General features: G+C 34.5%; 1 protein-coding gene across 1 annotated transcript; it reads left to right on the top strand.

Annotated features, from left to right (window-relative positions):
* Positions 1–63837: 63837 nt before the first annotated feature.
* Positions 63838–133492, top strand: LOC149572526 (uncharacterized). The gene is made up of 5 exons (XM_089813644.1): positions 63838–64197; positions 115121–115273; positions 115484–115625; positions 115729–115970; positions 132704–133492. Exons 1-5 carry the CDS (start codon positions 63841–63843, stop codon positions 132908–132910), a joined length of 1101 nt encoding a protein of 366 aa, XP_089669770.1. The 5' UTR covers positions 63838–63840; the 3' UTR covers positions 132911–133492.
* The last annotated feature ends 10687 nt before the right edge of the window (positions 133493–144179 follow it).

Raw genomic sequence — 144179 nt, 5'->3', positions numbered from 1 at the left:
ATATTTTCACTAGAGTTTAACTTTAGAACAATGTTGGAGGTTAAAACCTTAAGCTTACAATTATTAAACTAGATGGGTCTCTAACAAACTAGTTAAATTATTGGTTACCTATTTTCAAAATTGAAATAGGCAAGCTATCATGACAAAATATTCAACTTATCAACCAAAAATGTTGTCTTTGAGGGAGTTTGACTATGTCAGCCATGATGGTCGAACAACCATGTGACTAGCACTAGTCATCATGCCCCTCACATTAAATCATTATTATTTCACATATTAGCTGTGGTTATTGTTGGAAATATAATAGGGAAAGTAAACTCTAAGAGGGGGTGGGGGTGAATCAATCCTTCTAAACTTTAACCAAAAATTCATTTGCCACACATCCATCTCACAATTTGCATGTAAATTGAAATAGCTAGCTGAACATATTCATCCATAGCATGAAAACAAATAGCATTCAACATATGTATGACAAAAGATATTTGATTACCTAGAAACCCTCCAATGAGAAGGTAATACTGGGGTGAGGATGACACCCACAAATCTCCTCTACTATAGTAATAAAGTGTATCCAATGAAGGCTACAATGTTTGATCATAAACTATGATCTACTCTGTGAAAGGTATGCCATGTTAAAGGCTTACAAGATGGTTAGATCTTACCCTATTAAAGGATTTCAACACCCTGTTAGAAGTGTTCCTAATTAAAGGACTTTAACTTACAATGAAGTAAGCACCTTGTTAAAGGATTTACAATAGTTTGTTGGGACTACTCTATTAAGAGATTTAACTGAATCACTTGATAACATCTCAGCACTAATCCTTTGGTTAGCACTCTATTTCTAGATAATAGATCACTTCTTCACTAATGTGTACTTGATCGTCTCTAATTAGATGTATCACTTTTGTCCTCTAACTCCTTTCCTCTATTCTCCTCTATCTGATATTCTACAATGCATCTCAAATCACAACTCCTTAGCCACCATGAATGCTTTGTTTGTGCATGCAAACTTCTCTCTTTTCTCCTTCCACACTCATACAATGTTTAGGGTTTGTCCTCCTTAAGAAGACCTAGGTGACTTAGGGTTAGGTATGAATCAATGATTGTGATTCACCCATTTTCTCGCTTAAAACATCCCTTTAATTGATTGGTTGCATGTACTGCATAGGGATCTACAATAAATATTCATCCTTATCATCTTAGAATCACAAAACAATCCATAAGTCAGCTCAAAAATGGTTTACATAGAAGTTTGTGCCATTACAAACAACTATGTCCAAAACTATTTACTCGGCACTTAAAGTGTCAAATGCTCGACATCCATTATATCTTCAATATTGTAACTCGGCCTCTGAATGACTCGGCATTTGAATGACTCGACATCTACTATCTACTTGACACTTGAGTGACTAAACACATACTATATATTTGACAACTTGCACTCAACATACACTACTTGTTCGACACGAACTAAGCAAATGACTTAAGTATATTGTCATTCATATGTCAAAACTAATCTGACATTAACAATCTTCACCTTTGTCATGAGTGGAAAAAATGCTTTGTCATGCATGAATATCCTTACCCTTCAAGCATAACTCAGATAATATCCATTTAGTACTTGCATACAAGATTTCAAAAACTTCAAAATTTTGAAAAACTTATGACTCATTAGTCATACCTCAAAAATTCTATAACTCCCCCTGAGTTGATTATTCTATTTTAATTTTCAAATTGAATACTCATGCTGAGTAGAACACTATGTTTATGTCTATCTCTGTAGTCTTTTTTTTTTCTGTCCTAAAACTTATCTCTCCTTTCATGCAATCTACCCCTTTCTACATTCCCTCCCCCTTTATTCATTCTCTCCCTTTTGACACTCATGTCATGGCTGGTATATGAATTATGTATTTGTCCAAGAAATATTTATGGACCTCCATCATTATTTTTAATGATGCATCCTAGTTGTCACATGCTACCTCTAGAGATTTTATTTGTATATCTAACTCGGCAATAAGGGTGACTAAGCCTTCATGTGTAGAAAGATGGGGATCTTTCTTCAATAATGTCCCTGCATAGGTTAGTTCCTTATGTAACACCTCCATGTGCATGGTTAACATGGACTGGATGTTGATCAGTGTAGCCTTACTATTTGCATCTTGAGCTTGCATTGCTACTAATTGACCTTGTGCTGATAATAAATTCCTAAAGTGAGATTGACCTTGGCCAGAAGATTGTTCTAGAATGTTACCTATTTTCTTTAGATCTCCCTCCAAATGGTCAATGTGTCTCTTCACTTCTTGTGTAAATGGGGGAACATTACATAGCTTGGTGTAAAGAGAGAAAATGTTCTCCAATACCTTCTTCACAACCTCAATCTTGGTTGCTAACTCAACCTAGTGTAGTACAATGGCACTAGATATTTGTTCAACCACTTTGGTTTGTAATTTCTTCTCAAACCATTCCAATAATTTGGCATTGGAATCTAGGTCTTCATCATTGATTTTCTCTATAAGATTTGCCAACTTCTCAATGATTGGCTTGGTTTCATCAAGTTTAGGTAGGTTGAATGCATGAAGGAAGATTTGCTTGATGTCATAAAGTGCTTATTTCTGCCTATGCACCCTTTTGAGCAATTCTTGGTGTTTCTTCCTTGTTAGAGCATCCTACAATATGCTCATTTTCTCTATTGTGATTGTTGTAAGATCATACTTTGGTAACTCAATCACCTCATCTAATTTGTTGTCACCATAGGATGTCACCTCATCAACCTTAGATTTGCTAGGACTTGGCCTTGGTTCTTGCAAAGGGGTAGCTTATGTACTTGGCTTATGAAGTGATTGACTAGGAGTAGGAGTAGTAGTGTCTGATAAGGTAACCAATGTATGTATTGCTATTACTTCCTCTAGCTTCATAGTCAAGATTGAATCTTTAGTCCTATCCTTCTCCTTTTCCTTGATATTAGTCCACCTTGATTTTGTGGTGTAGGTGCAGGACTAGCTTCCTAGCTTGTTTGAACCGGTGTCCTTTCTTTCTCAATTATTTTAATGGCTAAAAACTAAAATGTCTAGGTATTGTGTCCTTCCTTTAATATACTACCATATGCATGGCAGGTTGCACTTCTATAGATTAAGAGGGGGTAATGGATGATGCTTGTGTTTTCTCCCTTGCAGATGCTAATTCTACCTTCTCAATCTCATCCTTATTCACCAAGACAAGATGATTGCATAATTATGCCTTGGTGGTGGAATCAATCAGTATCTTCTACATATCCTCCTACATTATGGGATTGATGTTCTAAACATTGTTGTCAGAGACATCCTTGATCTTTACTACATCTTCTTGTGGATTGGCACTCATCATATGTACTTCTAGTACACTCTAGTTTTGTTGTTGCTCTTCCTTAGTTGTTGCCTTTGTAGTGCCTTCCCCATGTGCTTTGTCTTCACTTACTTCCATAGGTGCCTACTCGGGTGCTAAAATGTCTAGGTATTGTGTCCTTCCTTTAATATACTACCATATGCATGGCAGGTTGCACTTCTATAGATTAAGAGGGGGTAATGGATGATGCTTGTGTTTTCTCCCTTGCAGATGCTAATTCTACCTTCTCAATCTCATCCTTATTCACCAAGACAAGATGATTGCATAATTATGCCTTGGTGGTGGAATCAATCAGTATCTTCTACATATCCTCCTACATTATGGGATTGATGTTCTAAACATTGTTGTCAAAGACATCCTTGATCTTTACTACATCTTCTTGTGGATTGGCACTCATCATATGTACTTCTAGTACACTCTAGTTTTGTTGTTGCTCTTCCTTAGTTGTTGCCTTTGTAGTGCCTTCCCCATGTGCTTTGTCTTCACTTACTTCCATAGGTGCCTACTCAATAACCTTATGTGTTGTCAGCCCATAGATTACCTTCCATATTTTTGTGCTTTGATGAAAAATAGCTTCAATCTTGTTCTATAAAATGTTAAAAGCTCGGTACTTTAGAGCAAATCTCCCCTTGTACTTGTTAATAGATTTTGTCATCTCAAATTTTTCCAAATTTGGCATCACTCTTGCAAGTGTAGTCTCTCTAATGTTTCTCTCTATTGCGAGAGTATATTTCCACCTTTGCTCAACTCTATCATATAGGCTTTTAGGTAGAGATTTGGCAATCTCAAGTGCAGTCATCTTAAAAGTTGTCATCATGGCATATATAGACTCTTCTACTTTATCTATATCTAACTTCCCAATTTTTTCAAACTTAACATGTGTCAATCCACTTAAATTAGCATTATTCTTAATATTTTCACACAAGTTATTCAAATTAGAAGAGGGACTATGACTTACCACTTTGAATTGGTTGTTGTCATCTCACTTTGTCCTCTCCTCATTTGATTCAACTGAAGCAATATACTTCCTTCTTTGTTTCTGCTCAGGTTCATCTTCTTATGTAGTTGTAATAACTCTCTTTCCTTTAGGCTTCTGAGCTTCCTAATTCTTCTTGGTAGTAGCCCTTCTACTAGCCTTGGTAATAGGAACTATAGGCTTTTGTTGTGAAGGTTTCACAATCTCTTTAGGTTTTCTTGTTGTTGGCTTCTTTACTTTCCTCTTCTTCTCTTCTGTGGAAACAAGTGCTTCATTAGGTTCTTTTCCCTCAACACCTTCATCAATTTTTGCTTCTTCTTCTCCTTGGTCCTCATCTTGACCCTATGTGATAGCAAGTGGTGCTTCAGTAGGTGCATCTTCATTATCTTCATTATCTTCTTCCTCTTCATCTCCTCTTTCCCTTCACCAAATTATTCTTTAAGTTTCTTCACAAGCTTATTCTTCTTCCTCATCATAGAAGTTGTCTTCAAATCAATTATTATCTTTGACTTTGCTACATCGTAGTTTCCAAAAGTAGTAGCCTCCTTATCTACTTCTTCTGCCAGTAAAGTAGTGATGGCTACAAATGCCTCATCAACATTAATCTCATAAGGCAATGGCTTGAGCCATCTCACCCTTGGAACAATAGCTTGAACATATGTGAAATCAACATCAACTAGAAAATAAACATCATTAAAAAGCTTCTCTATTAGTGATACTAGAATCCTTTTTCTTTGTTTCATTGACTTCCTAAAGTCTTCAAAGTAGCTAGTCATCACAGACTCAAAATTATCTCCAAGTTGCTCTATAAATTCACCAGGCTACACTGCAATTGACCTACTAGTCTTCCAAGCTATTTTCCTAAATGTGGGAAAAGTTCTATACACATAGAAAAATATGAAAACAAGTATTGAACCAAATTTGCATTGTGCACTTTTTGTTTTCCTTATGGCTCCCAAGTTTTCAGATAACTATTGGAGTTGTAACTTGGCAAGGTCATAGGAATGGTCTTTCTTCACTATCTTGTAACCTGAATCTATAGCCATACATGGTACACTATCTAACCTACTGGATTGAAAGAACTTTTGTGCAATAATTATTACTACAAATGTAATTAGGGGGTCAATAATTGTATCTATGGTCATTCCTCTCTTGTTCCATAGTGCCCCTGTATTCTTTTCAATTGTGTCTTTTGCATCACTCCTCCTTATATTAGGTTTGTCTAGGGTTAGATACCTTATCACTCTATGAATAATCCTCTTTGTGATTTTTATAGGGCCATCCTCCAACCATATATAATTGTCATGAATTCTACTAAGAACAATCTTTATCCATTCTGTTTTGAGCATGTTTGGAAAATCTAGGGCACGCGTTAACCCTTTCCTCTCTACAATAAGATCCTAAACCCTATCAAAAATGCCTCTAAATAAGATCCTAAACTCAAACACTCTAAAAAGAAATAACTCCTCCACTTGCATAAAATTCTAGAGTCTTCTAACTCAACTAGACATAAGGCTAACCTCAAGGTGGATTTAAAGTTATCCAACTCATGATGGAAACAATCAATTTTCGCAATAAAGCAAAAATGAGGTTTTTGGGTGACCATAAAAGTCAACAAAAGGGGCTAAGGGGTGGAAAATGCCCCCAACCCATACCCATACCCCTTAGGTACTTAGATTCCATGATTTTTTACCTTTAGAACTAATTAGGGATCTATAAAAAGCTTGGAAATTTTAGGACTTTCTAACAATCTTCAAAAAAACAGATTAATTACTAATCTTGATTAGGGTACTTAATCTTGACTACTAACTGATTAGCAAAAAGGTCACTAACCTAGTCCAACTTAAATCTTTAGGTTACTTGGTTAACCCTAACTATCATGCTAGAATGCATATACAATTCATGAGTGTCAAGTGACACTATAAAATCACTGTTACAAAACATTAACACTTATTGATTATAGAATGATACATTCATTCAACTCATGATACAAATAAAATAAAAACAATGAGGTTTGCATCTTTTGTTAGACTCAACCCTAGTTTTCACAATTGGTACATAGGGTTCAATTATGTTTCTCCATTAGATTCCTCAGCTAAAATATCCTGCACACTCATTGCACACATCAGTAGCTCAAAAAAATCGCATGCATATATATAAGCAATTATTTAAGCAATCCTTTCTCATTTCTACACACATTTAATCATTAGTAATTACATAATCAATATAACATATAACTTATTTGTTAATTCAAATTAAGTACTAGAATAATCATTATTAGGCATGCATATACCTAAACATCATAACATCACCAATAAGGCATACTAATCTATCTAAAAGCATAAAACCTAATCATCGAGGTACCAAAATCAACACTCTTATCATCAGGTGAAAATGCCTTGTATCATCGTTAGTGAAATTTAAAGTTTAAACAGTTGAGATAATGTAGTAGCTCTCAAATCAATGGGTATTAAAACATGGATGTATCAACTAATCTCAATTTTCATTAGGGCATTCACAACGTAGAACACTACTTCATATCCATTTCAATCTCCTATAATGGTTTTAATAGAGAATTCATATTTGATAATTACATACAAGAGGGACCTTACATCCTCCCCCACTAGCTTTTGACTTCCTCCTGGAAGTCGTACAACTAAAATGTTCATCTTATTCTAGACCTTGTCTAGACTTGTTCCAAAATTTACTCTTATAAAAGAATGATTAATAATTCAAATACATACTCAGGGGAGATACCATATTTACCTAATGATGCTTACTAAAAGCAAAGTTCAATCCAAAACTTCTAACATGGTTACATATTCTAGGGTCAAATACTCCTCAAAACATATTGGTCACACATAAACAACATTCCAAATCTAGTATAACATACTTATAAAGTCTCTAATAATAATAATACCATAGATATCCTATATTCCACACAACCACTCATCAGGGTAGCATCTATACGAGACTCCCTCAAACAAGGTTTTCATAATAAGCAACCTGGCTCTTTATTAAGGTTAAACACTTCCCTTCTAGAGTTTCCATGACGCATTGATTCTTGATAGGATACTCAAAAAGTCCATCACTACACATGCACCTTTCCATCTAGAAGTCCATTCGGTTAACTCGTAACCTTATCTAGTTGTATGCTTGGGTGCAATTTGATTACTCATAACAGTCAACAATTATTCACAATCATATTCTCGAAGTCTTGGGAGAGGGTGGGGCATCAATACTCTCACTAGTAACCCCATACCCTATTGTTACACATCCACTTAATTGCCAGGAGTCCCTTTGGTAGGCTCATCATATGTCATTTTGCCAATAAAATTCACAAGAAAGTGCCTCAAAATTTAAATTCAACAAAAAAATTTAAAAAATAAAGAGTGGCCACAATAGTAAAATTTTAATCAAGAAGTGAAGACATGATCTAGAGGCAAAATAGAATCATCAATAATAAAGTTGGCTAAATAGCCCCACATCACATTATTTGGAAAAAAGAAAAGAACATTAAAATACCAACATCTGAAATCAGACAAATAAGGAAATAAATCCAATTACTCACAAAATTTAAATTTTTGACATAATGATGTCATACTAGGGTCACTGAGGAAATGAGGAATCTTAGGTCTTCCAAATATTTTGTAGGGATCTTGATTTGAAATTAGGTGGTGCTCTAACAACCATGTCACTCAAACTGTGATTAATCCTCGATTAGGGTTCCACTACTCATAGTAGAACTAAGATTCTTTTATTCTTTGAGTGTTCCTAGCTAACTCACTTGTCCAAAAGCTTCTCACATTAATAATCCTATTGTTTGAGGTTTCCAAAGGTTACTTGCAGATTTCAACTAAGTTCTCATTTTTTTTGTTTTTAATTAATAATCCACTTATATATATACATACTACACCACAATGGTTATGAGAACTAGATGAAGGATTAAGAGTGAGTTTTGAATACATATGATCAAGATGTAGAGTGGACATCTTCCACACGATGTACGGGTTCGAACCCCTAAGTCCTAACATTACAGAAATACTTAGTCCCAGTTGATTGAGTTGATCAATTGAACATTAGGTTCAAATTACAAGGGTACGACATCAAGTTTAAGATACATATTTAGGGTTTCCAAGTTTCTTAAGTCGACTATGATGTTAACCCTTTATCACTATACTAGATTAATCCTTAGGAGATTCTAATTATGTATTTAAATGTAAATCTATCATACTAATACTTAATTCTAGATATAATCATAACTCATTTAAAACTAATTAAAAATATTAAATATTTATCATTAAAATAATCACGACATTACCCTATCTTCTAAACAAAACCCAAACCATCCTCTCAAGCTATCTAGACAACTATAAACCCATTACACATTAAAATCTTGATATAGCTATTGAATTAATTAATCATTTCTATTTGTCATTTAATTTGTTTACCACATTCACATCAATTTTAAGACATACCCTGACTCCCTAAACAAGTTATCTTGTTAACCTTACTCTATAACACTCAAAATATTAGCATCTTCTGATTTCAAATTTATAACTTAAATGTCACATCTTTAATTATTTCCATTTATTAAGGTTTGTCTGAACATCTTTAGAATGTCTAACCTCAAGACATCAAAAATAATCCATCACTAAACATACTCAAAAATATAATCTTATTGACGTACATATATAAAACCAAAACACTACTACTAACAAAATTTAAAACTAAAACTAATAACACTAAAATAATAATGTTTAAATCTAATGATTATATGATTACTTTAACACTAAGTTTAAAACCTATGCACATACTAACTAATCATAATGAACATACAAATTAAACCCCACAAGTAAAACATTTACAACTAATCTATCTCTAACTTAACTCATTTAATCTTACTAACTTTAACATAATCTAATAAATTAAATAACAACTAATACTAACATCGAAAATAAACAACTGTATAAATATATTTAACTAATACTAATATTAAAATAACATTATACTAAACTAACATCCAACACCCTTTTCTAATTAATATAATTACTAACTACTAAAATATTAATACAAAAAAGATAATAAAACAACTAATTATAATTCTAACCTCTAACACATTAACAACTAACTTAACATTTAATACACTTTTAATGAATAAAAAAATAACTAACTTTCTTACTTACTAACCAATCTTCTACTAACCCCTACTACCTTACCTGACCTCTATTAAATACCCCTATGCCTACCCTCCACTTGGCAAGTGGACTAGCCACTTGCTTGGGCGTTTCCCCAAGGACATGGCGGCCCAAGTCAACCCATGTAGGCACATTTACCAAACTTCCTACACTGCCCAAGGAGATGATGTAGATTGAGTGGGGAAGGCAATCACATTTATGTTTTTCTTTCTAAACTTAAGTCTTCAACCTTCCTAGCCACCATCCACACTATTGTAATCTCCCCAACTCTAACAAGACTTTAATAGGATTGTTGTCCAAGTTTTTCAAGGTGTTATCTCCCTCTATGGTGAAGGCATCATGTTTGCAAGGAGTGTCCTTTGCTCTATGCACCCCTTTTTTATCACTCCTTCCAACCTCCTAGGTTGACGTGAGTATCAAGGGGGAAGTGAAAGAGTGTAATTTATAATTTAATTAGTTTAGAAATTACTGATAATTTATTGTACATTATGATAGGGTTGGATTATTTCAATAGAATAACGACAACATATACTTTCCTAATAATGTTTCATTTTTATATCAAAGTTTCTATAGAGAGCATTTTTAGTAAAAAAATAGTTAATAGAAGAATAAAATAATGTCCATTATGTGGACTTTGGGGAACTGCAATGATCTTGCATGATTTTTACGCTTTTCCCAACCAATGCATAGAAACTACAAAAAACCTCAGCAATGATTTTTAATTTAATATAATTAAAGAGTGAATAAAATTATCTAATGTTTTTACAGGTTGTTTGATAGGTTGTGACATATATTATCATTTGGAACGACTTTAGTGGAAGAGGTGGCATAAATATTGGCAATTATTTACAAGAGAGAAAGGTGTAGAAACATAATCAGCATGGTGCTCCTCAACAAGCATAAACTAATGTTTTTGCTAATCTCTTGTATTGACATTCTTCTCAAGGCGATGCATGCAAGTAAAATATATGTCACTTCATTTGACAATAGAAACCTCAAATTTCATGTTTCATATATATACATGCAAGTAAATATAGAAGCAACTTCTATTGTTTTATGATCTTATCAATCTAAGACAACGTGTTTCTTTTGTAGATTGTCAGCAAATAGGAGTCAACTACAGATTGCAAAAAATAAAAAAATTATATCCAAATATTTTTGAAAATAGATATCTAAAAATCTTAATAGTCTCACAACTCTCACTCTCAAATATAAGATAGGAAACTAATAAGATTTAAAGTACCAAATATCTTGCACCTAGTTCTACTATGTACATTATCAGCTTCCAACAAACATGTATCAAAAAGCTTTAAATTTGGTTAACAGAAAAATAGTTGCTTTCACAAATCATTGTGCATCCAAGCTAGACCACCAACTAAGAACTTTGGATTTCAGGTAGGTACCATATATGAAATCTTAAATTTTTTCTCCTTGTCAGTGAGATTCATGATTCATCTAATTATTCAGACTATACACAACTATTCTAACCTCTCCATCGATAGATCCATTCCACATATACAAAATTTGAAAGTTCAACTCAGGTAAACAAGAATTTTCATAGCAAACCACGATGTACTTAAAGCCTTTGCAAATTTTGGAATCAACATAATTGTAGGGGTGGAAAACAGCAAGTTGCAGGCGATTGCTACAAACCAAGATTCTACAACCGAGTGGGTAAATGACAACATCAAAGCATTCTACCCCTCCACTAATATCACATACATTTCTATAGCAAACAAGGTTTTGGCTATGGGAGGAAAGGAGAGTATGTGGGTCTCCAACATTCAAGCGCCTCCTTGTTTGACTTGTTGGAGGGGATTCATAACCCCCACCTTAATGTATCAAACAAAAAAAATCTAATTCACCTTTCCATGCCACGTGACCAATAGAGAAGGGAGGGTATGATTCCTAAGGGTCAAGGCACATTGGCCCAAGCTTTCACACTCTGCCCAAAGTGGAATTTGCGGCAAAGAAATGCATGGGAGAGCAAAAATTGGAGTTTGAAAAAGTTAAGGTGATTTGGAGGATATGCAAATTCATTAATGTTTTTTTATGACTTTCTTCCTCTTACCTACACCCAATATTGAAGAGGAGGAGAGTGACATCATCCTTGGAATAAGATAGTAAAGGTGGGCTTAGGATAAGAAGGAGGACTTTAAAGTTTATAGATTTATAACTTATTTGAGAGAGGTTAGATGTATAAATGGGGAAGGTATCAAGGGAATATTCTCTGTTACCTTTTTTTGAAATTTCAAAAGTTCCTATGTATTATCCAGCATCTTGTAGATGCTTATTTTCAGTTTTTTTTTTTGTTTTTTTTTTTTTTTTAATTTTTTTTTTTCTAAAAGGCCATGGTTATATGATTTTAATTTCAACTTTCTAGCAATGGCATTAGGCCCAATTTCAATAATTTTAAGGGCAACTTGAGAGGTGAGAAGAATGTATTTCAACTTATATTCAAATCTAATTATTTATCGACAAGTCTAATAAAAAATTAATCATATCCAAAGTAGGTTATCCTAGGACTATTTTCCCATTTAATTTGCACTTGGTCTCGTATTGGAGATTCACACAAAATATACTTAACATAAATCATTCCATTCTTTCATCATTTATACAATTTATATTGGATTGTGTAACGCCTCGCTCGGGAACCCAAGAGAAATAAACCTAACATGTTACAATGTTTACTGAACTATTTTTTTTTTTTGAAGTTTAAACAACATCAAGATAACATTAATGCGGAAGCAATATGAACATACACATCAAATAAACATATGCAAATATAGATACAGTTTCAATTCCTCAAGAGTTCATTTACGTTGAGTCACATTTAATAATTTTAAATTAATTAGTTTAAGTTCCAAGTACAATGTCTCAAGATCATAAAAGAATAATAGATACATAATCGCATAAGCAAATGCATAAGTATAAACAATACAATGAAAGTATATCCAATTAATAACATCCACTGCACATGTCGCAGGGTATGTGAAAATAGATACAATACATCAGAATACATGATAACATATATACATCATCAGAAAAGAAGTCTCTGCGATAAGAAATAAGAATGATAAAGGTACATCTCCTGCAATGAACCTCCAACAGCTGGCAATGTGAAGGGGGAACCCAAATGGTAAGAAGGCACTACCTCTCGACCGCGTGGTTACCTAGTCAAGCTTCCACTCCCACCATGCAGGGAAGATAATGAACGATCCACATACGGCTAATCAAACATAAAACATTCCTAGGCAAGGTACCCCTAATAGCCAAAACTACCTCAAAGGTAACACATACTACTCAAGAAGATAAAATTATCCAAAAGTAAGAACACTCAATCCAATACCAACACCTCATAACCAAACATCATTCACAAACCAAGCATAAACCAAATACCAAGATCACAAGATAAAGTCAACAAAAGACAATCACCTCAAGTCAAAAGCCACATGTCAAAACTACATCATCCATGAATCACCAATCTTCATCAATGAAAGTAAATAACCATAATAAACACATCCGACAATAGATACACCACCAACAATAAGTACACCACATCCAACAATAAGTACATCACATCCAACAATAAGTACACCACCAGAGATACACAAAAACTACAGAGGAGACTCAGGCTACATAGTAGGGAGTGTCATCACATGGCTGCTTGAGTTACCCTGGACTGATCTCTTAAAAGACCTCGGACCCTCAAGCGTTGAGTTACCCTGGACTGGTTACTCTAAACCTCGGACCCTCAACATCACACATATGGAAACTAGAAAGCCCTCTCAAGAAGACGAGGCACTCTCCTCATTCCCATCCTTAGTCTATACAAGCACTCAAGGCATGGGTAGATCAAAAATCTCTAACTTATCTTTTTAGTGTGTTTTCCCCCCAAAAGTTTTAATTACTAGATTATCACTTATTACATAACTTACATTAGGTTACCCTGGTACTGACCACTTTGGGTCCCGGACCCCTATGCAAGCCACTCCCAAGTCACGTACCTAGACAACCTCCCCTAAGCACATAAAAACACAGTTGTGTCCCATACCACAACAACCCTAAAGATCAAACTCGGTTCCTTAACAGGCAACCTGATAACAAGATGGTTCTCCCATCCAAGTACACATAATTTCTCCACAAGATAAACCTCATAAATATAATCTCCAATATGAATCACAAAACACATCACAACATCTACTCCCATAAATAGTATACAAGAAATCTGACAAAGCCTCTGGTGTACATCCCAGACTGGTCGAACTAGGTCAACTCCAAAATCCACAAGTAAAGACAATACATAGAAAACAGTACAATTTCACAGTTTGGGTTTGATTTGAAAAGACATAATAAAGTCAAAAGTAAAGTTTTCAATTTGCATTTCAATGAATGTTTAAGTGTATAAGATTCTCAGTTTATCCTACCCAATAACCCATTCAAATATTTGGGTCAAATATATATAAAGTTATCCTTATTAATTTTGAATAAAATAATTAATAATTTCATTAAAGTGTGATTTATTAATAGTAATTAAATAAATCTAATACTGACCTAAACATCGTATTAATTATTAAGTATTAATAATTAATAACCATTCATTTAAAATTTAATTTAATAAATAAAACTTATTAATTAAACATTATTCCAATAATAATTAAATTAATATTATTAAATACTAATGAAATTAATATTAAAAGTTAGTAATTTAATTACTAAAAAATAACATACTTTATATTATAAAACATGTTAATAAAATATTATTAAATAAAATTAACATTTTAAAATTCATTAATAAATAATAATAAAATTTATAAAAAGTAATAATTAATATTTTTTTTTTTAAAACTATATTACCAATTACATTAATTAAACATATTAATAATAATAAAAATTTAATAACAAAACTTTTTTTTTTAAAACACATACCTTTTATACAAATAAGCCGCCGACCTTATTAATAAAGTCGTGCGACTTATAAGGACACCCATCGCAGACTGCGATTAGTACAGCCACCGCCAAAACAATAAAGGTGAATGGTGGGGGTTGGGGTGAAACCCCTCCCCACATATATATATGCTCCATTTTATTTATTTATTTATAAATTTATTTTTTTAATAAGATTAAATTTAGTTTTCAAAACTTTATTAATTATTGTTAGGAATTTTTAAACCAATCCTCTCAAATAAATATATATTATTTAAAATTTTATTTTTAATAAAATTTTAACCAAAACAATCTCTCTTTTTTATACTTTATTTTATTTTTAATTTTATTTTTAATTAAATTTAATTCAAACAACCCCTCTATAAAACATATTAGTATTATAATTATTTAATATCATTTGCAAATATAGTCTGATAGAAGAAATTCTATCAACCATTCGAATTTTCAATCCTAAGATTTCCATTTCCAAAAACAAACCCTTTCCAAATTTAAATTTCTTAATTCCATTTTGATCCAAAGCACATATCTCGATTTAACACTAATTCCTTTCAATTGTAGAACGAAGTTATCTAAATAGTTTTTCAAACCCGATTCTCAGAAGAAATCAAATAGCAAAAGATTCAGAAGGAAGGTAGCAAGATTCATTCAATAAAATTTGAGAAGGCAATTTTCAACAAGCACGAAGAAGACAGAGATCTGAAAGTGTTTCTAGAATGGTTCACAAACCCTACCTTGATCTGATGCTAACAATTTGGTGAAACCCTTGCTAATCCAAACCCTTCAAAGCTTCCAAAGATTTCTTTGTTCCCCTTCCAAAAGTGTGTTCCCTCAAACCTGTGTGTGTCCTGAAATCTGTGTGTGCAATAATGACCCGAAACCCTCTAATATAGAATCTAATTACCTTTTAGGGTTTCTATCTCCACAACTCTAAAAATTACAATTATTTAATTTAATTAACTCATTCATGCACAATTAATTTTATTTTTAAATTAAAATATTCTTTTATCATTCCTTCATGCACTTTAAGTGAATTGTTAAATTACTTTATTTAACTTTCCACTTTACTTTACTTTAAATTAATTTATTAACTTTAATCTCATGCACACTATAATAAAATATCTTAATCAAGTTCACATATTTTATCTTTTAAATTAATCTCTTATATTTTAAACTCATGCATAATTCATGCGAACTATAATCTTTATGATAATTAAATATCTTTTCACTTTTAATATATTTTTGAACGTTTAATTTGATAAATATTTATTAACTTAAATAACAATAATATTTAGCATTTATTTAAAAATGAACTCTAAATATATTATTATTAAATTAAATAAATATTATCACGTTCTAAATTTAATCTTAAAACTTTTATCTTCAATTTAATTCTTTATATTTAATTAATTTCCCAATTAATTAAATATAATTAAATATTCAAAATATCATAATAATTTTCCATTAAATTAAATTATTAATTTAATCTATTAATTAGACTTAATTAATAGAAATTCATCAAAGACTCACAAAACAACATATGCACAAAATACTCACGGGTTTAAAAAGGGTAGATAGTCTGTTATGAGTCCTCCTTGCAGGACAAGTATTTTAGGCTTATGGCTAGGATTGGACCTGATCATTATCTTCCCATTCTCACCATTTGAGTATTTGTAATAGGGCACGCTCATCCTGGCAATTCAGGGAAGTCGATGCCCGGTACCTGCATCCTGCATAAAAGACGAGCATGTACATGTATATAATATATCTAAACTAAACAGACAATGGCAGGGAGTGGTTCATCGTGTAGATCCCGACTAGCAGGTGACTACGACTCCCTCCCTTAACCACATCAAACATGTCAGACAGAAAGATAAAATAACACGTGCACCATACACATGCAAGTATGGGGTAAGTATCGTAAAAATCATAAGTCTAACATCAAATTCGTACATATAATAATGCATCTCTATCAATACAACATAATCATCATTAAAGACATCATGTTAACATTTTTATGAAAGAAACCACATTTACTAACTAGGAATCATCAAAACATCATTAACGTCATGTGAAATGAAATCACTAAACAATTATAATTGATATATATGTAATTCAAGACATGAAATAATATCATAATATTACAAATCTAGTATCTCTAAAACTAATCAATGCATAAAATCAGCCTAAGGAATTTGACAATGATATCAGAAATGCGAACTAGGGGCAGGCACTACAGATTGTTGTTACTTTTATTATAATGTAAATCAATATTAAATAATCATGTCCTTAAATTTCTTTTAATAACAATAACTATAATGCGAGGACTTATTGAAACATTACTATAACTCAATGAAACATTTCTCCTATAAAAGGGGCTATCATTTTTATTTTTTATTAACAACCTAGTTCAAATTTTACTTAGGTTTAATTATCGGTGTCATAGTTTAGAAGAAATATATTTGCTTATTAAATTTCTGCAAGGGGAAACCCCTGCTTTGTATAGTAAAAGCAAAACATCCACACTTAACATGGACCCTTTATTGCTCCAGTGTCATGAAATTGGGCTCTGATACCAAAATGTCATGCCCAAAATACAAGGCAAAAACACACCAACAAATTTTTCTTTTTCTTTTTAAAGTGATAATATGATTAAATGTAATACATTTTTATTCGAATAGAATTACTTAACTTCCTCATACACACATATAATTACGAAATATAAGTAAAAATCAAATGTGGATTTTCTTAACATATTATAAACTTAAATTGCAAAACTTAATATCATCATTTTTATCTACTTAACCTTAATCAAATGAGTAAAATTTTGAAAAAATAAGATTGCTGAAGTAAGGTAAACATCATCACAACTGATTTATAAGTACATATACAAAAATTGGAATGAACTAGAGATATCATAAGCAAGGATATTACTCAATCTTTTTTTTTATTGACCACCTGATTCAAAGGCTCCGCTGAGAAAGAACTAGGAAGAAAACCTGACATCGTTGCCATTTCAACAATAAGTTTAAATAACATTTTTACATAGGATTTCAATCCCAAGGAGAAATCTCCCAACATAATTGAAATCCATTAACCATTTTGAATTTCCTTCTTGGCCCTTAACAAGGGATCCATTACAAATTTTGCAATACATCATGGTGATCATGGAGAGAATAAAAATTGACCGAGAGACAACCAGTCATAACATGAAGACAAAATCAAACATTCATTCCCATTTTGGGTTTACACAATAGGTTCAACATTGAACCAAACTAGGGAGAAGGTGGATTTTTCCAATAGGAGACATCAGACACAACACCATAACAGGTGTCATTTCAGAGCTGAAACTCAAGAACTTATGTTCTTCCATTCTTACATAACAAAACTCAAAACATGGTTTATGTTGGCGGGTAGGGGCCCATACACCCTACCCTCTCTCCCTCTTCTCATCCTGAGAAGAGACTCTACACTGTTGGATTCTAACTAAAGACCTTCCCCCCATACATGGCCACTTCCGCCTTATCTGAGGGTGAGTAATGCCAATACAAGCCATACAATCCCTTTGAAATTCAAAGCAAAAGACAACAGAAAACATTTAAGAAAACCTATTTCAATCCCTTCCAACATATTCACAACACACACACACACGAACATACATATGCAAACAAAATAACTTAAGCATGCAACAAAACATGAACAAATTGAACTGAGGGATTCCTACATTCAAAATCAGGTTATGGCAATAGAACAATTTGAGATGAGCATTGCCTTCCTTCTCCTTCTCCTTCAATCTTGAATTTCACTTTAAAACTAGAGGTTGGGTGAACACTCAAACCCTCTCAAAAATGTCTCTAAATAAGATCTTAAACTCAAACACACTAAAAAGCAATAACTCCCCCACTTGCCTAAAATTCTAGAGGCTTCTAACTCAACTAGACATAAAGGTAACCTCAAGGTCAAGTTAAAGTTATCCAACTCATGATGGAAACAATCAATTTTCGCAATAAAGAAAAAATGGGGTTTTTGGGTGACCATAAAAGTCAACAAAAGGGGCCAAGGGGGTGGAAAATGCCTCCAACCCATACCCATACCCCTTAGGTACTTAGATGCCATGATTTTTGACCTTTAGAACTAATTAGGTACCTATAAAAGGCTTGGAAATGTTAGGACTTTCTAACAATCTTCAAAAAAGAAAATTAATAACTAATGTTGATTAGGGTACTTAATCTTGACTACTAATTGATTAGCAAAAAGATCACTAACCTAGTCTAACTTAGATCTTTAGGTTACTTGGTTAACCCTAACTATCATGCTAGAATGCATATACAATTCACGAGTGTCAAGCAACACTATAAAATCACTATTACAAAACATTAACACTTATTGATTATAGAATGATACATTCATTCAACTCACGATACAAATAAAATAAAAACAAGGTTTGCATCTTTTGTTAGAATCAACCCTGGTTTCCACAATTGGTACATAGGGTTTAGTTTTGTTTCTCTGTTAGATTCCTCAGCTAAAATATATTGCACACTCATTGCACACATCAATAGCTCAAGAAAATCACATGCATATATATATATATATATATATATATATATATATATATATATATATATATATATATAACTCATTAGGAAAATCACATCAAACATAAATCTTTTATTCAAGCAATCCTTTCTCATTTCTACATACATTTAATCATTAGTAATTACATAATCAATATAACATATAACTTATTCATTAATTCATATTAAGTACTAGAATAATCATTGTTAGGCATGCATATACCTAAACATCATAACATCACCAATAAGGTATAATGATCTATCTGAAAGCATAAAACCTAATCATCAAGGTACCAAAATCAACACCCTTATTAGTAGGTGAAAATTCCTTCTATCATCATTAGTTAAATTTAAAATTTAAATAGTCGAGATAATGTAGTAGCTCTCGAATCACTAGGTATTAAAACATGGATGTATCAACTGATCTCAATTTTCATTAGGGCATTCACAATATAGAACATTACTTCATATCCATTTCAATCTCCCATAATGGTTTTAATAAAGAATTCATATTTGATAATTACATATGAGAGGGACCTTACAAGAAGTCTCTAGAGATGCCAAAAATAGAAGCTCAACCTTCTCTGAAGGTTTATAAGAGTTAAATTATCATTAGAATGCATTTTCGGTGCATGGAAAGCTCTAAATTTGGAACTGGTAGTTAATTATCAGCACACCTTTAACTTCTTCAAAAACTTCTAGCACACCTTTGGAGAATCACACCTTGTGCACCTTGGGAGAAGCATACCTTAGAAGACAAGGTTCAAAAAATGCAAAAAATTTCCAAGTTTCAAAACTGAAATTCTAGCTTCTGGGTTTTGTTCCCCTTCATACCATAGCTATGTCTAGGTATTTGCTCTTAAATTTCTCTATGATCTCCATCACTTGGGTTGCATCTAGGAAATATAAAGCATCATATTTATCCTTTACTTTTTGTCAATAGTTGCCCACCTCTATGCGAGTCTCTACAACATCTCCCAATTTCAAATCCAATTCTAGCAATGCCTCTTTGATCTTAAATTCTTGTCTAATATCCTCATTAGTGGAAGCTTCTTCAAAAATCTTCTGAAATCGTTCAACAATTGCTTGCATTTTCGTGAGTCTATCGCTTGACTCATCTTCAAAAATGTCAAGGCAAGCATCGATGTAATGTCTCTCTACTTCCAAAATCTTCTCTTGGGCTTGATCCTTGAGCTTATGAATATTTGTATGTAATGTCTCCATTACTTTATTACTAGTTGCAATCTTCTCTATCCAATCATCTATTGATCTAACTCATCTCCTATATATATATATATATATATATATATCTACAAGCATCTGATACCTCTGACCTTTTATTGATTGCAATGCTTGAAGGTCATTTCCCAAGTTATGTAACTCGTCCATCATTCCAAAATCCTAGTTTAAAATGGAAACTAGTTTCTCCACATTATTTTTCATATGGTGCAATAACTTTAGGTTCCCCTATATTATTTGCACCCCCTTTTCCTCAAAACTTTCCCACCATTGTTGAAAAGCCTTCAAAACTGGATCCACATGTATAACTTCCTTTTCTTTATCTTTCCTCTCTAAAGTTGCTTCAAGAGTAGCCTCTGGATTATCTAGGTCAATAGGACTAACTAACTCATATAGAAATTCCCTCATGATTTTATTATGCTTTCTCAACTTAACCAATTCGGCCTCATCTTTATCTAAGTGATTAAACACTTCTTTAATTCTAGTGGTGACCATCAATTTAGTCGTGTCCACAATTGGCTTTCCAAGAAATATTTCTTTTATCTGATAATTATTTGTAGTAAAATCCTTAGTATATGCATGTAGAGGAGGGATAGCAATATGAGAAAACAAGTCCTAATTTCTATCCTTCATAATGAAGGCCAATGCACTCACAACACCCTTAGGTAATTCAGGCTTCTTGAGAGCTTCAGCTAATTCTCTCGTTCCCTCTTCCTTAGTATAATATAGTTTCCTTTTATGCCTAACTATCACCTCTTTTCTCAACCACATTGGAGTAGTTTCCATTGAAGACTTATACTTAAATGAAGAGGGGGTTTTTTCAACTAGACCTTTTCCCTTATCGCTTCTCTCCAAAGTCCTTTCTTTCTGTGAGGTATCTATATCAGGTATCCCTATATTTATTGAGCCCTTTGTCCTTAACTTTGTATCTTGAGAAGTTTTTTGGGGTTCACATATTTTCCCCTCCTTTGATACTTCATTTCTAGGTCTTTTTTGTGGCTCTTCTTCTTGCACTAGTTACACTTTTCCTTCATTGACCAGAGGGAGAGGAGTAGTTGAACCTTTATCCACTAAAGATACATCTTGAGCTAGTGATGGTGGGGCGCCTAGAGGTCCTTGTGGCTAAGGTGGCAATTGACTCCAATCCTTTTGTGAAGGTTGAGTTTTTGGTGTTTCCCTTATTTGATCACCTACTAGTTCAGTACCCACTAGCATGAAGTCAAAATCTAACATATTAAAGACATCAGTGTCTTGACTCTCCTACTCATCAATCCACTATTGTAACTCATCCTCTGAAGTAGTAACCTGAATAGGTTGTGTAAGAATGGATGGCAGAGTCATCGTGGAACTCCTTCTTCATTCTACTTTAGCAACCTTCACCAAATGAGTCCTTTGACTTAATGGAAAGGTATCCTCTTCTTCTTCATCATCCTGTTCTTCTTGTTTTGGAATAACTTCTAGGACTAACGAAAAAGGAATAACCTTTCTTATTACCTTTTGTCTCCTTGTCCTTTTTAATTGGAGTTTTCATCTTTTTCTTCTTGGGAGTTGATGGAGAGGCTTCTTCCTCTTGGGTAGTGGAGACACTTCTTGTGCTTCTTCTTCAGCTTCTTTCCCTTGTTCTAACAGTGGCACTGGCGGATTATCTTGAGTCTAAATGACTTCTACATTTTATGCCCCTTAGTTCTCACGTGCTTGAGTTGCCTCCTCTTTGGGCTCAAGATGTTGAGGGGAAACTCTTTTCCTTTTATTCTTGCTCTTTTTTTCCTTGAAGTACCCAACTTCCCTATCATGTTGATATACTATCTTTGGCCTAATTGGAGATTGGGTTGTGAATGTTGGTATTATAACCTTTACCCCTCTACCTTTCACTAGGTGAGTTGTAGCTTAGAAGGCTATTGTTTGTGGAACTAGATCTAGCTTGAATGGTCTCTTAATCCATTCCTTGGTCAACTAGATGATATGCCTCACCTTGTGATTGATATCTACATTTTCTTCTCTATTAATCTTTGCATTCATGATCGGATGATCACATATCTTATCATCATTATATAAAGGATCCAAAATGTCTAAAGTGTCTTATTGAACAACCTTAAATGGGACCTTTATTTTCAAGGAACTACCTGCCAAATAAAGAGTCATCCTACAATAATCCCTTATTCATATCTCATAGTAATCTACTACATTCATCCAGAGATCCTCTATAGCATATTCATGTTTAAATTGTTTTCCTGCCAAGAATTGGACTTTACCAATTTTATCAAAACATGGACAAGGGGAGTTATAATCCTCCAAGGGACATTGATCCCATTCTGACTCAAAAGTTGTGATATCCTACTTTTTCTTAACACCAAATGAACCTATGGTGATGGGCCATACCTAGGTCTTTTTATGCTACTTCCTTACTCTATCATATATAGATGAGAGTTATCATGCAATCACTAGCAAAATGAGTCTATCAGATGGATACCTTGGGAGCTTCTTAGCATATATAGTTGTATCCACTACCCTTAAGTAAGTGAATGTCTTGAATTGAATGTAGTAGGCACCTATTTCTATAAATTTTTTTGCTACCTCTTCTAGCATCCTTTTTGCATTGTCTCCCTCAATGAATTGGATGATTGCAAAACTAAAAGCATCATTCACTATTATGTATTATTTTCTATGATCTGAGAGCTTATTCTTCACTAGGTAGGGGTATATCACATAAGGCCATGCATTAGCATCCTACAAGTTGCCCCTCTTAAACATCCTTAGGTAATTTGTAGTTCTTACTACTAATAGATACACAAAATAAGATGTTGTATAAAACTTTAGATCATTTTTTACTACACAAGTTGTTCATCTAAATTCTCACTGAGAATTGTGGCCCAGTCAATTAGAATCTGTGCCATTTTGATAGTTTCAATGAAGTGTACCATCCATATGTTTAAGTGCCCTGTTGTTGGTAATCCCATGATTCTGCTCAGGAGCACTATGGAATGTCCGATATCATCCTTCACGTCACCTCTTGTCATATCTACTTTCCTAGCTTTTCTTCCCAAACGTGTTCTATCAATGAGATATGAAGATTGAATAGTTTATGTGGCTTCTTGTTCATGATGTCTATACCACCTTTCTACTTGATGGTATGTCAATCTTATATATTGATCTGCCCTTAGAAGATGAAATACTTTCTCTATATTCTTGGGTCTTAGATTGAGAATGATCTCTCCAATTATGCTTTTAACCACCCTCTCTTCTAAAACATAATTCTCAACCAAAGCCATGATCAACTTAGAAGATTGTACTAAAATTGGGTGTGAAGCTGCATTTACTAACCTCAATCTTATAAGTGCAGAAACCATTGGGGGTCTCTCATTTGGTTTCCTGCATAGAACCAAGAATGCATTGCAGTTAATATGACCCATCTCAATGTCATGAATCTCTAAATGTGCATCCTATAAATGTTATTTCAATGGAACACCTTGAAATTTGAAGACCACCAATTTTGGAGCAATCTTTGAAGTGAGGGAGGACGAGGAGGAAGCCATTTTATCTACACAAAATAAACATATATTAGTCTGAAAGGTGGAAAATACAATCCTAAAAAAACCCTAGTTAGGAAAAAATCAAACCCAAAACCTTAAAACATTGCAAAATAGCTTAAAAACCTATTATTTTCCTCTGATAGACAAAACTTGGCGCACCTTGTGCACCTAATCCATTGGATGAAATGATCCCATCTGAACTTGATGTGTTGCAACCTTCCTTTTTCTTCCATGTCTTCTTCATCTACACTCTGACTGCTTCAACATCAATCTTTCCTTTTCCTTTATTGAATTCACTCCTAGGTGCTCTTGACCTTGTTGGACAATTTTTGCTTATGTGACCAGTCTTCAAATAACTAAAACATGTAGTTTAACTCAACCATCTACTATAGTCACTTCAGAAATGTGTTGTAATGCAATTTTTAGCAACATGTCCATACTCAACAATAGTGACAACTATAACTTGTATTGTAATCCCAATTATAGGGTATTCCAGTATGGTTTACCTTGGCTTGCTTATTTGATGACTAGTTAGGATTTGATCTACACTCATATGCTTTATGTCCATACTTCTTAAAGTTGTAGTAGTAACCTTCAAATCTTTGTGTGCTTGGTGTCTTGTTCTTGAATTCATGTGCTTGATGTCTTTGATTGTTGCACTTGTGATAGTTACCCATGAATTTCTTCTTAGGGTTCTGATTTACATTGTTGCTCTTGGAAACATTTTTTGTATGACCTATCTTACTACAATTATGACAAGTGGGTTTAAAGTTCTTACCTTTGTTGTTCCTTGTTCACCACTCTTGGATGATTCACCTTCATTACTAGTGTAACCCAATCCAGTAGTATCACTATTTGATCTAGGAGATCTCATCAATTTCTCAAAATACTTGATGGCTTCATTAGGTCTATTGAAACTTTTGCAATTTTTTTTTCTCTTTTCAAGTCATTTCTTAGTTGTTCATTGTGTAACTTCAGTTTTGTGATTTCAATATCTTTTTCATTCAATTCATGATTGGCAATCATCATTTGATTCAAATTTTCTAGTTGCATGTGAGCAATCGTATTCACCTCTGATGTCTTCTCTTCTGGTTTGTTGGTCAGTGTCCTTTTTTCATCTTCAAACATGACTTTGTCTTCTTCATCTTTCTTTTTCTACTTAGACACCTCACATAGTAATATTGATTGGACTTCTTGTTCTATCTTAATATTTTTGACCTCTTCAGTTAGGGCTCCATTCTTTTCCATCAAATATGCAACTACTGCATCAAATTCACTTGTATTTCTATCTACAAATAATTCAGTATTGTCAATCTCTTGGTATTGTGTGTCATTCTCTTCAATATCTATCTCTTTCCTTATCTTTAATGAGTGCTTCAACTCACCTATTTCTTCATTCATCTGATGTAGGGCAAGCTGGATTTCAATATTTTGATTGTTAATAGTCTTTCCCAACTTGTAGACTTCTATCTTCAAGATCTTTCCTCAAAGCTGAAAAGATTCCTTTTCTAGAGAACCTTCTCTCTATTACTAATTGTTGAAAATACAATAGAGAAAGTAAAATCTAAGAGGGGAGGTGAATAAGTCCTTCTAAACCTTAACCACAAATTCATTCACCACACATCCATCTCACAATTTGCATATAAACTAAATTAGCTAGCTGAACATATTCATCCATAGCATAAAAATAAATAGCATTCAACATATGTATGACACAAGATATTTGGTTACCCAAAACCCTCCAATGAGAAGGTAAAACTAGGGTGGGGATTACACCCACAAATCTCTACTACTACAGTAACAAAGTGTATCTAATGAAGGCTACAATGTTTGATCATAAACTATGATCTACCCTATGAAAGGTCTGCCCTATTATAGGCTTACAATATTGTTAGATCTTACCCTGTTAAAGGATTTCAACACCCTATTAAAAGTGTGTCTGATTAAAGGACTTTAACTTTCAATGAAGTAAGCACCTTGTTAAAGGATTTACAATAGTCTTTTAAGATTAGTCTATTAAGAGATTTAACTAATTCACATGTTAGAATGTCTCAACAATGATCCTTTAGTTAGCACTATATTGCTAGATAATAGATCACCTCTTTACTGATGTGTACTTGATCCTCTCTGATTAGATATATCACTTCTTTCCTCTAACTCCTTTCCTTTGTTCTCCTCTAAGTGATATTCTACAATGTATCTCAATTCACAACTCCATAGCCACCATGAATGCTCTATTTGCACATGCAAACTTCTCTCTTCACTCCTTACACATTCATACAATGTTTAGGGTTTGTCCTCCTTATGAAGACCTACGTGACTTAGGGTTAGGTATGAATCAACAATTATGATTCACCCCTTTTTTCACTTAAAACATCTCTTTAATTGATTGGTTGCATGTATTGCATAAAAATCTGCAATAAAGATTCTTCCTTATCATCTTAGAATCACAAAACAATTTTTAAGTCAGCTCAAAAATGGTTTACATAGAAGTTTCTGCCATTATAAATAACTATGTCCAAAATTGTCTACTCAATACTTGAAGTGTTTGATGCTTGGCATCCACTATATCTTCAATGTTGTAACTCGGCCTCTAAATAACTCGACATCCATTGTTCACTCAACATATGAATGACTCAACATCTACTATCTACTTGGCACTTGAGTCACTCAACACTTACTACTTACTCGGCACATACTATATATCTGACAACTTATGGTTGGAATACACTACTTGTTTGGCATGAACTAAACAAATGACTTAAGCATATTGTCACTCATATGTCAAAACCAATCTGAAATTAATAATTATGTGACAATCATTGTTGTCTTCAAGTGATTAACTTAGTAAACTTAGTTCATCATAATTAATGTTGATGTATTTTTTCCCTAATTCTGGGCATAACACTTAGGCACTTTAATGATAGTAGAAAGTTATGACATGATGTAAAAATGAGTGAGTCTAGAGTTGAAATCAATAGGGTCTCACTTACTATTATGAGAATAATCCCTTATTCCTTCTCCTCCAACAATGCCATAAGATTTCAATGAAAAAAGCAAGCCAAAAATTTCCCAACTTGGAATTATAATTGTCAAAATGACTAACAAGGCAATCAAGGAAAGAATAACCATTCAAGTTATTCTATTTTTAAAAATTGGCAAGAAAAAGAAACCAAACTAAGAAAAAAAAATTGCATTCAAAGAATAAATGTTGAAAAGTTTCCCAACACCCACATAAAGAACAATAAACAAGATTAATACCCATATAAGAAAGAACATTACAAACAAGAAACTTTTTAAACAAAAAAAGCCATCGAAAAAAGCCTTTTTAGGGTCAAGTGGAGAGTGCAGTAAAAAATAAAGTGTCATTTTGAAATTGACCATGTAAGGCCCCATATTTATTGATCCATCTACAAATACTATAATCATATTTCAACATATTGTAGATCTATTTAGTAGATATCTTATTCAAAAGGGTCCCATCAAACCATTTAACCTGCAAGAGAAACTAATTATTGTCTAAAAAATTCCCCAAGAAGAAGGTTCCAAAATATTTAGAGATCATAGAGTTAGTTTTCTTTTGAGAGTTAGAGATGTCATATTTATCTCTAAGTTTTCTTTTGAGAGTTAGAGATGTCATATTTATCTCTAAGTATTTCCCAAAATCTTGACTCATTGTCAACCAAAATATCACCAAATTAAGAAATGGCTTTACTGTGCCAAATTTTAGCATAACAACTTTGGGTGAGGGCTAATGATTTTTTAATTAGGGAAACCCCCAAGATATAGACCTATCAATTACTAAAAAGGTAGGAAGGCCATCAACAACCCCTGTGGAATAAAGAAGCCTTTTCACCTAACACCATGCATTATAGAGAGAAGAAAATACCTTAGAACCAAACAAATTCATATCATAATCTCAAAAAATGATCACATAATGGAACATTATTTCATGTCATAGTTTTCTTAATCACAGATCTCTTAATGTTATTTCTCACCAAAACTTTCCCAAGGTTCCTCATGTTGTTGTTCTAAAATATCACGGTTTCAAATTACCCTGATGAGAACAAGATACATCTAGGGGCAACTACTTCCCATCCTCAACATATGCTTGTAGACACTAAGAAAACTATAAGGTTGGACCCTTCTTCTACTTCACGCTCTACAAAACCTAGGTAGGTGGACCTCAAATTCACTTATATGATACCAGTGCTAAAACATACACTTGAATCTAACAACGTAGATAAAACCCTTAATCTTCTAACACTTATGCAAAGATCCCAGACATGGAATAGCTAATAACATGGCCAAAGAAATTGATAATCTAAGTGAGGGCATCACATTTCACCTCTAAAATGAAAAGGGAAATGGATGATTGATTAAATTTGATTTCAAAAAATCCCCAAATATGCAGCAGTAAGAAAAAGTTGATCCTATAGCTGATCAATGCCTTATCTATTGGGCAATTCCACAAATTACACACATACATCTATGATACCAGTGACATATTCTATACATCAACATATCATATCTATCTTATCACTTTGTGGATCATACATCAGTGTTCATAAAGACCTCATTCTCATGAAGTATCCTTATCAAATAACCAGCAACCCTATCAAATACATCAAGCATTTACTTGGGCCTTTGTTCCAACAACAAACATATCAAATATACAACCTTATAGGCATGCAAACGAGTCTAAGTTCTTTACTTCTAAACCACAAAACATTTCAAATTATAGAGATAGGAGAAAAGAATCAAAATGAAACTAAGGCGATTCTTGCTCATTGTATTCATTTCTTTGAAACTATACATTCAGATGCATGTAAAACAACTCATAAAACCACTAAATAGATCAGAACTAGCTATATTAGCTTAACTACTATTGTTCATACAAGAGAAAATTATTGAAGAATATGGTGGAATCACAGCTCTAGATCCAACAATGTGGTCTCACAGAAAAACTAGAACCCTTGATCTCACAGTGAAAACTGCCAACCCTTACAATGAATCAGAAAGAGAAAGATATAGGAAAGGAATGAAATCCTGGATCTAATCTAGAAGTGACATGTGTCCACTTGAATATTCATTCCTTCCTATTGTAAGACATCTCTCCTCTTTCTAAAACTAAAATCTGATATGATTTTCATCATTGTTTTGTAACAAACTTGAAATATCTCTTCTTCAATGATGAAAATCCTTGTGTTGCCAAAATATCTAAAATGTTGATAATGCCTTGATTCAACTGACTTGGAGGTAACAAAATTTACCCCTAACTACATTTTTACTACCTCTTATGTTCATTCAGTTCACCATTTTATTGGAAATCAAATATGAACTGCCCCAATTGAATGAAACTAAAAAATGGAAACCTAAGACAAATCCTCACATAACATGAACTAGTGGCTTCTTGTGCAAAACCAAACTCCAAAAATGAAAAGTTTGTTCTCTCTCGATTTCAATGATATATAATAGTGCCACATCTGCTTATCAAAAATGTCTAGAATATCAGTTTTAAGATCAAGCTCCTAGACTGGCCTTTTGGTCTACATTTGTAGTTTAAATATTATCCTATTTCTAAAGTTAAAACTTTATGTTATAACTTTCCTTATATTTTAGAATTTTTGTACATGCCTTTTGTGAAGAAAATAATAAAAAATTATTTTTCTACAATTTTAATTTTCCCTCCATTACCAATCTAAGTCAACAAGCTTTGACTTTCTTATGACATGTGTCCCCACTGGATTAGCCTATTTTTTGCACAATCACCTAACACCTACCACTTGGGTGCTATGTGTCACTATCTCATTGGTCCATGTCCTGCCACATCATTGGTCACTATGTCACCATCCTACTCAGCATGGTACCACATCACCGTGATATAGCGATGTCGTGACATGTGGCACCTCAATCCACATCAGCATCCAGTTAGTAGTGCCACATCACTACCTTGTCATCCTACCATGTCATCTATCACCATGTCACATGACCTCAACATGGTGTCATGTCATCATGACACAATGATGTCACAACATGTGGCACTATCTACCATCCCATCACCTCAGGAAGCATGCCAAGTTTGGGGTCCTCTGCCACATCTCACTTTACAACTAGTCTTTCTGGAAGCCATGTGTCCAATTTTAATTTTTCCTTAGATACCATGTCATCATCTCGTTTGGCATGTTTGGTTCAAAATTTCTTAGTCTTCTCTTCTGGTTGGAAAAGTGGGATCTACATGTACTTGAGCTTGCACCTCAAAAGTTGTTGTCTTTAAGACTGTAAGAATTTTCCTAAGGGAAAAATTCACCCAGGAACTAAGAACTCAAACACAAGCACACAGTAGACCAAAGAGAGAGAGTATGATCAGAATGATGATATTCATTCAATAACTAGTTGAGAGTACACTAGGAGTGCCTGAATATAAAGGCTGCATAAGAGCTTCTAGAATGTCTTGTAATTAGCATCATGATGTGTCATATAACCAAGCACATGTCCACCAGATATGTGTTATCCTCCATTAAGCACAAAAGTAAGTGCGGTGATGAGAGGATAAGCTTACAAGGGTGTGACACGCAAAACAGTGTTGTAGACACCATGTGCTTAAATAGAGTTTCGTACTCCTATGTTGTCTACATGACAACTCACAAAGGTGTGCAAACTCCTAAGTGTCTCACAAATAAAAATAATAAAAGAATGAAAAATAATTAAATAATGCATTAACCTAAGTAAACTTAAGTAAGTGTAAATAGTAAAGTACTTATTTACACCAACACCCCACCTTAAGTGCAACTTAGGGGAATGCCCTTAAGCTTATGATCTAGGATGAAAATGCATAATGGGTCTTGGCTACTAGGCCATGTTAGGTACCCATGTACATAATGAAAATGCAAATCTCCCATAAAGTGGGGAAAGAGGGAAAACCTCATGGGAAAAACCCTCCCCCAAAAAGAGAGATAAATAAGGATGCATCGATGGATAGAATAATCAAGACCCCCCCATTACGACATACATCCAGTATATACAAAAGAGAATGAAAGAAGGAAGAGATACATAATAGGCTCCCCCCCCCCCCGAAAAAAAAGAAGAATGCCAACAAGTGAAAGCTGCTCCAATGAAGAAGCTATTCCATGAATGCAAAATGGTGTTACTCCCCTTAGGAAGAAACAATGGCAAAGGTACAACCCTGAAGATGTATAGTGGCCCTAAAACCTGCTCAAGTATCCCTGTGCTAATGCTGAAGTTCACCCCTTCCAACTATGCTAAAAAGAACAAATGCAAATCGGTCAAGGATGTCTATTGAACCTGTTCCACTGAACCATCTATCTCCTCAACTGACCAAGAGACCTCCATTAATTGTTGTTCATAAGGATCCACAATCACACCAACATGTGTAGATTAATTATGTAGAGAATGGACATGAGGGTCAGAGTGAGCCCTCACAACAACTGTAGAAGAATCATCATCAATGAGAATATGTAAGTCCTCAAGTCTATCTCCCAAGTCAAGTGAATTTGGATCTGGAAGATGAGATGTACCATGCTGTGATGGACCTTTCACTGTGGCAATGTAAGCATGTGGACTAGACTGATGTGACCTCTCACTGCAACTGTCGATAGAACCCCACATGTCTGAACTTGTTGAAGTACTATCGTTGGTGTCACTATCAGTTTCCACTGTAAATGAAGTGCAGAGAGGAGTAGAGGACAAGTTGGGAGAACTTTCCTCAAAGTGAACATCCTTCTCCACAAAAATCTCATGTGTCTCTGGATCCATTAGTCTGTAAGCCTTCACATTGTCTTCATAACTGATAAAGGTACAAGGCCTAGGTGTTGGTGCCTTGCAACTCCTGGAAGATAGGTTTGCCCATGCTGGACAACCAAAGACTCTAAGGTGACTCACAACCGGTTTTCTGCCACACCATGCCTCAAAAGGAGTCTTGCCATCTAAGGCTAGATGAGGAGATCTATTAAGTATGTGAGTAGCACTGCTAATGGCTTCAACTTCAAGTGTAGGGTCGAGAGACTTGGCCTTTATCATGCAACTTGCCATGGTCTTGAGAGTCCTAATCCTCATAGCTACAACATCTGTCTTGTGCAGACTGAATGTTGGTGAGTTCTGAAGATCAATCCCCTCAATTTTGTAAAAGTTCTTAAGTCTTCTATCTACATATCTATTCTCATTTTCCACCCTTAGTACTTTGATGGCTTTCCTTGACTTGTGTTCAACATGAGTCTTGAAGTATTGAAGCTTATGAACCAATTCATTCTTATGATGAAGGAAGAAGACCCAAGTGAATCTCAAAAAGTCATCAAGAAATGTGAGTATGTAGCGGCCTTGGCTAACTGAAGTCACTGCAAAGGGTCTTGCTAATACCATGTGAACTAGCTAAAGAACAACTGGAGCTCAAGAAGACTTCCCTTTATCATACTTCTCCTTGAGATTCTTATCCACTGAACAAGATGAACACTCTCCCTTAGAAAAGTTGATATTAGGTAGATCTTTGACCATGTGTTTTGAGCAAAGTTGCTGAAGAGAACGGAAGTCAAGGTGACCAAACCGCTCATGCCATAAGTTGATTTGTTAAGTAGAGTGAGTTAACAAGGCTTGGAAAGAACTCTTAGGAATGAAGTGGGAGAAAGAATAAAGCCTCTTGTCATCATTGCCTTTCCCAACTGCTACCAATGAATCATCTTTGAGACTTCGCACCATCACTAAATTTGGAAAGAACTCAACCTTATGACCATCTGCAAGGTGAGTGATTTGGTAAATTAATAGGAGATTGGAGCTTAGTTTTGGAATGTAGAGAACATCTTTGAATTCCCCATCTTCCATTTCTACATGTCCTTTCCCTTCAACTTCCATCTTACCATCATCTCCCACAAAGATGTGTGGTACCTTTGATTGCTTCAATGAAGAAAAGTCTTCCTTTGAAGAACCCATGTGGTAAGAGGCATCGGAGTCAAGTATCCATTCCGAAGAAGAACTTGTGTTTGCCATAAGTGCTTGACCTTTACCCTTTGAAGAGGTAGGAGTAGAACCCCTGGAAGTACCTGGCACTTGAATCTTGTTCTTCTTGAGTAGATTTTCTAACTCATTGATTCTTTTTGTCTTGCAATGATGCTCATCATGATTTGGCTTTTTGAAATATGCACAAAAGAGTTTGTCCTTATTTTCATTACTTCCCTTCTTGTTTGGAGAAGAACTGCCTTGTTGAGAGGAGGATTGTTGTGTCTCAGACTATGTTTTTTGCTTCCACTACTTCTTCTTCTTGTTGCTTTTTCCCCCTTGACTTGATTTGTGATCATCACTAGCCACCAAGGCTTTCGTCTTTGATGACTTGAGAAGTCCAAAATCCACCAAGTGAGATTGTTCAACAATCAACATGTCTACAAATCCATCAAAGGAAGGCTTCTGGTAAGCAGATCCCATGCTCAACCTATGAGTATTAAAACTCAAAACAAAGTTGGTGTACTCAATAGGTAGCCTCTTCAGGATGTGATGAATCAACTTGTCGTCCTTCATGGGATTTCCACAATCTTTCAAAAGTGCCCTATACTCATTGACTTTGATGATATAATCTTGAATTGTGTCATAATTCTTAGGATCTAAGAGAAGTAGATCATCTTCAATCTGAAATCCCCTTTCTTCATCCACTTTACCATACAACTATTCAAGTTTATCCCAACCTTCTTTAAATTCTGAACAATTTGTAATGTGAAAGAGAAGATCCCCATGTACACAACTCTTGATAACACCTAAAGCTTTTCAGTCTTGATTTTGCCAATCAATGAGTTCTTTAGCATCACTAGGTTTGGTAATTGTACCATCTGTAGAACAAGAATTAGTATGCAAAGAACATTAACAAATAAAGTAAACATTCACAAACCAAAAACTAAATTCACATATATGCTTAGACAAAGAAAGCAAACAAGAAGTGCAAACCTCACAAGAGAAAACACTCCATGCTTTCTTGATTCTGTAGATGTGTCCTTTTGTTGTGGATGTATGCTCAAGATGCTCAAAAGTTGCTTCAATGGAGATGGGTAATGGCAAATTGGTAGCTTTGTGAGCTCTCAATTTGGCATTATAAGGGTAATATTGATGGCTTTGGTTCTCAAAATAGCATGGTAACTTTAGCTCAAAGATTGTTGATGAAATGGCTTGGGATGGGATTCAATTTATAGGCTAAGGGGTAGAGAGATGGAGGGCTTAGATGCAAGGATGGATGAAGGCTTAAAGAGGGCTAAGATTCACTCAAAGGGGAGCACATGGATTGTGCTTGTTTAGCACCAATGGGAAGGTGACACTTGTCACAAGGAGGATGAGTGTGAGAGGGTAGGGTAAAGGGTTGGTTAAAGTCATGATGAGTGGGGTTGAGTATGTAAGAGGGATGTAAGAGGAATGAGTGTGGAAGAGGGAAGAGTGTGGAAGATGGGTGTAAGAGTCATGCGTGGGTTTGTAAGAGTCTTTTATGTTTTGTAAGAGCACTCATGACTTAGTGGTTGGGTTTTTTGAGGGGAGACTTTGGTTTGGATTAGGAAAGTCTTAAACTTGTTTAAGGAATGTGACAACATTAGGCGGTGGTTTACGCTTGGATTTAGGATTAGATTAGGGATGTTAGAGATGTGCAAGTGGATGGCATTAATGAGGGCGGGTGAGTTAGTGGCTAAGCTTGGTTAGTATGGGTGGATGGGGTGGATTAGGCTAAATGGAGGATTAGAGATAGGTTAGGGGTTTTTGAATTTGAGGATTTCATTTATCAAATAGATTTATTTAATAAATGGGGATTTTTGGAATTAGATAGGAGAAAAGGATTTAATTGATAAATAATAGATTATTTGATTTATCAATTAGGACTATAGATGATTAATTAAATTAATCAACTAGGGGATGACAAAGGATTAATTAAATAGAAATTTAATTAATAATGCCTTTTTAGATAACTAAATAGGATTACTAAAATAGTGTAATCAAATTTAGGTGTCTACACCATCAACATACAGACTATATCCTTTTTCCATTAATCTACTCCATGCAATATCTTTCCATGTAGAATAGTTGTGTGAAGTTAGAGAAAGAAATTTAAAACCCATGATGCAGAAATGAAAAGAGCACAAAATAGAGACACAAAAACATAGTACACACCCCCCCTTTTCACTCAATCAAAAGACCTTCCCAAAAAAGATGCTTTTGGCACTTTATAAGTAGTGTGTTTACAATGGGCCACCTGTCAAAATGAACAAAGTGGACTTTCTAATTTTTCTTTTACAACTACCTTATGAGGCTGAAATCTATCACTTAAGCACTGTAGCTCAGATTTACAACAATTCTGAAAAAATAATCAAAGCTTTACAATGCCAAAGAAGGCCTAATTCTGAAAGTGAGAAAATTTTCCACACAACCCTAGAATCTAACTTCATATTTGGGAAGTAGACAAAAAAATACGCACTTTCAAAAAAAATAGAACTCAAAAAAGTGATCAGATGTGCCTGTACGAAACTTCTGAAGTTGCAAAACATAGGATAATGCAGGTACAGTCACCAAAAAATGCAATTTCTACAAAATCTGTGCACCAAAACTAGAAAAAAACACCACCACTAAAAAATTCAGGAAGTTCTACCTAATTTTTAAAAAAATTGCACCTGAATTGGAGTCCAGATGTCCAAGATATGGGCTCGCAAAGTCAGGCTGCCAAACTGAAAAGCAATTTGGAGAGGGGCCTAGAGGAAAAAATGTGATGCTAAATTTGATGGTTAAATAGCTGTCATCGCAATCGTAAAATACCTTGAAATGACAGTCAAAAAGTCATCAATTTTAACACAATGAAGTGATGATGTCAACAAAAATTCATGCCATTAGATGACTTGGCAGATGATGGGGCTACTGACTTTATGTCTGTACTCTACTGTCAGATGATGTGGCAACCTGTACTGCTGACGTGGGCATGTTAAAAAATTTAGATGTCCACCGGATTACGTGGCAATTCCAATCTGATGACTGTGCAGTCGTGTCAAAAATGACGTGTCCACCTGTGAGTCAGCAGTGCTGACGTGTAGTTGTGGACAATTTAAAATACTCCACATGTCGCAAAGGAGTATGGATGTGTATGCAGGCTTAACGCTGTCACTATACGCCATGTGGGCTGTTGCAGTCTACTCCACATGGCTGAGCAGTAAGGTTTAAAATAGGTCACCGTGAATAGTGTGCCTACCAAAAACTTGCAAATCAAGCCAAAAAATGCAAGCAGCAATGCCGAGAAATCTTTGGATGCACCGGACTTCACAGTCGCTGCCAGAAGTTAATGTGGGAAGAAAGATTGTGGTGACAGATCTGATATGCGGGCGAGAAAACTGGACACTGTGCCAGATTTTTAAACAGTGCCAAATTTCATTGCAGTGGTCGCGTTCATCAAAAATAGTGTAGACTACTGACGGGATTTGCAGATTTAATCCCACATGTAGTGTGGGTCAGGGCTAAGCCCTCAATAAAAACAAATCTCCACAGTAGATCAAACAAAGAGCCCACCAGTGGATGTGTTGAATGGGCTGCCGGTTGTTTGGAGGTGGTCAAAATTGTGAGCAGAATATGCCGCCCCCGTTGAGGAGAATATCCTCTATGTAATAGAATATTCCCACAAAATTTTCCATAGAATATGGAGTGTGTAGGGTGCTAGCCCGTACACTATAATAAATTTTCCTTCGTACATCAAATAGGTAAAAAATTTTGAGAATAAAATATCTCCAAAAAATACAGAGAAAAATAAATCACAGAATTAAACTGATCCGAAAAATGAATTGCAAATCCAAAATTGAAATTCACAGATCAAATAAAATGACCATACCCTAATTGCAAATCAGGGCCTTCGAGTTTCGATTCGCAAAAAAAATTTGCCTCGCAATCGACTTTGGGCCAAGGTAGCCGAGTTTATAGTCAATTTTCATCGATTCAGCATTCCAAATGCAATGGCGAGGTCAAATCTAGTGCTAGACGCTCCCAATTTCTACAGCACTCCAGATTCGGGTTGAGTTGATGAAGCAAGCGTGGTCTCGAATGGCTATGTGATGAGAAAGTCTCCAAGTTGCTCTGATACCATGTAAGAATTTTCCTAAGGGAAAAATTCACCAAGGAACTAAGAACTCAAACACAAGCATACAGTAGATCAAAGAGAGAGAGAGTATGATCAAAATGACGATATTCATTCAATAACTAGTTGAGAGTACACTAGGAGTGCCTGAATATAAAGGCTGCATAAGAGCTTCTAAAATGTCTTGTAATAAGCATCATGATGTGTCATACAACCAAGCACATGTCCACCAGATATGGGTTATCCTCCATTAAGCACGGAAGTAAGTGTGGTGATGAGAGGATAAGCCTACAAGGGTGTGACACGCAAAACAGTGTTGTAGACACCATGTGCTTAAATAGAGTTGCGTACTCCTATGTTGTCTACATGACAACTCACAAAGGTGCGCAAACTTCTAAGTGTCTCACAAATAAAAATAATTAAATAATGCAAAATAGTTAAATAATGCATTAACCTAAGTAAACTTAAGTAAGTATAAATAGTAAAGTACTTATTTACACCAACAAAGACAACTCATTATATGACATTGAAGTTTAAATAATAATAATAAAATCCCCCCACTGCATAAATGTGGGATTATAAGTTTTGAATGCTCTTTCAAAAACCATGGGCCTCCTTGTCTTCTCACAACATGAATCATTTGCACAAACTTCCATCTTAAAATTTTATTGATATTTTCCATTCGTGGTTGTACGTGCTTTCATCAATGTGTGAAGCAAAAATGAGCTTCTCACTGGGATTCACAGCTTTTAGAAGGAAAATTTGGTCTGTTCTTTCATAGATTAATAGAGTCAAGCCATTGAAAATACCACTTTCTAGGCATGTGAAGAAGCTGCACTTTATCTCTAAGTACGATGAACATGCCTCCCAAAGCAGTTTTCCTCTTCATGACTAATGCCAAATACATCCCCTTTTCTTGCTCTATTGGCATGAAGTATAATTACTAGTGGTCATTGGATGCTAGCAGAGCTTCACTTTTTCAAATGTCTACTTATATTAAAAATAGATGTCGTTCCATGCTCTTCCAATTACAAAACCCGTGCTTTTGGAATGTAGCTTTTGATTATAAAAAACTAAACAAGCATGGGTCTAGTTATATTTCCTCTCACGCCATCCTCCAATATTTACATTTGCCCTTTGCAAACAATAATGACCTTCATGTTTTCATGTACATCTTGGTCTTCTACTATGTTGAATGGCTTCCCTCCTGTGGATAATGCTCCAACCTTTGTCTTCTTTTGGATAACCTAGTTTTTAACTTGTGTCTTATCACCTCCCTTAGGAATAAATTTAATAACACCTTTGTTGAGGTCTTTTTCTAGGGACCCTTTCTTTAAGGCATCTTCATATAAGATTAAAAGTTCCACACTTATTCAGTCACTATTTTCCTTGTAAAATCAAATAGGGACTCTATCAAGTCCTAGGGATTCCCCAATAGCCATAGAGTTGATAACCATTTTAACTTGATTTAGATCAATGCATTGATTGATCATAGATGACTCCTCCTTAAAGAGAATTTTAGGAATCAACTTTAGACATTTATTTAAAGCTTCTTGATTGTTATGATTGAATTTAGAAGTGAAAAGACTTTTATAACAAAAAATTTGATAAAATGCACTTTCTAATATCTTTATCATCTTTGCAGATGTAGTTATCAATTTTGAGTTCATTAATAAAATCCATTTTCTATTTATCTCTAATTAAATTAAACAATTATTTTGACCCTCTATCACCCTCATGAAGCCAATTCATCTTAGATCTAACATTTTGGCCTTAAATCTCATAATTTTGTAGTTTTTTGAGCTCATTTTTATTTTGAATCAATTTATTTTATAATTATTCATCTTTGCCAAGATTTTGAAGTTTTAACTTATTTCCATTAGGTTCCCTCTGAAGTAAATGTTCTTCCCTTTACTTATTAATAGAATTATGTTTTCCTATAATCTTAAGGATGTTTCTCTAGGCATCAGCCATAACAGACCATAGTTCTCTATGGGATTCATCTTCATTACACGTTTTAGTCAGACTAGTAACCATCTTAATAACATTAAGAGAATATTGATTGTCTATATAAAATAAAAGTGACAAGTATCTGAATATACTCTATCTAGTCTACAATATACCCTATTCTTACTAGATTGACTATTAGGTAAATCAAATATATGAAATTCATCTTTAAGAGAAGAATTAGGATCCATCAATTACATTATTTTATTGAGTTTAGCCCAAAAGTACTACTCATTCCCTTTCCAGGTCATTTTTTTACCACTACATTTGTCATATATATGTTCAACCATATTAAAATCTCACACAACTACCCAATAGACATCTAAAAGATTAGAAGCAAGCCAATCCAAAAAAATATTCTTTCTTTGTAATCATTAGGTATGTATATATTGAAAATACCAAAGAGTTCCTCATGCTCTTTAAAAATGATCAATTGGTCTCTCTAACAGAGAGAGAACCCATTTGTAACCACCTTATCTTCACATTTAGGACCCACACGAATAGACACTCTTCATTTCCCTTTTTATGGCTAGTACAATAGCACTTAGTATTGTCCCAAATAAATTTCAAGAGGTTAAAGGCCCTAACCCCAACCACTTTAACTTCCTAGAGACAAACAATAACTATATCAAGCGTACTATTACACCACTTCCTAATAATATACTTTCTCTCTGAGATTTCAAGCCCTCTAACATTCCAACTATACAGGTTGATCATTAAAATCAAGATTGGGAGGGTTTAGGGTTCTTGTAAAACATGTTAAACCATCCAATTATATCTGCAAGCTTTTTCTTTTCACCCTTTCTAACAATTTTAGGGCTATTTTGTCTTTTCAACATTTTCCTCTTTTTCATAACCCACTTGTTATGGACTTCAATAAACCCTTCACTATTAATTATTATAAAAAAGTTAATAGTTTTAGATTAAGGTAAAAATAGGTTTTGAAGGGACCTAAAACCCTTTAACAAAAGCAAAAGATCATCATTAAGCACCACTAGGTTTTACAAGGACTTGAAACCTAAGTTATCAAAAAACATGAAAAAGCAAGTTAATAGTTTTGATTAAGTAAAAATAGGTTTTAAAGGACCCAAAACCTTTTACAAAGTAACCAAGAGTTTAAAGCATAAAAGCTAACATCTAAGTCTAAAAGCATAGTTCACCACATGACAGGCCTCCAAAAAGAATAAAGATAAACAAAAATTAGGAGGCCAACCAGAAATAGAGCTAAAAAGATAGCAAAGGGACAACAAAAAATAGCACCTGAATAGTTACATAGTCTTCAGTAGGTCAACAGCCCAGTCTGCTAAGATTTGCATATTCTCGACAATGACCTTCACCTGTTCCATCTTGACAATTGTTAGTAGTGTCTCTCATTGGGTTTCATCAAATCATATGATAAGGAATTTTGTTCCCCAAAAGATTTCTTATGGCTCCTAATTCATTCATCTCTCTCATTGATGGTTTCTAAGGCAATTCTTTTTTATGGGGACATTATCCTTATTATTAATGGCAGGGGGAGGTGGGCACTCTGATTGACAATCATTAAGGGAGATCAAACAATTGTTTACCACTAATAGTAAGCATTTCATATTCCTCTTTAAAGAGATGGTTGGCAAGAGTAACAAATTTTTTGCTCTTCATAGTATTTTCTAGACCCTTTGATGGGCTATGAGCCATATTTTCACTCTTATCAATATTAAAATTATTGACCACATTAGAACAACTAGGATCCTACAAAATGGTATTTTCAAAACTAGAACCTAAATTGTTAACATTTTTTTTTAGACATCACTTTAGGTTAATAATGAAATCTCTTTAAATATTTTTCAAGGCTAGAAAATCTCTACAAGTTTTCCCATTAATTTGACAATGAGAACAAGCCCCTAAATTTTTGAGCAATTTAAATTTCCAAGAGTATTCATTTCCTTCTCATTTAAAGAAATACCTTCAAGAATTTTGACTTCAGGTTCTAAAGCAATCAAAACCCTAGCATCCAAATGGGGAAAATTTGCTTTAGATTCTTTGATTTGAATCACCAAGCCCAAATTCTTTAACATCTTTAGAGTGAATACCCAAAACTATGGTTGAACATTTTGCAAATCAACCTAGTCCACATTTCCATAGGTGACCAATAGAAGGCTCTAAATAATGATTTTCCAACATTCCAAAAGATTTTTTAAAAAAAATTATCTTGTATATTATGGTTTTTGAGAAAAAAAACAAAGAGCCCTCTCTGAATCATCCTACTAAAATTCACAATAGCTCCCAACTTATTTTCCCATATATTATTAAGCCAATCATCAAGATATTTTCTTGTAGGAAGAAACTTACCATCTATACAAAGAAAACACATTATTTTTAAGACATAATTTCTCAAATCTAATAGCTCTCACCACATCTTCATTACAAGAAAGAGATATGGTTTTCTAGTCAATAGGGGGATCCTACCCTATTCTGCTCCTCTAAGGTTTGCAACTTGAGGGATGCCACTGTCTCCCACACAACATCCATCAACTCTAGAGTCCACTAACTAGGTTGGTCCCAAATATTTTCTTTAGCAAAACTCCATTGAAAATAGTAGTAGACAAATATTTCACTCCATATTTATCTTCCACCACGAATTTGTAATAAAGTCTAGCTATCTTTGAGCCCTTCATAGATTCATCGATGACTCCACCTTTCTTAGGAGTGATATTAATAACATCATTGTCATAATTGTCCTTTCCAACATTTGTCTCAACCATTTAATAGTCTCACACAAGGCTTCACATGAAAAAACCTAAAGGCACAGTAAAAATGAAAAACAAAAAACACACAAATGAAACTAGACTAATTTGCAACAAAGAAATCAAATAAATGCAAGAATATCCTAGATAACAAAGGGAAAAAAAGGGGGTACTCAATATGACTAAATAAAAGTAAGGAATGAATGTCATGAAGGCACTACAAGGATGGGTCTGTAGTCTAAGGAGTCCCACTTGTCTCCAAGATGGGTTCCTACTTGTAGAGAAAAAATCCCTTGGGATTCTTCTCTTATACGCACTTATAATTACTAAATGATCTCTTATTTGTATACAATACATAAGCTAACTGTAGGTGTTGACCTAGCATAATAAAATATATAATAATTATATTGAATCTCTAATGCAATACAAATCATGTTAATTAATACTTAGATAGGACCCAAATCATCAACCATGAACAAAAAAAAGTATCCCCAAAGCAACACCAAGAATCACAACACATTACTCCATCAAGTCGGCGTAGACCTAAATAAATAAACACCAACATGCTACCAAAATAGAAAATCTGATCTCTTCAATAAATTTCAACCAATAACACAATCAAAGCACACCAACAAGCAACATGGGTACCATGCAAAACCTTAACATTATATAAACTTGAAATATTAACTCTTCTCTTTTAATCAATAGGAATATCAAAATACCAAACCCTATCATACCAAAAGATAGCTTGCTATATTTTGAATAATGAACTACACTAGGTGAGGACAAAATGATAAGTCCTAATATAAATATAAACATTGCAACCTCTAAAACAAATAATTGGATCCATAATGAAGAAAATACTCAATCACTAAACACAAGAAGACTATAACACCAATAATTCATAAATAAATCATAGTTATCCCAAACAATCATGAAAATCTCCATAAGTTGACCATGAAAATCTCCATAAGTTGACCAAAATCAACTATAGACATATAGAAACTCCAACATGAACCACATCATAAGATCTTCAATGAAACATGTGAACATCACAAATCATATGTACTGAACAAACAAAACTCATTATCTGCATCAACAAAAGTATGTTAACATCAATGATAAAACATTAATGCTAGAACATATATCAATCTTTGACATGCTCAAGACACTTTCAATAATCTTCCAAATCAAACATCTAGCATCTCACTCTTTCATATTTTTTTAATATAGCTGATGACTCACACCAATTATTGTTTATATCCTTGAATACCAATTTAGTTAGGTATGAGTTCTTGTGTCCAACCTTTGTAGTTGTTATTTTTGTCTGGAAAACAAAGAAACTCCTAGATGTCTCTTCATTGTATTCTATTATGGGATAACCTTCTTCCTATGTCTATTTTTGGGAGAACCTAACATTCACAAAGGTATATCTTCTTATATTTGGATCCTTTCTCCCACGTTGTATCCATCTCCAAAGGCAATATATCTTTAAAATGGAATAATACAAGATTTTGCTAAATTTTACTCATGCATTTGTAAAATGTTGTAAAATATTTGGAAGATCACCTCTTTAGTTTATGTTTTGCTTTGAGATTGCCCATTCTCCCCTTTCTCCCTATGAATGAAGAGTCAACTTCTAAAATCTTGGAGGTCACTTTGCAGGCACACTAGGTCCCACTCTTGTGAAAATTCTTGACCACCCTTATTTAGTTGTGAGCCTTTTAGGAATCAATAACTAGCATTATTTTGTCTCTTATCATTAAATAATTTTATTTATTTAGCTTTTATACTATAATTGGATAAATAATTATGATTTATTCTAAGTATTCATGTAAAATGAATAAATTTTCATTTATTCAAGCATTTGCATAAAAATAAATTATTTCATTATTTAATATTCTTCCTATATCCCTCCTATGGTCAAAAGTGGTATTCTCAAGAAAATTAATAATTTTAATTGTTTATTCTCTTTTTTCCACTCACACTCCCACTCTCTTATAGTCTCTACCACTTGTCATTAATTCCTTTCAGTATCTTTTACATTGTCCCCTTATCTTTAGCAAACTTTCTCCTATGTGATCTTGATAGGTCATCCCTTTTAAGTTGAACTCAATCTCTATTGTGTTGTTTGATAATTAAGAGGGGGGTGGGTGAATTAGTTAAATCTGATTATCCTACAAGCCTTTAAAACAGTATAGTAGTTCAAACTTCATACACTTTCATATCAGTAACTTGGTAACCACATCCAACATCTCAAATCATACTTGTAAACTTTTTGCATCAAATTTTTATCTTATTGTACCTTACTATACTGAGTACCAGAGTAATTACTTAGCTTATACCAAGTTGAAACATTAAAACAAATAACATGAAAATAAACTTTCACACAATAAGCAATCACACACTTGACATAGATATTTAACATGGAAAACCTATAAAGGGAAAAACCATTTGGGAACTGACAACCCAAGTAATTTCACTCTTTTGAAGTGAGCTCTATTAGGAGCCAACCTTGTTAAAGGTTACATGCACATTTCTAGTGTGATCTAGTTAGAGGATTTTAACCAAAGATCTTCTAGACTTTATCACTCCTTGATAATTTTATAGAGTGCTTTTCTTTAAAGGACTTACAAACATCACTAATAGATGCTACCATATAGGATTTCAAAGACTTGTTAGGTCCACTCGATTAAAAGATTTTATCTGCTACAATTATAAAAAAGTAATAGTGAATTGATCTTTTAGGTTTAGCACTACCTTGCTTGTTCAAATCTCTACTCTACTCTACTCTATCTTCTTCCTTTCAATCTCTTTCTAGTTGATTTACACACTCACACATTAACTTAACACTTCCTCTAATTGATCTTTCCACTTCTATTCTACTTGGTTAATCATCTATCTTCCTTTAACTTTAACAACTTGATCAACAATAATAGTATCAACAACAAAACAAATCTTCTTCAACCCCTTAAATGGAAAACTTTGTCATTCCAGAATCTTCTAGATTTTGTCACTAAATTACAATCATAGATCTTATATTCAATGAATCTAGACACTTAGAAAATATTTCCACCTTGAACTTTGTGCTCATCTACATTCTATCAAATCTCCTTCATTGGATCTTCATTATATTTCTCCAGTCGTAGATCTCATAACTAACTTTGACTTTACCCTTTGAACTTTTTGAACATTCTTAATTTTCATTAAATGTCAGCCTCAAATTAATATTTTACAAACTTGTTCTTCATGTTCAGGCTTGGTGATCATTACAACTTTACTCAAGAAATACATCACTTGGTTAACACTAAAATTACTCGGTTAACACTAGACTTTAACAATTCTTTGCCAGGCACTCAATGACAATTGTAGTAGCTCCATTAATATTTTATTGCTTCATACACTGATAAAATTGTCTTACATATACATGACCTTCATCACTTAATCACAACAATCAAATCAACATTATACTATCACATTCCAACTCATTTAAGTGCCCAATGAACACCATACACATATAAACTCTTTCATCATCATACTTTCTTCAAATCCTCTTCATCAATCAAATGATATGACACTCTACTAAATTAGCATAATGTCTTACTAATGAAGGCTTGACATCAAAAACATAACAACTAATATGACTATTTTACATATATTACAAACATTATCAGTTGGGGCTAATAATCTCCCCCTTTGGCATTGATGACAATACATAAACATAATATTTTACATTACAAGTCATTACACATAAGATAATCAAATTTATGTATTGACAATAATACAACTTTTAGCTCTTTGACTTCATTTAGGTTCTTTGCAACATATTTCAACATTAGGTTCACTCGGTCTTTAACTTTAGCATATTTATCTTGATAAACTCTCCCCCTTTGGATATATTTCTCCATTCAACAATATCTTCATATCAAATTCTTCTATTGCTTCTCTTCCTTATTGGTTCTCTCTAATTCTCTCCCCTTTTGACAAAAATGCCAAAGGTAACTATAAGTTCCAATATGAAACTTATAAAACCTTATAGTAAGACCTTGCACCTTGCATGTATTGTTTACATCAATTTCATTACAACCACTTTCACATCTTGAGAAAATAGTCCCTAAAGAGTGGACTCTTGCATATACTCCAAAAATATATATATCTAATGAATTGATACAACATGCATCTTTGCCTAGTTAATCTTGGATAGGGGAAGTGTTAGAGTTTGTGAAAATAAATATAAATCTAGAATCTATTGAAAGGGTTAGATTGAACAATAGGAAATGAATGGACACAATAACAATATGAGACTAATTTCTAATGTAAATTCTTAGAGGGATAATAGAATCAATATTTCATAATGTGTTTTATGATATATTTTATATACATATGAGATATGAAATACAAAGAGCTAGCCTGTTTATATAGGCATGAGTTGATAGAAGGATTGGAAGAGATTTAGACAAGTGTCTCAACTTGGAGGAAGTAGAGTACTAATGGAATCAACCACATACCATCCACCTACAATCTTGAAGGGTGGTGTCCAAATTAGAATCAACCACATGTGAAATTTTAAGAGTAGTTGGAGTCAAAGGGATGACTCAACAATATTTTTCTAATAATAATATCCAAAATATACAATTCCTCCTAATTTATGAGTTCACCTAAGTAAACTTAATATAAGAGTGAAATGGAAAAGAACCATTTACTCTAACACCCCCCCTTAAGTGAAACTTAGGGAGTACGAGAATGCAATATATAGCTAATGGGTTCTGGCAATAAAGCCATGTTAGGTAACCATGTACAACTAAAAAAATTCAATCTCTTAGAAAAAGGAGAAAGAGGGAAAACCACATGGGAAAACCCTCCCCCAAAAAAAGAGAATTGAAAAAACAAGATGCATGAATGGACAGTATAATTAAGACCCCCTTAGTATGTCATACATCATGCATATATTATCAATAAGTATGAGAAGAAGAGAGACATAATAGCCCTTCTTCAATGTAGAATGAGGACAAGTGGTAGATGCTCTAGGTTCGATGTAGAAATTGCACCATGACTAAATAACAAAAATTCTTCCTTTAGGAAGTTAGAAAACCAAAGGTGAATCAATAAAGCCTCCCCAATTTGAAGGAAGAAACCTCTGAAAGTATGGAATTGTTGGAATGTGCTCAAGTGTCCCCATGTCAAGGATAAAAGAAGATATCACAAACCAATCAGGAACAATACTGATAGAAGAAAGTGACAAACAAGGAACTAGTGGTAATTGATCCATGTATGAATGTGGATCAAACTATAGAGACAATTTTTTCTCCTTAAAAGAAGAACTAAGATCATCCTTAGCAAAGAGAAGATGAATGTCATCAACTTACTCTCCCAAACCCTCAATCTAGGTTTCCATAAATAAGCCTGTAGTATTTGTCAACAAGTCATCCCAAGGAACTATAATTAGATGACAAGGAATATCATGATGCACTTAATCACAAGAATTAACGAGAGAAGTGATCTCAATAGAAGAAGTAGGAGCTACATTAGGAGGTTTTGGACTTTTAGGAAGTGGAGAAACATGTGGATCTCCATAGTTTTCCCAAATAAAGGTCCAAATTTTAGGAATACTTTTCCCAAATTACCTCTTGTTTTGATTGATTGAAGAGAGAATATCTCCATCCATATTCCAATAGACAACATTGAGAACTTTGATATAAGATATCCAATTGAAAGGAGGACTTATAGGTTTATGCTCATACAAATAGTGTAATAGCTTTTCCCTACTTAGACGAACAATAACTAACTAACTCCATTGCTTATAGTTCCCTTTTGTCAATGTAATTAATCCATCCATGATGGAATTCTTACATGAAATAATGAGATTAGAAAATCAATGCACCCTTAAAATGCAAATGAATTAAATAATACCCCCCAGAATGATTTTGGCACTTTATCTGTAGTACATGTACAATTGCTAGTTGCTAGAATGGACCAAAGTGGACTTCTAATTTTGATAATTACAACCTCAACTATGAAGCAATAAGAGACTCATACAATTAGGACACTAGATCACTCAAGGATCTAATAGAGTACAAGTGCCAAATAAGGCCAATTTTGACCAAATCCTTAAAGTACTATGTCTACCCATAATATCTCAAAATTGATACCAAAGCTGAGAAGTAGACAAAAATCATGCACTTAAAAAAAACAACACCTGAAAAAGTGTCCTTATGAGCTTGAACAATGCCTTAGAAGTTGCAAAATTTAGGACTATATAAGGAATGTCATCAAGAACTATAAGACATACCCATAGTAGGTGGGCCCCACAAGAAGGTGGCCATTGTTAGAGGTAGGTGCCACTTAATATGGGCTAGCTGGAGGTAGGTCGTTTGTGATGTGGGCTCACTAGAGGTGGGCCCTGCTAGATGCAGACCCCGCTTGGTGTGGGCCCTGCTAGAAGTGGGACCCGCTGGAGGTGGACCCTATTTGGTGTGAGCTCCACTTGATGTAGGAAATCATAGGTAGGTGGGCCCCACTGATAGGAAAAAAGCTCTATTTTTACGTTGTCCTCAAGAAATAAATCCTTCAAAGTGTTGCAATCACCAGATCAAGAAAAATAATATATATGCAAAAGGTATTAATGGGTCTTCATTATTCCTTTCTGTTTCTCTAGTTCATATAGAAATGCAAGAGAAGAGCATACAAGATTTTCCAAGACCAATAAAAATAATCTAATCTTTCAATAATTGCTCTGATACCATGTTAGAATTTGTGAAAAGAAATATAAATCCAAAATCTATTGAAAGGGTTAGATTAAAAAACATGAAATGAAATGGACATACTAACAATATGAGACCAATTTCTGATGTAAATGCTCAAAGGCATAATAATATCAATATTTCCTAATGTGTTGTATGATATATTTGATATATATCTGAGATATGAAATACAAAGAGCTAGCCTATTTATATAGGCATGTACTAATAGAAGGCTTGGAGAAGGTTGAGAGAAGTGTCTCAACTTGAAGGAAGTAGAGCCTTGATGAAACCAATCACCTATCACATCCACCTACAATCTGGAAGGGTGGTGTCCAAATTGGAATTAACCACATCTGACATTTTAAGAGTAGTTTGACTCAAAGGGATGAGTCAATAATATCCTCCTAATAATAATATCCAAAATATATAATTCCTCCTAATCTATGAGTTCACCTAAGTAAACTTAATAGAAGAGTGAAATGGAAAAGAACCATTTACTCTATCAGGAAGGACCCTTAGTTTACCTTTTAGATACTCAAAAACATCCTTAGGTAATGACTTGGTGAATATGTTAATAAATTTTTATTTAGATCTCACATATTCCAGCCTCATGTGTTCATCTCATACTTGTTGTTTCAAGTAGTAATACTTAATAGATATATGCTTGGTTTTGTATGCATCACATAATTCTTGGATATGTTTATTGCACTAGTATTATCACAATAGATAGTGTTAGGCTTGGTGATCTCTTCTTGCATTCCTTCCAACAATTGCTTAATCTAAATAATATTTGAACATATAATTGTAGTAGTAGCATACTTAGCTGTAACAATAGATTGTGATATGCATCTATGTTTCTTGCTCAACCATGTAATCAATATTTCTAATAAAAGGAAAGCACCACCACTTTTACTTTTCCTATCATCAACATTTCCATCCCAATCAACCTTAGTGTAGACCATCTTGTTTGTACCACAATCCAAAATCTTTAGTTCCTTTAAAATATTTGAATATCTTCTTAACAATAGTCATATCTATTTCCTTAGGATTAGAAGAAAACTGTTAACCAAAAATGCCTTCCCACCAAAAAATTGATTTCAAATGTTGAGCCATCTAATAGTCATACCTTTTAAATGTTCAAATGATCAAAACTTTCATAAAGATCTATTTAAACTTTGGTCATGTCTTTATCCCAAGTCTCATAGCTTTATTTCATGTATGCCTTAGAACATTTCTAGTTACAACCATGCAATTTGGATAGTCACAATGGGTTAGGTGCTAACTCAGGTCAAGGTGGCAAAGGCACAATTTCTTATGTTTGCATCATCGTAGAGTTAGCTGATTTAACCAAAGCCAGGGTCCTAACAGGGTAATTACATTGTTTTCGCCTGGTTACAGGGTGAGTTTAGCATACTATGGTTTAAGTTGCAACAATGCAGTAAGGGAAAAATCTTTAGTGTTTCAAGGATGCATTTCACACTGTTAGATATTTCATATTTATGGCTAGTGCACTATCACAACATGTAGGAAGGAAGCTATGGTTAGAGTTGAAATCAAACGATTTCTTTGTTTTTCTTGGTCGCAAGGTTAGAAGGTGAACTTTGGGTCAGAGTGGTGATGGTGCGAATGTGGTCAAGATCTTAGTCTTTGCAAGGTCACAGTGGTTAATGAAAGATGTTAAGGGTAGGCTACGCAATGGCGATAACTAATTGGTCACTGTTTTGCAAGCAAGAACTATTGTTGAAGAAAGGTGGTGGAAAAGCTACGATCACAAGCAGTCAAACATAATATATAAGGTTGAATGTTGACTGAGTGGTAGAATGGTAAAAGATGTTTGGTCCATATAACAAGGCTTGATGGTTGAATCAAGTTGACCAAATAACACAATTGATTTGGCACACTTATGATAGTAAAAGCAACTCCTTAATGATGAATCTAATCTTTTCAATCTCCTACAACCACTCTTATCTTTTCGTGGGTCTAATAAATGCAAAGGAACACTCCATCATTGCCTATTGATCCATATATTCAATCAAAGATTGATGTTTTTCATTCTTGTCCTCTTAGAGATTGTTTGGTGGACAAGTGATCTTCTCGCATCTGGATTTGCATGATGATCAAATCTTTTCTAGATTTGTAGTAATTATTCTCTACAAGTTTGAATGTAGTTGTTGAGTTTTATCTTAGGGTGGAATCTATCTAGATTATGCTTACACTCTAAAAGGAGATTTTGTAATCTTTCTTAGGGTTGGATCTTCTCTATTTCTCTGGTATCACACTGGCATACTACTATAAATTCCCTCTTTTGCCTCTAAATTATATGACATCTCATCTTATCTCCTTCAACCACTGATGTACTATGCAAGTTTTATTTGCCTCTCTTTGATGTACTATGGATATCTATAACCTACATTTTTGTATCTCTTTTGGCCTATGAATGATAAGAAGTGAATCTCTTTTTCCTTGTGTCATTCATTTGGTTGTCTGATTTGTGTGTGGCTAATGGATTAAAGCAAGTCTGAATCTATATATCTTCGGACTATCATTATAATTGTACTATGCATGTATGGATAGAGATTAGTCTGAACATCCTATTTTGGTGCATCACCTACTTAGAATAGGTTAGGCAGCTTATTTCTATGCATTCCTCCTCCCTTTTCCTCTCCAAGTGTAGTCTAGGTTCATCTTGATAGCAAAGGAAGTCGACTTCTCTAGAGACTCAACTTCATTGTTCAAGTCCCACAACTTGGAGGTTGTTTCCATGTTTCACAAGGTTGTCCTTAGGTAAAAACTTTGGACTAGGGTGCAAACTTTTGTGACAACAATTTTTGGCATGCTTGATGGGACCCTCATATTAAACATTCTAAGTTCACTAGTGTCAAAGAAATATTTCATGTTCATGCTGAGGAGATAGTACTACCTTCAATATTAAAGCCTTCAAGAGGCTCATTTGTTCAAAGTACTTGGCGACTCCAAGCTTCAAGCCTAATCTGGTTTCTAGACAAAAGTTTTTATGATTCATGCCCAAGACACACACTCGGGCATCTTCTAGAGGTGAGTTCCAATACTAGGAGCTTCCTTTTTCTAATCCCAGAAGAAAGGCTAGGATATCACTATCACCAGTTAGGAGTGCAACACTAACACATACTCATGTTAGATCCATCTCCACTCCTTCTATTTTTAGATCTTAGCCTAGAATACCATTTTCTTAGATCAATAGACCACTTACTTACATGGCTAGAGCTCATGCCTTTGCCACCTTTAATGGTGGAAGTACCCTCCTATTAGCCCAAAGACATGACATACTAGTATCAGCTCTTAAAAGTATACCTAATTTTACTAGTGAGACCTCCATTTCCCTTATCGAGCATATTTAAGAGGTGTCTAACATCTGCAATATCCATGGCATCACCAAAGATGATGTAGCATTCAGGCTTCTAGCCTCATCCTTAAAAGGGAAAGCATTACAATGATATAGGGGGTTGCCTCATAACTCTATAGTTTATTGGGATGGGTAAGGAGCAACCCTATGCAAGAATTTTGAAGACAAAAGTGATCACCTATCACTTTTGGAACAATTGACAACTATCAAGAGGGTACCCCATGAATGTATGACTAATTTTAATTATAGATTTCAGAAGACATGAGACATAATATCTACTACAATGAAGCCTTCTCCTGGTAATGCATTATTGTATTACCTTAGGGCCTTCAACAGTGATATTGCTACCACTCTATAATCTATGGGAGGGGACACTCTACCAAATGCTTATGAGGTTTCCATGAGAGTAGAAAATATCTTGATAGGAGGGAAGTTAGCTCCAAGGCCCCCAATACCTTTCTTCCTTGACATGCCCAATCATCAACCTATTGTAGTCCCTGTTCATACTTCCTTTGTAAGTCATCCTCTTGTTGTGCTCCCAATAGCCTCCACATCCTCTAATGGAGTTGATAGGATTGGGGTCATGATGCAAATACTGATGTAGAATGTGGATAAGAGGATGCAAGATCAAGAAAGGAAGATAAAGGACAACAATGCAATAGTGCAAAAAATGGACAATGAGTTGGTGACTATAAAGAGGTAGCAAGCTCAAAATAATAAGCCTCTCCAACTCCAAAGTCAAGGTCCCATACATGGTAGATCCCCAAACCAAAGTCATGTTCCCTAGAATCAGAATAGACCTATCGACCACCCCCATACTACAAACACCAACCTAAATAGGGCTTTAGTCCCTTAGAAAAATCTTTCCCAAGATCAAGATTTTTGCCCTTCTTGTAACTACTCCTATGGATATTACATGTGTCAGAAGGAAGAATCTTACTTGGCATTAACTGTACTAGAGTGAGCAGTTGCCCAACAACACAATGCAGGATGGTTGTTCTTTCATGAATTGTCTAGTGGAAGAGCATTGTAATGTAAACCAGGATTCATGTGCTTATAATTCTAGGAGCAAGAGAAGAGTTGTTGAGGATGTTACTCCTCCTCCTAATCAGGCTTCAACATCAAGTGCAGTGCCTCATGTACAAACAATTTCCCAACAACATAGTGCTAATTAACTTGTTAATGCTTCTCAGTAGCAAAAGCAAAATGATAGCAGAAGAGATGTGAATGACCCTCAAGTTGTTCCACCTCAACCTTCTATATCCAGGGTTTCTATCAAGGCACCTAATGCATCTTTTAGTGTGATAGATCAAATGAAGAAGACCAACATGAACATTTCTATGTGGGATGCTATGGCTATCATACCATCACAAAAGAGGCTATTATAGCAGGAGTTGGAAAACATTAAACTCATAGATCAGCCACCTAGCATGGATAATTTAGTTAGTTTGGTACAACCATCAAAAGAGGTAGAAACAAGTAAAAAGGTTAGACCTCCTCCATTTTATGTTTCTCTAGTTATAGGAGATAAGCTAGTCCACAAGTGCATGATTGATTCAAGGGCTAGTAGTTCAATAATGCTCAAATGTGTTGCTGATATCTTAAAAATGAAATATGAACCCATTGTTAAGGATGTATTGCAGTTAGATTGTAGTATTGTCAAAACTGTAGGAATCCTTAGGAATGTTGAAATGGCCTTACATGCATGCCCTGGTTGTATTGTAGTTCAAGATATATCAATTGCTGAGGTTAAGCCACACTTTTCCATTTGTCTTTCAAGAGATTTCACCGCCCAAATAGGTGGTGAAGTATCCTCTAACTGGCCATACAAATTTTTTAGAACAAGGTATGGAACCAAAGCTTTGATTAGAGTAGAACCATTAGCCCTCCATCATATTGAGCCCTACACTCCTAATCTCATCAATATGAATATCACCATCCTAGAGATAGATGAAAATGACATGTCAAATGAGTTTGCCACTTCTCTAGCATAGATACCTAATTTCCTCTTAGATGAATGAGCTAATGCATATCAGTTTGATCGTATATCAAAAACCTTGGAGATAGGCCTTGGCACTTATTGTATATCTAAAAAGGATGCTCTTATTCCCAACCTAATGAAAATCAAAGAAGATACTGATGGATTATGGAGCATGTACTTTGATGGATCTAGGAATAAAAATGGGTCAAGGGCTGGTGTGATGTTGGTTTCTCGTGCATTAGAAAGGTACTACTTCTTGTTTAGGCTTCAATTTAGTTGTACCAATAATGTTGCTAAGTATGAGGCATTAATTCAGGGTCTCTTACTTGCTCAAAAAAGAGGAGTTCAAATCTTAAATGTGTATGGAGATAGTGAGATGGTGGTTAATCAGGCGAGGAATCAAAATATCACCAAGAATAAATTGCTTAAGTCTTATAATATAGAGTATGGGATTTTCTTGAAAATTTCAATGCAAATTTCAATGCATTTAACATTTAGAGCATCCCTAAAAGAGGAAATAGACATGCTGATAGACTTGCAGCAGTGGGAGCATCTTATGATGTGCCAAGGAGCCTTGAATATGAGAAGAGATAGAAGATTAAATTGGTGGTTAGACTTGTTGTCCCTAATAATAACATCAATTAGCAGGTCTTTGAATCTGATGCACAAATTGTAAGTTTCTTGTAGAATGAAGCAAAATTCTCAAACAAAAATCAGTCGAGATTGCATGACTAGTATGGTGATCAAATCATCAACCTTAGCTCCAATAAGTTGCCTAAGGGTCTCATTACCTTAGAGAGTTTCTTCAATCCTGATGACCAAGCAAGGGATAGAGGCATGAACCTTGCTGAAAACAAAGATGATCATATGCTAGTTGCAATTTTTGATGGAAGGATGTTAAACATGGGGAAGGTATGTTCTGAAACTAAACAAGAAATTTTTGTTCATCTATGTCAAGAATTCAATGATGTATTTGCTTGGACATATGATGATTTAAAGGGTTTTAACCCAAGTCTGTTTCAACACACCATAGATTTAGTTGATAATGTCAAACCTGTTAGGAAAAGGTAGAGGCCAGTGAACCCCAAGATTGAGCCATTAATGATAAAAGAGCTATCTAAATTGATTGAGTCTAATATCATTTTCCCTATTTAGCATTCCTCTTGGGTGGCAAACCTTGTCCCTGTTAGGAAGAAGAGTGGAGAAATTAGACTATGTGTGGACTTTAGGGATCTTAACCAAGCCTCCCTTAAGGATCATCACCCACTCCTTTCCATGGAATGTATATTGTCTAAGGTTAGTGGTTTAGGGAGAATCTCTTTCTTGGATGGATTCTTAGGTTATAACCAAGTGTTACTCAAAGAGACTGACAGATATAAGACTACTTTCACCACCAAATGGGGCACCTATGCCTATAGTAAAATGCCTTTTGGACTAACAAATACAGGTGCCACATTTCAAAAGGTGATGAAGATGACCTTCAAAAACATGATTGAAAGGTTTGTGTTAGTCTACCTTGATGATATCATAGTGTATTCAAAGCATGTAGCAGATCATTTTGGTCATCTTAGACAAGTATTTATAAGATGTAGAGAGTATGGAGTATCTCTGAATCCAAGCAAGTGTGTCTTTTCCACTAATCAAGGGAAATTATTAGGACACATTGTATCTAAGGATGGCCTGACCATTAATCCAAAAAGAACAAAAGCAATATTTGCTCTCTCCCTTCCTAGTCATAAGAAAGGTCTACAAAGTTTTCTTGGTAGAATAAATTTTGTGAGGAGATTTATTCCTAATTTAGCTACCATGGTGAAACCTCTTATAGTTATGCTTAAAAAGAATATGGTATTTTCATGGACCAAGGAAGGGAAAGCACATTGTGAAGAGATCAAAGTAGCTGTAGTCTTAGCCCCTACTCTCATCAATATGAATTTTGATAGGGATTTCATTCTTTACACCTTAGGAGGTGAGTCAAGTATTTTTGTTGTTTTGCCTCAATTGAATGATAAAAATGAAGAACAACCTATTGCTTTCTTTAGTGAAGGACTGGAAGAGTATGAAGACAAATATAACTATGTGGAGAAGCAAGCCCTTGTAGTCATAAGATCTTTGAAGAAATTTAGACATCTTCTATCCCACAATAAGATCCACTTATTGGTCCCTCATGCAAGTGTTAAATATTTCGTATTGAGCAAAGATATTAGTGAGAAAAGAGTAGTTTGAATCACTAAGGTGATGGATTATGATGTGAACATATAGATCACCAGGTTGGTAAGAGGGAAGGGATTGTGCAAGAAGACGATATGATCTCAAGAAAAAAATAGATGAAGAAATTACCTTGGTGTTGACAGAACATCAGGAGGCAAGAGATGACAATCCAACGAGTTGGATAGATGACATGATGACCTTCTTATTAGGAAATGGATATCCTCAGAGATTGGATAGAGCAAAAAGAAGATAGTTTAGAGTGCAGTCCATTCCTTATGCCATAATTGATGATTTTCTATTTAGGAGGGACTTCAATAGAGCTTTGTTAAGATGTATTGGTGCAGATCAAACAAAGAGAACGATTAAGGAGCTTCATGATGCTCCTGATGGTGGCCACTTTTTAGCAAGAACCACTGCTATGAAGATAATGAGGGCAGGATATTAGTGACCATCCTTATTTCATGATTGCCATAGGTATGTTAGAAAATGTGAAAAATGTTCTTTCTTTTTAGGTAAGCAAAGACTTGCAGCTCTTCCACTTCATCCTATTCAAGTGGATCGACCTTTTTCCCAATGGGGATTAGATTTTATTGGTCCTATTAATCCTCCTTCTAGCTCTATTCATAAATAGATTCTAGCTGCCACAAATTACTTTACCAAGTGGACAAAGGCAATTACATTACAAAATGCTACTGATAATTCAATTGTTGAATTCTTAGATGGACTTGTTACAAGGTTTTGTGCTCCTTCCACCATAATTTCACACAATGCAAAATCATTTGTAGGAGCTTAGATTTGTGCATGGGTAGTTGATCATGGAATTTACTTGAGCACTTCTTCCAATTGCTACCCCAAGGTAATGGCTTGGTTGAGTCATCCAATAAGAATTTGATTAGAATAATCAAGAGGACTATTGAAGATAATCAAAGGTGTTGGCATTAGAAATTGAGAACTACCTTTTGGGCTAATAAAATAACACCTAAAAGGGCTATTGGGAACTCTTCTTTCATGTTAGTTTATGGCAAAGAAGCTAGGCTTCCTATTTCATTGGAGTTTCCTACTCTTGAGCTGGCTCATCAGTTGCAACTAATTGAAAATGATGCTATGTCTATAAGAATGATATAATTGATAGAGCTAGAAGAGAAGAGGCATCAATCAATATAGACCTTAGAAATACATCAGCAACAGATGAAGAACTTTGATAAGAAAGCTAAGGTCAAAAATTTCAAGGAAGGTGATCTTGTTCTCAAATGGGACATAGATTGAGAAAAAGTAGAGAGATGCTCAAAATTTGATGCCTTATGGAGTGGTCCCTATGTAGTCATCAGTTACAAGTGAGCCAATGCTTTCTAGTTAAGTAGGCCTAATGGTGAAATATTTTGTATTCCAGTCAATGGAATATACCTCAAGCCCTCTTTCTGATAGGAATAAATGTTCATTTATATAGTTAGTTTTCTTCCTGTTCTTTCCTATTTTTTCCAAGAAGTGTCGAGCACATGTTTTTTTTTTTGTAGCAGAGAGTTTTGGTTCCATTTTTGTAGAGTTGCAGAGATAGGAAGGTTCATTTTATTATTTGGGATGCGACAGAGGTGGTAAAATGTTCTTAAATTTGAAGACTCTATAGCCCAATGGATTTTCAATAGTCACTAGTCTTATGCCAAGTAGGCTTGCATCCCCTCCGAGTCGCCAGAAATGTCAACAAAAAATGCCTTCCCACCAAAAAAATGATTTAAAATGTTGAGCCATCTAAGGGTCATACTTTTTAAATGTTCAAATGATCAAAAGTTTCACAAGGATCTATTTTAAACTTTGGTCATGTCTTTACCTAAGTCTCACAACTTTATTTCATGTATGTCTTAGAACATTTCAAGTTGAGACTGTGTGATTCGCATAGTCATAGTGGGTTAGGTGCTAACTTAGGTCAAGGTGGTAAAGGCGTGATTTCTTGTCTTCCCATCATCATAGAGTTAGTTGATTCAACCAAAGCCAGGGTCTCAATGGGGTGACTGCAATGTTTTCACCTAGTCACAAGATGAGTTTAGCATACTATGATTTAAGTCTCGATAGTGTAGTAAGGGAAAAATCTTCAGTGTTTCAAGGATGCATTTTGCACCGTTAGATCTTTTAGATCTATAGCAAGCACACTATCACAGCATGTAGGAGTGAAGCTATGGTTAGATTTGCGATCAAGCGATTTCTTTGTTTCGCTTGGTCGTAAGGTTAGAAGGTGAAATTTGGGTTAGAGTGGTGATGGTGCAAATATGGTCATGATCTTAGTCTTCGCAAGGTTGCGATGATTAATGAAAGATATCAAGGGTAGGCTACAAAGCAATGATAACCAATTGGTCATGATTTTGCAAGCAAGAACTATTATTGAAGAAGATGGTGGCAAAGCTGTGATCACATGCAGTCAAACATAAGATATAAGGTTGAATGTTGGTAGAGTGGTAGAATGGTAAAATATGTTTGGTCCACATGGCAAGGCTTGATGGTTGACTCCAATTGACCAAATAACACAACTCATTTGGTGCACTCATGACAATAGAAGCAGCTCCTTGATGATGAATATGATCTTTTTCAATCTCTTGCAACCACTTTCATCATTCCCCAGTTTTGATAAATGAAAAGGAACACTCCATTGCTGCTTGTTGATCCATCTATTCAATCAAAGATTAATGTTCACCATTCTTGTCCTCTTAGAGATTGTTTGGTGGATAAGTGATCTTCTCGCATTTGGATTTGTGTGGTGATTAGATCTTTTCCAGATTTGCAATAATTATTCTCTGCAATTTTGAATGTGGTTGTTGAGTTTTATCTTAGGGTGGAAGCTATCTAGGTTATGCTTACACTATAAAAGCATATTTTATAATCTTTCTTAGGGTCGGATCTTCTCTGTTTCTCTACTATTGCCTTGACATACTACTATAAATTCCCTCTTTTGCCTCTAAATTATATGACATCCTATCTTATCTCCTTTAGCCATCGATGTACTGTGCAAGTTTTATTTGAGTCTCTTTGATGTACTATGTATATCTATAACCTACATTTTGATATCTCTTTTGGCTTATGAATGATAAGAAGTGAATCTCTTTTTTCTCATATCATTCATTTGGTTTTTGATCTGTGTGGCCAATGGATTAAAGCAAGTCTGAATCTATATATCTTTGGGTTGTCATGATAATTGCAATGTGCATGTATGGGCAGAGATTGGTTTGAACATCCTATTTTGGTGCATCACCTACTTAGAATAGATTAGGTAGTTTGTTTCTATGCTTTCCTCCTCCCTTTTCCTCTCCAAGTGTAGTCTAGGTGCATCTTGATAACAAAGGAAGCCAACCTTCTCTAGAGACTTAACCTCATTATTCAAGTCCCACAACTTGGAGGTTGTTTCCATGTTTCACAAGGTTGTCCTTAGGTGAAATCTTTGGACCAGGGTGCAAACTTTTGTGACAACAAAAACCTTGCAACAATTCTAATTGCATGTGCAATATCAGGTTTACTATGCACATCATGCTATAACTTCCCAATCATTGATCTATATTGTGTCTCATTCACCTTAGTAGTAGTATAATACTTAGATAATTTATATCTAATCACCATAGGTGTACTGATTGGCCTTGACTCATCCATACCAAATATCTTCAATATTTCCTTAACATACTTAGATTGAGTCACATATAAACCACCTTTTGTTTGATAAACTTGTAATCCAATGAAAAATTTGATCTCACCAAACATAAACATTTCAAACTCCTTACTCATTTGATTAGCAAATGATTTGCACAACAAATCATTACCACTAAATATGATATCATCCATAAATATTTCAACAATCAATACCATGTTTTTAGTTTCACTTTTCAAGTACAAATTACTATTTTCACTTGTTCTCACAAATCCAATCTTAATCAAGTATGAATGCAACCTTTCATACCATGCTCTTGGTGCTTTCTTCAGTTTCTATAATGCTTTGTTCAATTTGCAAACCAGGTCCTTCTGATCTGGCTCAACAAATCCTTTTGGTTATTCCATATAAACTTCTTCTTCAAGTATTCCATTAAAAAATGTTGACTTAACATCCATTAATGATTTGTTCAATTTGCAAACTAGGTGCTTCTGATCTAGCTCAACAAATCCTTCTGGTTGTTCTATATAAAATTCTTCTTCAAGTATTCCATTAAAAAATGTTGAATTGACATCCATTTGATATAACTCTATCTTCTTGTAGATGCATATGCTAACAAAGTTCTAACTCCTTCCAATCTAGAAATAGTTGCAAAGGTCTCACCATAATCAATTCCTTCATCTTGGGCATAACCTTTACAAACTAGTCTAGCCTTGTTCCTCACAACTTCACCATTTTCATTCACTTTGCTTCTAAAAATCCACTTTGTTCTAATTATATTTTTGTTAGTTGGTCTCAGTACTAGTGTCCATTTGTTGTTCTTCTCAATCTGATCAATCTTTTCATTCATAGCATCTATCCGATCTTCATTATCAAGTGTAGATTTCATAGTTCTTGGCTCAAAATTAATAATCAAACATGTAAAATCTTTCAACTTACTTCTTGTCATGATGCCACCACTTTTATCTCCAATGATTTGTTTAGGTGAATAGTTCCTTCTCACATACTTTGCTAGGGTAGGTTTTGTTCTTCAATTTCCAACATTATCTTCACTTAGTTGGGGCTTTGCATCTTACTTGGGTTGTTTTGTTTGTGGCTCAGGTAATGCAAGGTGTTTCTCAATAGCTTTCTGTCATTTCTTGGGCATTACACCATAAACATCTTCATATTCATAGACAATTTTTTTGCAATCACCAGGTTCCTTTTTGCTTTCCTCATCATTCTTGTCTGCAAACTCATCAATTCTCACATTTGCACTTTCAATCATTGCGTTAGTAGCCTTATTCAAATATTAATAGGCTTTCTTCACATTTATAGGGGTGAATCAATTATATCCAATTATCCTACATGCCTTTAAAAAACTTTAGTACCAATTCAAGCTTCATACACTTTCATATCAATAACTCAGTAAGCACATCCGACATCTCAAATCATACTTGTAAACTTTTTGCATCAAATTGTTATCTTACTATACCTTACTATACTTAGTATCAAAGTAATCATTTAGCTTATACCTGGTTGCAACATTAAACAAATAATATGAAAATAAACTTGCAACATAATAAGCATTCACCCATTTGGCACCGATATTTAACATGGAAACCCTATAAAGGGAAAAACCACTGGGGATCGACAACCCAAATAATTTCACTCTTCTAAAGTGAGATCTGGTAGGAGCCAACCTTGTTATAGGTTACATGCACATTTTTAGTGTGATATGGTTAGAGGATTTTAACTAAATATTGTCTAGACCTTATCACTCCTTGACATTTCTAAGGAGCGGTCTTCTCTAAGGAACTTACAAACATCACTAATGGTTGTTACCATATAGGATTTCAAAGAATTGTTAGGTCCACTCGGTCAAGAGATTTTATCTGCTATAATGGTAAGAAAGTAACAATGAATTGATCTGTTAGGTTTAACATTACTTTTCTTGGTCAAAGCTCTTCTCTGCTCTATCTTCTTCCTTCTAATATCTTTCTAGTTGATTTACACATTTACACTTCAACTTAACACTTCCTTTTCTTGACATTTCCACTTCTGTTCTGCTCGATTCACCTTATGTCTTCCTTTATCTTTAACAACATGATCAATAATACCAGTATCAACAACAAAAACAATCTTGTTCATCCCCTTAAATAGAAAACTTTTCCATTCCAGAGTCTTCTAGATTTTGTTGCTTAATCACGATTGTAGATCTCACATTCAATGAATCTAGACACTCAACAAATAGTTCCACCATGAACTTTGTGCTCATCTAAATTATGTCAAATCTCCTTCATAAGATCTCAATTACATTTCTCGAGCCTTAGATCTAATAACCAACTTTGACTTTATCCTTTGAACTTCTCAAACATTCTTAATTTTCATCAAATGTGGGCCTCTAATTAATCTTTTCCAAACTCGTTCTTCCTGTTCAAGCTCGATGATCATTACAACTTTACTCAAACAATACATCACTCGGTTAACACTAATGTTACTCGGTTAATAGTAAACTTTAACATTTCTTTGCCAAGTGCTCGGTGACAAATGTAGTAGCTTGGTTAATATTGTATTTCTTCATTCACTGATCAAACTGTCTTGCATATACATGATCTTCATCACTTAATTACAACATTACATGATTTTAGAGAAATCAAATCAACATTATACTATCACAGTCCAATTCATTCAGGTGCCCAATGAATAGCATACACTTATCAACTCTTTCATCATCACACATTCTTTAAATCCTCTTCATCAATAAAATGATATGTTAGTCTATTGAACTAGCACAATGTCTTACCAATAAAGGCTTGACATCAATGACAACATAACATCTGATATAACTCTTTTTCATACAATAACAACATTATTTGTTTGGGCTCTTTTACTCCAAAACTATAAATTCAAGCCTCTTCCTTCATTTCTTCTCTAACCACTATCTAAGAAACCCCACACACTCGAGTTTTCTTTTTATCCATTTAACTCTTGCTTACATATCTTTGAAGGCACCACTTTTATAATTTAGAAAAAGACTTAGGACTATGGAGATTTCTAGGGGAGTCTTTGTTTCATGTTTTTCATTTTGATGTTATTATGCTTATAGTTTTCATGTTGTTTCATTTATGTACTCTTGTTTTACTTATTTTCATAATATAGTTTGATTTTGCATAGATAGTAGGGATATGCATAGTTTCTTATTGAATATTTATGCAAGTTAGATTATAGACTATATACTTATATCAATAAATTTTTATCTAACTAATAAACAATATAATTATTTTATTTCTATACTATTTCATTAAAAAAATTAAATTATTTTCTATCACATTTTTCCTCATTAACTCTTATTGTTGTTTTTTATTCGGATTGAATTGTAAATAAAGTGAAATCCAATTCGAATTAGGAAGAAAAGTTAGTAGACAAAGATATTTGAATCGAAATTTTCAACTTTGATGCTTATCCTTGCATTTCGTTTCTCTTTCATAGATTCTTGTGATCTCTTATTTGGGCTATTGCCATTCTAGACACCCCTTGACATGATGAAAGTAAACATATAATAAATAAGGATCAAGCAATACATTGATCTAACATTTTTTTAACCAATCTCAATACATTAAAATCTAAAAAGATCAATTCAATTGATTGAACACAATTCTTGAAGGTGATGGTAAGTTCCCTCACTATACCATCTACTAAAATTTGAAGTATCAAAAAATATAATAAATTAAAGATACAATCAAGATCACCCTTAACAACTACTACAATCAAGATCAGACCAAAGCCAAGGTTAATTATTATTATTTGTTGTGATTGATTATTATGATTACTAGTTAAGCTTGATTAAATTCAAACCCAAGATCTATCAGATAAGGTCACAATTTACCATTGTATTATAGGCTGTTGCCTACAAATCAAACTCACAATTCTTGACACTTACCAAAATTAGGGCATAAAGGAAATTTACAAACTAAATAGTCTACAATTGTGGACTCTTACCTAAAAATTATTAACCTAAAAGACTCGTAGACTCCTCACTTGCCCAATTGGGAAAAAATAAATATAAATTTGACATAAAATCCTTCATTTCTCTCTGCAAATTCCACAATTACACATATATAGAGGAATCAATTCCCCCATACAACGTCCAAGGCGATCGTAAAGTTGTTGCTTTTTGTCGTTGCTGGGCGAATCGGGCAGATTTGGAGGTACGTTACCTTTTAAATCAATATGTGGAGGAAGTCGGCATCTTTTGTGATGGACAATGCGTTAGAGCAGCAGAAAGACATTCGGAAAGTAGCAGGCATAGAGGGAGAGATGAACAAATATTATGAGACTCGGGCAGGGCACCACTCCGCCGTCACTCCGGACTGGCTGGCACAGGCACAGGCGGCGCTTCCACACGGCAATTCAGAAGAACTCGACAGGGCAGCTCATGACGAATCTGCTAAATCCTTTGACGTTATAGCTGAATTCAATCACTGGAGAAAGAAACCCCATTTGGCGGAAGCGGTGGCCGCCATCATGGCCTTAGCTGCTGTTATCAAGCGCAGCCAGGCCTCAACCATGATGGAGCTTGAAATCGAGCTCAAGAACGCCTCCGACACTCTTAAAGTAAGTTACCCCATCTCTATTTCTCGCAATTCTATTTGATATTTAAAATGCGTTTCCTTCAATTTTGCTTACACAGTGGAGTAAAATATGGAGTTGATCTGGATGGATAATGACTGTAAACGGTCAGCTGCTAAAGCAATTTAGTGCATTTGGTTCGCTTTCTTGCCTTCATCTTACATTCGGAACGATCTTATTAATGCTGTTATATCCTTTGGAATCCATCTTAAGCCCTAAAGTTCAGCATACGCTAAAAATAACCCATCCACTCACTACAAGTCTCTCACCCTATTTTTGACAGGGTATTTTTTCATTCAATTGGTTTACTTGTAAAGAAATTTGAAAACACAATTCACCATATAGTAAAAAAGGCTATTTTTAAAGTCCAGTGGGTTTACATTTTGCCAAATTTGCATAAGAAGCATTCATCAAATGGGAAAAAAATTATCAGCTTAAGTGCTAATAAGTAAGTTGTTTCTTCCTTTTTGCTTATGTTTATCCCTATCGATCCATAAACCTACAGATCACCAGTTATTGATTTCTATTTGTCAACTCCATGAAACACCTTCAACACTTTTGATTTATTATGTAGAAGGGTTAAAAAATCAGCCTATCATTTTGAAATCTTCTGTATCCACCTAAGGAAACAATAAACACTAGTGAACGGTGCAAAGTAAATCATCAAAAGGATTGAGACACAAGGTTTAACCTGGAGAAATTATCAAAAGAGAAGAAAACTTCTGAAAGATTGGGCTTCTGTTCTTTAGGCCACTATCTTCCAATCTATTGCAAGTGTATGCAATGATTCTAGGGTGAAAATGAACTTTCACATCAATTGCAACTAGCTCCAGGCACCTGCAAATGGTTCTGCACCATAGAAACATTGTTCTTTCTCTCCCAACAGTCAAAATTTGAACCAAAATAGGTTTGAAGGAGGACTGATCTCAACACACCATGTTTGAGGTTTTCTTATGCCTCCCCACACCCTTCCTTTTATTCCAAATGAGGATCTAACGCTGAGAAAACAAATAAATGTCAAAAGCTTTCATCTTTCCCAGTTTGGTTGAAATTGCGACAAAACTGTGACAAATTCTAAATGTTAATTCTGTGACTGCAAGGTGGTAACAAAATTGCTGGGGCACTCGTGAAATCACCACTTGGAATGTTCCAGACTCAGTTATTGTCTCAAATCTGATTTGGGTTTTCAATTCTTGATATCATTTGCTTCTTTGCATTGCAAAATAACAACATGCAAATGTGCAACCAAACATACAGAAATGATATAGATTCCCAAGAATTTAAGCAATTGCAAACATATATCCATCACTGAAATAACCTAACTAGCAGTTCTTCAGAGAAATGTAAATTTTTCATGGAATTATAACAAACTGATTCAAACACACAAGCTATAGGAAAATTCAAACCTTATGCAAGTATCTTTGAGTTACCCTTTCTTTGAATTGAACTTGCTTACATTAGACTACTAGAAATGCTTCACCAGAAAACACCATCTAGTTCTGATCACCGAATTTGGAGTTTGACAAAAGGCATACTAGATCACTGTGCTTTGACAAAAGGCATACTAGATCACTGTGCTCATAAAATCTGAATTATTGAGCTTCAAGAATTGTCTGTAGTTACCAGGGGTCTGCATGTATATTCTTCGATTAATTCTGCGATTACAATACCAGAGGTTGGCATAAGAGTTCAGATCAGATGAGCCTTGTGTGCTTGCAGATTGCCCATAAAACCCTTGATTGCTTTCAGAACAACTATATTCCATGGCTTGCTGCTAGTGTTTCTTAACTTGGTGTGCTGGTAAAATAATCATCAATCAATACTTTGTGCTGGGTTGCGTTCAGAACAGCTGCTGCTACAGGGGTTTCATCCCATAGCAGGGATACAAATTGTAGAGAGAAAAGATAACAAAGTCATAAGTTTGGCATGTATTCTTTTCTCTCATCGAACTCCTTATAAATTATTCTCTTTATCAAAAAAGTTGTACCCCCTCATGAAATCATTGATTTTAGGCATCTTGACATAGGCACTAAGATTACCATTAATTTTTCTAAAATATCCTTTGATGAATATATTGCCTAGTAAAATCATTTGCAACTTAAAATGGTCTCCTTTATTAATGACTAAAAAATAGGAACTTAAGTCATAATGAATAATTAAATGTTTCATAACTCAACTTTAGCTTTTTGGGCTAATGTCTTAATTATTCACTCATTAGTTACTTGGCCCAAATTGGGAACATCACACCTCTTGCCGAAAACTAGCGGATTTGTCACCATTGAATTTTCTCACAATCAGGAATATTTGATCCCTTGCTTCAAGACTTCCCCGAGATGTTTTCAATCACCCCAAGACTGACTCTGACCCAAGACTAAACTTTATTGTATTTCATGCCCCTGCCAATTGCTGTTATTCATAGCATACAGAGTTGCCCATTTCCAGTAACTAGGCTATTACAAGGTGGCACTAGTTTTCATACTAGTGATTTAAAACAAAGAAGTTAAGTAAAAATTAAAACTACAAGCAAATTTTCATGAACATGGATACAGATGAGGATATGCATACTGTATCGATTATGGATTCAACCATTTTTGAAGGTCACCAATATGGATACAGCTGGATATGACTTTAATAAAAAACCCATACCAATATAACACAATTATCTAAGTTATTAGAGGAGATTTTCAATACTTTTAAAGTAATATAGACACATAATTGCTACAGACATTGATGGAAATATTGTCATTGATGTCAAAGGAGTTGGTGAGCATGAACAAAACTATAAGCATCGTCAATGTCAAAGGGACAAAGGACAGAGACATTTCTGGAAGAGATAAGTAAAGCAAAGCACGGCACTTGGAAAAGACTTAATAGCATTGAGTTTAGGGACATGATTAATATGTAATCTATGGTGGAAGATAGCCAAAATGATGAAGTTATATAATAAAGTCATTAGAGATGAAGTCAGCACATGTAACTATATACAAAGAGATATACTATATGATTAGCAACAATGCAGAGAAGCAACATTTATAGAAAAGCATATTTTAATATGATAACAAAGTCCATCGAACAAGCAAACAACATATCCAACTAAGATAATTGGGCAGCAATTCAAAGAAACTTAAGTGATGAGATGGTTTGAAGATGACAACAAAGAAGTTTATGTAAAAAGTCAGCAGCTAGTGTGTACAGCAAACAAAGAATTAAAGTTTAGTAAGTCGCCAGAATCCAAATAAAGAATGCAACATCTAAGACACGTATGCTTCCAGAATGTATGAAAGAAATCAGATTTAGAGACGGGTCAATAATTGAACTTTTGAAGATGTATATGTAGAAGAAGCAACAATATCAAAATATTCAGATAATATTTGTGCAAACAGAAAATAATTATCATCAAGCTGTGAATCAATATGGAAAAGATAGCAATGATATGAGTCATAACGAATGATATGCCAGCAATGATTCATTCTCTATTAGCTCGATTTAGAGTCAATGAAATAATCAATAAATAATGAAATTCAGATGCCGGCCAGTTTGGTAAAAGAAATAAAGAGTATTATACATTTGCATATTCAGCAACAGAGCGACTATATACTATGCCAAAAGCCCTGTCAAAGACACCAGAGATCAATGATATTATGCAAAGACCATATATGCATAAAAAGAACAAGTACTGTGGATTAAATCTGGGCATAGCCGAGATAATATATCTTGTCCAGTCAGTGATGAGTCACGGTGGAGTCAGAAGCAGTGATAGCAATGAGGACAATATACTATGTATATAGTGACTGTATGTGACTGTACAAATTTAAAATGCCACATGATGTTCACGGCATTTCAAAAAGACACCCAGCAACTACCATGTTTTCGAGTTTTATTTTAAGACAAAAATATTTGCAGCTGTCTAATACTTATGAAAAGAAAGAAGTCACCATGTAGAGATCCCGATAATCATAAAGTTAAGCAATGCATATTCAGCAGCCACTGTGGAGGTTTACGGCAAGGAAAAAACAAAGTTGGGCATAGTATGACACAAATGGTCAGATCAATACACAGATGGCATAAAGAGCTCCAAGTCAGCAATATAGGGATGAATGGATGCAGTGTTCAGGTTTATTAGAGGGACAGATGTGTTTATGAATAAGGGTCTGCCTAAGCCAAAGATGCCGTCAGATTTTAGAACCTTGGTCAGTATGGAATCATGGAAAATAATGATAAAATTTAAGGGATTTAGAAGATACAGGAGCTGTCAGTTCAGACAAGCGAATAAATTATTAAGACATTTGTTAATATGTTTGATGCATTTGAAAGTATGTGGAAGTGATTATTAAATCATGAAGAGAGTGATTTTGTTAAATAAATAAACAGACATTTAAATGTTTAATGAAGAGACACGTTCATTAATAAGACACGTCTCTTATACCTGAAGATATAAAAAGAGTATGTCATTTGCAAAACAAGGGTGTGTTGGCAAATTAAAAAAAGGGAAGAATGAAATAAAGTGCAGATGTGTAATGATTAGAAGAAGAGTGAGTTAAAGAGTGGAGAACATAAAGAAGAATAGGAAATGGGAGAATTATTGTGTATATGGATATGGAGAGTTTGATGAACTAAGGATTACATAAGGTTTGGTGGAAAAATTATAAAGTTATCAAGTATAACTATGAAAGAATAAATTGTGCAAATTATAGAAAGAACCATTGATGTAAAAACCGCTTGAGGAGATTAATCGCCTATGCCTGAAAAAGTTTAATCGGGAAAATTCGGGAAAAAATCGGGGAAAAAATCGGGAACTAAAAAACCACTAAATTTTAATTAAAAAATGCGATTTTTTTACAGAATTCAATGTTTTTTTTGCATCTAATGACTTAATTACTAACAATACATAAGAAACAATCATGTTTAGATATATATCAATGCAAAAAGAGTTATTAATCGGTAAATTACTAACAAGTAAGTAGTGACAAGTTGTAAATTACTAACAACTAACAAGTTCACAACACATGAGAAGTATTCTCATAAATAAAGTGTCAAATGTAAAGAGTTCAAATAAGCACATCAACATGACTACAAATAAGTACAAATGTCAAATACAGGACTACATCTTCCTCTTCCCAGTCGCTTTACTAGCGAGTGCGGGAGAGGGTAAAGCTCTAGAACTAGAACCCCATAGGGTTTGTGCCCGTGTCTATGTCTGTGCCAATGCAGGAGATGGTGTAGCTATAGAACTAGATGTCGGTAGCTCCACATTCGTTGCGCGCAAGATGTCAAGGTCCTCTGCAGTAAGCTCAATGTCATCATCCTCATCATCGCCCTCCTCGATGTCATCCAAATCGATGTCATATCCAGCTCCACCCCCTTCCTCCTCTGCAGCCTCCTCCGCGGCCTCCCTCTCCAAGTTGGAGATGTCCTCCTGTGTAAATAAGGGAGCCTGCTCCTGTGCTGTCCAATCATAATAAGGATCTATCTCATCCAAATCGATTGGCCCAGGAGGATCTTGTTGTGCCTTTTTCATGCGCAATTTAAGATTATATTGCACATAGACCATGTCATTCATCCTCTTTTGGGACAACCTGTTTCTCTTTTTTGTGTGGATGGCCTCAAACAAACTCCAGTTGCGCTCACAATGTGATGTGCTGCAAGGCTGTGATAGGATTTTGAGAGCAAATTTTGCAAGATTTGGAGTGCTTGCACCCCAAGTGGTCCACCAAGCCACTGCATCACAAAAATTGTACAAGTTAGAAAATACTAATAGACAACAAAAAGTGAAACATAAATGTTAATTTAGCATTTGAGATTTAGAAGTTTGCAAATGTATTACTTGGGGTTTGTGTAAGCGTTGCTCTCTTGCAGAGAGAAGTGGAGAACACCTTGCCCCCTGCTGAAGTGAAGATCTCCTGCTCAACGATGATTTTATCTCTTGTTTCCTCGCTGGTTACCATCTTTTCGACGCACTCACTTAGGCCTCTAATGACGTCTCCATCAGGATCTGCATATGTACCATCAGCCCTAAAACCAAAAACCAAAAACAAATAAGTCTTGCAATTTTAGTACACACCCAACACCCTATGAAAGCAAAATGAACTCAAGTCTTCGTTAACTTAAATTTGAGTAAGAATGAGCTTACGATATACCTAAAACGTGGGTTGAGGAAATATCTTGCTGCATGAATGGGTTGGTGGAGCTGATTATTCCACCTTCTATCAATGATCTGCCAAATGGGTTCATATTTGATGCTTTCCCCCTTGTAGTAATTTTTGACAGATTCTTTGGCCTTGTCCATGGCCTCATATAGTTCACCCATTGGCATTTGGTCTCCATCGACCGAACGCAGAACTCTGACTAAAGGCTCAGACACCTGCAATATAAATTTGAAATTAGTTGACAAGTTACAAAATTATAATTTACTTGAGTTACAAACTTAGTATGTTATAAAGTTGTAAAGTGTAAACTAAAAGTTAAAGTTTTGTAGTTACCTTTACTATTTCATCAGCCTTATCTTCAAAATATTTATCAAACACAATCAGCACAACATTCTCTCCTTCACTCTTCTTTGAAAATGTGGAAGCAAGCCATTTTTTGGAAACAAACATTTGCTTCAAAGAAGCCAAATTATCGAGAATGCTTTGCAATGTCAAAAAAATCGTTGCAAACCTTGTGACAGCAGGCCTGACAATTTCTTTGCCATCAGTGTGCTCTCTCATCAGGTTAAGGACCCATGGGTGATTGTATATGTATTTTGTCACCCGCCTTGCATCCTCCACAATTGGAGTGACCCACTCAAGTTTGCCCATGTCCTCTCCTCTAAAAGAAGGTCAAGGACATGTGCTGCACACGGGGTCCAAGAGAGAGTGGGGTGCCTTTGCTGTAGGAATTTTCCTGTCAATTGTAAAAGCAAATACTAATTAGTTTCCAACTTTTCAAAAATATCAAACTATTAAAAATTCTTGTTGTGAAATTCACAATGCACATGCAACATAAAATTACGGTTTACCTGCTGATACATATGCAGCAGCATTGTCTGTGATGATTTGCACCACATTTTCAATGCCAATCTCTAAGACCATGTTCTCCAACATCAATGCCAATGTCTGAGCATTTTTTACCTTGTTGGAGGCCTCGATTGATTTCAGGAACACCACATTATCATTACAGCAGGCCAAAAAATTAATTATGGTCCTGCTCTTCCCATCCCTCCACCCGTCAAAAAGAATGGTGCAACCAAATTTTGTCCATTCTTGTTTCTGTTCCTCAACAAATGCTTTGGCCCTCTCAACAACATTTCCAATAAGCCTACAAAAACAAAATTTAGTTATGTCTTAGATTCTTAGTAATTTAAAATTGATTTAGACTTTAGTAATCAACATTCTAATTTCTAGATAAATTAATTAAAATTTAGAACTAAGTAAAAAGTTAAAAATTAAAAGGAAATCGAGTGTAATAAAATTATTCGCTTACCTGCCACCCAACACAAAATGAGAAGGGGACTTGTACCCCTTTCTTGCAACTGTCAACCTTGTGGCCAAAGCCTCCCAATAGGGACTGTCAACAACACTAATAGGAAGGTTGTTGAAAACCCAAAAATCTGCTAGTGCATTGTCCAACTGGTCATGGACCTCCTTATTCCATCTAGTGGCCTCTAATGAAGGTTGTGCACCAGGTGTGTGCCTCGGCACAAAATAGCTCCCTATCCCAGAAGCACCTGCTGATCTTGATGGTGTGGAAGTGCTAGGAGGTGTAGGAGTGGGAGTGGGAGTGAAACTCGTCAAAGAAAAACCACCCTTTTTGCGGACACGCGACCCACGATAAGAGCCGGCCATGCTCTCAATAGCTGCCTCCTCCTCCTGAACATCAACGAAACTACCCTGGGTCTCTGCTATGGCTGCCTTGACATGCAATTTATTCCGCTCTCTTTGCAATTTTTTTGCTCTCTAGCTGCGAGCAAGGCATTTGCAAACCTTTTTATTTCTTCTGTTGTACTCTTACAAGGATTCGTATCATGTTTTGAGATCCTTGCGATGTGATATTTGAACCGGTAAATGCCCTCGGATATTACTTTTTCACATCGAATGCAAATCACTTTGGTTGGTTGATCGGGTGCTTCATAGGCATATTTCCATGCTTGATCTCTCGCATTCTTTGGCCTGGTGCCAATATAGCCTGAGGGGCATGGAGTCAATGGCCATTTGTCTGCCATTTAAAACTGCTGCGGGCTGCCTACACATACAAATTTAAAAAAAAAAAAAAACTATAAATAAATTATAACAAGATCAAAGTTAACAGTTAAACAAAGAATTCAAGCAACATTCCAATAACAACACCAATAAATTGAAATCCAAATAACATTCAAACAAACTATTTGCTAGGGTTCCAAATTTTTCGAAAAAGTGCAAATTTCTAGCATAAATTCGATCTAGAATGGAAAAAAATGCAAATGAATGCATTTAGTCTTGCTTACATTCATCAAATGCATTCCTAACTAATTAGGAATGTATTTTTATCCATTTACATGCAAGAAAAAAAAATACAATCTCTTGCAAAAATAAAAAACAAAGATTCAAATCACTTACCTAGTAACGAAGAAATCAAATCAAAAGGCCTCCAAATGCACTCGATTCCGCCTGTTTCTTGCCAAGAACTCCTCCTCTATCCTCTCCTCTCCAAAACGCCCTAAGCAATGTAAAAACAGAATGAAAAAAATGTGTTTTTTCGTCACTTTATGTGACTGTCAGGTGCGGGCGATTTTTTTGCAACAAATTACGATTTTTAGGCAATTAATTTGCGATTTTTTGGAAAAAATCTGCAAAAAAAATCGTGATTTTTGGGGCGACTAAATCGCCGGCCCCAAAAAATTGCGATTTTATCTCATATCACCGATTAATCGGCGATACTCACATCTATGGAAAGAACTATTAAAAGAAGAATATAATCAAGTGTTCATCATCAGTTAAGTAAGAAACATTGCCAAGGTGGAGAAGCAGTTTGTGTGTAGTGGGTTGGTGCTCACGAAGATAACAGTGGGGGTTGGTGCTTCCAGTAGGCTGGATCTTGCAAAGTGTGGGAGTTGGAGCTTCTAGTGAGTCGGTGCTCATAAGCATAGAGGTTGGAGCCTCCAGTAGGTCGTAGCCTACAAAACATTGTAAAAGAAAAGTTTATATAAGAAAGCATTTTTTTGTTGGGGTTTTCTCCCGCAATGGGTTTCCACGTAAATCATTGTGTTATTGTGTTCAAACTTCATATGCATATTGTTCATTTCAGCATTTGAAGTTACTTGTTTGGATAAAAGTTTTAAATTGACAAATTTGGTATTATATTGATTCACCCCCCCTCCCCTCTTAGTATAATCGTGTGCTCTTTAGACACAACTATAAGTTGATTTAGCAATTGAAAATTTGCATTTTGAAGTTTTTAAAAATTAAGTTTAGGAATATTTACATAAAACTTTAAAAATCAAATCACACATCCAGAATGGTTGGAAAATCAAGGTTTTTTGGGCATGTGTAGGTATTGTAACCAATGTGTATCCATGTTATATTGGATACATATATGGCAATATGTGTGCTAGGGAGGGGTAGAGGTGTATTTAGCTACTCTAGCTACAAGTTGTCAAAGGTCAGATCGAAGGGGAGTAGTTGTGATGTCCCAATTTTGAAGCAGGATTTCATAATAAATAATAAATAATAAAAAATAATAATAAATTAATGGATGAATAAATAATAATAAGTAATAATCTAATTTATTTTTAATGTACTAACCCGACCAAAAAGGCTAAGTTTCGGAAACGGGACGTCCTTGCCTCATCCCCATTTTCTAAAAATTCCCTGGAAACGTCCCGAAAACTTGGGGACTTTGGGAAATTTTTTGGGGGACATCCATATGTCTTGGGGATGATTGGGGATGCCTTGGAAGTCCCTGAGATGGATGGGCATCCCCAATTTTATAGACAACATCAGCACTTATAAGATATTTTTCTCTATTACACATTTTCTTTTTTTATTTTAAAGTGGGCCTCTCCTTTCAAGTTCACCCTAACATGCTTATTACTATTTGATAGTTAATTCCTACTATTTGGGGCCCTCTGGTTAGTATTTGACAACATTACGTTAAAAATCATGAAATTAATATTGCTGTTACAGTCACGCTACATGCTTAGAATTATATATCAGATTGTTTGCAAGGTGCTGGGAAAGTCTGAAAAGTGCGTTATAGACCTATAGACCTAGAACATGCATCCTTATGTCATTTACTAGCAATACATTAGTGCTTGGTTGTTCTTGGTTGATCTCGGTCCTTTGTGAAAGATATTGTGAATATTGGAAGTCGCATCAAGATACCGTTTTACTGTAACAATCCTATATCATGATCAGAACTGTATAGAGGATCATTTTGTATATTTCAGTCCACTTACAATGAATTGGAAATGTAGTTTCAGAATTAAATGATAGTAGCGTGTTTCAATTTGGAAGGTGGGTTATTGTTCTTTTTGCTATTGAAAATGAATTCTAAATTATGTTCTTGGGTATATTTCAAATTTTTATGTTATTATTTTAATATGACATGCACATTGACAATAATTCCAAATTATGAATGCATTATAGCATAATGAGCATTGAGTTTGATTATTGAAATGTTGTATGTTAAGGTTCTATAATCTTTAAATGACATGGTTTATCCATGTCTTCATATGAATGTAATGTACATATGCAAATTTCCCTAAATATTTTATATATTCCTTATATTTATATAGCCGTCCCCGTTTGCTGTCCCTCACCGTTCCCAAAATCAGCAATTTTTTTTGTCGTCCTAGAAGCCCGTCCCATCGTCCATTGCCGTCCCCGTCTCGGAAACTCAAGGGAACGTAGATATTAAATGATATTGTATAGTATTACATTATATGTTAATGAATGAATATAATATAATATTTATTATTATATCATAATATAATATTTATTATTATATCATAATATAAATAAAGATATAATAATTAATATTCTATCATATAAAAATAATAATAACAATAGAATAAGAATCTAGAATAATAATTAAATAAATAAATAATAAAATAGTGGTATTGTACAATCTTTTATTAATATTACATAATAAAGATTAACATGTAAAAATAATAATATAATATCAATGGATTATATAATAATAATTAATGATATATTATAATAATAATCAACAATACATAATAGTATTAACATGCTATTAATATGTTATTTATTAATAAAAAATAAAAAATGTATTTTAGAGAGTTGTCTCTCCTTATTCCCCCATAAGGATATATTGTGGGCAATCAAACATCAATTTGGTGATATATTTTATATGTACAGTCAGCAAAGACATCAAATAGGAGGGAAAAAGAGAAGTTGGCAATACAAGGTTAAGGAAGTATTTTTGAATATAAGACATCAGACATATTACCAATCTGTGGTTTGTTCTTGTGGTATTGTATTGTCAAACAAGGGTAATATCAATACAGATTATAAGAGTAAAAAAGCCAGTAACAGAGGAAGGTGAGAATCATGATAATTGCAGCAGCTGTATTCATGGCTCCAGAATTATGCAGTGATCAGTATCCCATAGTGAGGCGAAACTCCTAAAGCAAAGGCTGCATTATTCTGAGTGTCCAGACTTCTGGATAACATTAATAAGTCAATATTATCAAGCACTGGAATGCATCAGGAGAGATAAGGAAAAGGAATAATAAATTCAGACAAGGAGCAGAGTGACAACCTGAGAACAGCAAGTTAGACTTGGGAGAAAGAATGTATTCAGACTTAGAGTAGAGAGATATTCTGAGAGCAGCAAGCCAGACATAGACAAGGGATTTAGGAGGTGTGTAGAGGGAGTTTGTTATGGAATAGGCGAGGAATAAGAGGAAAAACAACAGCAGGCATGTGTATTCTATGATCTATCACATATATGTCTGCATATTATAATATATCCTGCATATTCTTACAGAGGCATGCTTTATATTTGAGTATGCCAATAACATGTTATTTCTATTACACATTACATTGATTACATGCTAATCCTACATCATCAATGAGAGCTATATTATCTTAATACAAATAGATTACTGTCACCCTAATCAGGCACTGTATATTTTAATTGCAATATGTATTTAAATGATGTAAAATATATTCATTAGTCAGCAATATATAGCCATGTAAGAATGTGTTACTTAGGCAGATTATATTATGCTAACAATGTAATTAGATTGTATACATATATGCACTTGTTCCTTATCTGCTGATTGCAGGACCTAAATCAGAATTTACCTTGTAAAAGGCATTTTAATTGGTAAAGTTACATCGCTAACCATCTTGCATTTCTTATTTTCCTTGGAATTGTGATTCTAAGGCAAAAATTAGGGAGATCCCAAATCAGGGACATTACAGTAGTTGTATGTGAAAGTCATTCCATTGTGGAGAGGATATCAATCAATTGGAAATATGATGTTACTGTGCAACTAATTATTACAGTCAAAGAGGATGAAAACCCTGCAAGAAAAATAGGAGTTTGTAGGATGAAAACTGTTACTTCTCCTATCAAGTTATTGGACAAAAACCCATAACTTGTCTAAAAGCCAAGGACAATATTTAAGAAAATATGGCCACAAATAGGAAGGAATGGTATAGCATAAAATCAAGATAAGTTTATTTTCAGTATTATGTGGAAGTGATAAAATTGAATATTATAATAAAACTCATTATTTTTTATTGAATTCTATTTATAAATATAAATACTAGTATCAATTTTGAGTTAGAATTATTGTCTAAAGTCAAAAATAAGAAATGTAATAGAATGTGACATTACAAATGGTATTCGAGAAGCAACATTGCCAACTTGTCCGGTAAAGCTAAAATGATGGATGGATTTTTAATGAAACAGATTTGTATAAAGGAAGAAGCCGAGGATCCTATTCAAGAGTAGTTGTACAAACTTGAGGCCTCCGAAATTATTGACAAATACCAAAGGTTTTTAGAAGATTTGAAAGCTAGTGTTATCCTTGAAGATTATTTTGAGGCATTGAAGAACCATTATCCCAACAAATGAGATCTATATGTATACATAAATGCTTAAGAAAAATGGCCAAGGAGCAAGATCTAAAAGAATCATTACTTACAACATAAGAGAAGTTAGAATCAGAATCACAAGATGTTGCCAAAACCAAAGAAGTAGGAGCCAATATTGTGTTTTGAAGACATGTAAATATTGTAAATGATATCCAAGAAACCATCCAATTTTCAAGTATGAAATAAAAATAATTTGCAAGGTATGGCAATGATTGGACCATGTGATGATGTTGTGCAAGATATTAGTCATGCTGTAGGAGGAATGATTTATGAAGATGATCTACAAGTTTATCTAGAAAATTCTATGGTGATACATACCAACTACATGGGAGATGACTAGAGCACATTGTAACTCCCTTGTTCCAAGACTAATGGGACCCTTGGCCCTGTATTCAAATACAAAATTGACCTTGCACAAAGGGGTGGGATCCTGATTTGCACAACACGTCCATAATTCATCATGATGAAAGATGCAATGTTTTGCTATTTTTTTGGATGTCAGCATTGACAATTGAGAGTCTGTGGAAATCACCTCGGATCCATGATGAAAATGAAATAAGAGGACTAGTATAAGTGTAGAAAATCTCTAATTAAATTGGTTACATCATGTGAGAATCTCAAAAGTGGACCAAAAGAATATAAAATCATTTCATATTGCATTAAAGATCATAGATACATGTCATGCTTCTAACTCTCATCTTAATATAAGGGGAGATCATCTATTTGCTTTGACTTAAATAGTTATCCCTGACACTGGGCTAATGTTAGGCCAACTAAATTGGTTCTTTGCAAATACAATTGTTGCCAAAAGAGAGTTGCTTTTCAGGTTGATGATACCTCTACTTGGTTTCTAACTATGCTAAAGTTGCAATATGCCTTTGTGTTTCTCTCTTTGAGGATGAGGGAAAAAAATATCTTAAATTATGGAACTTGGCAATTTCCAACTTTGGTTTTGTTTTTGAGAGTTATTGGGAAGGACAAGGAAATGAGTCTGAAGAGTACTGGACAATAAATTGTACTCATACCCTAGGGGATGGAATTGACCTTATAGCCTTGAAGGAAAAGGTGAATGGTTTAGTTGAGAGAAGTATACATATCCTAACAATTTAAAGACACAATTGTAGTACTGAGTCATACAAAACCAAAACAATGAGAGAAGTGTCACTTAGACGGGACACAAAATTTACCCTAGATTACAGTTTCAATGTAAAAGCAAGTAGCATATTTAGGGTACCTTCTGCTTCGATTGAGACCTTGTAAGCAAGCTAGGAAAAAATGTTTTCATAAATTAGACATTCTTGAGCTAGAAATAAATATATATCAGATTAGTATATTGGTTGAGACAAATCTTAAAATGTCTCAATGATAGAAGTAATTAGGTACTGTGATTTGATGTGGTGCCCAAGAGATTGCTACCCTAGGTCCTGATGGAGCCTAAATAGTTTGCAAAATTTATAGTCTCCATTTAAGAAACAATGTCAGAGATTCGTGATGGAAATATAGGCATTGATATCAAATCAAAAAAATGAAGAATTCAAGTACATGCAATGGGATATGGTTGCATGCAATTATGCTGCATATAATGAAATACATTTAAAGCAATTATGTAACAGCTGGAAAGCGAGGCAGATGTTGACCACAGTTAAAGAAGAAGCACACATTAATATAAATGGTAAACATTAGTATGTGCAGCAAATTGTTTATAGTAGACATTGATACCAATCTTACAATACAAAGACATTCAAAGTTAGTAAGGGTTCAGTCAGTGATGAAGATATTGTGATTATGGAACAAGTATTACCAAACCAAAATATGGAATACAAATGAACAAGCAATTATTTTATCATAGACTCCAGTAACAATCAAACAGTTTGGACATGTGATGTATACAGAATGGGCTGATAGGTTAAAAGGTAATAGTAAGGCAGCAGCCCTCATGAAAGCTTAAGCCACAGATATGTATGCTTGTGAGGTGCAGTAAAAAAAGAAACCCAACAAGATGTTTTATTACACATGATTTTTGGGTCTTTCTGTGGAAGCCAGTAAACCTATGCCTTTTCAGGCTGGAATCTGAAATAAAGGGGTTTGAAGATGAATTTCATATGGAGGTGCAGTTTTCTCCAACAGGCTGAATGTTGCTACTTATCTCTGCTATACAGTTAGGAGCATTTTCATCCCCTCTAAACAGTTGCATGATGGGGATTGGGTCCTGAGACCATAGGACTGTATAAAGGATTGACACTAAAGAGATTGTCAAAACAGAAAATCTTGGTTTGAGTGTTGTTAGGAGTAAAAAACCATTACAAAACAAGTTAAAGAATAGATTTGAGATGTATGAATTAATTGGGTGTTGAAATGGGATATATATATATATATATATGTTCTTGACCATATATGAAGATTATCATGTTCATATAGCACCGAACATGAGTCATTACTCGCCAGCAAGGAAAGTCACATGGAAGATAGTGCTGCTTCCCTTGGCTATATGGAATTTATTAGTCATGAGATGGATAAAGTTGAGGCATTTTTTAAGGTTATTCTATTTCCAATGGAGTCTATGGCAGGCTCGAACTGAGCTCTCCTTCTAGAAGGAAATCCACGATAGAAGTATTTGGTGAAGGAGTCCTTTAGAGTCCGTACAAGTAATTGATCCATTCGAAAATTCAAACAAATATATAAAGGTGAAGGCCCCATAGCAATCATGGCAAAGTTGTAAAAAGATGTTCAGGAAATATAGAATAGAGATATCTTTGAAATCAATCAAATATAGCAACATGCGTAGAAAACTTCGAGAATCATGTTTTAGAGTTGCGGGGGCCCACTTGTCATATGGAAAAGGACACAGAAAATTTCCAACATCTAGTAAAAATCATCTAATTTAAATCTTATACGGCTAAATAATACCTAATTGCATTCTATGTTTGCTGCAGGTGTGTGAGACAGAGTGATAGAATTCTCGTCGTATGAACCAGATATGCTTGATATGGGTGTATGGAGGAGTTCTTTATATATTAGCAAAATGATTCGCTACATCCATCCTGTGGCTTAGTTGAGAAATTTAAAGAGAGGAAGAATCTGCCGACAGAGAGTCACGAGAGTCAAATTTTCACCCAGAGGAAACCAAAAGGACTCCTGAATCATTGACCATCCACCATCGATTCCAATGTTTGATACGTTTTTTAATTTTGTTGTAGGTTCATGAGCATTTGGGGAATAGAGGATGCGATTTCAAAGGCAAATGTTACAAAATCAAAGTGTGGAAGGGAAAGGATTTGCGCGGAAGGGACTCCTAGCGTGCTCGATTGTGAATTGAGAGCGTCACACGAGGAATTGAGAACACGTCACAGACGTATATGAAGGCTATGTGTGTTGTCGGGCATAAAAGTTTCAATTAATTCCTTATCGTTAACAAAGCATAAAACTACATAACTCATCGGATTTTACTATTAAATCAAAGCAACATTAGAATAGTTAGTTAATAGTTTCAAAGGAGTGTGTTGTTTTGGAAGGGTTACACACTCTTTCATTGGTTATAAATATGACATGTAAAAAACAAAAGACAATTCATATTCATATATACAATTTGATATAGTCTTCCTAACTCTTGCAAACTATATGCACTATAATATATTATATTCTTTTATTGGTAAAGAGATGGAGTTTTGAACTAAGCCTGTGGATCGTGGATTATTGAATAAATTCTTATGCAATTCTGGACTCAAACTACATTGGATGGATCATCCGTAAGGAGTGTCTCTAGTGCAATTTTATATTCGGCATGATCAATAAGAAATATTTATTTTATTTTATTTGCATGAAGCTCTAGAGTTAAAATATTATATAGTTTTGTCCTTTATAATTATTATTTTTAATTTTATAAATAATTTATATGATAGATAAGTGGACATGATCAATTATAGCATTTTAAAATCAAATATCATAGATATTGAGAAATATTTACTTGTTTTCGAATCTATGGCTGGTTTGTCTTTGAATGAGAGGAGGTAAAATACATTGTAGACTATTTTAAAATTGCGTCCATATATTTGATCTGTCACATCTTGATTACTAAATTGTTTATAATTGATGTGTGTAGAATTTTATAAAGTTGTATATTTTAAACTTGTAATATTGACTCTATTGCCCTTCGGCACTGGTCTTTATATTTTTAATAATTCGCAATCCGTACACTGGCAATTATTTCATATCTTTCCTTTGAAGAATTAATATATTCATTTGTTGCAATCATCTATAATAATTACTTTTAATTTAAAACACTCATATATTCATTATTCTTAATTCATAATTTGCAAGTTAAAAGCTTTCTATAATTCTTGGTAGTTGGAAATCTTTCATTACATTCATGTTCTAACCAATCTGCTATAAGCATCCTAGGCTTAAGTGTTTTGTTCAGGATTAGGTACACCCGCCTTGGTTTTGTAGAGCCAAAAGTGCAGGGAACTTGGACCACATTGTTCAGTTCTGTCAAGTTGGCCATAACTAGTTGGATAACCTAGCATCGAGTTGGGAAGACTCGTAGGATTCCAATTTGCAGTTTTGAGAACCAACAAGCCCAAGAGCAGATTTAACATGCCTCTTGGCCTCATGTGGCCCTTGCCATAAAAGTAAAGTGATCTACCTAGTGTGGTGTTCTGATCAATTCTCCTCATCTTTGTCACTTCTGCCTCACCTCCATTGGTTGAGCATCCATATGTGATGGTTCACCATGATAGAGGCCGTGAGGATCATTCACATTAGGGTGCCCAGAAAGTCCCTCCTTTCTAACCCAAAAGGAAACCCCCTTGTCCCCATGGGATTCTTTAGTCACGTAGAATGGGGTGCTTAGAAGGTGATCTCGTCTCCATTTGCCGTCCTATGAGTACCTCATTTTCATCTACCATGGCTGATTGCAGCAGACAGAAAACATACATGATAAACTCTATATTACACCATTCATGATTCAGCAGATGAGATGCACATTATTTCACTGGTTTGCAGATGTATTTAATTCTGAATGTCTATTTATATGTGGGTTGTCACATACTATATCATATTCCTCAATCAGTAATACTATATAGATAATATTAGTATAATGAAGGTTATCTGTACACACATTTGTATATGCATCACTGGATAGTGTCATATTTCTGAGCTACATATTTAATTCATTAAAAACAGTCATAAACAGATTTTTTATGTAAGACATCGCCAAAGAATGCTCATACCCAGATCAGAGAACTGAACTATAAACTTTTCTTAATCTGTTTGTTTTTCCTTCCTTCTGATGATTGAATGAATGAAGTGGGTTTGATAGGGTGACACTTAAATGATTTGAGTGTTAGAATAATTAAGTGATTGACTGATTCCTGATTCCAAGATGTGAATTGATTGATATTGATTTGATTGCTTGTTTATTCCATTTGTTTTATTGATCTATGCTAATTGATAGATTGTCTGATTCAACCTTTGCTGATTCATAGATTGCTTGATTGCATGATGCATTGATGCGTGATGATGTATTGGTGTTTGCTTCGAGTGATCTCCCCTTTATAATTTACAAGTGTTAGTGTCACGACCTTTGAGAAAATTTGAGTCACCACTTTTCATTGTTGATATTGAGAATAATATATTATTCTCTCAATTGATCTCTTTTGATGTTTGTTTTCCAAATGGAACTTTCTCCTCTTCAACATCTCCTTTGAGTGTAGGGAGTCATGCTTTCATTTGTTAATGCCACACCTATTGGTTACAAAACGATACATCTGTTTGTCAACAACTGCTGTCCCTTTCACTCTTTATTTCATCTTCACCTATCTCCCACTTCTCAAATGTATCTTTACTGCTTTCCAAATCTGCAGATATCCCATTTAAGATCTGCATTTTCTCTTTTTCTAGATCTACATATCTTATATTCTTATTTTCTTCCCGAGTCTTATTTCAGATTTCAAAAGAGTCACTACCCTTATTTTCTTCCCTTTCCTTTCTTCGTCCCTTAATACCTCCTTAATTCCTATGCTTCACTCTTTGTTCCTCCTTCCTTCTCCCCCTCAAAGGAAGTTCTCTTCTCTCCGTTTTATACCTCTCATTTGTGTGAAACATAATTTTTCCATTCATGCTTTTGGACCATTTGTTTAACTTAATTAAATTTTATTTATTTTTAATTTTATTCTTTTTATATTTTAAATTACATTATTATTGTTTAATCCCATTTCAAGAAGGGGATCTGACATAGATCAAGGTTTTCAACCCCTAATAATATCACAAGGTCTAAGCAGAAGCAATTTTCAACAGAGGAGGATTAGTGACTAGAGATTACAAATCTGCAAGGTTAATTTTGGATCCTAATAACTCCAAGAGCATGCTAGCTTCTGATTGCTTTAGGATAAGCAATCTTGGGAATGGCGGCCTGTCATGCCCCCACCAAATTGCTGCAATCATAGCATAAGTAGCAGCCCATTTCTAGTGTAAGGTATTGAAAGGTGGCAAGAAAGATAATTCTAATAAGGTGTTCTAGTTTTTAAACAAGCGATTTAGAATAAATAAGAATTTAATTAAAGTGCAAGTTATGAAAGGGCGGGGAACGGTTGTGTTTCCTTCAAAGGGCAGTGTTTTTTAAGATTTAATTTTACTTAGACCCAATTTATTTAAACTATATAGACATAATGATTATAGAAATACTAGAACATCTATCCTCCGACTTAGCACACATGAATTAAAAAATCAATAGGAATGAACTTCAATTAGGCAACAAGGTGACATCCAAACCTTTTTGTGGTGTATTTGCCACGATAACACAAGTTGCAAATGTTTCATCACCATAGTGAACATGTGTTTGTTGATGTGGACTAGCTGTTCATTGCTGAAAACATTGCATTCATTGAGAATGAACATTTAGTTGCCACTGGTGAGCATGTATTTGCCACTTGTGACAAGTGGGGAACTTATCATTGTTATAGAGCTAAAATCTTGCAGAAATGATAAATTTAAGTAGTCTCTCTTTGACCTCCATGTTTAATTTCATCTTAAATTTGCCACTTTATCGATTCTATGATGCCATGCATGTTTAGGATTGAATTTTGGCATTAATTATGTTTGAAAAATTCCTAGATTCATTTGTTAAAACCATATAATGTAACTTGTTTAAAACCATTTCATAATTAAAGATGACATACATATTCAAGGGGGTCTTGACACCGTTTCCAAACAACATTTAAGCTTGTAGAGAATTTTGTTAGCTAGAGAATAAATGATGAAGAGAATATAACTTGTATGGCTAGATGCAAAATTGCTAGAGGCATGATTCAGGTTGTTCCTTTCCCCATCTTAGTGTAATCCCTAGAGCTACTAACAATTTGCACACAACATGACAGATTCAAAACTAAGGAGATTTTGAATTCCTTAGATGAAGTAGTGCTGCAAATAATGCTTGAATATATAGATGATAGGCCTTTGATGTAATAGTAGTTGCTATCATGGAAATACAATGAGAAAGATCTTGACAAATTCTTGAGAAATTTCAAAAACTCAAGGGTCACGCACAAGATACTCCATGTGAGTTATTTCAAAGAGGAAATAAGTGAGGTAGTCACTCTACCGCACAAGTTTTTGTAAATCCAAAAACAAAAAAGCCCATCCATGGATGTTTGACTTTGTAGCAATCATCTTGGAATGGAAACAATGTGTTGGTTGTGTCATCATAATTAACAATTAAACATATTCACATTTCTCCATTAAATTCAATTAACTTTAACTAAACATTGAGAAATAGAAACCATGCAAAGTGTAGAAACTCATACACGAAAATTGTCTATTAACTTAACATAGTATGTTAATCGGTAGAAGAGTGTACCAGTTTACATGTGTATGGTGATTTACTCAAAGTCATGACAGGTGAATAGGTAAAGTGAGCAGTGAATCAAGGATCAAGCATAAAGGGTCACCAATGATGTACCAGGATGAAAGGACAGTCAGAGAGAGTGATGTGAGAGACATGCAGGTCGAAATGACTGATGGACACAAGGGCAGATACTAGTTGTAGGTTTGCAAAGGGACTGACATGCCTACTAGTCTAGACCCCTACTTGCAAGTGACACAAGTTTTCCGTGACCAGCTTGGGTATGTGATTCAAATTTGAATTTGAGCAGGATTTTGTTTTTGGTTATTCCTCCCAGATACTGCAGTGTACAAAGACACTTGAACTTCATTTTTATTGAGTTGTTCACATGGTGAGTATAAGTTGGTGAAGCAGATCATAGTTGCAGAGAAGAGTGCTGAACAACATACAGACTGTTGAAGATAGAGACAAAGAGGTAAACTAGTGTAGTTCACAGGATAAGCCAGAGAAATGAAGAAGATCTCTGAATCTTCAAGGAGTTATCGCAGTGATCTACAAGGCAAGATAATGCTGTTATTTAGATCATTTAATTAGATTGCTTTCTTACCATTGCATCTATTTGTAAGCTCTTAACTGGGCAAGCTTCTTTAGTAAGGTTTATAAATCCTCCCACAAGGTACCACCTAGGAGTTTTTGTAAATCCTCTAACTAGGCAGCTTTAGCAAGCTTTTGTAATCCTTACAAGTTATGTATATTCCTAACAGAATGTGTTCTTAGAAAGAACAACTGTAGCCTTTGTAAGGGCAACCCTTACATGCATTAAAAGGGCTAGTGGGTATATTACTCCCACTTTGATTTTCATCCTCTCACCGAGGGTTTCCATGTACAAAATCCACGTGTCATTGATGTATGTGTTTATTTGTGATCTTGCATGGTTTTATAGTGTAGCAGTTATTGTTTGTTGTTGCTAACATTGGTGGCAAAGGTTATGCAATTTGGAGCTTGCACAACTAGTTTCAAAGTTTGTACTGATTCACCCCCCTCGCAATACTGGTTTGGGACAAGAATTGGTATCAGAGCACAAACCCTAGCAGCAACAAGCTTAATAACTTGAGGGGAAGCATTTAGATTGCAGAAATAGCCTGACAAAGCTCTTCACACTATTGATAACAAGAGGACTTGATAACAAGAGTTTGTGCAAAGGATTTCCATGAGCTAAGTTAGTTATTGATTGTGAGTATTATTACTCATTAAATTTCCTTTCTTTGCAAGATTATTCCCACTCTCTCCCTTTTATCTCGACCATGCCGATCCTTGTGGATGAATTCTAGGAAGTTTTCTTATATGATATTTGGTTCATAGAGAACTTATACATTGTCATCTTTCAAGCCAGTTCTTGCTTATGGCATCATAAACGAATTAAGCCTTTATTCTGATTGTTCCTTTATCATATGGAGAAGCACCCCATCTCAGAGATATATTGGTCATATCTTTGTATGGAATTGTACTCTGACAGAAAACATACGCGCTTCAAATTCAAAAGCTATCAAAAGTAAAGCCTTTTGGCAATAAGATAATTCCTTTCTTGTAACAAGTTTGTAATAGAAGAAGAATACTTCAAATGACACATCCCGAAATTGGAATTTCAAGGGAAAACAATTATAGTGGCTTGTTCTTAAGAGGAAAGGCAGCATTTCAGAATTCGTGACTTAATCACAATAAACAATAATGCATGATCTAATACTATAGGTGCGATTTGGGAAATATGAATGGTACTGGCGTCAGGTAGATGCCACCCACCTTTGCTATCAAGCTTTCTGTCCAGAAAAATGTATAGTGAAATATCTCACAAGCACGATAAAATCAAAGGCAGTCTCCAATTATATTCACAACCTTACTTGAAATGCGCAAAGGAAAAATATAGCATGAAAAGGAACAAATTTCTATGGAAGCAAAATGTGTGGAAGAACCGCTCGAGAGGGTGAGAGGCAAAGTAAATATAATGCATCCATAAAGAGACGAGCAAGATAAGCAATAGACACTCGTGTGCATGCTCAGTTAGGCAAGAATGATTGAGGTGGCAAAAATGTTCACATAACCTTCCAATTTCATATTGAATAAAAAGAGACATATAGATCGATGCCATAAAAGGAGATATGAAAAAGGTGGCCTCTCAAGGCAATTAATTAAATAATAGCCAAGGTTCGAAATAAAAGAATAAGGGTGGCAACAAAATCTTCATTCATGCCTTAATATATTAATATCACCCCCTTTATATTCATGCTTGTTTGAGTAGCCTTAACATGTATGTGTGTGTGTGTGTGTACATACATACATACATACATACATACATACATACATACATACATACATACATACATACATATATATATATATATATATATATATATATATATATATATATATACTGTATACATGCTAAATTTGAGATTCACATATATATGTGTGTGTGTGTAGATATGTACACATTTTATGCCCACACAAGTATGAGTATAGACACGATCTATTATACTAAGACATGATAGAATTTGCAAGCTATAGTGAAATCATCCATATAATGAAGGTAATATTTCTTATTTGCATTTTTTATAATGTTATAATTTAACTAGTTAGCTCATGGTCATCCTTTGTACTTTCTTGCTTGTCTAGCCGTTTCATCCTTGATCCAGGTGGTTAGATTCTCATACTTGATGGTTTGACAGTGTATTTGGGTGTCCCATTCCTAACTCCCATTTGGCAACACTTCCCGCCTTCATCGTGCTCTTGCAAAAAGGAAATGGTTCTGGGGTAATAACATATTCCCTTAATTTGAAATAAGAATAAAATATCACATAATCATTTTCAATTTCAAAGATTTTCATTTTTTAATTCCCATCATAATGGCTAACTAACTTGTTACATGGAATAATAACTAATAACCGAAATTCCATTTCACAAGAATCAAATATCTCAACAACTTTCTTGATAGATCAATTTCACATGAATCATCTCAACAAATCTACCGAACAACTAACTTCACATGAATTTTGAACGGATAGAAGATTAATCTTAAATGTAGCAAAATTTGGGATGCAACATACCCTCCCCCTTGTGTTTCATTGTCTTCGTTGAACGTTGAAACATAATGCAATACTATAACTTAAAAACATAAATCCACACACATATTATTCAAAGTTCTTTCATAATTCAAGTTCTCGGAAAAAGATAAGGAAACTTGTGGAAGATCTCATCATAATCTTCGCAAGTGGCATTTTCCTAAGAATATTGGTGCCACTGGACCTTGCATTAAGTTATGTATCGATTTCGTAAGCGAAGCTTACGCACCTTGAATATTTTGAGTGGTTCTATTTCCGCTACCCCTGGCTCTCGCACATGCAAGAGATTCTGATCAATGACATGCTCATGATGGGTTTATGCTAAGTTGTCGATTCGGGTTCGGGGATGGATTTGGGTTTGGGGTTCGGGTTCGTGGGTTTGGGCAAATATACATATACATATACATATACATATACATATACATATACATATACATATACATATATATATATATATATATATATATATGCAAAAAAAAGAAACTCACATAGTTGTAAAATTAACTTAGTCATTTCATAGTATGAATATATCAATGTTACTTGATTATTGATCAATGCCAAATTTCAAAGATAAACATTAAATACTCACTCATTAATCTATGTTAATGTCGTAAATAAAATCATACATTGAATTACGAAAATGCAAAATTGAATTTCAAAACATAGACCACTTCATTAGATTGATAGATAATAAATTATAATTTAATAAAGTTTGAAACATGGTGATGCGAAAAAAAAAAACTCGCATAGTTGTAAAACTAACTTAGTCATTTCATAGTATGAATATATCAATGTTACTTGATTATTGATCAATGCCAAATTTCAAAGATAAACATTAAATACTCACTCATTAATCTATGTTAATGTTGTAAATAAAATCATACATTGAATTACTAAAATGCAAAATGGAATTTCAAAACATAGACTACTTCATTAGATTGATAGATAATAAATTATAATTTAATAAAGTTTGAAACATGGTGATAAATCATAAATGAGTCAATGAAAAATGTTTAAACATAGTTTATCAAAGATGCAAATGCCCTTCAAGGGTCGAATGGGTCATCAAAATATGAGGGATCAATGGCTTCATCCTCATTTATATCATTTTCCTCATCATTGGAACCCAAATTGGTTCAACTAGCCCCAAATGCAACCACATCCTCCTCGTCGTCCTCCTCAACATCTAGAAAGGCAATTCTAGATATATCCTGGACAGTCATATCCAAGTCAGAAGTCTTGGGTAGTACATCCCACAACTTCTTTGGTCCCTTCTTATATCTTGGATCCTTGCGTGATAGGAGGCACCAGTTGTTGTAATAATACCAAGTACGCTTCACTGAGTGGATAAAGGAGTATGTACTCCAATTTTGCTCGGCAGCAGAAGAGCTCGCAACTTAGAGAGAACCAACACAATTTAAAAAAATTAGAAATTGTATTTTTACAATACAACAAGAATTTAAGAGTGCTACTTCGACAAGCTAAGTGGCTATAAGAAAAGGGAAAAAACTTAAATACATACTTGCGACAAGATCTTAATGGCAAGAGGTTGGAGGTACATGTAACTTTGCCCATGTAAGTACCACCATCCAATGGCATCCATTCTACTTTGGTCATTGATTGCATCAAGGTTTGCATTTTTGCCTGAGACAAAATCTACAGACTCTCCTAACATTCGATACCACATTGGGATCACTTAAGAGCCTGCTAAATGCCCTCTTATACCCAGTAGAAATTTCAGGATCTCTGTATGGTGCCACTCTACCAGGAATAGAAAGTATCTCACCGCTATAATATTTGGGAGAAAGTGCATATGCCAGGAGGTGTAAAGGTGGAGTCATCTTGTTCCAGTGATGTAGAACAATTTTCTTCACCTTATTGTACAAGGTATCCTCAAGATCTTGCTCTTTCCTCTGAATGACTTGGGATGTCAAATGATGTACATGTAAGTTATCTTGATGTAGTGTTAATAACTTAATTAAAATAAAAAATCAAAATCTCTTAATAAACAAGGATAAAGTATTGTATAAAAATTTAAACTTACTGATTTCATTCTTTCTAGCATAGAGTCCATGGCCTCATATGCCCCCAAAACAAGGCTCATCAGTGTCGGCATACCGAAGCATAGACATGATGGACTCGGTGAGTTCTAATGCATATTCCACCCTATTCCAAAAATCATCACTCAAGATCAAATCTTTTACAATTTTAGCCCTTTCTGTGTCGGCTTGCTTCCATCCACCCCATTTGTTGCTAATAACCATTTGACACAATGCTTCTTTCACCCTCACAAGTCGTTTAAGGACGATTGTGTGTGCAACAAACCTTGTTTCAGCAACCTATTAACATGTTAATTCAATTTGTAAGTTAATACAATAACACATTTCAAATATTAAATATGTAAACAACACAAAAATATAAAAATACGTATTAAATTATGTAACATATGACACAAAAATTAAAATGATAAATGAAGCTAAATAAAGTTTAAAATTTACCTTCAGTAATTCCAAGTGGGAGAAAATTCTGAAAATTGCGTGCGACATATGGTGGTTTGTCACAAACATTTGGATTTGCTCACCCTCATACACTTTTTTTACCCATTCAATTTGGGTGCCAATTGCTTTCATCACCAAGTTCAAGGAGTGGACAATGCATGGCGTCCAAAAGATATGCTCATATCGTGCTTCTACTAAAGCACCTACAACCTTACAGACTTTAGCATAGTCCGTTATTATTTGGACAACATTGTCAACTCCCATGGACTCTATGGATTCAATGATAAGTTCGGCAATAAAATTTGCATCCTTTACCTGCCCTTCGCAATCAATTGCCCTCAAAAATATTGCCCCCTTAGGGCAGACAACAATCACATTTATTAATGGACGGTTTTTGCAATCTTTCCATCCATCAGAGACAATGCTCAACCCTATTTGGATCCAAGAATCTCTTATTGGTTTGAGGAGGGTTTCTACATTTTTTCTCTCATTATGCAATATGGTGGTTCTCAAGTTTTCTTATCCAGGGGCTCGACAACCATGAGGTGTTTCATTTATTGCTTGCACCATCTTTCTCCAATAAGGTGATCTCACTAGATTGAATGAAACACCATTCGTAATGAGGCAATGCCCAATCTTTATGTCAGCATTTTCTCTCTTTTTGTTTTCAAATGCCTTCTATAATGGGCCTCTCTTGTGAGATGGGGGTGTTTCTATTTCATCTTCATCCACAGATGGGGTAGCTAGGAAGGGATGTGGTCTAGTGGTTGTTTGAGAGGGTGGTGTTGGTGGCTTTTGCTTTGATTTATCTTTTTTTTGTTGTTCTTTTAACATGCTTGTTATTTGAGAAGCCGACAACTCCTTTTTACCTCCCTCTGGGGGCCTCTCACACATGCTAATCCCTTGATCTGGTGGGCCTATCAAATGATGTTTAACCCAGTAATATGAGCTTCTATATTGGTTTTGGCAAAAATTGCATTTCTATATATACCCTCCCCCTCCAACACATTGCTCAATTCTTGTTGTATACTTCCACAAAGGAGAGCTTTTATCAATTTTAAATCTTTGGGATCCCACTCCACCCACTGGACCCTGGTTACTCATTCTATGATTCTTGCAATCTATAAAAAAAATTAATTTTTTTTTTTAGAACTTATACAAAACTTGATAAAAAATTAGAACAATAAATGTTAAAAAAACTAAAAACAAACTGTAAAAGAAGCAAAAGGAAGGATCAAATGCATACCTGGAACACTCTGATTATTTGAAGGATTTGAGACTCCACAAACAATCTCTACAACCTTCTCTTCAAACTTGCAAAATGGCCACACCAAGAGCAAAATGAGAGATTAGATGAATGAAAAGTATTTAATATGCCTTACTTTAGGGTTTGGAAAAAAAAAACAATGAAAAAACTCATTTTTTAATGTTTTTATGGCCACTTTATGGCCCCACATGCTGTGGGTCCTCTCGGATTTGATCAGGTCCGCAGCGGGTCTGGGTAGGGTTTGTACTTGGGCCTATGTGTGGACCCAGGCAGATCCACAGGCCCAAGTACGTACCATGCTTGGACCCGTAGCAGACTTGGGCTCGAATCCGGACCTAGATGAATCAAGACTCGGACCCGAGCTCGAGGGTCTGAATCCAGTAACATAGGTTATATATTTCTTAATGTATGATACGTGAAACGCATTATGCATTTTGGCAAGGGTTGGAGGTAGAGCAATTCTGTAGGATATTGGGTTTATGATCTCTAACACTTCAAATGGTCCTACGCATCTTAGGGTTAGTTTTGAGTTTCTGCCAAACTTGATAGTGCTTTTTTGCAGTTTAACCTTTAGGAGAACCTTTTCTCCCATTGAGAACTCTCTAGGGATCCTCTTTGCATTTGCATAGCTCTTTTGTCAGTTGTTTGCCTCCTTTAGCCTCTGACAGATCTGAAATACTTGTTCCTCCATCTCTAGAAGCATCTCAGAGTTGACAATTATTTGGTCATCAACCTTGTTCCAACTCATAGGGGTTCTGCACTTACGCTCGTATAGAGCCTCGAACGGTGCCATTTTAATTGTAGATTGGTAAGAATAGTTATACGCAAATTCTACTAATGGAAGATATGTTTCCCACTGGTAATTTTGATCAATACAATATACCCTTAGAAGGTCCTCCAATACTTGGTTCACCCTTTCAGTCTAACCATCGGTCTTAGGGTAGTAAGCGAAGATGATATTCAATTTGGTTCCCAAGGTTGAGAATAAGGTTTGCCAAAATTTGGATGTTATCCTGGCATCTCTATCGGATATAATCTTCTTTGGGATTCTGTGTAGTCCAAAAATTTCTCTTACAAACTTGTGAACAATCTCTCTCTGATGCTCCATTTGTTAGGTTTACCTACTATAAAATGAGCCACCTTGGTCAACCTATCCACAACCACTAGAATGGTATTATGTCCGTTCAAAGTCATGGGTAATGCTTGAATAAAATCCATGGTGATTATCTGCCATTTCCATTTTGGAACCTCACTTGGATGCAATAGCCCAACTGCATAACAGTGCTCTACCTTGACCCTTTGACATTCGAGGCATCGTGCCACGTATTCTGTGAGTTCTCTCTTCATCCCTTTCCAAAAGTACAAAGGTTTTACATCTATCAACATTTTGGTCATCCTTGGGTGTCCAGAATAAGGAGCAATATGAATTTCTCCTAAGATCATCTTTCTAATTTCCAGATTCTTGGGTATATACATCCTAACCTTATATCTCAAGAGTCCATACTCCTTTGGGATCTTGAGGACACCTTTGAAATGCTTGACTAACCTTGTTATAGAAGTTGTCACCAGGTAGACACTGTAGTACTTGCTCCTTGAGCCCAATATTTATTGCCACCATAGCTGATATATGCCTTTGTCAGCTCAAAGCGTCTGCTACCTTATTTTCTTTACCCTTTATATAACTGTTCTCAAAGTCATAATTTGCTAGAAACTCTAACCATCTTCTTTGTTGAACATTTAGATTAGGCTGGGTAAATATGTATTTCAGCCCATGATGATTTGACTAGAGTTCGAAGGGTTTCCCAATTAGATAGTGCCTCCACATTTGTAGAGTGTGAATAATGGCTGCTAATTCCAAGTCATGCGGTGCATAATTTTGTTCGTAATTTTTCTTGGATTCATAGGCAATAACTTGGTCTTCTTGCATCAATACGCCTCCTAACCCTTCCCTTGATGCATTTGTTATAGCAATAAATTGATCTTCTGGATTAGGTACTCTGAGTATTGGAGCGATAGTTAACTTTTCCTTTAGGTACTCGAAGGTTGTTTGACATTTTCTAGTCCAAATAAACTTCTTCCCTATCCTCTGAAGTGAGGTGACGGGGTATGCAATTTTGGAGAAATCTTTAAAAAACTTCTTGTAAAATCTGGCTAAACCCATAAAGCTCCTGACCTTTGACACATTCTTAGACATTGGCCAATCTTTGATTGCCTTAATCTTGGTGGGATCTACGACTATTCCTTGAGTTGATATAATGTGCCCTAGATATTGAGTTTCCTTTTGATAAAAATAGCACTTGGATAGTTTCCCATACAGTTTTTGTTCTCATAGCCTTTGAAGGACTATCTCTAGATGCCTTTGGTGTTCCTCATTTTGGGAGTAGATGAGAATATCATCAATAAAAACTAACACAAATTTATCCAAAGAATCCTAGAATATACTATTCATGAGGTTCATGAAGGTTGCTGGAGCATTGGTTAGCCCAAAAGGTAATACCTTGAACTCGTACTGACCATAACGAGTTCTGAAGGCAGTCTTGTGAATGCCCTCTTCCTTGATTTGAAGTTGATGATAGCTCGATCTTAAGTTGATCTTGGAAAATGCTGTCGCTCCCCTCATTTGATCAAATAGATCGTCAATTTTGGGAAGTGGGTAACTATTCTTGATGGTGACCTTATTAAGCATCCTATAATGTATGCATAGTCTCATAGTTACATCTTTCTTCTTGACAAACAGTATTGGGGCTCCCCAAGGTGAAACATGGGTTGAATGAGTTTCTTATCCAATAGGTCTTGCAACTACACTTGTAATTCCATCAATTCAGAAGTGGTCATTTGATAAGGCGCTCTTGATATGGGTTTTGCTCGTGCACCAAATCTATAGTGAAATCAAATACTCTGGATGGAGGTAAGTCGAGAAGTTCTTTTGGAAATACATCCTAAAAGTTTTTAAAGTATGGATACTTTTCTTCAAAGGATTCCTTTAATTTTTATGTGATTTCCCCTTCTTCAAGATTTAGTCATCTTGATAATCTATCTTTAAAGTGAAGATTTCACAGCCCTTCCTTCTGCACCCTTTAAGCTACATGGTTGAGATTTGGCTAGGTTTTACCTCATGCATTATCCCTTGAATGCTTACAGGGTTTCCCCGGTCATCCATACATTTTATTGTCCTGGGAAGACAGTCTACTTTAGCCTTGTACTCACTGAACCAATTCATTTCCATGATGATACCATAAGACCCTAAGGGTGCTGTGTATAGATTTACCTCAGTATTGAAGGTTAGGAAATCTAACCGGGCATCAAATAGACACTGTGCTACTCTAGCCCTTGTCTTGTTTGCATACTCAGTAGTCTTAAGTTCTTGCCATAAATCTAGTTCTCTTAGGAAACCTACTCAACAATTTTGGGGAAATAAAACATTTTGTTGCTCTTGTAGAAATTAAAATAGAGATGGGGTTACCATAAATCTTACTCGGAGTTTCTATAGGGCTCAATTGATGTTCAACTTGCCGACTGTCCAGTGCTGCATGAATCCTTTGTTGATAAACAACTTGCTGAGGAGGTGGTGGGGATCGTGGCTGCTGGTTGGTGTTGAACTTGTTGGGACATTGATTGCCGTAGTGGTCCCCTCCACATGTAAAACTTCCTTTGGGTGACCTCTTATTTTCATTCCCTTTATTGCTGCCATTGCTACTGGGGTTACCTTGAACCTCCTTTTCACTGATTCCCTTGAATTTTGGTTTTGTTGGCCCTAAAGTTCTTAAAACTTATTTAATGGGATCTTGAATTTGAACTAACAACGTTCCAATTGGTTTTTCTCTTATTATTTGTAACGCCCTGCGAGGGAACCCAAAAGAAATTAACCTGAAGTTTCATTAAGTTTGTCAAACATTTTTTTTTTTGAAAGATAATAGACAATAGCAGATATAATATAGCGGAAGCAATAACATACAGACATACATAAGCAACTCATAAACAGGTTACATCTCTTAAGGGTCCCATGACGTTGAATCACATTTAAGTTTAATTAATTCTCAATCCAATATATAACAAATCCACATCAAAGAATATCTACAAGTGTGAATCCATATAAATAATATACAATTACAAGATGCCACTTGGCAATAATCATAATGCACAATCATCTACCGTACAAGTCACAGGGTATGAAAGGCTGAAAGAATATACATCATAAAATAGATTACATCATCTCGTAAGATCTATGAAATCAAATACAATTCAATTAGAGTATAACCATCCATTATAGTACACAAGAACAAAATGAAAGGTAATACAGAACAGGGAGCTCTAGCAATGGCATCGAACTATCAGATCTCAATGGTAATAGTAAAAAGCACTACCACTCGACCTCGTGGTAACCTAAATGGTCCACTCCCACCGTGCTGAGGAGATAGTCTCAAGTCCCAATTAGGATAACAATACTAATAGTGAAATCCAACATCTAGGTCAAAGAAAACTTGGAAACAATCTATCTCAAAGGTACCAAGACACAAATGACATCTAAACTCAGAGGCAACAATGACACGTAGGAAATCTGCCATGTAAGTGGGCAAGTGTCATTGCATGAGTCAACTCTAAGGTTACCCTGGCAGCCTCATTGGACTTTGGTCCCCTAGTGACTCTATGTGGCACTAGTATCCTTTTGTACTGACAAGGCATACTAACAAAGCAAGGTTGCAACTAAACATCCTCTCTACTCCGATCCTAGCTTGTACTAGCACTCAAGGCATGGGCGAGGAAGAACAATGACTTATTAATTCATTTTACTCTCATTTAATGAAATGTTATCACTTATTAAAATAACCTACAATGGGTTACCCAGGCAGCTATTTTAGGACTTTGGCCTCTATTGCAAGCCACTTCCCAACATAACATAAAGATAACCAACCCTAAGCTCAGTAAAAGTAGAAGACCTCATAAGATCATAAAATACACATCAGTTCTTAAACAAACAACTGAAAAGCATTGAAATATCACTGATCGAAAATCACAGATTTCACCGATACAATCATGCGGACTGATCCAAAATCAAGCACACAAAACACAACCATGACATCACATGACATCATTAAAACAATAACTCCCGGCCTTTGGTAGACATCCCAAAACTGGTCAACACTCTAAGTCAAACCCAAACCCAACATACAATAAAACTTACAACTGGCAGTGTAGTTTCATAGTTTTGTTTAGTTTTGAAAACATATCGTTTTTGGTTTTACAGTAAGGTTCAAGTTTACACTTCGTTGTAATTTTTCGACTTGATAAAGTTTACAATTTTCCCAAATAACTGAACCCATTTTCTTTTTTTATAAAAATCCGAACACAGTCACCACTAATCTTTTAAAAAACTAAAGCCTCTATTAAATATTATAAAACAAATCTAAATAATAATCATTAAATTATTAAAATAACAAGAGATGCAAAGCGTCACAGTTCCTGCCATTTGTTTATTGTTAGTAGTTGTTTTGTTGTGAATGGAGAGAGGAGGAGGTTAGTGTTCAGTTTCAAGCAGAAAAATTGATAGGAGGCAACAAGAAATTTCTGAGTGCAATTGTGAAGAAAAAGAAAGCAGAAAATTAAATGACATTAGAAGAATGATTGATTTTACATTGATTAAAATTGTAAATCTATGTTTAGTAAAGTGTGGCCAATATACATTGTCAGAGAATAAGTCATTTAGAAAAAAATAATAATTAAGTTGTACAACACACAATCTAGTATGAAGTTGCAGCACAATAGAATAATATGAATTATTTGGCATTGCACCGAGATTACTGTCAATTAACTCTATTATACAGCAATTATTTCAAATAATGAAAAAAATATGCATTTTCTTGACATTGCACCAAGCCTAGCCACAAATTGTTTTACTCTACAAAAATGATTACAACTATTATTTCTGCACTTTCTTCATATCTTTGAATGGAGTAAAGCCGGAATTTTTGACTTGCAACATTAACCATCATGTTATATGTTAACTATAAGAAGTGCTAATGTACAACTAACAGACATTTTCTTTTAAGACATCTTTTGTGAAGGAAAGAAAAATTAACTATTGCAAATTACATAATTGAAAAGCTGAGCTTCTCAAAGAAAAACCATAATTTCTTCTCGGTAGTTTTAAAACACTGAATAGGTTATCTTTCCAGTTTTCACAGTCATGAGGAGAGAAGAGAATCCCTAGCATGCCAGTAAACTGCCTTTTATGTTATGAATTAAAAAAAAAATGACAGTTCAGTGAAGTAGGAAATGTCAAAAAAGGCAGAATGATGTTGAAAGTTAAAAAACTTATCAAATGTACCCTACCGTCAGATACCAAATCTAATAAAGCAGAAAGATCTGCTCATTCCTTTCAATTCATATCATTTTAATTTTTAACTGCCTGTACAGATGCAGGATGATATCTCTGGAGAAATTCTGAAAATTTGTATATTGGATGTCCTAATCTTTTTATGCCATTTATGTTCTTAAAATTCTGTATGCATTCTCAGGTTGCAGCCCCCTTAAATATATGCGTCTATCTAGCTATTAAACAATACATTCATAAAATTATCTTTACCCAGTTCCAAAAATGTGGGGAAAAAAATATCCTACAATAGTGTTCTAAATCATCAATAATAAAACTGCTCATCGATTCCAGACTCAAAGCAGCTATAAAAATAAAAAACTAGATGACATGTCTTTTACTTTTAGACCACAGAGCAAACTGAAAACAAAGGATAAGGTGGATCTACTACTTGACTGGCAAGTGAGGTTGGAAAAAATAACCAAAAAAAGATCAATTTGGAAATATTAGCTATTAAAACTTCTAGATCAAACCAGGCTGACCACGATCCATAGAGCAGAAAAGCTGTGAAGATTGGCCCTCAGAACCTATATATTAGGCCCTTTGAACAAAAAAAATCATTAGGGCTCTTTTTAGTCTAAATATGTGATCCTCCGAGCAGAAAAGTGAAAATATCACCGTAAAATAAGAGATTGTTTCTTCTAATTTACAAATTGAGTTTTCATTTGCGCCCAGACAGAAAAATCAAGAAAAAATCAATTTTCCATCACATAACGACAACTCACAGTTGTTATCCAAACATCTACAAAGGGTCGTCTTGGACAGCTAAAAACAGCTTATGGTATCGAAAATGAACAATTATATTTTATCTTCAGCCATTAAAACTCTTCATACAAAAAATTCATCTTGGTTCCATTTTATCTGCGACGCTAAAATTCCAGGAAAAGAAAATCGAATATATTACCAGTGGATATGGCCAAAAGTCGTGAATCACAGTATTAATTCTTCTTTACAAAAAGGATGTTCAAAACACGCAGGAAAAGAACACCATCATGTTTCAGAAAAGTCTAGCTTGACATTAGAAACTTCAAAATATGTCAGCATGGTCAGATAATGAAAAAACCCAACTTAATTATCAAAACAACTACGTAATTTCAACTTGGGAATTAAAAGCTTCGAAATAATTTCACCATAGATATCTAAAAATTCACATGAATTCATCATAGGCATCAATAAATGATCAAGGACAATATATAGTGTCATTTTGATTAAAAAAGTTGCAGTGGGCATAAAAAAATATTCAAGCTAATTCTTCGCATTTATCACCAATATTTAGGGAAATTTTTAAAAAAATCAAATCCAATAAAAAATTACGAAACATTCACCATGAAGATCAAAAACAATCCAAATAAAATAAATCACCTTGGTTCCATTTTCTAGAGAAAAGGTTTTGCAGAGAAGAGATAAATCTCCTTTTTCGGCAGAAATTGACCCGGACAAAGGCAATTTCGAAAGCATGTCCTGATAACACACAGGGATGAAGCCGCCCCTTTAAAAGCTCTAGTCAACCGTGCGAGCTTATAGATATCAAGAGGGTTCAAATGCCTGAAAATCTCCGCCATGCAATTCTCTGGTATATCGGCCAATCCAAGATAAGCTCTAGGGTAGCTGTTCTGTTCCCACAAAGCCATGGTGTAGAATGGCTACGCCAGTCCTACCTAAAATGACAGCCTGACTTTTGTCCTCCGATTGCTACTTCTAGATCATTAATGTGCATTTAATGCCATGCTTTTCATATGCGTGTGAACAACTCCATTGCCTCACTAACAACTCCACCGTCTTAGCATTCAATATATTTCAACCCAATTTCTCTTTCGAAAAAATATTTTCCTCCTTGCCTAAATTGCTCTCTGCCAATCAAATGTTAGATAAATAGCATTTTGTTTATTTTATAAATGTATTTTAAAAATGAACTTTAAAATAGAAGTTGGAAGTGTAAAAAACTATGCTCCATGGAGTTTTTGGGACGGGGACGTTTTAGGGGACAGGAACGTGTTTCTGGTATGGGTACGGGTCGAAGCCAAAATTTAGGGGACGGGACCTTAGGGGACGGTGATTAAAAACATAGGGGATTTTTTTATATATATAGAGACAGAATTCAAATATGCATATCATAACATTGATAAACCATTCACCATAGACATTTTCGAAGATCAATACATGGAATATTATCAAATGGAAAATACTAAGTACTTCCATTATAACAATATCACATACATAAATAGCAAAAATCAAAATGCCTAAAGGTCCCAAGTATCATGCTGAAATCAGAATGAAATAAAGAGAAGTCCAACTAAAATAGTTCGTAAATACTAAATGCAATCTTTCCTCACTGTTGCTACTGCTCTTATGTTTTTTCTTCCTCTTAGCAAGTATGTCAAATGTAAGAATGATTAGAAGAGTTAGTGTTTTAATGGACCAAATATGGGTTGCATATTTTTATTATGTCTTTAAGACAACTAGAGGTCGCGCAGACAGTAAAACTTAGATTTTTTTTTTTTTTTGGGGGTGTTTTGCCTTTACCAGATAATCTGGAAAAAAGGGGATGGTCAACAGTTTCGGGGACGGATATGGGATGGCAAAACTGTCACTGGTACTGTTGGCAATCCCCAAGTTTCCTACCCAAAAAATTGGCCGTTTCGGGGATGTTTCCGAATTTGCCAAAAAGGGGACGACTCAGGGGATGGGCCAAAATCCATCCCCGTGTCTCCTTTTCGTCCCCGGTACCGGTACGACCCCAAAACCATAGGGGACGTGTCCCCATGGAACATAGGTAAAAAATACTTTTATTTTATTGGACAAATTAATGTCACTTTAGCATTTGCATGAATGTGTAAGAATTCCTGCCATAGGCAGGAACTAATAATTGTCAATTATGAATAAAATAATACAAATTATCAATAACCATAATCATTAATTAATAGTATAATAAAATTAATTTAAATTTATTAAATAACATTTAATATTAATTTAGTAATTAATAATAATAATTAACAAACTGCGTTAATTAAATTAATTAATAAAAACTATATAAAAAACCAATATTTATTAAATTATTTTTAAAACTTAATAAATTTTTAAAATAATAAAAAAATATAAAATGCGAGTTTTAAGGCCTGCCGATTCGTAGGCCACGCCTACTGTAGCAGTCTGTTGCGACCTGTTGGTAAACAGATTTGTCCTTTCTTGTTTCTTGTGAAGATATGACCCTTAATGCTTGAATGATGAACAATATCTATTTACAACAGTTGAAAAGCCATCATCTGATTACTGGCTTCTCTCTGAATTGGTAGGTACAGCTCCCTGTGTGAATGATGTTCAAGGAATTATGTTTTATTCTTAAAACTAATGTGGGGTATGCTCTTAACCCGAGAGCAGAAGAGGCAAACCAAATTAAACCTAACTAGAACTTAATTCAGGCAAGAAAGACTTCTCAATACTGAAACAGATTCATGTATCCACACATCTTATGAATCCATAAATCTATTCGCGTAAGACTAGAATAAGTTGAAATTCAAATCTAAACTATAACTGATAAATCAGGAACGTTAACAAAATCTTTAGCCGAATGAATCATAACAATACTTATCACATTCATTCATGATCTTGAAAGCAGGGGAAAGAAGCTCTGTTCCTCCTTAATTCTTTGTAAAACGAAAAGGAAACATAGATTGAACACAATACCTACTGGAACAGAAAATGATTGACATAAAACACTATTTAATTGACTTTGCAACAAAAAGTACTTCACACCAAAAATTTGCCGACCCCTCATTAATCATTCAACTTCATACATATAGAGTTGAGAGATGATCATTACAATAGGAATTTTAATCTGTTCATCTTTTGAGGATGACAAATGGCAAGATGCCAGTTTGTCGTATTACAAAATTTACAAAATTTGCAAAAATTTACATTAGAAAACGAAAAGGGAGTGTCAAATGAATTACTTAGACTTCTTTCCCTTTTCAGTTTTCGCCCTATATGTTTTGGCAGCCACTATAATTGGGATCATTTCTTCGTGACTAGGCACATGTACATTAGTGAATCTTAAGAGCCACTTTGAATGCTCCCGAGCCAACTCCTTTACTGCATTTAGCTGACTTGTCAATTCTCCAGCAGCCACATGTACCTATCCACCAAGCGTATGCAACTCTACCACTCTGTTTTGACCGCTTGAAGTCATTCCAGATAGATTACTCAAGTATGTGGAGAAGTTATTTTTCATTAATTCTACCCCAATGAGAGCTTTTCCCTACCCACTGTTTTGTGGGTCAGTGTGTAATCCTCGCATGAGTTCAAATGCTTTTTCTTGGATCTTCTTCACCTTTTCCCTTGTTTCTTTGAGTCCTTCTTCAGGTTCTTGAATCATCTCTTGCTTGAATTGCATGTTTTGAAGCCATTCGAACAGAGGCTCAGTCCCCTTCTTCAAAATATTCACTTCAACTGCCTCTTTTTCCTTCATTTGGATAACCATATTCAGGAGAGAAATAAATTCGTCACACCTTGCCTTTTTTGCGGCCAAAGTGTTGTGATTAGAAATGATATTATCCTTCTCAATTTCCAATCGAAGGATAACATTTGCAATTTGATCAATCATAACAGCTTCATCTGCATTGAGTTTCTCAATCCATTCTTTTCCGATCTGGCCAAAATGCCTATCCTTTTGAAGCTGTGAGATGAAGGCTTGCACTTCTTCTGCAGTAGGGTTCTTAGTAGCAGGCACACTAGTAATGGTTGCCAATGGAACAACTAATTGCCTGATAAATTTTTTCAATTCTTCAATCTCGGCCTTCATTTTGATTTTTGACAATTTGAGGCTCTCCAATTGTTCTTCTATCACCTCGTTACTTGATCTCCATAGGCCCACCTTTGTATCATGCCTAGCCTCTCCAAGATCAATCGGATGCAGAGTGAAATCATCAGGGGTCATGTCTTCAATTCTCCTTGCTTTATTTGGCTTTGCTACCTCCATTGTTAAGTGTCCTGTTTCTGGATCTTGCCCAAGTATTGATAAAGTCTTCTACTTCTTAGCTTTCGCTACTGTAGATCCAGAACGAACTACTTGAGACACAGTATCCTTTGCAGGAATACTCTCCTCTTTTCTCTTTCTCTTCCTTTCTAGAGTATCTTCTAGCCAAGATTCTGTGTTGATTACTTTAGAAGCAGCCCCAAGAGATTCTATACTGAACATCTTCTTCCTCACTGGAGTCACTGGCATTGAAGTAGCAGAAAAAGGATTCTTAGGATTCTGAAATAGAAGCCTAGAAGAACTCGGGACTTTCTCTTGCTCTTGAGTTTTCCTTGCGGCTCCATCAGATTCAGTGGATTCGCTGCCACTACTCTGTTCATCCCCGATCTCTACTATCTGAATGGGGGAACCAATCGACTTCAAAAGGGGAGCGCTTGTAGATGGACCAGGGCTATGATGAGGAGATGGAGTAGCAGCCACATGAGGAGGTGAAACTGGAGCAGCCACACCATCTTTCGGCTCTTCGGTCCTCTTTTCTTCAGTGCTGGCTTGGGCTCCAATAATTGGTAGAGGACTACCTTGGCAAGTCGGGGCTATTGAGATGTTCTGCTCCGGAGGTTGATCACCTCCTCCTGTAGATTGAGCAGGTCCTTGAGTAGCTGAAGTTGTAGCACTAGGTGTGGCACTTTGAGAAGAAGTGGGAATAGCAGCAGTTGGAGAAGCTTGAGTAGTCTTGCTCTTACTCCGGCCCTTTTTTGCTGTCCACTCGACCATTTCTCGGTTCTTTTGACAATCCGAGCCATCATAACATCAAGATCTTCCTCCACATCGACATATGGCTCAGAACTGATTGGAGTATTTCTCAATTTGGTCAAATATGTATTACTATACATATTTTGCCCATCATCCTCTGGCCCTTCCACCTCTAAGTTAATGCCATATGTCTTTATTTGTTCTATTGTCAATCTTGTAAAAGCCCGATCTCGGCTTTCCAACTCATTTTTACAATCAGCCCAGTAATCTTCTATATTAGTTACATGTTTGATGACGCTTCCAATTTGAAGCACATCTCTAGCATACCCATTTGGATCAAACATGGGCCTTATCACTTCATACTCCTCCAGTCTGTATTTGTTCTCGAACGCTTTGAGTATGTTCTTTGCATCAGGTCTGGATTCACAACTATAAGCTCCAACTTTTATGGGGAATTCATACCCCTTCTTTTTCAAATTGGCGCTCAGCATATTTACTTGGATTGCTTGCCTAACAATCTCGATGAGCACGATCATATCATCCTGATATCTAGGCAGCTTCAGGGGAAATCCATCAAACGTTGCAAGACGCAAATAAGAGAAAGATGAGAATTGAATAAAATAACAGCCAAATTGGTTGATGACCGCCATTGCTTCTGGGCTAAACCTCCGCTCCGGACACCCTTGGAGTTCCCTGCAAAGCCTCATTGTAAATGCATCATTAACTCTGATATATTTTGCATAACTATTCTGTAACTGCAAGCATGGGTAAAACTCATAACTCTTTACATCATCTGGAAAATTCTCTATTCTGGGGAGGCCCGGCCATAATTGTAGGGAAGCCAACATATATATCAAGAAGGAAGACATATAAAATGAATTGTAGAACTTGGCTGCATTGAGAGCCCTAGATAGATGCTCACTTACCTCATACGCCCAGTCAATATATTGTGTATCCAAGCAGATAATTTGCACTAAAAAGAAGTATTCTACAAAGTTAAGGGCTTTGACCTCACCTTTCAATCGATGCAAAAGAATTAAAATGTCCACGATCTCAGGCTTGAGATCAGTGCCAAAAAGGGTTTTAGGAACTTTACTTTTGGCTCCTCTTGGCTTTTGGAACCAAGAACTCATGATCTCCTTTCGCCACACCATTTTCTTCAGAGAGAATTCGGACATAGCTCCTCCAATTATTAATTCAGAGAACTCTCTTTTTGGAATTCGCAGGCAATTGACTACTGCTTGCCTATCTATTGAGATTAACACCGTTTGATCAGGCAGTAAGATTTGCTTTGTATCTGGGTTATAGTGATTGATACATTCAATAATCAGCTCCGGGGCTTGCACTACTATGGGAAATCCTGCTGCTTCTACTAGCCCACTTCTTCGGAGTTTCTCCGTTATGGGATGAACTGGTTTTTCCCTCAACCTTCTTTGGAAATCTTGCATATCAAAGAAACGGAGTGAAGTGTTTGTGATATTCTACCATGTGGACTTGATTCCGCCCAATCCATCAAATCCAACAAATCTTGTTGCCATTTCGATTGAGGTAGAGATAATTGGAAATCTTAAAACTCGAAATAAGATAGAGAGTAGAACTTTGTAATTGTGGGGATTTCAATAATCAATTTAACAACATAACAGTTCAAATGAGCAAGCAGTAGTTTGAAAATCCGTTATGTTCATCTCTATATAGAAACTCCAATTCACCTGTTAATCTTTAAAATCCGTGCCACACAAATGACTTAAATGATAAATCCGTTAGATTAGTAAATGGTGGAGGTTACAACAGACTCTTTCTTGTCTTTTCACTGTTTCCGTTGGCCCAACGGTTATTTTCCTTTATTATGGCTTACTTTCCCGTTTTACACCAAGCTGCGGAGAATTAGGAATGGAGTACTCCGTGAGTAAAACTCCGCTTGGCCAAAATTAGAACAGAATACCTCCCTCAAAGTGATCAACATGCTTCCCTTACCTTTTTTAAGTTCCTTGTAATCGATTCATCAAATAACCATACTTGCAAGAGTGATCTTTCGTTGGATGCGGAAAATTGCCTTCAAGGGTAGAAACCCCGCAGAGGAGAAGCTGTTTTTGAATTTTCCGCCGATGCCCTTTATTTTACCTTCTCTGCCCTAATCACTTTACTTTAAACCTTCGGAAAATATAAAACTGACTTCACAAGTGAAAGGTGGGACCCACTAGCTCACTTTATTCTTTTACAAACACCTTTTCGGAAAATTGACTTCTTGGTTCGAAACCTGCCGAGGAGACACTGTTTCTGAGTTTTCCGCCGATGGCCTTTTTAATCATCTTAGTGAGTTTTGAAAGGTTCCCATAGTGAAAAGATGGCAACACTTGAATGTTCTATCCATAACATGATTTGCTTCTCTTCATTTAAGCTCGAGAATCGCATTTGGGAATCTCGGCGGAGTTTCACCTTCGGGGTGCAGAACCCGCCAAGGAGAAGATGAAACTGGATTTTTTGCTAGTCCAACTTTCTGTAAGTTCGGAACAAAATGACTTGTGAGTAAGTTCATTTGAAGTAAAATAATTTAAGAATCTCCATCGAGCGAGGTCCTAAACTACCCCAAAGACTCATGACGATAAACAAAACCCACTCGGCCATACAATGCGAGAGAAGGGAAAGATGAAAACCCAATGGAGATACTTATTACTTGAGGAAGGAAAAGGGGCAACCAACTCGACTAAATTAAAAACAATACAAGCTAATCTCCACTTTGCAAAATTGGTACATGGTGAAAAGTGAGGCAACACGACCACAACAGAGTACTGTTGTGTTAGCAACAGTACTTGTTGCTGCTTCAGTAGTTCTGCCGGCCATAGGAAGCAGTAGCAATTCTGCCAGTCGTAGGAGAGGAGAAAGATGGGGGGGGGGGGGGGTTGGTGGCCCCGCACACCATGTCATTATTATATATATTTTTATTTTGTTTTTTTTATCTATAAAAAACAAGCAAAATCGCAAATACCCTCCCCCCATTGCAATTTCCAATTTTTTTATCTTCTAAATAATATGTGATAAAATTATCACAGTAAAATCATTTACTATGGTAATTTTATTAATATATATATATATATATATATATATATATATATATATATCTATTTTTAAAGATTTCTCCAAATAAACTAATAAGAGAAATATGAGCAATTAATCAAATCTATATAATTCATTATTGTTTTCTTTTCTAATCCTACTCATATCAAAATACGGTTCTCTGTAATTTTACAAATGAGGGTTTCTAATTCACAATTCACATATAGATGATCTCAATACAAAGAATAATGAAATTTACAACAAGGGTTTCAACCAGATCGAAATTTTGAAAAAAAATTCATCCAAACATGAAGAAGACAGAGCATTCAAAGAATGGAAAACTACTGTGCAAATAAACCCACAAGATCCTACTTGGATCTGATGCTAAAACGACAAACACATGGAGCACGCAAGTAATCCCCCTTTTTCTGAAAACCTTCTTCTCGAAAATTGCTCCTCCAAATCTTGGTATGGAGAAACAAACTCTAATTTCCTAATAAGGAGGTTTTCCCCAATTTAGGGATTCAATTGCACAATCACGCGAAACTCCTTGTCTTAATTACTTTATTATATTTTAATTTTCATGTGCAACCTTTTTGCAATTTAATTAAAATATCTTTATTAAATCCATTTCTTTCTTTTAATTAATTCTTGAGACGTTTTTTTTTGATAAAGTATTTATTAACTTAAATAATATAATATTTAGAGTTTATTATGAAAATGAACTCTTAAATATATATTATTAAATTAAATAAATATGATTACGCCAAAAATTAAAACTTTAAATATATCTTTAAATTTAATTCTTTTATTTAATTAATTTTTCAATTAATTAAATATTGAATTTTCTTTATAAAATTTTCATTAAATTAAATCATTAAAAACTCTTTAATTTGATTTAATTATAACAAGAAATCATCACAAACCCACAAGACTGAATACGAAAACCCATTATAAAGTACAAAATACTAGATCAAACTCAAGGGTTAAAATCACGAATTTACGTCACTTGACAAATTCGAAAGGGTAAACAAATCAAATACTTGTCCTACTTTCTAGGACAATTGGCTTAAATTTAGGATTTGGACTCGAGAATTATCTCCCCTCTTTTACCATTGAGAAACTGTGATAGGGTATGCTCATCCTGACAATTCAGTGAAGTCTATGCCCGGTACTTGCAATCTGCATAAAATCCGAGCATGTACATACACATAATCTAAGCTAAATAGGCAATGGTGGGGAGTGGTGCATCGTGTAGATCTCAACTAGCAGGTGACTATGACTCCCTCCCTCAACCACATCAGAAACGTCATACATAAAATAAAACATGCAGGTACACCAAACACATGCAAGTATGGGGTAAGTAACCATAGAATTGCATATAAATCATTCAGCTAACTAACATCATAAAATAACTGAAATAACTAAGTAACTCATCACATAAATCAACTGAGTATGAAATAAGATTTAATCAAATCTGGTAACTAAGTACCAATAAACATAAAACACAATTAGAAAACTGGCCTAAAAGAATCGGGCAATACTACATAAAAGTCAACTTGGGGTAGGCATTACATTATCTTGAATGGAGTCATCCCTTTTGATTTTGTGCTCTTGTCGAATGACTCTTGAGAGCTTCCTCCATAGTTCATGGAGCGAGGACATCTACAACTCCCCCAATCCTATTGTTTAAGCCCATAATAAACTTCCTACTTTCAAATTTTTGTCTTGCTGATAAGGGGGAAAGTATTTTTAATAAATAGGTGAACTTCTGCCAGTACTTATGCATAGTCATATCTCCTTGCTTGAAATTCTGGAAATCTAACAGTATCTGGTCATAGAAGTTTTGGGGAAACCATTGGTATTTGAAAATGGAGACAAAGCCGTTCCATGTGATTTTAATGGTCTTGATGTTGAGCTCTATTTTGGTGTTTCCCCACCAAGTAGCCGCTTCTTCGGAGAGATGATATATTCCCCATGCTGCTTTAGATGTTTTAGAAAAGCTCTTGATTTCAAAGTATTGCTCCATCTCATTTAACTGTGCCTCGACATCTTCTCCAGACTCAGAGCCTGAGAACGTAGGAGGCTTGATCTTCTAAATATTGGTGGATAGGTCACTGACTATTTCCTGTTTTTTTTGTTTTTCATAGGGTGTTAGTGAAGCTTGTTTTTCTTTTTCGCTATGGCTAGAGTTCTCAGGTTTTGACCTTGGAGGATGTAATGTCCCCATTTTTAGTAGGTTCCTGTAGTTGGCCAAGTTAGTTCACTATAGCAACTCTCGTGAGCTGATAGGGGATTTTGGGGGTCTCAGTTATGGATTTACTATTTTTAGTAAGTCCATTTTTAGTGGTTGCTATTTTTGGCAGGGCAATGGATGGCTTGGCCGTTGGTCATCGCTTGCAGTTAATTAGGTTAATAATTGCATGAGCTCTTATTTAGTTATTATTTATTGAGTTGCATTATTATAATAATGTTTATATTATTTTAATAATGACTTTAAGTGATATTTCTAAAAAACAAGTTGGAAAGTTTCTAGTGTTGAGTTTTTTTTGGGAAACTTCCATGTTTTCTGAAGTGAAGTTTTATGGAAACTTCTGCCAACAAAAGCTTATAAACGAGAGCTCATTACATTGGGAAAAAGCATGTTTGATTATATATTTGCTTTTGTGCCTTTGTGGCTTTTTCCTAATTTCGGAATTGTACACCCTTGCTGAAGTATAAGGGTTTCTGAGGATTGTCTGGAGTCATTGCTGATATATAGTGATTTCATTGGTTAGTCTCCTATCTGTGATTGTCTGTGTTAGGGAGATTGGTTTTATCATTCTGAAGTTTAACTTGAAGGTTGACTGCAATTCGCAGCTATGGTATAATGGGTTGTGAGAATCTCCAACTACTTCTATTGGGCTTGGAGATTGGTTTGCTGAATATTATCTGCATTGTGGAAGAGGATAATTGAAGACTGAGTTTCATTGGTGAGTTTTGCATTACAATTGAATAACATGGGAAAGCTAATGTTTTGCATAATGGTGTATCAAATTGTGTTGGAAAGGCTGTGTGGGTGAATTCAGTAAGAATTCCAAGGGCATGAAATTTGGAAACACTGACTTTCAGCTAGTGTTGTTTCTTGCGGAGGCCTGGAGTCCGAGTTCTACATTGGGGAAGCTGGACGTCACTGTATTTGGTATTTAATTCCCTGTGGAATTGGGGGCTGACATCTCTTGTGAAGTTCCATGTTCCAAGCTTGTGGCTGAATCAAGGTGAGCCGTCACCAATATCTGGACTTGCGTAATTGCTCCTTTATGATGTGTGGCAGCCTATGGAAGTCCTCCGATTACAGACAACAGGAGGTATTGCATTGTTTGGGAGGACCATTTTAATACTGGAATGTCTGCACATATTGGATATCCATTATTTGAATCACAGAGGGAATTTCTTGCAAGTGTGTGGCTTGCGATCAGTTATTGGTGACTAATTCCTGGCATCCATATGCAGCGTATGGGTTATAATTGGAGCTCCTTTGACGACTGAAATATAAATTCCAGGTTCTTGGTGTTGATTAGATCATTGTTATATATATTGTTGAAGTATAGAGCATTTGGAAATTAAATGTGAAAACTCTTGTCATTCCTAAGATTATTTATTTACAAGAATTCATAGGGCAAAATCATATATCAAATTGGCATTCATCTAATTTCTTGTAGGCATTGATTGCATTATTTAGCTTGAATTTGAAACTTTATATTTACTAATATTCGGAGAGCTTGCCAAGTATCGGACCTAGGAATTGGTAGGAAGAAGTTGTTGTTTAAGTTAGATATAACTAGACAAGTTTTTACAGAGTAAGTGAGGAGTGGGTCTCTTCCTCACCTCACCCAATCTGGGCTGCCATTTCTTTTATTCTCTTTTCCATATTTTCTGGTTTTTTTGTGTATTTTACAAAATTTGGATCAACAGATCGGAGGAGTTATGGGGATTGACCCCATTGGTTACCTCGTTCTCTACAGGGTTTCTATTGCTGGCCATCTTTTTAAGTTTGAGTTTCCTTGTGATATATATTTGTTTCTTTAATCAATATTATTCTTACATTTGTTTACAACAAGTATATGATTGCTTAAAGAGATTAAGTACAACGAAAGAGAAGAATTGCCAATTGCTTATTTTATTGCTTTAACTAAGTTTGCTTGTTGCAATTGCAACTACATTATTTACAAAAATTTCCTCTTCTAAGGACACACCAAAAATAATAACTTAACAATATACTGGGCATCCTATTCCTGGGTATTCTATCCGTTTTCATCTCTGGGGTTGTCCTACCACTTATATGGTTAATGATAAATCATAAGAGGATTAGTTTGCATGGCATTCCATGCCCCAATAAGTTTGTTTCTCATTATGGCCTTCCTTGCCAGAGTCCACTTGACTCTCTCTTTCTTGATTTGTCTCAATCCTTGCGCTAAGGTTTCATTATCCTTGGGTATGGAACAATAGGAATAGTCATGTTTTGGCATGTTCTTAATCAGATAGGAAAATATGGGGTGCCGGGGTTTCTTGTGAGGTGTCATTCGAGTATACATCCCGTTTACTATTTAAATCTACATCTTCAGTTTTATAGATTTGAATAAAAAGTGTGATGAGCCTAGGGTTCAGAGTTGAACTTGGAGCTCTAATACCATATGCAACAAACTAAAAATCTGAAATCTAATTAACCAATTAAATAAGAAAAAAGCATCACAATTTTAACCAAATGAAAGGAGATGTAGTTAAATCAATTATTCTATCCTTTCACATGAAGGGGAAATACGAATTAACTGTAATTTATATTTCCAAAAAACTAGGAGCTAACAACCATTTCAACTACTAGATTCACATGACATTCAACTAATAACTACCATTTCACTTGTATTTCATAAACTAATTTCTTGACATTAGGAAATATTTAAAATACATGATAGCAATGTATTCATCAAATGAAATATGAGAACATGAAAAGATACCAGAGAATGACTGGATGATGTCCCTGTGTTGTGCAAGCCTTGGCATCTAGAAGAGAGGAGAAGCATTGCCATGGGCTTAAACTCCCAATCGTGGACCTTACTTAACCCCACACAATCTCTATTGAGAAAGACTCTGCCTACCCTAGGAGTTGGCTTGGGACACCCTGTCTAGTCACTGAGCATCTTGGTGTTATAGTGTCGACTAGTCAGCTGACGAGGTTGTGGACACTTGCCAATCAACCTATCTCACAACTGTTAGCATTCTGACCTCTATTGATCACAACGATAATCATGCCATTAACTTACCTTGACCAAGGATTTCAGATGGGCAACGTAGATGCATGATCACCCACCGTTCGACTTGATGACAATAATTTATACAAAGGATTTACATGAGCTAACTTAGTTATTGATTTTGAGTATTAATATTGAATATAATTTCCTTTCATTGCAGGATGATTCCCACTCCCTCCCTTCACCTTGACCATGCTGGTCCTCATGGATGAATTCTAGGGAGTTTTCTTATATGATATTTGGTTCATAGAGAACTTATACATTGCCATCTTTAATGCCAGTTCTGGTTTATGGCATCATAAATGAGTTCAGCCTTTATTCTGATTGTTCCTTTATCATATCGAGAAGCACCCCATCTCAGAGGTATATTGATCATATCTTTGTATGGGATAGTCTCTTTGAAAGAAAACATATGTGCTTCAAATTCAAAAGCTATCACAAGTAAAGCCTTTCGGCAATCAGATAATTCATTTTTTGTAACAAGTTTGTAATAGAAGAAGAATACTTCAAATGACACATCCCAAAACTGAATTTTCAAGGGAAAACAATTATGGAGGCTTGCTCTAAGAGGCAATGTGGCAAGTTCAGAATGCGTGACTTAATCACAATAAACAGTAATGCATGACCTGATTCCGTAGGTGCGATTTGGGAAATATGAATGGTATTGGCATCAGGTAGATGCCACCCGCCTATGCTATCAAGCTTTCAATTCTATTTAGAAAAATAAACACTGGAATATCTCACAAGTTCAGAAAAATCAAAGGCCTTCACCAATTATATTCCAAGCTATCATCCTTCGAGATGCTCCCAGCTACTCCATGCTAAACTAATTCCTCCAGACATCTCAAGACTCTATAACTTATACTAGCAAGCCACAAGTCAACTTGACAGATTAAATTAAATAAACATTCAGGCCACAAGTCAGCTTGGCAGATGAAATTAAATAAACACTCAAGCCACAAGTTGGCCTGGCAGATTAAATTAAATAAACACTCAAGCCACAAGTTGGCCTGGCAGATTAAATTAAATAAACACTTAAGCCACAAGTTGACCTGGCAGATTAAATAAACACTTAGGATAGGCCCCAAGATTACAAACTGATGCAGTACAAGACAAGAGAATACCCAAAGGAGATGTCTAGATCCCTAGCAAATAACCACATAGCAGAAACACAACAAAGGAACACAAGGGCAAGATTTGATACCAAATCACAACTCTTATTCATAAAATAACTGATTACATGCAATATACCCTGCTGTAAGGTCTTCCGGGTTAGGGCCAAATACAAACAACAAATACAATACCAGTGCTGCAAGATCCCACAAGATCCAATTACCACACACTAATTCCAGCTAGTCCAGATCCACAACTGGATAAGAACACCAAAAAGAATTGACACTTGTACCCTCAGGTCCACCAAGCAATCCTTTGATTCCTAAGTCACAACCCTAGCTCTTCAAAATTCGCATCTACGCTTCATCCCCTTCTCCAAGCTAGAATAATAATACCTAAAGACTCCACAAGACCCCTTACTTATACCCAACTAAGCCACAAGTTGGCCCAGCTCATTACAAACTAAATTAAATCCCTTACATTAAATATAGGTCGAGCCACAAGTTGGCTACAATACTAAATTAAATACCCATACATAAATTAAATGCCAAAAGTTTTTTTAGAGATAACTCGGCACCAATAGAAACCAAGACCAAGCTGAGTGTCAATAAGACCAAGCCGAACACGAGTGAGTTCCCAAGCATTGCCGAGCTCCCAAACCATGCCGAGTTCTAGAGACCATGCCAAGCACCAGTATCTACCGAACTCCATAACCTAAGTCAAAATTCCTCCTAACATCTAGGATTGCAAGCAAGCCCAGGATGCTCCTACATCACAAACATAACTAACTCATATGATAAATAAAACCATGTGGTCTTAGACGTAGGTCCACATGCCATCCAACGATCCAAATCCAAGATCACATAAGCTAACTCCACACAATCAAAGATCGTCAAACAATCTCCAAGGTCTGCCCATGAAATGAAGATCACGTTATCAACAGCCACCAAAAGAGCTTTAACGCCAACGCCATCAAACCAATAATTATGCAAACATAGGAAAAGGTCCATAGAGAGGCCCCAAACATAACCCTAAGCTTGTGGAGATAGGGTCCACTCAAAACCATGCTTGATGCTCTTGCATCATGTCTTCTTTTTGTTTTTTAATTGTCCTATTACAATGAAAACAAGAACATTCTATATTTAAAAGAAGTTGGGTATTGTACAAAGCAACTAGCTTTGATCTAAATAATCTATCAGGAAAATTTGTAAGCAATTAATTGTTTTATGTGCTCATACTGTAACTATTTTTACCATATATATAATTAATTATTTTACAGGTGAGCTTCTTGTTATTGCAGAGCCATCATTTTCTCTTTGGATAGCCATATCTTTTGAAAGATTCAATAATTTTCTTTCTCAGATAGCAGAGAAAAATCTTTGGAATTGTATTATTTCTTTTCAAGGATTAAATCATACCATGCTTAAATTGTAAATTAAGGAAGATTATTTCTACAATTTCCATTTTGCTAACTAACTATGAAGGACAATAGAATGGACAATTATATATCAATTGTAATATTTCATCTTATGTTTTGTTTATTATGTGCCACCAGTCGTGGGATGAGACTTCTATTTCATTATCTGCTGGTTGTAACCTTTTTACGCGATATGTTACTCGGACATCTGCTTTGGAGTATGAAGATTTTCATACAGCCAAGTCTCGCCTTATAGAACGCGGAGAAAGGTTTGGAGAAATATCCCTGAAGGTGTGAATCTGTACTTCTCTATTTGTTTTTAGATGTATTTTGCACATGCATATATTGATTAAGGAATCATCTTCTGAGTTAGAGTAGTAGATATGGTTTTTGTTTATATCACACCTCAATATTAGAAAGTCATGTTTCTGAAAGAGAGAGCGATGATTAGCACAGTATTATTGCAGCAAATTGAATACTTACTTGTAGCATAATTTGCAGGCTCGTAAAACCATTGCAATGCTTGGTCAGGATTTTATAGTTGATGGTAGCAGAATTCTGGTTCATGGTTTCTCCAGAGTTGTCTTGGCATTGTTGAAGATGGCATCATCTAATGGGAAGCACTTTAGTGTCTTTTGCACGGGTTAGTCTTGGTGTATGGTTTCTTCTAAAAGTTCTATTCATATTTCATGTGTGGAAGAAAAGCATTCAGACATTTTAGGTTTGATCTGTTATTTTGTAAGCAGAAGGAAGGCCAGATAACACAGGCATAGAGATGACAAAGGAACTTGTTGCAGTGGGTGTTCCTGTTAAACTTATCATTGATTCAGCTGTGGCATATACCATGGAGAAAGTGGATTTGGTACTCTTTGGGGCAGATGGTGTGGTTGAGAGTGGAGGTATCATAAACATGATGGGAACGTATCAAACTGCTTTGGTAGCTCATAGCATGAACAAACCTGTCTATGTGGCAGCTGAGAGTTACAAGGTATGATCTAGTCAGCCTTTACTTTCATTGGCGTTATGGTTAGTAAGAAAAAAATATAGTTCAAGACCATTTATGTTTGAGAATCATGCAGTGCCTCTTCTAGCTTGAGAATTATATATGATTGTGACTATTTATGGCACCTGTTTTTTCTGGAAGTTGAATAACCATTGTGATAATTGTATTAGATTGAAGAAAGTATTGTAAACTTGTGGGCCTATCAAGTGTTTTCATTCTTTTGTTAAAAGATTATACATGTAACAGGTGCCCGTTCAAATGCCTGTTGTAACTTGTAGCAGATCCTTTCTCACATATCTCATAGTGGCTCACTGTGCCATACATTACTGCATGAAAAACTTAAGGGAAAGCATTGATGACATATATATTTTGTCATCATCATATTGCCAAGACAGCCTGCCCTGGGTACTGTATATAAACTAACTGGGTCTTTTGAAAAACTTTCCCAATAGTTCACTAGTCATGATGAACTAGTTTGGGAGCAGGATAGGACATGACCCTGCACACAGTAGATGTTCGTTCACTGTACTATCTTGTCTCATTCCCTAACCTATATTCCATTTTATCCTGTGATGGGGTAATTTTTTGAAACACTTGTTAAATTTGTTTAATACAACTCTGAATATCTTAAAGTTTATATATTTGAAAAATGAGAACAAACATTTTATATTTCACAATTTTTTTTCAATTCATCCTTTATTTTCAAAACCTGAAATTGATATAAATTTTGATGGGTTCCAACAATAAATTCACTGCTGATACATCTCACAAACTCAATGGAAATAATTACAATGTTTGGAGAATTAGATAGATGCTAAACTCATGGCTACAAGTAAAAGTAAAACCTTACAGACCATTGTAGAGGAAACAAAAACAATATCCAGTTCTGAAATAGGAACGTTCATCCTGAAGATAATTCAATTGTAGAAGCACAAAGGCAAGGAAAAGCTTAAATCTCTAATACCTTTATCAGAGATGTCTGATTTGTTCCCCAATGAAGGAATTATTTTTTCTTATGTTTTCAAGGCATATAGAAGAATGACTTATATTTTCAGTTCTTTTAAAAAGAAATCTGTCATTCAATCTAAATAAAAAATGATTCTCAACTTTGGCATGAAAGATAAGACCATCTTAAGATAATCAATTTCAATCCGGTGCTGTAAATCAGTGCATAATAGAATCACACAAGAGGTAAGGGTTTGCATCCTGACCTCATTTATTGCTATATAGGGGTTTTGTCCTTGTCTTGATTTTAGAAGACCCCAAAATTAAAAATTTCCAAGACATTCACCCTTTGTACACAGAAGATCATTAAAAACCTTAACTTTCACACTTATCCAACCCCAAACCTTAACTTTCGTGTGAAATTTTCCAAAACATTAACTTTGTCCACCTTTTTGCCGAACTCTATCTATCACATTTTTAAAAGCCTGAACAACTTTTGTGCCTTTGGTCCCAAAATTCTAACTTTAAATATTAGAATTAAGTCCTTACACTTTGCGACCATTGGAAGCCCTATTTCAAGAGCCTGTAACTGCCTTTCAGCAACTTTCAAGAAAATGCAGTTGGCAGGCATAAAGTTAAATCCTCCAACTTTTTCCAATAAATCAAGAAAGAGATGGCATAAAGTGAATATTGGTGTATAGTTAAATCCTCCAACTTTGAAATTAGAAAGAGAACTTTGAAATAGTGTTTAGCACCACAAACGGGATGTGTGAAATACTGGACAAAATATCTCAGGGAGTTATCTCATGAAGGCGAAAGACATGTTGAAGGAATTGAAGGAAAATAATATACACTGATTCTACATGTATTATGTCTAATAGATAGGTGGGATAAAGATTGCAAGCCCTTGATAGAAATGGCGAAGGGAAAGAGTATTCCTAGACATTACATGTATTACAAATGTTCTTAGGAAAGCATTGCATATTGGTTTGATGGCAAAATTCAATAAGAAGTTCGAACTTGTAACAGAAGCTAGACATAACTACGTAAAAATGGTGAAGTATTGACATATGGTTTGTTATAGATCTCTCAAATGCAAGTTTTTCAATGTGCTTGGAGATGTAAAGCTATTGAAATTTACGATGAAATACCATTATACATAGTGGAAAACAAGAGAGAATTGGGCTGTATGAGATTTTGGAGGATTTGAAATGAAAGTAAAGTGTAAACCAATTTCTTTTATGCAATAGAGAAGACAAGCTCAAATAGTGGCTAGCCCCAAGAAGGTCTTCAAAAGTTATCAAATGAAGGAGACAAAGATGGAACGAAACAAAGTAAAAAATCTGAAATACCATTATTCATGGTGGAAAACAAGAGAGAATTGGGCTATATGAGATTTTGGAGGATTTGAAATGAAAGTAAAGTGTACACCAATTTCTTTTATGCAATAGAGAAGACAAGCTCAAATAGTGGTTAGCCCCAAGAAGGTCTTCGAAAGTTATCAAAATGAAGGAGACAAAGATGGAACGAAACAAAGTAAAAAATCTGGTCTTCTTCAAAGTAGCTTGTCATCTCATGATTTACTTCATGCTTGAATCTTAACTTTCCTTTAGTTAAAATTAGGACTTGGGGTTTTATTTTGTGAAAGTTACGAGTTAGTTGTTAAAACATGAATGAATTCCATGCTCTAACTTGGCTACAAACCCAAAAGTAGTTAGTTATCACGGTGACTACAAATATAAAGCTTTGACATTGTAATGGGGGACTTTTGACAAGGGGAATCTTTGGAAATTATTCATGAAAATTGTAACGACTTTTGATTTTGCATTATGTATAGAACGGTTTTTGAGATTGTATAATCTCATAAAGATAATGAAGACTGTACTTGGATCATAGGTTCTAGATGTGCTTCCAAGTCATGAGTACTAATTTTTCTTATGTCAACTTGGGAATACCTTGTTTAGGTGGCAATCACATCTATTGAAATGCTTATAACCAATGCACTTGATGTAATGAAGTACAATCAGACTTTGGTATCTTGCTTAGAATGTACTGGAGTTACCCACCTCTTCATGTGTTGAGATATGTTATCCTTCTATTGCATGTAAAAACATACTTTACCATAAAAACCCCTTTGTAATTGTTATCAGTCATGAAATCCTATTTGGTCTTTATTATGGTAAAATAATGAATTTGTTGTTAAACAGAGATCATAAATGATCTATATATACAAGTATACACAAGAATGTTTCTATAATGAACAAAGAGAGAGAAATAGAAACATTCTGAAGAGAGAAAGATAAAGTTTCCATATTGAACAAAGAGAATATGGAAACATAGAACAAGAGTGACCATTATAAATAGAAGTAAATCTATGGAAGAGAAACAAAATTAGAGATATTTTACTCTAATATCCTCCCTTAATAGTCAATCTAACTTCAAAACAAATTTTTTGCTAGAGAATCTTCAAAAGGCGAAAAAGGTAGATTCAGGCTGATCAGTGAGCTCTTCACTTTCTGCAATATTGGCCTGTGGTTGACACCCTCCCTACTTCCACTGGTTATAAGCAATGCAAGACTTGTATTCTTGGATCACATACCAAACTTGTGCACTGGTTTGCTTCTTCTTGGAGCTATTATGAGACTGAGCAGATGCTTGAGATGAGTCTTTCTGTAGAAGTATGGTGCACAAATATGGAAATTTGAGGTCAACATTAGTTGCAATAATGTTGAGCGTCTCAATAAAGTGCTCATAGGATGATGGTAGACTTTTCAGAGTAATGACACCATATCCTCTTCCTCCATTATACAACCAATGGCCTTAAACTGATCTCTGATGTCCTTAATCTTTAGAACATGTTCTTGTAAGGATATATGCTCATCCATTATAATAGAGAATAGGTGATTCTTTAGAAAACAGGCTTTTCTTTTATCTAATGTCTCATGGAGGTCCTTCAGTGTTTTCCAGATCTCTGCAGCTGTTTTGTCAGACGACACTTGAAGGTAGCTGATCTTTAGTAACTGAAAGCTTAATAAGCATAACCGCTTCATGATTACACTCATCAAACTTCTCTTGAGTAGCATCGATTGTGGTAGGATGAGTCTCAGTAGCCAGAACAAGCGCCTCAAGGCGATGATGCTCGAATATCATCATCATTCTCTACTTCTAGGTGTTGTAGCTCTTTTTGTTCAATCACTGACTGCCTTACAAGAGAAGATTGGTGAGAGATGTCATGACATGTTTTTTGTTAAAAAATTGAATATAAAAAATGGCACAACGTTCAAGGTAGATTGGTAGAAGACCCATAAAAATGAAAGGACATCCAAAAGAGATCTTGAAAAACCCAAAAAGAATATGAAATTAGATTCTGTTTTTGCAAGCTTAAAAATTGAGGCATAGAAAATGATGCACCTAGAAAAAAAGGAGATTGACTCAATTGAGATCTGCAAAGACCCACCAACAATCTATAAAAAGATTTTGAATTCGACACGAAAACCAAGAGTTTTGAAAGAAACCCAGCTGATTGTTGTGAAAAAAGTGGTGGAAATAGGTGGTCTATTCGTATAGTAGAGATCGAGGGTTTTTAAAAATTGTGTTAAGGAACAAAAATCAACCATTATTTGGGTCAAAAAACTCAAAATGTGGGCAGAAATCAAAAACATTTGTAGAAAAAAAGGAACTGAGAAATCACAAAACACGAAGGTCGTTTTTCACACAATTGTAGGCTATTCGTGTGAGGATGCAAGACTATGGCCACAATTTTGCAGAAATTGTGCACAACAACCATTGTTTTGTAGAAAATATTGCTCAGAACAATGACACCTAGAAAAAAAAAACGTGCATGAAAACGATGCCGAAAAATTCCAAATAGAAGAGGCCCGAAAAAAACAAACACAAAATGACGCCCAAAAGCCCTACTCGGGTTTGAAGGAAAAAAACAAATTCCTACAAAAACAAAAAAATGAACACACCCATGCAAAGTTATAAAACATCTAGGAGTTAAAAAATTTCATGAACAAATTATAGATATTCAAAACCTATTTCAAAAAAAAGAAAAGAAAATTTCAATAATGAAATTATTTTTTGAAAAAATATAGCTTTGATATCATATTATGGTAAAATAGTGAATGTGTTATTAAGTATAGATATAAATGATTTATATATACAAGTATACACAAGAATGTTTCTTTAATGAAGAAAGAAATAGAAACATTCTAAAGAGAGAAAGAGAGCGAATATGGAAACATAAAAGAAGACTGAGCATTAGAAATAGAAGTAAATCTACGGAAGAGAGAGAAGCAAAATTAGAGAGATTTTATTCTAATAGTATTTGTATATCTACTAATAGGGTTTTTGGTATTTAACTTTTTTTTAGTTTTATCTTCTCTCCTTTTTGTATTTTTAGGAGAAAAGTACATAGAAAACAAAAATATCTCCATCATACAAGGAAGCTGTCTCTCTCAAACACAGAGGAAGATCACAATTTGATTGATATCTAATTGTAGTCTCTCCAATCGTTGGCATGGTTGTCATTGCTTCTTAGGCAAATAGGGTCAGTTTTACTGGTGAATTTGCAGTGACAAATTTGTTATCCAATTGATTTTTGGCAACTTAGCTAGGGATAGAAAAATGTCAAGGCATGTTATTCTTTAGAAATGAAAAAGTATTGTTTCTTAAATGAAGGTTGGCAACTCTGTCTAAAAGGCCAAATTTAAATCAACGGTTTGATAAAAGGAAAAAATGGATTGCAATAGTGATAGTGATGATGAAGACTATTCATATCAAAAGGTTTAGGCATGATGAACCTATACAAATTGAATATTCAAAGAACTTCTACGGTGGCATGCAACTAATTCCTAATAAAGTACACCCTTCTTTACTTCATACTTGGCAAAGAACTAATGAGAAGGATGGAAAGAAGACCAATTTTCTTGTTTATGAACATGTTTCTAAAATAGTGAAAGATATCAACATGATTCTCGAGTGTTACTTAGTTCTCAGTAGAAGTGGATTATGTTAAGGTTGTAGCTTCTGTCGGATTGATTTTAACATGAGATACCTTGTTGATGGTGAATCATCTTTAAGATAAATATCTTATATATGTAATATAATACATATTATATATTTTAAATTATATATATTATTATATAATAATATATTACGTATATGGTTAACATATTAATATTACATATATGCTTAAGGTGAGTTACATATATGGTTATTTATATTACTATTATATTAATATGTTAACTAGTGATGTTTAACCATGGAGACATGTCTCCTCTCATATTTATAAGTTTTCATTTGCATTTGGAAATCATCAATTACAATGACCATGCTAGTACATTTGCAAAAAAACGATCTAAGTTAATCAACATGGTATCAGAGCCAAGTTCCTTCTATAAAAGCTTGATAGCTTGAAGGTAGATCCGATTGTATTTATAAATCGAGGGACCAGGAATGAGATGATACTACAGGCATGAACTTGACTTCCAGTGAGTTGGGTGAATGGGAGACTTACAATATTGTAGATCTTTGAGACATGCATTTTGTTGGTTGACGTTGAAGGCTTGCCACAAATCGAGCTTCAAGAACAGAATGTTCGATGGCATGGTTTGTAGACTGAGATGGGCACAAAGGTCTCTACTAGTTGCTACATTGGATGTGATCTTTGCAGGGATCTTTGAATGTTACAAATGGTATCTCACGACAACTCTTTCCTTGGTTTTGACAATGTCGCACTTGGGGGTCTTATATTCATACAGAGGGAGTTGCTTATTAATTGATGATCATCCATATATGGAAAATTGTGAAATCGCATGATGAGAATGGATAGGATGGGGAAATGGCTACAATGGTTATATTTCACTAAACCATGAATTATTTCCAAGAGAGATCCACATCCCACCATGTGTCATCGAAACTTGTAGGGGATATGCTTTGTAAGTAATCGTTGTGGCACAATGAGATTGTCAAATTGGAATATCATTCCACCTTGGTGTGAGCTCATCGTTGCAAAATCAAAGGACGACCTCTATGTATGTTTAGACACAATCTCGTATCCTACGTGCATGCATGCCTACAATATGCTAAGGAAATCCACAGCCAATACATGTAAAATGGCCAAAGCGAGCCAGAAAGTTTAAGGTAGAAAGATATCGCCATGCTCTTAATATCTCATAGTGAGTAGAAAATAGAAGACGAATATTTTTATGAAAATTAAGTTATCAAATTATTATAAGGATGGTGAGTGTTTTATTGCGAATATTTGGTTGACCAAACCCTAAACCTAATATTAGTAACTCGGGGAGAAAATTGCCCGTAGATTGCAAAAATGTGAAATCGCAAGGATTAAAGTCTCATCTCTTCAAAATTGTGAAAGAGGTAGGTCAGAGGTAAGTATTGTTTTCAATTTATAATATTGGAAACATTAGACATCTTACCTATTTTTTCAAAATGAAACATTTGAGGATATAAATAAATATTTATTCTCATTCCAATTAAAAAGAAAAAAAACTTATGAAAATATTTTCCATTGTTGAAATTAATAAACTTTATTTTTTGGAAAATAATTTCATAGAACACCTTATCTAATATAAGCAATCCTATGAGAATTTTTTTTATTGTTTATGTCTTTGAATATATTTGAAATTAAAATTGTATATATTTTCTATTATGAATTTATAATTACACTTTAATATTTGTAAGTGAAACTTTTAATGTAAAATATTACATATCCTTACAAATAGAATTTGGGGTATTCATTTATAAAATGTGTTTTTGATAATATTACCATTTTGAAAATGTGCTTGCCTAACATTATAGAAAAGTGTAATGTTTTAATTTTTAAGCAAACTTTGAAGCATTAACCTCTTTTCTCTAAATCGAGAAGCTCGAGTGAAAAGGTCTCCGAAAATATAAAAGTCAACATATCACAATGGTAAATACTCTCACCTTCCAAAAATGTGGAAAGGTAAGTATTATTTTTCATCAATTTTGAGTAATATATTTGGGAAATAGTAAAATTTCATTAATGTATTTGTTTTCCCAAAATATTTGAATTGCTCTTGGATTAAATTATCATTTGATAATGGGTTGAAATTCAAATATTTTGAAATTATATACTTTTTCCCTTATAGTGAAATTTGAAATGATTATTCCTTTATCACTTTGATTTCAAAGAAGTATTTATTATTTGTGCATGGAAAAATATTTCAAGAGATATTATATTGATATATCCTTATATGAGTTAGGGAAATAATGTGGCTTTATAATAATAATTGTTCATTAATTTCCTTTAGTTACCTTTGAAGTGAATTTTATTTTATTAAAAGGTTTTGAAAAAGTATTTTATTTGAATATTTGAAAAGATGATTTTAATAATCTATTTGAATGGAATATATGTATATATGTTCAAAGTATAGATTTTATCTATTTTTTATTGGAAAGAGCTTATTTTGAGAATTATATTAGACTCTCTCTTGCATTTCAATATATACTATAAGAGCTATGTGCCTTGATCTTTTTCCTTTGAGAATAGTATTACAAGAAAAAGAGGGAGATTGAGAATTAGAGGCGGGTTGATATTTCAAGAAACCCTGAAAGAGAGGGAGAAGACCGAGGATGTTATTTAGTTAATCTTCAGTGATCTTAGTCTTATTGATTAAGAGGGAATAAACAATGTTGAGATGGATTTCTTTAGTAATCAATAAATTGCCACTGTCAAGAGGACCGTGATTCATAAATTATGACCATGTGATTTTAATGGGCCTACCCCCTGTGTACATGAGGAAGTAATGACTTCTAAATGATGTCACTTGTATTTACAGAAGTTACTGTAAGGAAATTGAGTTGCTATGAGACGCTAATGAAGTTTTTAAGAATTCATTTGAACTGATGAATGAAACTTGACGTATGAGTTGTAGAGTAATTCATGTGGCACAATCATACTTAAATCAAGATATTGGCGTATTGTGGACGAGTTTGATAAAATGGAAGGACATGTTCACCTCTACTATTAAACTAAATAAATGTTTGGACGAAAAGAGCAAGTTGGAACTTAGAAAGGAGTTGACATATTTGATACAAAATTGTTCAAACAATATAAGAATGAGTGAAAATTTTACATTGTGGGGGGAAATAATAGTCAATGTTCCATTCCCACTCGAACCTTATTTAGAGGGGAGATGTTCCATTCTCAAATAATCTAAAAGGACAATTTCTAAATCTTCATGTGAAGATAAGTATTTTACATTATCTACTCTTTTTAGTCTCTCTCTTATTTGTAATTCTATACATACTAAAAGGGTTATTTGCTTTGATCTTGTCCTTTATGTTTGAGGATATTCTTACAGGAAAAGAAGGTTGATATTTTACATATGCTGCCAAATATTATGCTGACTCAATCTAATGATAGTAGCTCCAAAGACCCTGATAATCAAGATGGATAAAGTGAGGCTATTAAAACAAACATCCTTGATGATTGAGATTATGAGATTCTTCATACATTAAGAGGGAGTATGACACTTCTTCTAAGGAAAAACAGGAGCTTAGAAGTTTGATACTTGTAGGGAGTCTAGAAATACATGCGTGTAACTACATGATTTTGATGGTCCCACTCCTATGTATATAATGAGGAAGTGATGCCTTATCACCAGAAATTAGATATGAGATTCAGAGTGAGTTTGACAATAATCCTTGGGGAAGAGAGTCTTTAAGGGAGTAACTATTGGACCTAACTTCCTAGGATCATTGTTCAGAGGGAGAATTTTTTGAGGTGCATTCTTCTTTGTGAGAGAAAATTAAGATGAAAGCCTTTGTACTACCCTTTGACTGGGTTCATGGTGGTTACTATTTCATATATGATATGTAATTAAAGGTGGCGATCTTTCATTGACATATATAAACATAAGATGACATCTTATAAATGGTAGACTTGTTATCATGACAAACTTCATTAAATTGTTGTCCCAAGTGGCGATCTTTCATTGACATATATAAACATAAGATGACGATCTTATAAATGGTAGACCTCTTATCGTGGTTCTTTGGGCCGGATTTTGCCGGACACCATGATAACCAACTTGTTATGGTTCTTTGGGTTGGATCTTGCCGGACACCACGACATAGTTACTAGTATAGACCACACTTAAGGTGGTGTTTTAAAGTCATGGAAATTGTTTAAATTATGTGTTATGAAAGATGAGAAATTTAGCCTCATGGTGAATTGAATATCACATTGAGATGATATCTCTTCATATTCTTGAGAGCATAATGTGTTCTATAAATCCTCCCTAGCTAGGAGGGAGTGTTAAGGTTGTAGCTTCTGTCGGATTGATTTTAACATGAGATACCTTGTTCATGGTGAATCATATTTAAGATGAATATCTGATATATATAATATATATTATATATGTAATGCAATATATAATAATATAATAATCTATATAATATATAATATATTATTATATAATAATATAAAAATATATTACCTATATGGTTAACATATTAATATTACATATATGCTTAAGATGAGTTACATATATGGTTATTTATATTACTATTATATTAATATGTTAACTAGTGATGTTTAACCATAGAGACATGTCTCTTCATGAGACATGTCTCTTCATGAGACATGTCTCCTCTCACATTTATAAGCCTTGATTTGCATTTGGAAATAATCAATTACAATGGCCATAATAGTACATAAGTAGAAAAACGATCTAAGTTAATCAACAGATTATTGGTGAACCTAAAAAGGTCTGAGTTTTAAAAAGGTTTCTATGATGATATGCATCTCACTTCTAACAAGAATTATTATTCTGTCTCAAACTTCACAAAAGATTGAGGAAAAAGATGGGAAAGATAATTTAATCTCTCACTCATGATCAAAAGTCTTCATTAGAAAGAGGTCATGCATGTGAAGATAAAGAAGATGCTAAACCAGTTATGGAAAACATACCCTTTCATATTAATGAAGTTATTGTAAGGAAATTCAGTTGCTGTGAGATGCTAATGAAGTTTTTAAGAATTCATTTGAACCATCTACGAGTCTCTCTTTGATGAATGAAACTTGACATATGAGTTGTAGAGTAATTCATGTGGCACAATCATACTTAATCAAGATATTGGCGTATTGTGGATGAGTTTGATAAAATGGAAGGACATGTTTGCTTCTATTGTTAAACTAAATGAATGTTTGGACGAAAGGAGCAAGTTGGAACTTAGAAAGGAGTTGACGTATTTGATACAAAAATGTTCAAACAATATAAGAATGAGTGGAAATTTTACATTGTGGGGGGAATAATAGTCAATGTTCCATTCCCACTCGAACCTTATTTAGAGGGGAGATGGTCCATTCTCAAATAATCTAAAAGGATAATTTTTGAACCTTCATGTGAAGATAAGTATTTTACATTTATCTACTCTTTTTAGTCTCTCTCTTATTTGTAATTCTATACATACTATAAGGGTTATTCACTTTGATCTTTTCCTTTATGTTTGAGGATATTCTTATAGGAAAAGAAGGTTGGTACTTTACATATGCTGCCAAGTATTGTGTTGACTCAATCTAATGATAGTAGCTCCAAAGACTTTGATGATCAAGATGGATAAAGTGAGGCTCTTGAAACAAACATCTTTGATGATTGAGATTATGAGATTCTTCATACATTCAGAGGGAGTATGACACTTCTTCTAAGGCAAAACAAGAGTTTAGAAGTTTGATACTCATAGGGAGTCTAGAAATACATGCGTGTAACTGCATGATTTTGATGGTCCCATTCCTATGTATATAATGAGGAAGTGATGCCTTATCACCAGAAAATTAGATATGAGATTTAGAGTGAGTTTGACGATAATCCTTGGGGAAGAGAGTCTCTGAGGGAGTAACTACTGGACCTAACTTCCTAGGATCATTGTTTAGAGGGAGAATTTTTTGAGGTGCATTCTTCTCTGTGAGAGAAAATTAAGTTGAAAGCCTTTGTACCACCCTTTGACTGGGTTCATGGTGGTTACTGTTTCATATATGATATGTAATGAAAGGTGGCGATCTTTCATTGACATATATAAACATAAGATGGCGATCTTATAAATGGTAGACCTGTTATCATGACAAACTTCATTAAATTGTTGTCCCAGGGGGCGATCTTTCATTGACATATATAAACATAAGATGACAATCTTATAAATGGTAGACCTGTTATCATGACAAACTTCATTAAATTGTTGTCCCAGAGTGCTTGAATTCATGATAACGATCAAATAGAAGGTAACCGTTTTAAGGTGACAATCTTATAAATGGTAGACCTGTTATCGTGGTTCTTTGGGCTAGATTTTGCCGGACACCATGATAACCAACTTGTTATGGTTCTTTAGGCTGGATCTTGCTGGACATCATGACATAGTTACTAGTATAGACCACACTTAAGGTGGTGTTTTAAAGTTATGGAAATTGCTTAAACTATGTGTTATGAAAGATGAGAAATTTAGCTTGATGGTGAATTGAATATCACATTGAGATGATATCTCTTCATATTCTTGAGAGCATAATGTGTTCTATAAATCCTTCCTAGCTAAGAGGGAGTGTTAAGGTTGTAGCTTCTGTTGGATTGATTTTTAACATGAGATACCTTGTTGATGGTGAATCATATATATATATATATATATATATATATATATATAATATTATATAATAATATAATAATCTATATAATATATTATACATTTGGTTAACATATTAATATTACATATATGCTTAAGATGAGTTACATATATGGTTATTTATACTACTATTACATTAATATGTTAACTAGTGATGTTTAACCATGGAGACATGTCTCCTCCTCTCACATTTATAAGCCTTCACTTGCATTTGGAAATAATCAAGTATGATGGCCATGATAGTACATTTGCAGAAAAACGATCTAAGTTAATCAACAGATTATTGGTGATCCTAAAAAGGTCTGAGTTTTAAAAAAATTTCTATGATATGCATCTCACTTCTAACGAGAAGTATTATTCTGTCTCAAACTTCACAAAAGACAAAGATGTGAAAGAGAATTTAATCTCTCACTCATGATCAAAAGTCTTCATTAGAAAGAGGTCATGCATGTGAAGATAAAGAAGATGCTAAACCAGTAATGGAAAACATACCCTTTCATATTAACCACCACCTTGAAGTATTTTTAATTTATTTTAATATTGGCCATCATATTACTTAGCAAATGTTTGGTTCTTGCTATTCCCTATTTATTTCTTTGTTGTGCTATGCGTGTTTGTATTATTAAGTGGAATACCCTTTATTAGGCAGTGAGGAATGTCGAGCTAAGCTGCCCTTTTGGTCATACATGATCATTTTACTTTATGCGGCAGTCTTTCATGGATTAGATCATCTTTGGTTGATTGTTAATCCTAGTTTACATAGGGTTAGAGTGGATATTATTATTGTTAATTCCACAAGTATCATCAAATGCGCTCTTGTGGGATGTCACATGAAAATCAAAGTGGCACAGTGACAACATGGTGGAGTTACTCTTTGTTAGGGTACTTGTGCACAACGTTCTTCTGAAGGATTTCTGCTGAGTCATGATAGTGGAAGAAACATTCATGGGATGTTATGGACACTAAAATTGATCTGGTTGCTGCTGTAACCTCTTATTTTAGAATTCTTAAAAGTCCATTTTTGAGCTATTATGAGTGGATTGGAGGGAGATTATGAATAGGACTTGGTCTCCTTTTGAGTTGGTGACCTTTGGGATGACTATTATAGTTGGGGGCACAAATGGAAATTTTATTCTAATCAAGTTTATTCAATTTTCTAGTGATTGTCTTACTCTGCAAATGTTGCAACTCGAGAAAAGTCCATTTGAGTTGCTACGAGTGGATTGGAGGAGATTATGAATAGGAGTTGGTCTTCTTTTGGGCTGGTGAGTTTTGGGAAGATAATTAAAGTTAGGGGCACAAATGGAAATTTTATTTTAATCAAGTTTATTCAGTTCTGTAGTCCATATTGTCTTCCTTTGCAAATGTTGCAACTAGAGAATTCAAGTTTGTATAGCTGTAGATTTAGGTGATTTCAGTTCTGTTAGCTCATTGCCAAAAATAGATTTGGACTTTTGATGGAGAGATTGATTGGTTGGGCTAATCAGTTAACATGTTGGTTGGATGTTTGGGCACCAAATCGGCATTAATACTTGTATCCAACTTTCACTATATATCGAGCAATAGATTTGATTTTGACAACACTTATTTGGAGGAGTCTAGGGTGTTAGGAATGAGATAGTTTGTGATTACTTTCTTGAGCTTCCTCCATTGGTGCCTCAAATTGAGATTTTGGAAGGGCAATACTTTTTTGAAGAGTTGACAAAATTTTGGTAGTTTTGGATTCCTCTTCTTTCTGGTGGGGTTCAAGAGGTCTTTTGTATAGGTGTTCAACATGCTAGTGCTTGGAGTAAATGGCACAACAGATTTCTGAGGTTGATTTAGGACCCTGAGATATATCATCTACAATTTTAGTTTTGTCAGCATCATAGTAACACGGGTACGCGTCCCCTGCTTTTCGCCCCACGTCTTGGAGATGGGGACGCACCTGGGACTTGGGGACTTTGTTCCCCCGTACCTAGCGGTGTCACTAGATTCCGCCACCTCCGCTTAGGATGGGGGGATGTCCTAGTGTTGACTATTTGTTGATTTGACTATTTATGTTCAATGTTTGATGTTCCAATTCAATGCAATGTTCAAGTATTCACTTTTTTAGATCTTTATATCTTTTATTGCAATACATCTTTCCATAACTAGCATTTTAAGTACCATAAGTGTGGTATATGCATCCCCCCCACTGCCCCCCTGTCGTCCCCAAATTAAGGCCCCTCTGTCCCACCATCCTGGAAACTTGTCCCCCCATTCCATCGTACCCCCATCCCCTAGGGCGGTGTAAGTTTGTAACTATGGTCAGCATATTAATCATGGGGCTAAGTTAGAATTGCTCAAGAACAAGCAATTTTGAGGACAGATTGTATTGTCCCCTTAAGCTAGTCTAGCATGGACAGATCGTAGCCTATTCATCAGATGTTTAGCTAATTCTAGAGGTGTTTAACAGAAGCAGTTTCTTGTTTAGACGGGTATAAGGAGCATAATGCCCTTTTTCTGAAGCCTTTTCAAACACTTCCTTCAGCAATTACTATTTTTAGTAGGTAATGGATGCGTACCAACCGAGTTGGTCGCTTTTTTTACTAATATCTAAGTTGATTCAGGTGCAGATGCTGATTTGATTGGGAGAATCTTGTGCGCAGATGCACAGATTCTTTTTTTGGGGTTTTGGATGTGTTTATACACACACACAGCTATATATATCTGCAAATAAATGCAAGAAATATACAAAATTAAATCGTTAAGAAATATATTTGATTGGAAAAGGTGTACGTTTCAGTCTTACTGAATACCTATTTAGTAGAGGCCGATGTGGAGGCATTTGCTGTTTATTGCCAACCACACCTCCTTAGTGCTGGTCGTACTGCCTCATGCTAGCTGCACCATTTCACGAGCACGGGTGCAAGGGTTTTATGGCAGATGATTGGTCTTTGAAGGTTTAAATCTGGATTCTTGGTGTTTAGTAATTGCTGCAAGTCAGTTCAATGCTCAGCCACACCATTTTGGAGTCATTTGGTGAACTAGGGTTTTGGGACATTGTATTTGCTGGTCATTTCAGTAGCAGACCTTTATTTCTCCAAATCAGAGGATGGGTATGTTGGATTTAATTGTGTAACACCATTTTCTGATATGGGTTGCTCTCAAATTTAATAAATTTTGTAAAATGAGATTAGAAATTAATTCTGGAATTTTCAGTTATGTTATTTCTGAGTATTGTTCATTTTCTCAGTTTGTAAAAATGCTAGAATGTTATCTATATTTTTTGCATTATTGTTTTCATTTAGATTGCCAAAAACAAATTCAAAACGCAATCAAAACACAAAAATAACTAGACCAGAACAGGGCTACATATTACAGTTTATTACCCTGTAAAGATTCAAATTCATCTATAATGAAACTACGAGTTCAGGGATATATATTAATTGTATGCTCTAGATTCTGTTTTCACAATCCCGCCGATAATTCTCAGGCTCAGCCATCTTGGTGGCCATACAAATTTCGGTAATGTGTCAAGATTTCTGGAATGTTGAAGAGGAACTCCTGTCTGAATTTCTGCCAATATGTGCGCTGCTGCCTTATCCAACCTTTTTGCTCCCACCTGAAACATGAGAATTTAGATGGCCTTTGAAGGCTCTAATTCAAAACTTTTTGTTGAAGACGGCTAAGCCTTAATGCCTCTCCAAGAGGCATCACTTGTTTGCAGTTGATTGCACACAGCCATGCATATCCTTTGGTGGGGATTGCTAATAGAGCAATGATTTTGCATCACATTTTTGGAGCTCTTTATTTATTTTTGATTGCAAGAGGAACTTTTATAATTATCAATATATTTGTTCTAGCAATTGATAGCATATGTTTTTGCCTGTCATTTTGGGGTGCAGGTTTTCCTCTCTTTTTCTGGATCCAATAACTGCATTTGTGGGTTAAATTATGTCGCCAATGATAATGGTTCATCTGTCCTTATGATTATTGTTTACTGATTGCATACTTGTTGCAAAAACTACATTAGTCTCTAGAGTTGCAATTTGTGAATGTGCTCAGGTGATTAGTCAGATTTTGGATGTCTTTAAGAATTTTTAAGGTTTCTAATTCCTCATATTATTGATGTGGGTGAAGTGCAGTTTGCACGACTTTATCCTCTTGATCAAACAGACATGTCCCCTGCTATGCGATCAATTAATTTTGGAGATTCCGTTCCTCCATCAGTAGAAACAGATTCTTCTGCAAGGGATTACACGCCTCCACAATATCTTACTCTCTTATTCACAGACTTGGGTGTGTTGACACCATCTGCCGTCAGTGATGAACTTATTAAGCTCTACTTGTAGGCAGGTTCAACTGAAAGTAGAGAGGATTTTAACAATTATGATGGCATTCAAGGTATTTGAATTTGCCAGCAAACGGAGATGAAAAGGAGCTGAATGATTTATGTATGCTACATGATTATTACTTCAGGTACCTAGAGGCTTTGACATGGCATATGTTGGCCCTTTTTCCCCAATTTTAACAAGAATTGAGTCTTGGGGGCAGAGGATTTAAGGCAGAAGCAATTTGCATAGATGGTTATTTCACTACTAGTAAACGTAGGATTATCCCCTAGTTAAAGAGTGCTTCGTTGGTCAATTTATGATCTAGAATTTCTGGTAAATGGAAGCAGTCAATCCTGGGGTCTTCTCAACCAATGGCATCTGTAGTCATAATTTGCGCTTACCATTAATCTCCATCACAAGGAATCCACAGGATTGCAGATGCAATTGCGTATACTAGCAACAAGTACTCTGAGATTGATCATCAGAAAATTGTACTAATGAAAATTGTCAGCTTCTTACTCTTGACTGCTGCAAGGTTGTGTATCATGTCACAGATTTTTGTGTGGAATGAATTCTAATGAAATATTTATTTACCAAAAAGTGAAGCCAAAATGAAATTTCAATTTATGTAAACTATTAAAAGATATTCCAGTGGTTCTTCAGTGTATATGAGGATTAATATGGTGATTTGCGGTCTTCCAGTAATCATTCATTTGTTTTCTGGTGGTTAACTGAGTGTATACAAAGATAGCATGGAGATGAAGATGCTTTTCTTGGTTAGGGAGCTGCTTGTGCTAGTTAACTGAGGGCTACCTCTTCGAAATCGATATTTCTCTGTATCACATGCTTAGAATCCACGCTTGTTGTAGTTGTGATTTTGTCGATGTTTATTTTTCTTTAATTTATTTTTGTGCATGGATGTGTTGAAAGTTTTGGAAATATTGTACAGTGGTTTATGTCAGATAAATGGGCATCACCCAAGTTGTGTTTATAGTGGAAAATAAATTTACTGAATAGGATGGAAATCATAGACTTGCTTAAACATTATCTTTTAATTTTAGCCAATTTTAAATTACTTGTGAAGATTTAAATTAATACTGAAAATTACAATCATTGTATATATTTTTTCTCCTTTTTCCAATTCGTGATATGATAGCCACTGCTGCATGTAGTAAAAAAAAAGTAGGTGTTAAGACCTGATTAATCTAAGTTATTTGTAACATTAATTACTAGTAGTTGCATGCTTTTGTACATGCAACAATGAGCTGATAGATTTTATTTTAAAATTTTAAAATAGAGTATAATAAAAAATTTAAATGACTTGCTTATCATACATTTGACTATATAGTTGTTAGATTCCAAAAATAGACAAAAATAATATAATGTGTAGACTTCAAAATACTTTGCAATAACAACACTTTTCTAATATAGATTGATTATGGCATTTAAATTTGAGACCTCAATTTGGTTATGCTCTGATTATAAACAATGAATAGATTGTATATATATATATTTTTAAAATTTAAGTGCTTAGAAATGCCTTACATGGGGACAAATTTGACATGCAGTTCATATACCTTGTTGGATATAATTGTCAATTTTCTTGTGATTAATGACATTTCTAGTAAGATTGGTTTTCTCTAAATTTGATGTAAGTTGCAAAATTTGTATTACAAATCTGTTGCAATATGTAGGGTTTGATTACCTATGTTTGTTGAGTGTGAATATTAAGTTAAAGTTGATAGTGTTATACTTGCACACAATATTCCAAGGTTGATAGTGCAACCTCATATTAGATAACATGGAAGATAAAAAAATCACAATCTAAATTTGAATTTTAAATCAATAGAAATAAATTATTGATGCCACATTTTCAGTTTAATTTGCAATCAAACAAAATATGAAATCAAAATTACTTATGAAATTAGACAAAATTAAAACCCTCAACAAATCCTTACCCAAATTGTATCGAACAATCACAAAGTAAAAGATCAAGTAAAAGCTTCAAGAACAAAACTCTCACCAAAATGAGCAATAATTCTTATTCATAAGTACCAAAGCACTTCAGATCTTGTAAGTATTTTTATAGGGAAAACTCCTCCTAAGGGGTATAGAATCTCCAAGTTTATGTTGAAATGTCATTGCATTATTATGGAGAAGCTGATCTAGAACGTTGGGAATTGGGAGGAGGCTCAATTTTGGTCAGACTTTGTGGGGGTGGGTATAGGATTCTAGAAAAACAGTTAAAATGGCCAAACTCAAAGACTATTCTCGAAACTATATGAGGATCTAAAGTAAAGGACTATGTTGAATGAGATGCATTAGGTAATAAATGGAATTGGAAGAAATTGGATGACATTGATATCCCTCCCTTTGAAAAAGCTTCTCTTCAAGAATCCTTGAAATCTAGAAAGATTATTTTGAATTAAACAAGTGATAAATTAGTTTGGGATGACAATATCTTTGGGGAATACTTGGTTAAGACATGATACTCCTTTTTAACTTCTAAGCACTTATATTCGAAATTTCTTATACCTCTAAAGTTATGTTGGGATAAACCTTGTTTACACAAGGCTGGTATTCTCACTTGGCTAGTCCTCAATAAGAAAGTTTTAATTGTAGAAAAAATTAGGAGGATGGCCTATCAAGGATCAACCAGATACCCTCTTTGTGAAAATGAGGAAAGTATTGATCATGTCTTCCTCCAATGCTCATTTGCAAACTATTGTTGTAAATGGATTAGTTCTCAGTTTGAATGGTTCTTTGCCTTCCCTAACTCAATTTTAGAATTTCTTCATAGTTGGCCTTGTTTAAGAAGTCCTATATTTATTCAGGGTTATAGATATTTGCCCGCTCAATCAGGCCTTGGGAGTTATGGAACAAACACAATAGAAGAATCTTCCAAGATAAGAGGCTTGAGGTTAGTCAATTTTAAAACAAAATTGAAACTTCAATCATTGAGGTATCTAATAATCACATCAAACATTATCTTGGTAAGGATAAGGCTATGACTTATTGGGACGAGAAACAACATAGGAAATGGTTAGGTCTTAAGCTACCTCTCTATATTGGTCTAGGAGTAAAATCCTCACAGAGAAAGACAAATTAATGCTCATTTAAACTACCTTTACATGGATGGTTTAAGTAAAATTTTGTTGGTGCACCAAGAGGTAACCTTGGTGATGTCGGTATTGGTTATTCCATCCATAATGCACTAAGGGAAGAAATTGCAACAATTTTTAAACCTATAGGTAAAGAGACAAATAATTGGTCCGAGCTCTTATCCTTAGTTGAAGGAATGGAGCTATGCAAGGAAATAGGTATTCATAAATTATAAATTGAAGATTCAACCATCATCATTAATGCATAAAGAATTGAAGCAACTCCCAATTGGAGACTTAATTCGTTACCATCCAAAGCCCTTCTCTTATGTAAATCCTTTGGTAATTTAACTATTAATCATATTTATAGGGAGGGTAATAAAAGAACAAACAAATTGACAAATAAAAGGGTTAATAAAGGAACAACTAGTAATGTGTCTTTAGGATATTCGTTGGCTTTTGTTACATATACTAAGTTTTTCAATTATTTTCCACAAACCTTTAATGATGGATAATTTTAAAACTTTTAGGGTAGATGGCTTAAGATAAGATAAGATAAATTTATTAATGTCCAACAGGAGAGCAACGAGGGTCTTAGGGACTGGAAACAATACAAAGGGAAAATGCCACATGTGTAATGATGTTTAACTTTGGGAATACTCCTTATAGATTGTGAGATAAACTCTGAATTTTGATGAGTGACATAACTGTGAATTTCGTCTTTATGTTAGTCTTCTAAGGAATTATAAACCCTATTTTTAGTCACAAGGATGAGTGATCTCTTCATTATATCTAGTATTTTCATGGTACTTCTAACCCCGTGTTGGCAAGATAGGAGGTGGTTTTTGCAAATATTAGGATCTTAAGAAAGGATTTGATTCGAAGCTTGGAAGGATTAGATGGAAGCATAGGTTATTTTATTGAAATGTTAGTCTCTTCCGAATTGAGAAAATTATGAAATCATATGATAAATTTTACTTTTGTAATTAAATAGGCCAATGGCCCACTACTGATAAGATAAAAACAAAAATAAATAAATTGGTATTTTTGGATCAATTATGCCTTATTTTGAATTAAGTGGAAGTTGAATGATATTGTTTTTTACAAATGACACTCAATGTCATTGTCCACGTACAATTTAAATTATAGTCCAACAAGGTGCAATGGTCGTGTTGATAGGAAGGCAAGCTCATCATGTATAATGCATTTGTTGGGGTTATTTTCAAAACATAAAATAACAATGGCCATATAATGTTGTTTCTTAATTTTGCATGTTAGATTCTTAAAATTGATTCATCTTTGTTGATTCTTTCATGAATTAGAGTAGGATTTTGCAAAAGAGGACTTTGTAACAATTGAATTAATGGTTTGAGAATAACTAATCCTCTTGTTCTGTATGATCCTTTTGTTGTGGATGCAGAAAGACTAGATCAAGTTTTATTTCATAACTATTACACACAATCTTTAGGTTTACAATTACAATCCATTTATTACAATTACTATCCATTTATATAATAATGTAAAAAGAGATAGTGATTATTTTTTATTTTAAAATGATGACTTAATTCACTCATGACAGGATGCATTTAATGCAGAATACCTATATTCACTTAGTTGTATTATTGTTTCAACCATATTTTTCTTGAAGTTGAGCATTGATTGTATTTCATACAAAGGGACACTTCGTCTCCAGTTAGAATCCAAATTTTTATGCTAGCTTGTGCCAATTTGTTGATACATTGAGGAACAAGTGCATTGTATAAACTACTCATTAAAATGTCATGTGATGGAAAAACTAACCACTAAATAAATAAATAGAAAACGATATTAGCCATTTCCCTTTCATGTATCATGCACTCATAGTAGTTATAATATAAGCTTAAAATGAAGTTGTTTTTGTATTCATTACTCACCCCTCTACAATTTCTCCTAAACAATAGTTACACCAACAAGGACCAATTCCCTGTGAATTTTATCTATGATTGCATTCATCTTTGTATCTTAATTTACATTTAGAGTATTTTTTTAGCTGAAAAAACAAAAACAAAGAAGATATTGAGGGAAAGAATTGAGATTTGGTGTAGGAGTCATAACAATTCTGTTCCAACATAAGGAGTACGTATTAACTCAAACCATTTATCTATTAAATGAAAATGTGACTTGTTGGGAATATTATTCGGCTTCATGTACACACCCTTGGCTAAACAACATAGATTATGCACTTGATTTAACCATTTAACAAATTTATTATTAATTTAAAAGTCATAGAATTACTATTAACTAATTTTAAAATTAATTAATAAATTAATTTTTTTATCTAATCAAAGCGCATATTGTCTTTTGCATAGATACTTCCCACGTAAACCACTCCTACTGCCTTAAGCATCTTGTAAATATTTGCCATTTCCTAAAGGGTGATCAATTCATTAGTTTTCTTCAGTGATAAGCTAACTTGTCACTTAGGGAAGACGAGAAAGGGAAGAATACCAGTAATTATTTGGTATTAGACAATTTTCCACGAAGGATGCTGACAATTTTCTGACCATCGTGGTTCCCAAAATAAAAAGCTTCCCCCCCCCCCCAACACACACACACACACACACACAACACTATTTCAACTTAATGTAGATATCACTTTCAATATTTTTACTGCTTGTTTTAATTAAACATTGATAAAGTAAATTGTGGTCTAGAATAAACAAATGTTTTCATAAGAATATCACAATTTGTAAAAACATCTTTAAATGTTTAACCAATGAAACTATATGTCATAGTCCATGTACAAAGCATAATCTAACATTTTATAAAATAGTCTTTTTATTGTCACTTCACATGTTCTTTGCCAATGTCTTATTTAATCTTTTTCACATATAACAATACATCTTTATGTATATTTTTAATGTCATTTTAAATTTAACCTTGTTACCTCTTCCAATAGTTTTAGTGTTTATTTTAATTAAGCATTGATAAAGTAGATTGTGGCCTACAATAGTTAACACTTGTGATTTTATGAAAATGTTTCATAAGAATATCACAATTTGCAAATATATCATTAAATAGTTTCCAAATAAAACTTAAATAGGTAATATTATAATTTTGTTTCAAATTTTCTATTTAAGAATGTATATTATTATTTATATTTTTACTATTTGTTAAAGTTGATAATTCAAGTAGTTTAATTAAATTGTGGTTTAATCAATAATAATACTAAATATGTATCTTACATAGTTTATATGTTAGGTTTATCTAAGTCATACATCACAAGCCTTGAACTTTATGTAAATTGTAGTATCAAAAGCTCAAGTATATTATTTTCTCAAGGAATATGGTAAGAAACAAAAAAACATATTACCTTACATGTTAGTATGTTCATTCAATGTGATAATTATAGATGATTCTCCTCAAAGATGTCATATTTCTCTATTTCAAATTGATTCCAAACATGTCAATTGAACTCTCTTCTTTTGATAGAAATACTTTTTAATTGCTGGTTTTGTATTCCATACAAGTCTATCATCATAAATTTTTAGATGCTAGGCATTTCCATAGTGTCTACTTCTTTGAATCTATGCACAACCATTTTAGTTAAATTAGATACATCCAATATTAAGTCTAACCATTCATAGGAATGACATACAAATTTTTTTTAGTATTTTTGCATAATAATTTAAAATAGGAAACACCACTTCTGTACATTTTTCTTTTCTTTCTCGATTCAAAGTTTGACTTTTATCCCTTTTCCTTTTAGTTGCTTATTTACCTACTTTTTAAATAGGTCAAATCATAAACAAAAGGAATGCATACTAGCCTTGTTTTCAACCACTACCAATAAGAAAGCTTTATATTTCAACACTCTCATACTTAATTATCCACTTCTGAAGTTATTTATAACAAAGACCATTTCCTTTTATGTCAAGAAGATTGAGTTTCCATATTGTTAAATTAAAGAGGATGAGTAAGAAATTGCGAGTACAAATATTTAAATAAAAACATTCTCTTGCAACAACATTATCACTTCACCGAAACTTTGGTATCTTGATGATTTTCTAATCATAAAATAATGAAGATTTCAAGAAGTCATGCCTAAATATTATCTTGTCCAAACATAAAAAGTGAACATAAAACATGCATACCTACAAATAAAACAATGCATAAAACATAAATATTTTCTTGTCCAAATATATGGTGAAAGAAAAATCCATATATACCCCTACCAGAGGTAATCCAAATCTCAACGAACAAACACATAGCGAAAAATGAATAAGAGGAACAAGATTCAAATCTAGAGAGACAATATTTCATATATTCAAATAAAGAAGTTTACATCCAACATGCCCGACAATATGACCTTCTAGGTTATGACCATTACGAAGAAGAATACATCATTCAAAGAAGAATATATCTCCATACTCAAATGCGAAATCCACTCCAAGCTACTCCATGCTAAGACTCCCTAAACTAAATGACTTCTCCATGCTTCACTACCTCTCCATCATCAAATTAATAATTTCTAAGACTCTACCGAATACCACTTTAAATACTTGCACAACCACAAGTCAACCTATTACAAATTACCAACTAAATGAACCCTTATATTAAATGCATAACCAAGCCACAAGTTGGATCTCAACAAATATTAAACACCTATCACAAAATTAAATGCAAAGGTTGGCTCCAACTAGAAACCAAACACATACAACTCAATCAATGAAGGACCAAGACACGACCGACCATCAGAAGGATCACCAAACTACTTGACACATGAAAGATCTTGGTCATCAAGGAAACTGGATTAACATAGAACTCGGTCAGAACCACAACTCGGTCGAAACTTAAATTCTAACTCGATCGTCAAAGGAACTCAACATCATCTGCAACTTAGTCAGAACTAGCAACTCGACAATCATATGAAATCGGTGAACACTAGAATAATGTGATTCAATTGATACTTGAATTTAGTCAAGGCTTCCACTCGACCAATAGAATAAACTGACCAACTCGGCATATGAAAGATTGCTTGGTCGATACTAAATAGAGTTACTTTTATTGACACTCAACAACCATTAACTGAAAAGAGTAGGAAAGTTAAGGAACCAAGGATGCCCCTACATCAGATTACTAGGGTAAATAGAAAAGACTTTATATGCTCTTGTACCAGACTCCCTAGGAAAATAGAAAAGTGTGTCCCACACTTTGATTTCAAAAGAAAATTTTGTACTTATCTTCATCTTCACAAAAGGCTTCCAATCCATCAAAGAAAAGAGATCAAATCTGAAAATCAACCATCTTTGCTTCATCCATCCAAATATTAGAATCTCATCCAACCAATCAACATACTCACTCAACTGTAAATCACAATGCTCCATCGAAAACTTATCATCAAAATCCACACCAGTAGCAACACCCATATCCTTTAGCATCTCAACAACAACATATAAGTTTAGATCCATACTAACAACATAAGAATTATGTAAATCCACATCAATAAAATCTCTGAAACCCTCAACCACATTACCAACAGCTAAATTCATCTTCTTATCACAAGCAACATCTAGATCAATAACACCCATAATAGGAGGAACATGTAAATCCAGACTGACATATAAATCCTCAATCACATCAACATCATCCTCAATAATAGAAACTTCCAATTCCTCACCAACATAAGTAAATTCTCCTCCTCAACAATCTCATTTTGCACAACAAGATGCCTTGCAATTTTCATGTCAGATCTATCAATCTTCTCATGAAAACCAAACGATACCTCAACAAAATCATCATGTACTTCCACAAGCTATCTTCTTCTCTTTATAATCTTTTTAACCTGCCAAACAACCTTCTTTCTAATCCTCAGATGCCAACTCAAATAAGAGTCTTCCAAATCATCAATCCTTTCATGTAATTCAGCCCAAACAAAATCATACTCATTGCTCCCAACATCATCAAGATATCTTCCTTCATTTTTCCCTAATTCGATAGTTTCAACTCTAGCTACAATTTTCCTCAACATGTTGATTAACTCTAGATCAACATCTCTCCTTCCATGAACCATCTTTACACATACAAAAAACAATCGAATGATGAGTCCTCTGCAAGTGCAGGCCAAATTTGTAGATATGCCAGCCTACACCAAACTCACCAACTAGCTAGGATTTCTGAAACCAAACTCTTCTCTACAAAAATTCACCCAATCCAAGGTCCTAGTACAAACTGCCTCACACTTTGGCAATCTATTTGCACATAGGAACACTGAGCTTTGATACCATCTGGTGAAAGAAAAATCCACATATACCCCTATTAGAGGTAATCTAGATCCCAATGAACAAACACACAATGAAAAATGAATAAGAGGAACGAGATTTACATCTAGAGAGATAATATTTCATATATTCAAATCAAAAAGTTTACATCCAACATGCCCAACTATACGAGCTTCTGGGTTATGGCCATTACAAAGAAGAATACATCATTCAAAGAAAAAATCTCCAGACTCAAATGCAAAATCTACTCCAAGCGATTCCATGCTAAGACTCCCTATACTAAATGAATTCTCCATGCTTCATTACCTCTCCATCATCAAAATAATAATTTTGAAGACTCTACCCAAGAACCCTTTAAATACTTGCATGACCATAAGTCGGCCTATTACAAATTACCAACTAAATAAACCCTTACATTAAATGCATAACCAAGCCACAAGTGATAAGATAACCTATAATAATAAGCCACAAGTGATAAGATAACCTATAATAATAATTTCGATATGTCTTATGATCAAGTGTGTGATGAAAGGAAAAAGTGGTTGTCAAAAAGGTGAAAGTGACAAGGGGAGAGACAATTGGAAAATGTAAGGCGAGATTTTGAAATGAATCAAAAGAGGGTGTTAATAAAGACATGGATTTTTTTATTTTTGATTAAGTAAAACATATTTTTTATAGGATTCCTGAAACCCACTAGTTAACAACATACAAACTACTAAAAGTTCAAGTCTAGAAACCAAGCAATAGAAAAAATAATAGGCCTAATCCGACCAACAGACAAGAACAAAAAAACAAAAGGGCAAAAGCCAGTGAACAAACATAAACTAGGAGAAATCATCAGGGCACTAAATCTTTAGCTAGCTTTGCTTTCTTGAGCTCCATCTCTTCCTTGGCCTTAGCCTTGCCAATATTTGATTGGCTATCATATGGGGATACCTCCTCTTCCCTCTTCCTCTTTTTTGCTCTCCTTTTTCTTAGGATTTCACCCTACAAAGAATCATCCTCATTAGTCACCTTGGTTTCCTCTTTTTCCTTTTCATCCTTCCCCTTTTTTCTTTCCTCAATCATCACACATAGTTGAATGATGTTATCATTAAGACCTTTAATTATGTTAAGTCTCTAGTTAACTGAGCTATGGAGAGAGTTCTCCATCTTTTTCACCATTTTTTCAATCTCAGAAACCCTTGCATCTAGCTTGCCAATTCTGGTATTCCCGTTCCCCCTTCTGTCCTTTCTTGCCCCTGCATCCTAAAATTAATCTCTTCAATTTCATGGAAGATCCATTTAATGGACCAGAAATTGTCCACCAAACTATTGTGGGCGTTGTTTAGGAGGTTCATCCCCATTTCCTGAGCATTATCATTGAGAATCACCAAAGCTAGGTCAATTAGCTCTTCCAACTAAATTCTTTCATCCCTTCCTTCTAGAACCTCTGGGTTGATATATTCTCTAACTAGACCCATTTTCATAGTGTTGACATTAATATTCCTCCATGTAGATTTCCTTCCCTTTGCATCTAGAGTTATAGTAGTATTAACCAAGCCCTCTTCCTCTTTTCTCTCTTCCAGAGCTTCAATAGTGCTCTCCTTACCCTTATCGTGAGCTTTCTCAAAATCTTTCTCCCCTCCTCTTTTCCTTTTGACCAAGCTGTCCACCTTCTTTCTTACTTGTGCCTTAATAGTACCCTCCTCTCTCACATTTCCCTCCTTATCCTTGTCCATCCCCTCTTCCTCATCATTGTAATCCTCCTCTGAGTTTTCTTCCTGCTTTTTCCTTCTCTCCATTCCTTTCCATGGCTTCTTTTTCTTCTTCCTACCCATATCCTTCATGATTTTAGCCACCTCCTCTTCATCTTTCGAGTGCAAACTAGCACTATCCTCCATATCCAATGAGAGGTAGGAGCTCTCTGTCTCCTCCAAAGAATCT

The sequence above is a fragment of the Cupressus sempervirens genome, chromosome 2 (genome assembly GCF_028749045.1).
Source record: "Cupressus sempervirens isolate cs-2001-9-10 chromosome 2, ASM2874904v1, whole genome shotgun sequence".
In the NCBI taxonomy this organism is placed as follows: Eukaryota; Viridiplantae; Streptophyta; class Pinopsida; order Cupressales; family Cupressaceae; genus Cupressus; species Cupressus sempervirens.
This window is presented reverse-complemented; position numbering and strand designations above follow the sequence as displayed.

Excerpts from the sequence above, each read along its gene's own strand:
- LOC149572526 (XM_089813644.1), top strand. The coding sequence starts at position 63,841 with ATGGACAATGCGTTAGAGCAGCAGAAAGACATTCGGAAAGTAGCAGGC. Across the intron at positions 64,198-115,120 it reads ACGCCTCCGACACTCTTAAA|TCGTGGGATGAGACTTCTAT; the intron begins GTAAGTTACCCC and ends ATGTGCCACCAG. Across the intron at positions 115,626-115,728 it reads CTTTAGTGTCTTTTGCACGG|AAGGAAGGCCAGATAACACA; the intron begins GTTAGTCTTGGT and ends TTTTGTAAGCAG.